This window comes from Podarcis vaucheri, assembly GCF_965113315.1.
Source record: "Podarcis vaucheri genome assembly, chromosome: 7".
NCBI classification, from domain to species: Eukaryota; Metazoa; Chordata; class Lepidosauria; order Squamata; family Lacertidae; genus Podarcis; species Podarcis vaucheri.
This window is the reverse complement of record NC_138765.1, coordinates 55,840,174-55,965,108: the sequence shown is the minus strand read 5'-3', so window position 1 is coordinate 55,965,108 and position 124,935 is coordinate 55,840,174. Positions and strand designations below refer to the sequence as shown.

The following is a 124,935-nucleotide window of genomic DNA, read 5'->3' as shown; positions in this document are numbered from 1 at the left end:
ACCACATCATGCTTAGTGTGAATTTTAGCATGCCATGCCATTATATCAGTCAAAAAGCCAGTTTCATAACACAACAGAGTGTGGGGTTAAGAGAACGTAAGAAAACTTTGGCAGAGGTGGCAGAATAATGATCGGGGGAATTGATGCAATATTACCCATATCTCAGTGCACCCCAAGTGTGGGGATTCTTTGGCCCACCAGATGTTGCTGAAATACACCACCTATCCTACCTGGCCACGCCTGTTGGGGCTGACAGGAGTTGTAGTTCAGCAACATCTGGAAAGCCAAAGGTTCTCCCCACCTGATGTCTAGCCACCCGCAAATGCAGCATCCCTGACAAGACACCCAGCCTCTGCTTAAACACCTCCATCAAAGGAAAGTCTGCTCCATCCCTAGGCACTCTATATTCCATGGCCAAACAGCCCTTAGCATTAAGACATTTGCAGTTCATGAAAACAACAGCACCACCCAAATGTCAACGCCAGCCACACAGGTTCATGTTACAGACATGCCAGCGAAGATGGACTGTTAGTACTGTTTCAGCTGTTGAGTTGAATGGCTATCCTGTGACAGAGGCCCCTCTCTCGTTCCAAGAGCCCAGGTGGTCACCGGCCCTAGACAGAAGAACTAAATAGTTGAAAAGCATCTGATGCTTTCAAAGGCACACCTGATTCCTCCCCACACAATCGCCTTTTGCTAGGGTAGATCACTGTGGGAGGCAACTGGCAGGTGGATATCTGTGAAGGGAAGAAGGATAAGACAGATAGGGATGGTCCCCAATACACACACACACACACACACACACACACACACACAACCACACCATGCTCAGCCATTTCCTTCCACCCCAATTCCAAAATGCAGCAAGATGTTCCTGTGGCTGTTTCACAAAGGGGACCGATCCAACGCCCCACAACATTTCTTTTAGAAAAAGAAATCCAGAAAAGCTTAAAAACAACAGAAACATCGACCTACGTTAAGAACGGTCCCTGGAACTAGGCAACGGCTAAGAACAAGAAATTGGTGGGTGAGACCATTTCATTCCAAGGGTCCTGCCCATTCTTCTTGTAGGGCTATATGCCAGGGTTGGGTGGGGTCAGAGGCAAAAATAGGTGGAGCAGTTTGCACAGTAGGCTAGCTGAGTCTTGCCTTTGGACATTCCAGTGACACAGGAGTCAGTGGTTTCTACAGACACACACAAACCCCTCTGTAGCCACCATCCAGGCAAGCAAGAGGCATTATGGCAGCTCAAGGACATATTCCAGACAGGCAAAAGCACTCAAAGAGGGGGCATGGCAAGGGAAATGAGGGGGTTTGGTCCACAGAGGGTTCTGAGGGCCATACAGAAGTGGGAAGGGACACATTCAAAGATAACAAACCTCAGTCCCAGTGGCTGAAACAGACTCAAATAAAAACCTTAGCTGAAGAAGCTGCAGTTATAGAAAAGAACTGGAACATTTTATTTGTTGCAATTAATTTGGTACATGCGACTGGACGTGCATTATTATAAAACCACTCAAAAGGTGTTAAAAGGAAAACAAAAGGGAAAGAAATAGCACCATGAATAGGCACAAACTCTACTGTGCTGGTCTCTGGCCTGGATAGTTTCTCTTCTTCCAGCCTGGAACATCTCCCTTTGCTTGAAGCTGTATTCCAAGTGTTAGCATGTGTAGGAAATGCAGCTGGGCAACACATCTATCTACTGCCTGATCTACGCCACAATTTTGCCCTCTGTGAATATATACCCACCATTATATTTTAAAAAGAGGAAAGACAAAAGGATGTGCTCAAAGCAAGCTCACAGCCATCACCCAGGAGAAAAAATGCCAGCTAAAGAAGTTGGAAAAGTCTACAATTCTTCCAGTTGGCTGGAACAAGATCAAAAGGAAAAGCCAGGGCCACACCCACCTTTGTCCATGGCTTTCTATGCCTGACGGAGTTGCAAAGGGTTATAAAACATCTGCTATGGCCCAGTTCCCTTGTGTTGAGCAGTGCTTTGCTTGAATCTCCTCCATCCAGCTTCCTGGTCCACAGGGACAAGGATGTAACTACCTTCGCTGTCAGTCTATGCCTCTGAATACCAGCTGCTAGGAATTGCAAGCGGACAGAGAATCTTGCAATCCTGCCCTGCTTGAGGGTTTCCCACAGGCAGCTGCTTGGGAAAACGGGATGCTCAACTAGATAGGCCCTTGGCTGGATTCAGCAGGCTTTTTATGTTCCCACCCTAGGAAATGCGATCAGCTTGGTGACCTCCTTCAGCACGCTTGATTCCCTTACCCCAGGGGTGGCTAACCTGTGGCCTCCCAGTTGGCACTGGTGATTCCCCCTGATGACTGGACCATCCTGGCTGGTGCTAATGGGAGCTCAACATCTGGAAGGCCACAGGTTAGTCTCTGCTGCCTTACACTGATCAATATCTGCTAGAAAAACCTTAAATATTAAGCTGTCATGTGCAGAGTCAGACAAATTGGTCCATCTAGCCTGGCACTGCCAGCTGTGACTGAGCAGGGTCTTTAAAGGTCTCTCTTGAGGAGAAGTGTTTTCTATCAGCACCTACATGATCCTGCTAGCTGGAGCTGCCTAGTATCACACTTCAGCCTTTCTGCCTACAAAACACATATTCTACCCCTCAGCTAAAGTCCATCTCTCCCAAAGGAGGGGATCAAGTGAAAATCATCCTCTGGCAGGCCTCTCTCTTGATCTTCCTCCTCTCTACTTTTGAGGGGAGGCTGGTTCCAGCAGCAGAAGAAGCACCTGGGTCACATAAAAACCATACATTTTTTAATCCTGCAATACCACCTTAAACAAAGAGTTGTTTAGGAGACACACACCCCATTCCCCTCACAGGCCTACAATTCGCAGAATTCCCTGTGAAGAGAGACTGATTGTTAAGCTCTGGGACAGGAAGGAGGAATGGAGCTTGACTCAGTGTAAGGCAGTTTCCTATTGCCCCTATGAAAAAGAGACTAGGATATAGCTAGCTAGCTAGCTAGCTACCATAGGTTGGATACACAGGGAGGCACAGCATCCGTCTACACAGATAAACCATCAATCAGGACAGAAGTAGCTCTTTCAGATTAACATGCAGATTTTCCATTTCAAGCTTCTCTTGCCTTGTCTCATAAACACTATTCTACAGAAAGAAACATGACTGTGAACATGATTTAATTTCTGATCTGCGGCCTGTCCCTAAGCATTTTTAGGTAGAAGCCCCACTGAATTCAATCAGACAAGACTCCCAAGTAAGGGTGTAGCAAGATTTGAAGCTATATGGCTATAAGGCAACATGGAAGGATTTGCTATCAAAGTATAGCTGCCAAACAAGAAACACCCCTATGTATCTTGTAGATTTATTGCAACAAAGCTGGTGGAACAAAATAGTTCCTTCTAAGGTTACAGACCTTAAACATGATGTCACCAAGTCAGAATAGTATACATAAAAGATGCACTCAGAAGCTGGATCTGTTCACTCAGAAGACCAGAACAGATCCAGCTATTGTGGAAATTACGCCTTTGCAACTTGATCAAATACATCAACAAGCCAAAAGACACTTCAATTTCCAACATACTGTTTACCTCTATAGACCACTTTTATTTTATTGTTATTCCCCACCTTTCAGTAATCTGCGAGGCTCAAGTGGAACTATAGTGGAAGCTAATACTTGTTTTTCACACTTGCAAAGGGAATGTCAGTTTTAGATTCCTTGCTTTGCATACTTAATTTTCTACTCAAAAGTTCACTACCTTAAGACTTAAAAAAAAAGGGGGTGGGGCTAAGGACACTGTTATGAAAAGAAGTCCTGAGTAGCTCTAAAGTTTGCAGCTTATGTTTCAGATGCTATCATCTTATTTGCTGTGTGGTTTGTGTTGCATAGAGGTGCAGATTTGCAAAGCGGACAGTCACATGAAAATCCAAGGTAGAGCCCCGTCTTCACACCCCTTTATAATTCCCTAGACTGAATTCCTGAAGTAGGCCTTAAATTGAGGACTTGAGATCATTTCTCGACAAAACCTAGCAAAGAAAACTGGGTCTTTGGGTTTCAGACATTGCTAAGTTTGGCTGCAACCAACGTTTCATCCTTCAGAGTGGCGCCCCGACTGACAGGCTGCATCCACTGCTTCACTGCATGATTTAGCATTGATTCGTGCTGATCCGGTTAAGAAGAAGAAGAAGAAGAGTTTGGATTTGATATCCCGCCTTTCACTCCCCTTCAGGAGTCTCAAAGCGGCTAACATTCTCCTTTCCCTTCCTCCCCCACAACAAACACTCTGTGAGGTGAGTGGGGCTGAGAGACTTCAAAGAAGTGTGACTGGCCCAAGGTCACCCAGCAGCTGCATGTGGAGGAGCGGAGACGCGAACCCGGTTACCCAGATTATGTGACTACCGCTCTTAACCACTACTGGCTTGCTGCCAGTAGCTCAAGGATCAGCCCAATCTCATGCATCTTAAAGGGTCTGGTGCAGTGATGCCATACGCACCCAGAAATTCACCAGGGAGGCGGTCTTTTGCTTGCACTCCCAACACTGGCCTGTGCCTGTGCCTGTGCCTGCACCACCCTGGAAATCTGACTTGGTTCTCCGTCCCATACACTTATGTGAATGGTGTCTGGGACAGCAGTCTGAGATTCAAAGCAGCATTGATCAAGTGCTCAGCTCTCTGGCTACTGCCTTTACAACATTCAAAATGTGAGTTTCCTAAAGCAGGGTCTGTGAATGTTCAACACTGGGTGGAACCAACTGTCCCCAACAAAACTTGCTTCAACATGATTAGCAAAGGCCCTCTTGAGCAAACAAGCTGCAATTCGTTCAGGAAACTGTTTCCCAACAGGATTCTCGAAAACTCCCTTGAGCTGCTCACAGACGAAATGTGTGACTAAATAGTGGATGCTAACACTGATCCAAAGGAGGGGGAGGGGCATGGACCTGTCTTCATTTATAATCAGCAATACCCTTGATTATTAAGAACTACCTAAAGCATGCAATCACCCCATCTGCCCGCCACAGACAAACCATCCCGCTACGCAAAGGATTTGTCTCCTAACCAGACAACATGCAACTCTAGGAAAACACATTACACTTGAGCGGTTTGTGTTATCGAGTTTTCACATGTGGTGTTGGAGAGAGATCAGAGACTGCTCTGCACAAAGCATCAGGCAAGAGCTTCCAGGCCTTGTTCTCAGTTGTCGCCCCCGTCTCCATCGGCCGGATCCCGCAACCCATCGCTCTTCCGGACCTTCCCAATCATCTCCAGCAAAGCCTGGGCCTCGGGGTCTGCGTCCAGGATGCTCTTCTGCCCCGTGCCCTAAATCGAAACCCAGAAGGCAGGTTGGAACACCAAACAAAATAAGAATTCAAGGTCATGGTCAACCCATCCTGGGGCCCTTTCATTTTCACATCACGTCTGCGTTAGAAGGAAGTTGTTATTGCTTCCCTGTGCAGCTCTCCCCCCCCCCCCAGCCATCCCTCTGCAAACAGCAGGACAGGTACTTCGGCCCCCGCCCGCTTGCCAGCCTACTCTGTTGGTCCAGTCAAACAGGTTGGGTAAGGTCACGGAGCTTCCTGAAATGACTGCAGAAGGGGACCCATGTCAGAGCGTGATCTCTGATTGCTAAGAGGAACCCTTGGGGCACCGCTGGGGGAAGGAAGGAAAGGAACAAAAAAACCAGCGCATGCACCCACACCCACATGGTATTGTTGCCAAGAAACTTAGCAGATTTTCTGTGCCAGGAAAGCAGTATGAAAATGCCATTTTCCTCTCCAAAACTTTTAACGGACGATTAACTCTAGTCTTGCTGTGGAAGTGGGTGTACCTGTCTCTGCAATGGCTCTTGCTGCTGTTTTGATTGCTGTTTGGCAATTAGACTTGTCACTGGTGTTAGCACTGAACATAAGAGTTTTCTTTTGCTTTTAGCCTTTTCATACGTGCACAGTGGTATCATAGAAAAGTGCTGGCATCCAGAAGCCACACACCCCTTTAAGGGGAAACACATCTTGTGGCCCACCAGCCCAAAAGAAATAGTACAACCATGCACAGCAGCCCACTGTGGCCTCAATAAATCAGCTTTTGTTATCCAAGAGGACATGACACAAACAAGAAGACATGACACATCACAATACTGATCACCCGTCTGCAGACTGAGTGACTCAAAGGAGTCGGGGAACTGCAGGCATCACAGCTGCCTGTCCACTCAACCTCCTTTCCTCAAACAGGAGACTAGCACTGTTGGGTGCCATTTACACAGCACAATGCCATGCCTGGACTGTGGGTGCTTCCTGAAGGTTCCCACCCTCTAGTGCAACATCCCTTAGTGTTGATAGGGATGGAAGTTTGCAAGCTGTTTTGACTCAGAGAGTTCATGCATGAGTTTCAGGGGGCCACTGACCCACTGTCCAGCTACCTCAAGGTTATTGTTTAGCTAGAGAGACAATCACAGTGGTCACTTACAGTGGCACTTTCTGGGAGGTCTCCCACCGCCCAAACCTCCATGGCGTCCAACGTGAAGTTCTCCTTGGCCGACAGCTGAGGGCTGTTGTACGTGGTGCATCTGGGCTTGGCTTTGCTGTGGCCCCTCCCATAGTTGCTGTCGATCCACAGGCCGAAGTATTCATGTTGTCCACCCATGCCCTAGGAAAGAATAACAAAGGGGTTTAGCCGACGCACTGCAGCATGCAGAGTCTGCCCCTTAACTGAATGACCCTATCAGCGTTGGGTGGGGCTGGAAGGACATGCTATGGCAATCCACCCAGAGGCAGGCATGCTGGCCCCAACATCACCCGACCCATCTAAAATGGGCCTTGCTGGGTCAGACCAAAGTGCTACTTAGCTCACACATCCTGCTTCTTGCAGTGCTCAATCATCAGATGCCTCAGATAATCTCACAAGCAGGGCAGGAAGGCAACAGCACATCCATGCCACTAGTCCTCAAGAATTGGTGGCACATTACCTCTGAACAGGGAGGTCCTGGATAGCAACCATGACTAGTTGCCTTTACAGGCCTCGCTTCCTCCATGAATTTATCTAACCCCCTTCCAAAATGATCTAAGCTAACAGCCATCATCACACCTGCGAAACAGTACCTTTCTTTATTGTTCAAAGCCATAGGCTATTTGATACAGAAACAGCAAGACAGAATACAAGTACAAATCAGTTTCCCTTACATCAAGCACCACACCGTTTTTAAGTCAAACTACACACTGAAGGGGAATACCTAAGAAGAAAATACTGACAAAGAAGAAGCAATAAAGAACACCTCTTCCTATTCAATAGGATTTGGGGAGAAAACTCCCAACAGGCTCTCCTCTGCTGAACTTTTATTTTTTACACTAACCTTTTTTGCATTTCTATCCTTTCAACGTATGCATCCCTTGCTTCTTCTTTTTTAATGGTTGCCTACATTTCATCGTTTTTTATATTAAGAATTTGTAATTCTGGAATCATCTAGCTTCCCTTGTTCTCTGTATTTTGCCTTGTAAAAAAATAAAATAAAAGCTCAACTAAATAAATATAGGCTTTCGGTCAGATGCTCAGCAAAGGCCATCTGGCCAACCACGCACATGCACACACACACACACAAAATCTGGACAAGCAGATCAAGCACACAATCTGCCCAACCCACAATCTTCAAGTGGTGTGATCCAGCAAAAACTGACCCTCACAGTCGCACTACAGAAGAGGACTAGATTCCCCAGGGTGAATGAAAGTGTCGTTTTACAAGACAAGGCTTTATCCTGCAACCGTTTTGTACTTACAAGGCCATTCGGCATTGTCTGCTGCCCATGATTCAGGTACATGTAGTGGTCGTTGTAGCCGGTGTAAGTGAAGACCTCAAGCGAGGGGGAAACAGAGAACAGAAAGCATCCGTTGTTGCCTGTAAAATGACAGTGGAAGGAAGAAGGAGCACAGACCAAATAGCAAGGAACAGAAAGGAAGGCAATGTAGGGACACAGAACAGAGGAACCTGCCTTACACCGAGTCAGACACTTGGTCCATCTAGCTCAGTATCATTGACACTGGCTGGCAGCAGCGGCTCTCTAGAGTTTCAGACAGAGAATACTCCCAGTCCTGCCTGGAGATGCCAGGGATTGAACCCGAGATCTTTTATTTACGGTAAATGCACAAAGAAATTTTGAAACGCCAGCACTTGTTGCCAGTTGTCTTCCTGGCCGAAATTATGGTGCTTAAACTGACACATAAAGCCCTGATTGGCCTGGAACCAAAGTTTTTGAAGCAGACAAGGGTCTCCTACTGGCCCCTGCATTAGATATGGCACCTCGTAACCCCACAGCTTCTACTGCTAATTTTCGCCTGTCGCCTGCAGGGCAGCCAGTATTAAAGAACCCTCTTTACACCCTGCATAGAGGTCTGGTGAGGCAGAGGCAGGAGAGATGCAGGAGAGGTGCACTGGAACAAAGGAGCCTGCCTTATGTCAAGTCAGACTATCAATACATCTAGCACAGTATCCTCTGCACTGAGTGGCAGTGGCTCTCAGGGCTGTCTTACCCATAGGTGCTAGGGGTGCGGGGCACCCGGTTCTCAGGGGCACAGGCCAAGAGTCCGGGGCCCAAGAGTTGAGTCCAGAGAAGAGCCTGTGCATTGGTCAGAGCACCACGGCGGGCACTTCTGCTGCGGGCAGCTCTGCGCCGTGAGTTTGGGGGTGACTGAGCCAGCGAGACGCTGAGGTGGACGGCCAGCTCCGTCCTCCTGCGCACCTAGGACTGGGCAACCTGGGGGGGCGGCGGCGCCGGGCGGACCTTTGCACCCCGGCGTCGCATATGCTTAAGACAGTCCTGCCTGGAGGTGTCAGGAAATGAACCCTTGACCTTCTGCATGCAAAGCTACAGCTCTTTCCCGGAAGAACATATTTACTCTACGTCCTAGGCGTTTTGATCTCTCCTGAGAATACTCTCCAACTTAAAGAGAGTTACAATAGTTCTAATCTCAGCTGAATCAAAAGCAACGGCAGGGTCGCCATCTAGTGGGAAAACAGTAGCAAGTCATTTTGACAGCATGCACATTTAAAATAAATAAATCTGCGAAGTCTGCAATTCTGTGCACACCTGCCTGGGTCTCCAACTCACTAAAACCAATAGGGACTTAAACTGGGAGAGTCAGTGGGAAGACCCCAGGCAAAATGTGGTGTTGGGTGCAAAACTTCATCTTCCCCAGAAGTTCATGTTTGTCTTGTCAGTGAAGACAGGCTTGAAAGAGAGAAAGGGGAGAGGCGCATCACGCACATGTGGCCCTCCAGGTCCCTCTCTCCAGCCTTTGGGACTCTCAACAGGCCACACCCCCTCTCCATGGGCCATGTCCCTCTCAGGCCCTGCTAAGCAAAAACATGTGCTTGGACTCTAACAAAGCTTCTTGCTTGCCTCTATGAAGGACAGAGAGGGTTGTGGAAGAACCACCCTACTGTCAGAAAGTAAAACTTGCATGCATTGTTCCACTTTTGCCCCTGGAACACGGCCCCTGATAGGCAACCTCAGCAGGGAAGGCAGCCTTCTGGCAGGAACCAGCACCAACCCTCCTGCCCAGAGAAGGGAAAGCCAGCTAAAATCTCTGAAGAATAGCGGGAGAATGAGATTTCCAGGAGCCATGGAAATATGGTAAATTGCACACTTTGCCCAATTTATACAAATGATCCTGCTTTTGTTGGCAAAGAATTTGGGTTGTCTAGATACAGAATTTTCTAGACAATGCTTTTTAAACAGGATGTACACCGAGCCTTGCCCCATAGCACCTGCCAGAGGAGCAGGGTTGAGATTTTGTGAAATGTGAGCTATAGGCTGAAAGACGTTGGGTCCACAGGCATTCTTACCTTGAAACTGTGGTTTAACCACCCAGGAACACGATGAAAAACCACCAAAGACGTAGCCATCCGTGTCCTTCAGAACCAGCACGCAGGGCCCCTGGTTGACAATGTGCCCGCACAGCTGCGTAAAGCTCTCACCGTGAACCTGGGAGGCAAAGAGGAGCCTCCATTTGTGCTGGAGCTCGGAAGGCAAGTGAGAGTTGATGTAGGTGACGGACGGGATGTTGAGGAGGCTGACGAAGCGGCTGCCTCTGACCCCCTGGCACTCCGGAAGCAAAGGGAAGGTCTCTTGCTCTTGGTCCGGGAGGGAGTGCAGGATGGGCAGCCCCTGCTGGACGGCCACAGTGAGGAAAGCGGAGACCTGTGGAACCCGGAAGACCCAATCCTCAATGCTGCTTTCGTCACAGGCAGCATCCAGCGCCTGACCACCCTCAAGCCTCTTCCCGTCTGCAGCAAGAAACAAAAGTTAGAGGTCAGTAGCACCAGGAAACCTGGTCAGGTCCAAAGGAGCCACTGCCAAACCTGACCACTGGATCCAAGGGCTTTAAAATGGATTAGGAGTAATGGACAGAGGAGGAAAGGTCTATTAGTAGCTATGTTGTATTCCAGAGGCAGGAAACCTCATGCCCAAGAGCCAAATGCAGCTCTCTGCGCCTCTCTGTCTCCCAAGCCACAAACCCTGTGGAGCTCACAATGGCCACCAACCATCGCCAGGGCCTACGGCTAAACCAAAGCGAAAATGGACATTCCGCCACTCACCTGCCGATTTCAACTCCGACACTAACTGAGACGCCAAAGCTTTTATTCCTGTGGTTGAATTCTGCACATTCTTCAAGTTCCAGCCCTTCAGCATCTTCCTGTAGCTCAGGACGTGAACCACAGAGCCAACCAGATCCTCTGCAAACTTCAAGAGTTTAATTTTGTTTTCCTACGTGGAGTGTTTAAATGGCAGGTGTACACACAAAAAAGGAACAGAACTCCTAACGAGGGCAGAAATTAATACTTAGAAAAGGATACTAACAGGGACTAGTACGATACGAATAACTACAGCTTCTGTATCTGGCACTGGAGAAAGACAGCAGTGGCTGAGCATCTGCCTTCCTTTCCTTTTGCTAAATTTGTGGACAATTCCTGGCTTCTAGGTATTGATTCCTGGCTTCCCAGTCTTGGTTCCCACATCCATCACCTTGCCCCATTTCTGCTCCAGTCCCTCTTCCTCTCTCTTACAGGCAAATGGAACACACTGGGTTTTTTCTCTTCTTACCTCAATGATCTGACTTCCCTTCAGGGTGCTGTCCGTGTTTGATATCATTTTCATGACGATGCCTTTCTTTTCCTCGGTGTTGCCTTTGAAGACTGCCGACATGAAAATGACAAACTGCTCCTTCCCCACCTGCCCGTTGGACCCAGGAGACTTCTCAGACAGAGAGATGCTCTTCATCCCATTGTACAGCCGGATGACCATTGATTCAGGGAGGGCCTCCTTGATGTGGGCCTAGAGATAGATGGAAACGCAACAGGGAAGTTCAGCCATCCAGAAGGAACAAGCAGTCTCCAAAGTGGCAGGAGCTCACTCTGCACCAAATGCAATGCATCCTGATGCCAAGGAAGGGCCATCTCTCCTCTGGCTCCCCTCGCTGTATGTCTCTTTGTTTGGGCCAACAGGCAAAAGGAACAAGCCAGCCGCTCATTACACATTCAGCATGCCAGGGATACTTTCACATTTTGGATTTCTACCTCTGGAAATCAGCTCTTAACCGGCTTGGGAACAGGCTTCCCACCCAGCATTCTGAGCCAGACTGAGTCACAGTTTGATCTGGTATAAAACTGTTTCCCAGGCTCCTTTCTGGATAGCTCAGTTGGTTAGAGCATGGTGCTGATAACACCAAAGTCGCAGGTTCGATCCCCGTAGCTGCATATTCCTGAATAGATGATCCTCCAGGTCCCTTCCAACTCTACAATTCTATGATTCTCAGGCTGCAGCGGCTACACTTTTTAATTATTTGCATGTTAAATTTCTATCCCACTCTCTTCCCAAAGGACAGCAAGCCACAAAGCAACATATACTGCAGACATCCTGGATTAACAGTCAATGCAAAATAATTCCCAGGATTTGCAGGACAGGGAAGAAGCTGCAGTGGCTCAACTTGAAGAAAGCCAGATGCCTATTTGGTTTTTTTTATTTATTGCATTTATATCCCACCTTCAAGGTGCTGAACATGGTTCTCGCCCTCCTCATTTAATCCCCACAGAAACCCTGTGAGGCAGCTTAGGCTGAGAGACAGTGACTGGCCCAAGGTCACCCAGTGAGCTCCATGGCCGAGTGGGGATTTGAACCCTGGTCTCCCAGGTCCTAGACTGACACTCTAACAACTACGCCACCACTCCAGCTACATTATTCTCCCTCTCCCTAACTCCCCTCCCCCGCACCTGTCACTTTTCTATTTCTTTAAAAGTAATCAGTACAGTATCACTCATGCAACCCACTCCAATGTGCTGCAGCTCATTACTGGGAGATCAATGCCTTATATCAGGGAAGCCAGTGTATTCCATTATCACCAACTACTGGACATGCTAGCTGGGGCTGATGGGAGTTGGAAGTCCAACATCATCTGAAAAGCTACAGGTTCTCCACCTCTGTGTAGGAGCATCCTCTGTAAAACAACATCACGACTACAAGCCCTGACTAATCTTAGGAATATAGGAATCTGCATTATACCAAGAACTTTTAACTCCATCTAGCTCAGTATTGCCTGCACTGACTGGCAGCAGCTCTCCAAAGTATCAGGAGGGGCAGGGGGGTGCTTTCCCAGCCCGACCTGGAGATGCCGGGGATTGAACCTGGGACCTTCTGAATGCAAAGCAGATGTTCTACCATAGAGCTGCAGCCCTTCCACTGCAAAGTGTCCAGGAGACCGAGACAAAGCTCAAGGAATCAAATCTTGCCACTGCTGTGAATTCGGTAGCTGACTTTAAGCAATTTGTTTAAGGTCATCTGCACTATGCAAGGCTACTGCAAATATTACAGTAGGAACGTGTCCACAAAGTGCTGCAAATACACAAAAAATTATCAGATAAGGCTAAGCATGCTAATTGTCAACCAAGCTTTGTTTCTTGCCTTGAGCATCGTCAGAGTCACACCCTTCTTGGCTGGTTTGCCCCCCTTTCCTCCGACAGCCTCCCCGGACCCGGATAAGGCAACGAAGACGCTCTCAATGTCGGCTTGTTCATCAGGAAGGAACCGCGAGAGGTGCTTCTGGTAATGGCTGCTGCTTTCCACGTTCCCCATCTTTTCCAGCAGATGGTGGAATCCTACAAGGATGATGAAAGGGAAAAGGAAAGAGACAAGCATGAAAACGGCGGCAGGGCTCAGAAGGTACCAGTCCCAAGCGGTGTTTCAGGAACAACCAGAAAAACCACCGAAACGGGGGCACTGCCAAGTTGCAGCAGTGGGGGGAGAAGCAGACGGTTCAAAGTCATTCTGCAAAAGCACAAAGGCTTCAGGGTCCTGATCAAAATGGAAAAAACAATAAGGTTAAACAATCAATTTGGCTCATGAAGAATTAATAACGCCTGGCTGCAAACTGAAATCTATTATAAAGCGTCAAATGACCCAACAGCTCAGGGAAGCATGAGGGCTGAAGGCTGGATAGTAATTCTGCATGAAGTATGTGACCAACTTTGTGTGTGTGTGTGTGTGTGTGTGTGTGCACATGAGAGAGAGCGCAACAACTTAGAGCCTAAGAAGATCCCTTCAGGATCAGGCTAATGTCCCATCTAGTCCTGCATCCTGCTCTCACAGCAGCCAACCAAATGCCTGTGCAAAGCCCTCAAACAAGACCCAGACACAGGAGCCCTCTCCCCTCCTGTGGTTTCCAGCAACTGCTATTCAGAGCATTACTGCCTTTGACCATGGGGGAAGCATAGCTATAATGGCTTGTTGCCATTGATAGTCTTATTCTCCATGAATTTTGTCTAATCCTCTTTCAGATCCATCCAAGTTGGTAACCATCACTGTCTCCTGCTAACTTGAGAAAAGAATCTGCTTGCCTTCCAAAATGCCCCAAAGACAAATGTTACAGTAGAAGGCCTGGAAGACTGGAAGCCACAAGGTTGTAGACTGCCGACCAGGGGTCTGCAACCCGCGGCTCCGGAGCCGCATGTGGCTCTTTTACACCTTTGCCGTGGCTCCGGGGCGGATACTAGCGAGGGGAGGAGGCGCATTGTGTGCCCCGACACTCCCGACTGTGGCAGGCGCTGTACTGGCTGTGACGTCGCATGGGGGCGATACGTGCGGGACGCACCGTCCCGACATCACCTTCCCGCCCGCTGTCAGATCGCGGCTCCAGAGATATATTTGTTTTAAATGTCGCAATGGTTTTGCGGCTCCCAGTTTGTTTTTCTTCAGAAACGGGTCCAAGTGGCTCTTTTTGTCTTAAAGGTTGCAGACCCCTGCTGCCGACTATTGGCTTGCAATTCTATACTAAAAGACCACAAGTACCCACCCCAAAGAATATGCAGGAATCCACTGATATTGCATAAAACACTCCTTTGGAAGTGATGTAAAAGCTGTAACTGCATGCTGCAAAAGGTGCATAGAAAGTAGGAACTCCTCATGACAGTCTGAGCATCATCATCATCATCATTGGTTTGCATAGAAAAGGCCCAGAAGCAGAATGTTCTTTGTCAATAATTTTGATACATTTTAAGAGAATTTTTAAGCAGTTAACAAAACAATCAAGTGGGATATACATTTTGTTAAATAAATAAGTTGACTGTGTCGACAAAGGGGCTGTTTTCATACCATCTTCATAAATCAGCCTTTGGAAATCATGCTTCAGCTGCAAGCTTTCAAGCGCTCTCTCTTCATTCCTTTGAGTAATCCCATTGGGACATAATGAAAGAAATATTCCCAGCAGCATCAAACACACATGCCCCAAGCTCCCACTCTCTTGAGGTCAGGAGCGTAAATGAAAGCCTTTTTTAAAACCAAGTGTGAAACATGAGTGCTTTTCATTAAACGAGCGGCAGTGACAGAAATACAAATTAACGATCAAAGCCCAACAAGTATGAATTATTCACAAAGCGCAGCTACCTAAACCTGTCAGAGAAACACACACACACGCATTATCAGGAGCAACAGAAATACGTTTTGTCATCAAACAAGATGAACATTAATCTGTTCTTGTTTAGGGCAATCAAGCCAGCACTCCCATATGACATTCAGATCAGGACAATGAGACAGACGAGGAAGTGCTTCAGCTTAGAGCTGTAACCAGCTCTGTCCAATTCAGAATATATCCACTGAAATAAATAGCCCTAAGTTAGCCATGTCCAGTAATTTCAGTGGGTCTACTGTGAGTAGGACTGAGTTGTATACAACATCAGGTGGGGAGAAGCACACTACTGAATACCTAGTAGCCATCAATAGACTTCTCTTTGCTCATCTCTTATTTTCAACAAAATGCTGCAAATACAGAGGTGGGATCTGGGTTCAAATCTTGGTACGTGGATAAAAAATTAACCAAGTAAGGAAGGAGCAAGATCTAAGTGCAGGAAACAAAACACATTCCCCCCCTCCTTGACCTCATAAGCTGACTGTTGCAGCAACTGCTAAGTGTTGCAATTTACTGTTAACTTTAAGCACCACTTGGTGGAAAAGAAGGTTGCAAGCCATGATGCATCTTCACATTATTCATTCAGCCATTTAAACAATTTCTATACTTCTGAACTACAATTGTCTGCAATGGGTGATTTATGAATTCATAATTAAAACCACTCAGTTACTTTTGAATTACAATGAATGAATTGTTAATGATTAACATTATTAATAATGAAATAAATATGCTTCATTCCCAGCCTCTGTGATATACAGCTACACACAGAGATAATTATATATATATATAACTCTTTACAGTATTTAAACAAAATATATCCTATGTCACTACAATAGTCTCTAACATAATGTGTGCATGCATAATAGATAAAACACTTACATACCCTCAATTATACTCAGGTTCCTCAATTCATAATCAGTGACGTCCTCATTGATAGTCACACGTGCCACGCCCCCTTATTAATATTAATATAGGCCACGCCCCTCTCGTTACTATTCATATTTGAAACCCGCACCCCACCCCGCAAATATCCTCACTTGTCGGCGACGGTTCCTCAGGCGTGGACGCTCCCCGGACGGCCGATGTTCCTCAGCGGCGTCTCCTCATTCCCGCGGCAGCGCCAGCACCGCCGCCACTCTTGGCCTCTGGGGAGGCCTTCCCTTGAAGTACCGCCCCGCTGGCCGTTTGACTGACAGAACGCTCAGCCAATAGGGGACGCCGAGCTTTGCGCAGAGGCGGCTACTAAGGTCGGCATCATCGCCGCCGTCCGCGTTCTGTACTGCATCATCAAATCGACAGACTTGACATAGAAATAGAAAAAGGGAAGAGTGGGTGGAGCGTACTCGCGAGAGTGATGCTACATGGGCTCCTCCTCCTCCTGCCATTCACATATCTATGGTGACCCTTCCCCCGCTATGCATTGTCCTGGGAGTTAAAACGGAAAAGGGTTCGACCCTAGGCCGGAAGTTCTGATAAAAAACGGAAAGGGTGGACGGCTCTCTAAATTAATCTCTCTATGTTGAGGTGAAGGCCGAGATGTGTTCTCTCTCGCGGGAACTTCCTTCTAGGTGTCCCGCCCTCTTTTGTCGTCGTAGCCAATGGGAGCGTTCGTGGAGTAGCGGGAGAACAAATGAAGGCGCTGGTGAATTACGGGTTCGATTCCCGGGTGCGTTTGGACAGTCATGCTAGCACCAAAAAAGAAACTAGGTGGCATTTCTTGACGTTTTTACCTGGCTTCAACCTGACTAATGCATACATTGGCACTGCTAGCACAATGTGACATGTGAGGTTGGGCAAGGGTTACAGGCACCTATTGCATGCTGTCAATCATGCAGGAGTAATTAACTGGCACATTTCGAGCCCATGATTTCCCCCTCGCTGCTACAGTTCCCAGCGTCTTTAACAAACTGCAGTTCCCATAACTCTTTGGGGGGGAGTCATGTGCTTGAAATGTGCATTGGGTGTGCGTTAAATGTATGGTGTGGCTCTGCCTGTGGTGCCTTTCCGCAAGCCCAAAGTTAACACCAGCATTTTGAATGGAGGCTGGTCACAAATTGGAGGTGTCAAAATTAGGTGTCTTCTCACCTGCTTCCCATCAACTCTTTGCCTGCAGCATCCGGCATCAGCTGCACATTCTGAACAATCTTCACGGGCAGCCCCACATAGACCATGTCACAGTAATCCAGTCTAGGTAGTACCACAGCTGCTTTGATGTGTACAGATCCCCTGCGCAACATGATCCCAATGTCCACAAGGTGGCAGTGGGATATTTATTACCATCAATGTACAACCTAGTCCAGGAACTGGACTCTTCCAGCATATATTTAGTCACTTAGTATTTAGACCCTTAGCCATTTCTTTTATTTTAATGAAAGCTGGAAATCTATGGAAGCTGAATACAGCCAATACAACAATCTGTGTATGTTTTTTGTTTTGCCCTGCGTTCCTGCAAAATTGTGGTACTGTATCCTACAGGCTGATGTGGGCCTATGTTTTTCCATCCTCTTTTCAAAAATGTCAGGGGCTGGAGAGAGAAGAAGGGAGAAATTGGTGCTCGAACCATCCATCGCTGCTTAAACACTAGCCAATATATTTCATCTGTTCTTCCCCTCCATCTAGCCTGATGTAGAATTCTGAACACTCAAAAGCTTACATAAGGCATTGGGTGAGGATGTTGACGATGCATATTATTCTGTGACATCTTGGTCAACCTAGCAAAGTCATCGTCCTAACGTGGCTTTTTGGAACTTATATTCTTCTGGGCCAACACAACTACTTTTACCTTTTTGTGACAGTTGCAACAAGTAGATACACACACACACTAAATAATGTCAGAATCCTACCTAATTGCTCGCTAAGAAACCACAAACTTAAGGCTCGATTCCTAAACAAACCATCTAGTGGACCTAAATGTTGGAATTCAGTGCATACCCAAGAAAAGTACTTCTCCACACAGTACACAGTTGAAATTTGCTCCTACAGGAGGTAGTGATGGTTGCTAACTTGGATGACTTTAAAAGAGGATCAGGAAAATTCAAAGGGGATGTGTTGGCTCTGATGTCACAGGCAGTATGCCTCTCAGTATTGGCGTAGCACTCTGTTCTCACAGTGGCCAGCCAGATGGCTGTGAAAAGCCTGCAGGCAGGAGTTGGAACACAACAGCATTTTGAGCAGAATTAAAACACAACCACTGCAGCAGTAGCCACTGATAGACTTCTCCTCCATGAATTTGCAGGAGTGAATCCCACAGTGTTGCTATGTGAAGAAGTATTTTCTTTTGAAAAATGTGCCCCTTGATTCGAGTTGCTGGGGATCCCAAGTGAGGAAAGTGTCACTGCACTCAGGTTCTGTTTGCAGACTGCTATCCTTCAGATACACAAACAGACATAGCCAGTGGAGGCTACAGTCATAGGAACATGAGAAGCTGTCTCAGTACTGAGTCAGACCATTGGCAGAGGGTCTCCAGTGGATTCAGGCAGGGATCTGTTCTGCATGCAAAAAAGGTGCTCTAATGTGTCCACAAAATGCATAAGCCCCATTGAACTCTATAGGGTTTGCTTCTAAGGAAACATGTTCAGGGGTGCGTTGAACAGCTCACATGACTGATGCACTGAATCGGGTGGCACCACTTGTGCAAGCCCTGCAATGGGAACTGTGTATTGCTGCACTTTTTGTATTTGACTATTGGGCAATGCCGGATGCATCTGACCTTTGGTCTTCAACAAAGGTTTTTTTTACCATAAAAGGCAGGCCTCGCCCCAACCTCCTCCCAGCTGGCCTGGTTTGCTTCACTCAAGTCATATCCTGTGGCTTTCCTTTCTGCTCAGAGTGACCTGGTTTGTCTTTTGTGCTGATAGGTTACCTGATTCGATTGCAAAAAAACATATATGACCATATATGGTGAGGGAGAAAGAAGGGGAAAAGAATGAAAAAAACTTCCTCTGAATCAGAAGTGTGTCTTTTGGGTGTTATTCACAGAGGAAGCACACAGACACACACAAGCACACACTTTCTTTCCCTTTCTCTGTCTCTCGGTTTTGCAGTAGACTTTCAGATCCTGCTGCAGATTAGCACAGAAGTGGAAATACTTATTTCTTCTCCTGCTATAGTGTGTGGGTGGGGCAGGGCGGAGGGGGGAAGATGCCCGAGTCATACATAGGCATTGCTGTGTAAGCATTACATGTTGTGCTGTGGTTGCGATGCTGCTTGTAGAGTTGCCAGGTCTCCAAGTCTGACCTAAAATCTCCAGGACCCTTCCAGATTGCTAGGGGAGAGCTTAAATCTCCAGGAGGGCAAAAGTGCCTTAAATAGTAATTATGATGATGATGATAAATTATTTTTTAATAAAAAAAACCACTGTGTGCAGCTTGCAAGATTCAGCCCAGCAACAGCTGGCTGCAAATTATAGAGTAGATTCTACATGAGATGTGCCCTTCTCCCAATTAACCTCCATCTCTAGGGCCTGCCCCCATGACATCACTGGAAGCTGCCCCTTGGTCACAGGTTTGGGCCCTGAAATCTAAGGAATGGGATGCTCCTGACCTGGAAACTCCACCTGCTTGCACAGCTTTTTCTGCAGTGTAAGAAGGGTCGTGCCTGTGGCTGAGGACTTGGCCTAGATGGCAGGAAAACATATACCGAATCAGACCACTGGACTACTTGGCTCAGTATTGTTCACAACAGGGGTGGGAAACCTCTCTAGCCGGCCCCTGGTGTCTCTTAACTTCCACCCTCTCTTGCAGAATGCCTGACTGTAGAAGGATGAGTTTCAATATATTTGTACCCTTCCATCTAGCTCAATATTGTCCACGTTGTCTGGTAGCAGCTGTCCTATCTGTCTTAGGCAAGGAGGCGTTCCCAGTCCTGCTGAGGATTGAAGCTAAGACCTTCTGTTGCATGGGCTCTGCCACTGAGCCACAGCCCTTCCTAACTGCTGGATTTTAGTATATTTGTATCCTGCTTGCAGACGGAAGGTTTTGTAACCTGTTTTTCAGTCCAAAGCATTCAGTGCAGCTAGCGAAGTCTGGAGAGCACAGTGTGAAATGTACAAGCATTCAAAAGCAAATAGCAGGCTGTTGCTTGTCGGGAAGCATATGTATGTGGGTGTATAGAAACCACTGCTTTTTGTGCAGCTGGAGTGTAGGCTTCTATACAAAAGATAAAGCTTGCAACCATCCTGTGGAGGCTGGGGACTGGGGCACTTTCCCACTAACCTCAGCCTGTCCCCACTTGCCTTCCTTCTTAGCTACAACCAGACACTGTGTGCCTCTGCCTGCCATTGACTCTGGCTCCACCGACTGTCCCAAATGGTGACCTGTCAAACTTGACGTGGAAAATGTGTAGAGGATCACCATCCAATTCCCCACCCCTGAAATAAAGGGATGCAGTTGCATGGATGAGTGGAGAAGATTGGTTTGACCTCCTTGCTCAGTAGACTCTTGGGAAGATCCATCCCATACATTTAAAGCACTTCCAGTGCACACACAATTTCCCGCAAAGAGTCCTGGGAATTGTATTTTGTGCAGGGTGCTGGCAACTGGAACTTCTTAACTCGGTGCATAGATAAGATATGGAGCTCACTGCCACAGGAGATGGGGATGGCCGCCAACTTGGACAAATTGAAAGAGGATAAGGCTCTCATAAGGCTACTAGCCAATGATTGCTATGTTGTGCTTCCCTGGCCAGAGGCAGTAATGCTTTTGTGTACCAGTTGCAAGAGACCACATAAGGGAAGAGTGCTCTTGAGCCCTGCTTGTGGGTTTTGCACAGGCATCTGGTTGGCCCCTGAGAGAAGAGAATGCTGCACTAGACGGGCCATTGGCCTGTTTCAGCAAGGCTTGTCTTAAGCGCTTAACCACAGCTCCCAGAATTCTCCGGGGAAGGCTGTGTGCTTCAAATGTGTGTTGAATGCCCTTTCAATGCATGGGGGAGGGGCGCGTGTTTCAGCAGAAAACTCAGCTTCATCCTTGAATGATGCAAGGGCCCCTTGCTTGAAGGAGGAGGAGGATTTCAGAGACGATTCTTGCCCCCTCCAGCTGAGTCCTTAACAGTAACAACGCCATCACGCCATAATGCGTCTCATAGCAGCAACTAAATTGCCTATTATAAGTAAGTGATTTACAGCCAACCACAAGGCTTTCAAATCAATAGCAGGCTGAGTGCAGGGAGAGAAAAACCCACAACTGCGGCAGCTACTTTAAATAACTAGGTGGGGGGTGGGGAGGTCTCTCCTTATTTTTGTCATGACTCAAACATGATGGTTTTGATGTATCAGCAGCTGAAGCAGCAGCAAGACTTTGCTGGGTAAATGAATTGACCACACTGCAGTTTCTTTATGACTACTTGTGTAGGAACAGCGAGATCTTAGCCAGCTCAGTCTCTAGAGAGTCGGTCTGCACTGAAACCTGGAGAAAGATAGCACCCAAAATGTGTACCACAGTGGCAATGGACGCTAGGATGCTCTGTTTCCCAGCCAAGCCTTGTGTTGTTTCAAAACCCGTCATCCTATTTCACACAAGTTTCCCCCCCCCCACTGTGAAAGAGGCTTCCATTTTTAAGAACATAATAAGAGCCCTGCTGGATCAGGCCAGCAGCCCAGCTTGTCCAGCATCCTGTCCTCACAGTGGCCAACCAGATGTCTTTGTGGGAAACCTGCAAGCAAAACCCAAATGCAAGATGGCTCTCTTCCCTTATGTGGTCAACTGCAACTGGCATTCAGAAGCGTTACTGCCTCTGACTGCCCAATCAGCTTGAAAAGGAAACTTTACAGCCCCTGACAAGTCTTCTCACCCTTTGTGCTGATTGAAGCCTATTAGAGTGAAAAGCTGTGAGTCATCTTGAAGATTGGCTCCTGGGCTTACCCTGGAGAAGATGTGTGGGAAGAACACCAAGAAAGGGTAACGTTCTGTATGCATTTAGGAACAGTGAACATGTTTTAGTTTCGAGAGAATGGGGTGCAAGTTCTGTTATAGATAATGGACCTTCAAGGCCTAAATCACTTTGGAAAAAATATATTGGAGCACTCCAAATCATTTGTCAATGTATGTACACTGGAAACACAGTGGTACCTCAGGTTAAGTACTTAATTCGTTCCAGAGGTCCGTTCTTAACCTGAAATTGTTCTTAACCTGAAGCACCACTTTAGCTAATGGGGCCTCCTGCTACCGCTGTGCCACCAGAGCCTGATTTCGGTTCTTATCCTGAAGCAAAGTTCTTAACCTGAAGCACTATTTCTGAGTTAGCAGAGTGTGTAACCTGAAGCGTATGTAACCTGAAACGTATGTAACCCAAGGTACCACTGTAGTATATTTAGTTAGAAGGCAACATGTGGAGATCTGCATTGATTGTTGTGCTGCATCCAGAATTATTATCATTGTATAAAATTATTGCATAACTTTACAAGATTATATAATCTTGGGAGAGAGTGTGGCTGTTACTATCACGAAGCGACCCTGAATTTGCCATTATGCTATTGCATGGAGAAACGAAGCTATCATATTTTCCCAGGGTCCATTTCAAAAAAGAAACATAGGTCTCCCTATCTAAGCAATGATCTCTATTTGCTCTATTTCTCAGGACTGGGTTGCTTGGGAATTTCACAGCTGAAGGAAACTCCCTTTTTCGAGCATTACTAATTTATAGGCAACCTTTGCCAACCGACTCATGTCCTGAGGAAGCTTCCTTCCAAATAAACTCATGATGATTTACTAGTATTTTCTCCTCTCTGTTCTTTTAATTTTCGGTTTTAGTGTGACCGATCTCTCTTGTTCCTGCTTCACTGGACATAACATGCAGGTTGACCTTAGTGTTTCGGCTACAAGGCTATAACTTGCCTTTAATTATCTATCCCTGTCATGTTGGCAAAGAGAGGCAACATGGGGAGCTGCCTTGTACAGAGTCAGACCATGGATCCATCTCACTCAGTACTGCCTGCACTGACAGGCAGTGGTTCTCCAGGATTTCAAACAAGAGACATTCCAAGCCCTACCTGAAGATGCTGGAGACTGAACCTTGGACCTTCTGGATGCAGAACAGATGCTCTACCACTAGGATTCTGTCAGGATTGGGTTTCTCTTAGTTTCTCATTCCCCCCCCCCCCCCAGTTTTAAATCCAATTATCCACATCAGCTTGCAGTTAAATAATAATAATAATAAAACTTCATGAAAATCACTCAGCATGTAATGTGGATTTCTCCTAATACAGATGTGTTAATGCAATTATGCCTAAGGTACACATTTTTGCCAAAATTTAGCCATCATATAATGCACTTTCCTATTTTATTTCTACTAATATATACATTCTTTATGCATGCTGGGATACGCATTTGTGTACACATGACTTGGCTGGAGAACTGCATTGCAAAATTCAGAGAAATGTGGATTTTTGACGGATGGCCATGTTTCAGTTTGTGTTCTGTTTCGGAAAGTTTGAATTAGGTTGGAAGAATGGGATTAAATTTCTCCCCCATTCCTATTCACTGCTGAGCTACGGCCCTTCCCTAGGGAGCAATGGGCACACACCCAGAAACTGCTCTCATGAACATAAGAAGAGTCAAGAACATAAGAACTTAGTCAAGCCTAGCATCTTGCTTACCACAGTAGCTAATGAGAGGCCAGGAACCCAGAATTCCCTGGGGGGGGGAGAAGAAGAAGAGTTTGGATTTGATATCCCGCTTTATCACTACCCAAAGGAGTCTCAAAGCAGCCAACAATCTCCTTTTCCCTTCCTCCGCCACAACAAACACTCTGTGAGGTGAGTGGGGCTGAGAGACTTCAAGGAAGTGTGACTGGCCCAAGGTCACCCAGCAGCTGCATGTGGAGAGCAGGGAATCGAACCCAGTTCACCAGATTATGAGTCTACCACTCTTAACCACTACACCACACTGGGAGGGATTGATTGTTAAACCACTCTGTGAATTGTAGCTCTGGAAGGGAAATGGGGGTCCCCTAACAACTCCCAGCCACTGAGAGGACAGAATGCTAGACTAGATGGGCCACTGGCCTAATCCAGCAGGCTCTGCTAATGTTCTTATCTTAAATCATGCTGCCAGTCAGTGTGTCTCTATTTGTCTGTAGCTGACAAATAATGTGAGCAAATGCCAAACCATTGCCTGTCAACACTAGAGGGGAAACGCTGCCATAGAGCCTAATTAATCTCCTCTCAGTTGTGATTGATTTTTGACTGAGTCAAGCAGGACAGTGTCCCACGAGATCTCCAGACTTTGGTTTTTAGTCTGTCATCAGCTGCTGCTCTTTGACGTTCAGAAGCAGAGGGAGTCATTCTCAACCCCGGGGTGAAAAAAGGGACAATGTCGGAGAGAGCTGCAGATGGATCAGTTTTCCTCAGGCTCTCTCAGTGGTCAAATTCAGCGTTAAATTGTTTTGCTTGGAGCCCCCTCACACCTAAAGGGACAAAAGCTTGACATTTTAAGACGAAGAGGAAAAAGCAGAATCTCGTAAACCAGCAGCCAGATCTGTCAAAGAGTTCACAGGTCTCTTAAATGCTAGGGCAAAGAGGAAATGAAAAATGGATTAGATTTCTTTCTCAGCAGCTTTGAAGCATCACAGGGTGAGGTGTTATACTGTAATGCTGCTGCCTGCTTTTTGGGTGAGATGGGAGACAGTCTGGAGAGTCGGCTTTGCAGTCTGAAGGAAAAATATATCTGGAGACTTCCTTAACTTGCCAAATGTGGAAAAAGTACCTGGAAGCCCAACATGATGGGAATAATAGACTGGGTCTCCTATTCATGAAATGAGTTTGAGAACATAAGAGGATCCTGCTGAATCAAGCCAGTGGTCCATCTCGTCTAGCATCCTGTTCTCACAGTGGCCAACCAGATGCCCATGGGGAACCCACAAGCAGGACCTGAGCTCAACAGCACTCTCCCCTCTTGTGGTTTCTCACAAGTGGAGGTAGAACATAGCCATCAGGGTTAGTAGTCATTGGTAGCCTTCTCCATGAATTCGTCTAATCCTCTTTTAAAGCCACCTGAGTTGGTGGCCATCCCTGCCTCTTGCAGGAACAGACTCCATAGTTTCCATGTGTCTTGTGAAGAAGGACTTCCTTTTGCCTGCGCTGAACCTTCCATTATTCAACTTCATCAGTTGTCCTCTAATTCCAGGATTATGAGGCAGGGAGAAAAGTTGTTCTCTGTCCACTTTCTCCATACTGCCAATCGGGGATGTCGTCAGGGAATGGCTGAGCCCTAGGTCTTTGCCTTAAGTTTCTGGATCTCCTGCCTTCCTACCCCCCACCCCTGCTTTAAAACTTTTTTTAAAAAAAAAAACACCACTTATGGATCATGTAAACACAGTGCAAACCACAGTGTCAGTGAGACCCTGGGTATCTTCCATCTTCAACTGTGGAGGGCCCAATCCACGCATAGCATACTGGTCCCCAGAAATCCTGTTTCTGCCCCACAGCTCAGAACAAGCCCTGACAGGGACAATCAGATTTTCGTTTCTCTCTGCATGTCAACCTAAATCTGCATCTATACATAAGCAGAAGCAAGCTCAACGCAAGCTGTCCCCATGGGCCTCTACCGTGTGTCTCGTGAAGACTTGGAAACCAGTCCATTTCGCTCCAGAATTCTAGAGCTGTGTACATTAAAACAAACGCCTTCCCCCAAAGAATCCTTGAGGCATGCTAGGAATTGTAGCTCTGCGAGGGGTCAACTACAGTTCCCATGGTTCTTTCTGTGGTGGGCGGGAATGTGCTTTGAATGCATGGTGTGTACACAGCCTGGGATTACAAGGAAGGTTGAAAACATTGAGCTAAAACGGCCCCATCCTCTGTGTCACCAGGCTGTTCCTTCTCCCACTACCATAGATGCCCGCTTACCACCTCCCACACCGCAGTCCCCATTGGCTGGTTGCCTGCCTGCTGCTTCCTACACAGGACTCTTAGACTGCATCTACAGGACAGCTTATTCCATTTCCCTCCCTGTTAGTTTCCCCATGAAATTGGGGATTTCACATGATTTAGAAGCCACTTCAGGAAAACTATTGGAATCTAGGGCCTGCTTAGCTCTTCATTTTATTTGATTCCAGAAAAAAAAAATTCACTTGCAGCCCCCTCAACCCAGAAAACTGTGGGAGTAAAGTGACAAAATTTGAGGCGGTGAGAGAGTAGCGATGCTGTCCAGTGATGCTTGTTGTTGTGTCACACCGCGCCCACTGCTGTGAATGAAATTCAGTGCGGCATGCCAGTGTATCTGTCGGAAGAGCTGCAGTTCCATGACACCACAGGCACTGCAGTGTAAACAGAAAATTAGAAAATGGGAAAGAAAACTAACACAATGTTCTTCAAATCGGAATAGCACCCCTAGTTGCTTCCCTGTCCTGCTTTCAACCTCCAGGAACTGTGGGTTGTTGTTGTTGCTGCTGCTGCTTTCCTTGATCTCCCATCTCAGTTTCCAGCGGCTACTACAGCATCTGGGAATCCTCCCGTTCCTTCCGCACCCGCGGCAGAGCCCTACCAGCCCAAGTGGCAACAGAGCTTCAGCCAAGTCGGAAAGGCATTTCCCACAAAGAGTGACCTCTTCGCGAGCTGACCCTCTTCGTTTTTGCTGAGTTAACAGAGACGAGCGACAAAAGTGCTCCCTCCGCACTGCCGGTTCCTCTGTGGCTGGAAAGGGTTACGCTACAGGAAACACCAATAGGTTGCTTCAGCATTTCTGCAGGCTTCGACCCAAGAGGTCACATTTCAGATATCCCCAGCACAGCAGCCTTGAGTAGTGCAAATCGGGATACCACTGTTGAATGCTATGGGGCAAACCCAGCTTGCATGTTGTCCCCAGACGGAGAATGCGAGGGTGAAGAGGGGAGGGTGAATTTCCTCTTCTTTGATTCTCCATGGCAAACCCTTCCAGCCCCCACATAAGCAGCCCCATCCAACAATATTTTCAGCCTAAAAAACACAACAGTTGTTTCCAAGGTTTCTTGCCCATCTACTCCTGTATCCTGTTCAGCCAGCCAGATACCTATGGTCAAACCAGCAAGTGGAACCTGAGCACAAGAGCAACACTCTTCCCACTTGTATTTCCCAGCCACTGACATTCATAGAATCATAGAATTGTAGAGTTGGAAGGGGCCTCCAGGGGCCTCCAGTTCATGCTGCCTCTGACAGGAGAGGCAAACCATTCATTCATCAAGACTTTAGCTATTCCACTTGACTGCGTTTAAGTTTTGGTGGCTAGGAACTGCGATCTCTTTCGACAATGGGTTGTTTCACTGATATTGTAGGTGGATCCAGGACAAATCTGGACTTTTCTGGGCAAGGTTGACTCCACTGATGGCCCCATCCCTGAAAACGCTGCTAGAACACACATCATCACTAGAACCAACCCCCCGACTGAGTTCCATCTTCCAGCCTGTACAGGGGACAATTCACACAAACCAGCTTCCTAATGGGGATTTTTGGCTAGTCCATTATTATATACATAAATAGGTCTCTCGCGTGGGGTAATATTAGGTTGCCATGGCAATGGTTGTCAAGATCTCTTGCAATAAATTGGTTGTAGGGTAGTGGTTAAGAGAATTGTAAATATTTCTATGTTTAATTGGGAAGTGTTAGGAATTTTCTGTTATGAGAAAGCAACTGCTACATCCTTGCAAGAGGTCGTGTCCCCTGCAGGTTACCAGTAACTCTGGAACTGACAGCAGCTTCAGGAGGGGGAGGATTTTCTTCAACACAAGCAAACACATCATTTTAAAGGAAAAACAGGCAGATTAAATGCATTTAACATATCATCCAGGAATTTGACCTTAAGAAGTTCTGAAGGCTTTGCGAGGGTTCAGCTCCAGGTCAGGAAGTAAGAGGTGGCACAGTGGTCTGATTTGGATCTCTCTTTTCGGGCTACCTGACCTACCTGTTCACCGGTGGAAGTCCGCTGAGGTCATTTCCAGGTGACCTGTTTATTGAACATTCATCCTGCTTTGTAAGCACAATGTTTATTGGTGGGTTATACAACACCCGCGGGCTACTGACCATTCACTCTGGTTTGCTTGTGTTAGCATATAGAGTTTACACACAGCGGCAAAGGTTAATTGAATCCTTGCTTGGAGCACACCTTTAGTTGAAAGGAAATCCAACTGAGATTTTGTATAAAATAAGAAAGCTTGTGTTTATTAAGAGGTGTACATTCTTGATAGGAAAGAGTTCTATAACTCCCAGCTAACCATCTAGTTGAAGAAACAAAAAGACATGCCTGCCAATTCATTCTCAGAAGATGGCTCCAGATGACCTCTCGCCTGGAGGTTCCGAGAAAGAATGCGAGGAGGGGCAGGAAGTTGTAAACTGGATGCAACCTATGAATATCTCTCTAAACTTCAAAGAAATAGAGGGAAGTCAGCATGGAGATAAAGTTACAAGGGTAGTCTGGGAAGCTGGAGGTCCCCCACTCTTTCTGCCTTAACCCTTGCAACCCCTCTCAGCAAGCTGACCTGTACCTAAACTTCCAACAATTTGCAAGGAAGTTATATGATGTTGTTATCCCACACTTTCTGGTACATCTTCCGGTGCGCTTCCCTGTCTTCATAAAATCAGTGCTTCGATGCTGGGGTTTTTGGAAGCAGAACTGTTTCACAAGAGTGCCTAATCTACTTTAATTGCATGACCTGAATTTGCCAGTTTGCCATTGAATCCTACCCACAAAAGAGCAAAAAATCTGGAAGCTTTAACCTTTATGCTTTAATTGCTGAAAGAAAGAAAGCATCACCAACCACATTGCACTATGATTGCAACATTCCCTGAGAGGCAGTGCACAGCATTTCACAATATACATTTCAACACCTACTTTGTGCCATTGACTTCATGCTTAAAGCATCGAACCACTTCGCAGCAAAGCATATCTCTGTAACCCAGATAATGGCGATGATGAGCGTTACTCAACTGCTTCCAAGATGCAGATCCCAGATTCTGGGGGCAAGATTTGGGCAAAGCTTAGCAGCTCTCAGCAATGCTGCCTACTGAGTTCAGAGAGCAGATTGAGAATAGCATCCAATGGAAACAGCTGGCAGGATTTAGGTCAGTTGAATGTAATTACCCAAGTTGGAGTGTGGCCAGGATACCTGAGCTTCTATTTCCAAGTAAATTGCCGTGGGATTCACAACACGAGGAGCTGAACTCTGCCTGGGGACAGATACTTAACCGCCCAAAGGAGACTTTAAATCCCTAATGCAGCTTGCTCAGTTGTGCTTGGTGGTTATGGAAAATCTCTCACTTGATTAAATTCAAGCGGATGACAAACACTACTGAGAAGAAAAGTCCTAGACTGAACTGTCTTATTATTGATGGTTTTGTAACACTGAAAAATAGAAGGGTTCCCTTCAGTCTAGGAATGGATGCATCCATTTGTTTCACGTTCTCTGTGTTTCTCCATTTTCCCATATTAAGGTCAGGTCTCCACATTTCCACATCAGTATGCAAATTATTCTTTTTTTAAAAAAAGTCCTCATTTGTTTATTTATTTACGACATTACTATACTGTTTAATTATTCACATTTCTAAACAGAGTACATAAAACAATCCACTGAAAATGGGAGAATAAAACAATCACAGTTTATCATCAAACCAAACATAAAACCAAAATGAAAATTCGTCTGCACTTTAGTTCATATTGCTCCTAATATACTGTATACCTTTTGTATGCAATCTACACATTTTTGCAGAGCAATTGTTTGTTGCATTTATAGCCTACCTTTCCTCCAGGAAGCTCAAGATGGTATAGCTGGTTCCCTTCCTTCCTATTTTATCCTCCACCACAAACCTGTGAGGTAAGTTAGGCTGAGAGGCTGGTCCATGATCCCCCCATGAAGCTTTGTGGCTGAGTGAGGATTTGAACTCTGGTCTCCCAGGTCCTAGTCCAACACTCTAACCACTATACAGTGGTACCTCGGGTTAAGAACTTAATTCGTTCTGGAGGTCCGCTCTTAACCTAAAACTGTTCTTAGCCTGAGGTACCACTTTAGCTAATGGGGCCTCCTGCTGCTGCTGCACTGCCGCTGCGGGATTTCTGTTCTCATCCTGAAGCAAAGTTCTTAACCTGAAGCACTATTTCTGGGTTAGTGGAGTCTGTAACCTGAAGCGTCTATAACCCAAGGTACCACTGTACCATGCTGAGTCCCAAGCATTTTGTTTGTTATTTTTCACTAATATATGCATTTCTATAAACATTTTCCCTCTAGCATATGAATTTTTGTAGACACTGCTTGGCTGGAGAACTGCATTGCAAAATTCAGAGAACTGTGACTTTTGAAGGATGGCTGCGTTTCAGTTTGCATACTGTTGCAGAAAGTGTGCATTTTTATGGTGAGATAAATTTTTTGTTACTCATCACTGATATGGAGCACAATCACCTCTTTTTGTGGTCTGTGGCAGTCATTTTGTGCTGGCACCCCTGGCTTCCCATTATGCTATCTGCTATCTAGAACACCTATGTGCAGTTGTGGACTTTGGGCTCTCAAATGTCAGCGGTGCCATGTGTGATGCTAAAATTTGGCAAAACACACACACCCCGGCCACCTCTTGCACTCTGCTCTACGTCATTGTTGCAGCACACTGTGTGATGGGGCACCCAGTATGGCCAAACTGGTCATCCTATTCTAATGCCACCTCTGCTTAGATGATGACATCTCTATCTCTTCCTTCAAATCTTTCACTAAACCCCTCCTTTTCCATAAAGCCTTTGACCACAGAGATGGGGAGCCTGAGGGCCCCAGAAGTTGCTGGGCTACAACTTGTAGATTCCTGCATTGCAGGGGGTTGGACTAGATGACCCTCGGGATCCCTTCAAATCCTACAATTCTATGATCTCTGACCATTTGCTATGCTGCCTGGGGCTGATGGGAGTCCAACAGCAGCATCTAGAGGGCCCCAGACTGGTGACCCCTGCTCTATGCACTACACCACACTGGATCCAGGAGTTATCCAATGAAGCTGAAAGGTGGGAGGTTCAAGACAGGCCAGAGAGAGTGCATCTCCATGCAGCCCACGTTGTTGACCTATGGAATTCACCGCCACAAGGTATACCAATGGCCAGCAACTTGGATGGCTTTTAAAAGGGAGATGAGACACATTCGTGGAGAATCAGGTTATCAGTGACTAAATGGCTATACTCTCTCTCCACTCTGAATATCAAGTGTTGGGAATTGCAAGCTGGGAGAGTGTTGTTTTGCTTATCTCCTACCTGTGGGCTTCCCATAGGCATCTAGTTGGCCGCTGTGAGAACAGGATGCTCAACTAGATGAGCCTTTGAGGGTTACCCACCCAGCTAGTGAGGGCTAGGGTCCTGCTAACTCCAAGGCTGCTCCCCCATCATCTCTGTGGGAGGAGGTCTCTCCTAAGTATAATGATTTCTAGCAGGAGTAGAGAAGCTTTTTCAGCTGGAGGGCCACATTAACTACTGGACAACCTTCCAAGGGCCACATGCCAGCAGTGGGCGGAGCTGGTGGCAAAAGTGAGTGGAGCAATGTATGCAAATGTTTCAAGAATAGTCTATTTTCTGCACACACACACACATCCCTCTCCATCCTCCATCCAGGGAAGTCAGAGACATCAGTTCAAGGGCAAATTCCAGACCAGCCAAAAAGCACTCAAGCAGGTTACGAAGGAGTGCTGGTGAGGTGGTGGTGGGGGGTGTCTGGGAAGAGTTTTGAGGGCCAGATAGAGAAACCTGGAGAGCCACATCCAGCCCCTGGGCTTGAGGTTTCCCACCCCTGATTTACTGCCACAAGACCGGTCAGCTGCCCTACATTGTCTTTGCCATTTAATAACATGGAGAGATGAGGACAGTAAACCTTTTACGGCCTGAGGGATTTATAGCTCAGATGTAAACTGTGCCATTACAGAAGGTCACGGGAAAGTTTCTTCCTTCAATCATTCAGCCGTCGTGCTCGAATTAATTTTGCAGCGGTTGTGCTTTCCTGCAAGGGGCGAGCATTTTGCATGGAAGGCACCAGGAGCACATGTTGGAGGAGAAAAGGCCCTTCAGAGCATGCCAGAACTTGAGAATGGGACGACCAGCCAAATGTGTGACATGCCGCCACATGTTAGCAATGTATTGCAGTCAGAGAGAAAACCATTTCCAGCTTTCTTTATATATAGCATTGTTGGAGCGGCTCACTTCTGGCTGACTCCAACTCCCATCAGCCCCAGCCAGCAGAGACAGTGGTCAGGGATGCTGGGAATTGTTGTGCAGCAATGTCTGGAGGGCTAAGGCTAGCATCCCCTGTGGTCATTTGTGTTGCAAGTTCCCCAACCATTGGGAAGAGCCCTGGCTCATTGGTAGAACATCTGCTCTGCATGCAGAAAGCCCCAGATTCAATCTCCGGGTCAGGCTGCTCCCTGTTTGTACAGCATGGATGTCAGGGCTGGAGTCAGACTCAGTTCAGCATGAAAGACACAGGGCTCTGTTGTCAGTGAAGTTAACTCTTTATTCAAGGAAATGACATACAACTCAGCAACACTTCCCAGTAGGTCTTGCCCTTATGGAGCAGTTGCTATGATTGGAGGTCCTTGCCTTCCAACCTTTCTATAGTTTTTTCTCTCCTGGATGTTTCCCAAGCAGTCTCAAACAGCGCCTAAGCACCTCTAGCCTCTGTTCTGCTCTCCTCATTATTCTGCGCATTCTTGGAGACAAAGTGGGAAGGGAACTTGTCGCAGCAGGAGAGGTAGACTCCCTGGATTTTTCAGCAGTCCCTTGACCTCCCCCCTCTTCTGCTTCTGCTACCTGCCACCAGCTCTTCCTGCTCACTAGACCCTGTTGCCCTTTCTGCATCTAGCTCCTCCCACCCCCCACCTCTCCTCAGTGTCCCACCACCAACCCCCAGGGTCTGAGCCTTCCTCCTCTGGGGTTTCCCTTCGGGGTTCCCCAGCCAGTGCCTCCCACTGCTCCTCTTTGTCCCTGACAATAATTGACACTAAGTTAGGTGGACCTACAGCTCTAAATGGGGAAAACTGAAAGCAGGGATGTGGGGGTTTTTTAAGTCACAGGTTTTAAAATGTCTAAATAAAAGAAAATTTACATCACTCTGAAAGAAATTGAAGCCCAAATCATTTGCCCATGCACGTGCACAGAAAATAGATCTAGCTGAAAGCCAAGATGTGGAGATCTGAAATGATTGCTGCAATGCACCCCTAATTGTTATTCTTGCACAATTATAAGACTATTGTGTGATCATAGAGGGTTGTATATCCTTGGAAGGGGCTGTGAGGGGGGCGTGACTGTGAGTATCACGAAGGGGCCCTGCACTCTTGAATTTGTCAGTATACGACTGCGCAGGCACACACTGCTTTTCCAGGTGATCTGGGTAAAAGCTCCAGTAGAATTAACTGGAGCCTTGAAAAGCACACAGAAAAGCAGCCAGAGCAAATAGAATAATTACCAAGGAATTGCCATCCACCTACTTGGATGTTAAGTACTCTTGACGCTTAAGAGGAGGAAAGATTAGGAGCATCTCCATGGGGTTCCAAGGCGCTATGTCCTGCTTTGCCACCAACCATTAATCCAGCTTAATGTGTTCCCAGTCTCCAGGGTGTCGGAAAAACTGTATGTGGGTCAGGGGCTGTTATTCCATAGATTGCAAGGAGTCTTCAGTCGAAACCTGAGAATCATAGGGCAAAGTGTTAGCAGGTAGGCTTTTGCACAGGGCCCCTAATTTCCTGGCATTCCTTTTATTTTTTTAAAGAAGCTACAGCACCATCCTAACCATGTCTAGTCACAAGTAGGGGGACAGGCTCAGTGGTAAAGGCCACGTTTTGCATGCAGAAGGTCCCGGGTTCAATCCCCAGCATCTCCAGTCAGGGTTAGGAAAGACTCCCTGTCTGAAACCCTGAACAGCCTCTGGCAGTTAGTGTAGACAATGGGCCAATGGTCTGATTCAGTATAGGGCAGCTCCCTCTGCTAGGCCACCTCCAGGACTGAGGATTAGTGCCCTTAATGCTATCAGAAGTCACCTGCTTTAAATATTACTTGTGCCTGTAAAGGTTTTTGGATGGTCACCCTGCTTCATTTCCAGTCTGTGCATTTCCTGCAACTTCGTGGTGATGAAATCCTGTAAATTTGTGGGACAGCAAATTGTTCTGGTTTATTTTCATTTCGCTTTTCTTGCGTTACAGCCCCTCTGGGCAGCAGAAATGTGGGAAAGCATGGCAGAACAAACTAAAGCAGAATAAATCCACTGCTAATGCACTGTTATTGTGTCAATATCATGTTGCAAAAACCCGAAGTTCTAGTGAATCCACTGGGGCTTACACCCAGGTAAATGAGGTGAGGACTTCACCCTCAGTTATTGGCTCTGAAAGTTGGCCCAAGTTTGATTCCTTACATATACATAATGTGGTGTATTGGTTAGACTATTGGATGATGACGTGGGAGACCAGGGTTCAAACCCCCACTCTGCTGTGAAGCTTCCTGGGTCACTGTGGGCCAGTCACTGTCTCTCAGCCTAACCTACCCCAAGGGGTTGTTTGGAGAACAATCTATGCCACTTTGAGCTTCCCTGAAGGAAAAGGAGGGATATAAATGTAATAATAGATGAAATTAATGTGTGCACATTTTATGCAGAATCTTGGTGGGGTGTTGTTTTCTAAAGCATCTAGGAACACCTCTGCTAGGGCAGCTAATTGCAAAGGTTGAGAATGTGGCTCCTCTCCTCCAAGCCTTTCCCAATCATTAATTTATTCTTTTTAAAAAGAATCCCATTGGGGATGAGAACCAAAGGCTGCAAATATGCCATTCAGTTAAATCACATCTTCCCCTGAGAACTGTACTTTACGTTCACAGAGCTGCAATTCCCAGCACCCTTAACAAACTAAACTTTTCAGGATTATTTTTCTTTTGGCGGGTGGGGTGAAGATGCGCTTTAAAAGTAGTATGTACACAGCCAAGCCCTTTTCTCAGTTCATCCAATGGCCAGGAATCTGCTCAGCATCCCTGAACACTGGAGGAGTTGCACTGATGAGTTCATGGTGCACTGGTACATAGATGCTTAGCAAGAGGAATGCAGAAAGCGAAGCGTCTCAGCAGCCAGGCATGCATGGTTCCCTGCAGCATTTAATTCCTTGAAGAAAGAAGCCCTAGAGCACGTATGGCAGCCGAGTGCCCATGAAAGCTCTTGCGGGGGTAAGGCTGCCCACAGATGAGAGCAGATGTCATTTGGCTGACTCTGAAAGGGACACATCAGTGGCCAACCCTGAAAGGCTGTTGCGTGAATGAGGTAAAGGCAGCAATAATAATGCACTTGTGAAGAAGTCCTGGTTCTGAGTTAAACATACATAGGGTTCTGATTAAACTTTGCAAAATGATAGTGACCCAAGGGAGGGTAAAGTCATCACTTCAATTGTCTTTCCAAAGCTCCCCACTTCTTGATCGTTCCCCCTTTCCCAAGTCCCCAACCCACACTGTCAACTTTTAGATTATAAGGTTCTCAAGGGCAGGGGTCTCTCTCCTTTTCCTTGTTTTTGCTGCTTTCATTGCTTTATGCCACAGAGGACACAATTTCCATCATTTTGGATCAGTGTGACTTTTTCCATAACTCTGAAATTCCCGAGAGACACAACCTGACTAGGAACACCTTATTGATGGAGGGCAAAGAAGGGGAAAATTGTATAACCCAGAAGAATCTCTTTCCAGAACTGCATTGATGTGGTTCCTAACTTCTTTCTCTGGTTACTAATTAGGGATTATAAGAATTCAGAGAGAGAGAGAGAGAGAAATGTCTCTAAAGCTCCATGGTTTGTTTGCCTGAATCTGACCCACCTGGCTTCTTGACTGGGCTCTCAGACCTCTTCCCAGGCCACACACCCTTGCCCCACACTGGCTCTGCTTGGTCCCCCAAGTTTTTGCCTGGCTTGTATGAGACCCTGAACTCTTGCTTGTCTAAATGGAAGGCAGGGTTGAGGGTGTGCAGAAACCAGTTGACTATACAAAGTTAAAATTTACCTTTGTTTTGCCACCCACTTTTGCTGCTGGTCCTACTCACCACTGCAAGCATCCCTCAGAAAGTTGCCTCGCAGGAAATGTGGCTCTCAGGTGGAAAATGATTCCCTATTCCTGATAAAAACCATCCTATGCATGTCTACTTGGAAGTGAGTCCTATTGAATTCAACCAAACTTGTGGCACCTAAAAGACTAACAAACGTAAATGTAAATTTCTTCATCTTCCAGGTGCCACAAGGTGCTTTGTTGTTTTTTGCTGCAAGAGACTGTAATAGGTTTGGAAATGTTTCCATTGAATTCATTAGTATTTACTCCCAGGTTGTATAAATGTGTAAATAAACCATATATCATAAAGACACCACACTCTGAGCTGTCCCCCATTCCAAAGAAAACACAAACCCTGGAACCCCCTGGAATCTTGCACCACTCAGAGATTGGGGTGGCTTGCAACACTTAAACATAATGGCACCTTCAAACAAATGTTGCCACTGCCATTGCATATTTTGTCTTATATGCAACAGTATCCAAAATGCAAATGCATAATTAACACACACACACATACAAAACAGTACAATCAAAAGAGGAGATATTTTACTTCTTCCTTGTTTACTGCTATTATAGCAAACCTTTAAAAAAAAATCCAAAAAAAACAAAGCACTTTGTTTAAAAGAGAGGGAGAACCCATATATAGCACAGAGCCAAGCAATTTTGTTAAGGCAAATTATATTTCTTCTTGTTCCTTTAAAAACTGAAATATAGATTTATGTTTTCTCATGACTAGAACTCAACACTTCTGGATATTTCGATTCAACATGTGATTTTGACTGGCATTGGCTTGAGTTGATCTCAGACTTGGGGAACAAAATGTACTTTAAAAACAAAAAAACACCAACCTCCTAACTTGCTAATAGCACACGCCTATGCTTGTTTATCCCAAGGTAAGTCCCGCTGTGTCGTGGGGCTTTCTTCCAGGTAAATTAAGTGTGCATAGGATTGCTGCCTAAAGCTGAGGTCCTATACACACGGGCCTAGGAATAAGTTGTCTTGAATTCAGAGGAAGTTACTTTTGAATAAACATGTTTAGGTTTGTGCTGTAAGGTTGCAATCGTTTGCAAACTTGCTTGGGAGTAAAACCCACTGAACTCAGTAGAATATGTTCCATATAGGACAGTAAAGGCTGCAATTTTATTCACCCGAACGGAAGTCTCGCTGATTTCACTAGAGCTTACTCCCCATAATGTTTGCTTAGAATTGCTGCCTATATCTACTTTCCTGCTTAGGTTTTTGTGCTGATAATGGCAAGGTTGCAAGTTTGATCCCTGTATGGGACAGCTGCATATTCCTGCATTGCAGGGGATTGGACTAGATGATCCTCAGGGTTCCTTCCAACTCTACAATTCTACTTTCCAAAGAGTAAGCCCCACTGTACACACTGGGACTTACTTCTGAGCAGACAATTCTAGAATTGCACTGCAAGTCCCACTGAGCACAATGAGATTTACTTCCGCGTAAGTGTGCATATGATCAGACTGTGCCTAACTAACTGCATGCACTGCTCCTGGGAACACTTCTGTCCGGGAGTTGGAAGGTCGAGTGCGAATTCACTAAAAATGCACATTTCCCCCCTATGCTGCAACTGCAGGCTTCCCAGAGCAACAACAGATCTGCCAAAATATTGAGATTGGAACATGTCAACATGCTCTGTTGTCAAGAAAGTCTCAGAGCCAATGTGTTATGGAGCCCAGTACCCATGTAGCATTTGTTAAAAGCAAAAGATAAGCAATAATAATAATAATAATTTCTTTTTTAAAAAAAACAAAACACCCAATAATGTAAAAAGGAGAGATCATGTATGAAGGAGATGTTTCACTGGATGGAATGAAAAATCAATGTCCACTTTGGGAGGCAGGAAGGGTCTCTGAAGGTGCAGAAGACGAAGGAGGCTGGTCCTCCCACTTGGCCTCCGCTCACCTCCCGGTGTTGATTTTGAAGATACATTGTGCTTTTCCCCCCTCCCTCCTCTTCTGGATGCAGGCAGGTGGCTGTGAGAGGCACAGTGCATTCCCCCCCCCCCAATTACTCTGCCTGTGCATCGTAATTGGCACCCCCAGCTTTCTTCAGCTCGCTTTTGATATAATCCTCATCCAGCTCCTTGTGGTCACTGATCACAAACTCTTTGGCAAAATTCTGCAAGAGACAAAAGCAAAGCATGAGGCTCATTGAGGGAGGTGGTGCAAGCGTTTCAGTGATAGGAATCGTTCTGTGCCTGAGATTGGGGTAAGGGTCCCCACTCCTATCCTTAACTCAGTGGGAAGGAATGTGCATTGCAAGCAAAAGGTCCCAGGTCCAATCCCTGCCATCTCCAGGTAGAGCTCGGAGTGTCCCTTGCCTGAAACCCTGGAGAGCTGCTGCCAGTCAGTGTAGACCATACTGAGCCACATGAACCAATGGTCTGATCTGGTATAAGGCAGCTTCCTATTTTCCTATAATGTTGCTGGACTGCAACTCTGATACTGGGAGCATTCTCTGTAGCGGCACAATGGCTGAAAAATGCCCTTCCCTGGCTGATGTGGCCTGATGAGTTCCTGGAGCCAGTTAAATCTGTATCCTAGTATTTATTACTTATTTTCTTATAAATAAACTGCTTAGAATTATTTTTTAAAAAATCTCTTAAGCAGTTGTACAATATTTCAGGTATGTTGTTTTTCAGTGCCTGGTTAAAACATTGATCTCCTCCCACTCTTCCTCATCTGGACCCCCAACCACCACAATGTGCTCACAGGACTTAGGACACTTGTCTACACTGAGTAGCAGTGACTCTCCAGGGTTTCAGACAGGGATGTCTCCCTGCCCTACCTGGAGGCGCCAGGGATTGAACCTGGGACCTTCTGCATGCAAAGCAGATGCTGTACCATTGAGCTATGGCCCTTGCCTCTTGCTGACCTTGTTGCATGTCATGTGGTTTCTTGCCTACAAGCCCTGCCAGAGACTTCTGGTTGGCTACCATGGGAAGCAGCATGTGGGACTAGTTGGGGCACTTGATTGGATCCAGCAGGGCTCCATTCTCATGTTCATTGGAGCATCAGAAGCTACTAGGACACCAGAGGCAGGGTGGTCATGTCAGTTTTCCTAGACCAGGGGTCTGCAACCTTTAAGACAAAAAGAGCCACTTGGACCCGTTTCCGAAGAAAAACAACAACTGGGAGCTGCAAAACCATTGCGACATTTAAAGCATGCGCGCCACTGCCCTCCGATCTGACAGCGGGTGGGAAGGTGACATCGGGACGGTGCGTGACTAACGCACGCACCGCCCCCATGCGACATCACAGCCAGTACAGCGCCCGCCCCAGTGAGGAGTGTCGGGGCGCACAATGCGCCTCCTCCCCTCGCTAGTATCCGCCCCGGAGCCGCAGCAAAGGTGTAAAAGAGCCACGTGCGGCTCCGGAGCCGCGGGCTGCAGACCCCTGTCCTAGACCATCGCTCACAGCTTCTGGTGAAATCCTTCCCCTCTGTTTGATGCACAGACATTGTTTCTAGCTCCTCTTAAATTCCAGGCATGAGACACACATTCTGAGGACAAGAGCCTCTCAGCTCGCCTCTCTGCCCCCACCTCTCTGTCCTCCCATCCTGACCTCGGCTGTGCCCCAGGAATGAATTGCCGCCTTTGTGTTTGTTCCAGAGCATATGGGCACCACAAACAAGCACGACCATTTATTTTAGGCCAGGAGGCCGGGACGCAGCAACAACCTGAATCGCTTCACAAAGACAACAGCAGCAGCAGGCAAAGACTGTGTAATGAGGTGAAGAAGCCGACAGCAAATGTTCCGTCCGAAGTTCTCATTTGATCCATTGACTGCTGCAATGAATCAGAATTGCTAAGGGACGCCACGGTTCCTTAATCTGGAAGTCTTGGGGGGTTTTTTTTTTTGGGGGGGGGCTATTAAGAACATGTGCAAATGCCACATTCTGAATTAGAACAGGGTTTGTCCCTTGTATACAAGCACAGCTTCGCTGGACTTCCTTTGTCTCCTTCATTCCGTCGAAACAACAGCTATGTAAAACAAGCTCTGGTGGCATCACCAGTAGCAAAAGTGGGTGGCATCAAGTGTGTCGAAACCTGTGGCTTTTGCATGGCTGGAATATCATCTGCTGGCCAGATGATTACTATGCCTACTTTTCTTCTGGCCTCATCCACCACTAACAATAACCTCCTGGAAGGCTGCCCTTTGGGCTAAAAGAGGTTTCCCCATTCCTTCTCTAGGCAGATTTCCATAGGGATGGTATGCTTTGACTATTCCAAATAAATAAATACAAGTTCTTGGGCACTCTGCATCTTTTTGACTGAAGCTGCTGAAGGACCCTTAAGATATCACATTATGTTTTTACTGCTGGTCCCATAAGTAGTTGAGTGGCAAATGGAGACAGGGCCTTATCAGTGGTAGTGCCCTGGCTGTAGAATGTTCTTTACAGGGATCCTCAAACAGCACTGTCTCTTGAGATCTTTTCAGCACTATCTCAAGAATAGGAACATAGTATCTGCCTGATACTGCCAACACTGACTGACAGCAGCTCTCCATGGTTTCAGATGGGAGGAGGGTTTCTCCCAGCCCTTTTGCATGAAAAGCAGGTGCTCTAACCACTGAGCTACAGCCCTTCCCCTTACATGTTTATCGCTCCCGACTTTTAACAGATATTATGGTGGTTTCTTGTTTTATTGCTACAGTTTGCTGTTTTGCAGCTGGTTTCACTTTAGTCATATTGTTGCTTTATTGTTACACTTGATTTTACTTTCTTTTAAATGGTTGGGGTATTTAATGCTGCTGCTGTTTTTTGGAAATATATATATATTAAGTTTCTTTACCTCCCTTGGATCACCCTTGGATCACAAGGGCAGTTTACAAACATATACTGTTATTTCCAAAATATTGGAAGCTTTGGCTGAAAGTTGCCCCTGATGTGTTTAAAAGAAATAATGACAAGTTGTCTTGTGCTTATTAGCAACTGCAGCTGATTCCGTGGGAGGATGAACTCCCATCAGGAAAGGATTAGGCACACACACCACTGTTTTCCTGTTTCCGTCCAACGTCAAACAGGAGGCCGTTCCTATATCCTAGTTAACTATTAAAAGCTGCTTGCTTGTTAATTAGTTTGGACTGAAAGTACAGCCCCTGGAGCCTGCACACAGTCAGATAAAATTATCTGGGGTGTTTCCAGTCTTCTGGAATTAAAGGGCCATGACTCAGTGGTAAAGAAAGAGGGAAGCCTGGTTACCTTGCAATTTACTCAGAGGCACCGGATTTAACTTCAGATCAGATGGACCTTTGGTTGGCTGCAGGGACACAGCCAACCTGGCACCCTCCGAATGTTCAGGACTATGGCTCCCATTATCCCTGACCACTGGGCACGCCGGCTAGGGTTGATGGAAGTTCTCCCAGGACTGGGAGAAAGACTCCTGCCTGAGACCTGGGAGAGCCGCTGCCAGGCAGTGTAGACAACACTGAGTTAGATCGACCAATGGCTTGACTCCGTGTAAGACAGCTTCCTGTGTTCATATGACAGCACAAGGTTGGCCAAGTGACACTCACTGGTTTGCCCAGAACAATCCAGGAAAGATGGAATTGTGGGCAGTCATGTTAAATGTATAGTAAGGAGATCTGTCTTTTGAAATCTGAATTTATCTTTTAAAAATTGCATCCTGGGAAAAAATGCATCCAAAAAATACATACAACAACAACACACAATAAAATGACATAAGACAATAAAATACAATAAAACAAGCTGTGTTCACTTGTAACACCAAGCCATGGTTTAGCCAACAAATTATCCTTCAGATGTAATTGACTTCAAATCCCATCATCTCTGTCTGAGGCTGATGGGAGTTATAGTCCACAACATCTTGACGTCACCACATTCACGACCCATGGTTTAGCAATGTTCGAAGTGTTACAGCAGGTCTGCACCTTTCTTCCTCCTCTGGTGTGGTCACAAGCTTATCATGATATATGAACTGGGAGAAGTATTAAATGTGGTTAGTGGAAGCAAGCCAACCACAGTTTGTGAGGCTGGATTGTTTTCACTAACTGTAGCTAAGATTAGCCACAGTTTAGGGTCCGGTCGTCACATTAAACTGTGGTTAATCCAAAACAGAAGCAGCAGCACTTGATCTCCTTCTCATGGACCTGGCAGAGAAGGGGGAAAGGAGAGAAGTATGCATGCCTGTGACAATGCTAAACCATGGTATGCCATTATGCACATTACCAAGCCATGGTAAGTAGCAGCAGATAAAGTAACTTAAATAAATTTTGGAGACTAAAGGAGAATGCCAAGGAGATGTAAAATTCAACACTGTCAAAGGCAAGATACTCCGAGTTGCCAGTATAGCTCTAGCCTCCTCAATTTGACTGTCAAGCCAAATGCTCCCCACAAAGCATGGAGACAGGAGAAAGGGGAAATGGATATACTTCCAGGACCGGGAGATCCAGGAGGCCCATTACCAAGTGGAGGGGGAACATCAAGGCTAATATGTAGATCATGAATGAGGATGTTCATGCAAACGTATCCTCTTACACATATGTAAATACAGGCTGTTGTGAAAGGCACACGAGTAGGGATACTACTACTACTATTTTTATTTTTATTATTTGTTAAATTTATATACCGCCCCCTTCATCCAAGGGTCACAGGGTAGTTTACGGTATAGAAACACAACAATACAACGACTAATATTAGTAATAGTTAAACTTGCCTGTACTACTTCTTTAACCAAAGTCTTGTCTGTCCCAGTTTTGGCTCTCTGCAAACCACTGACACTCTCACCAATCCATGTGATCAGGGCAAACTTGACTCTCTTGCTCATGGCATCGCCAGTGGTGAATCGGACGAAGCCAAACAACCGAATGTCATCTGGATGGGGAGAAAAAATGAAAGAAAGGTTACAAAGCTGGTGGGGTAAAATAAGGCTAGCTGAAGAATGTGTAACCAAACAGCTTGCAAACGCAACGAGCCTGGACCTAGGATACCTTAAGGAAGATGGGGGGGGGGGACCTGTGGCCCTCCAGATGTCAGACTCCAACTCCCATGAGCCCAGCCAACATGGCCAACAGCCTGGGATGATGGGAGCTGGAGTCCAACAGGCCGCAGATTCCCCAACCCTTCCTTCAGGATTGCTTATTGCTATATGAATCTATCAAAGTGCTAAGCTCGTCTTTGGAGGATCCGTTTTCTGGCTCTGACACCATCTGAACACAGAGCCATGATGTCAGGGCCGTCTTTGCTTGGGGTTCAAGGCACCCGGGCACCGAATTCTGGGGGGGGGGGATGCCAGACGCCCACCGCTGAAGCCACCTAAGCTCTTTACTATCTAAATGTTATGAAATAATAAATAATTTTGATTGAGCCAGAAAAACAAAATACATATATACCTAGGTATTAACAAAATGTATATCTAATGTTTCACTAAAGGACTTTTGACTTCGTGCGCTCATTGACCAAAGATGTGCCAGCACCGTGCCAGCGGCAGCACTTGTCATTCACAATGGCGCGTTTTAATTTCATCACTTACAGTTCAAATTCGTTTAGAGAAATCGTTAAAAAAATAATGTTTATTTTCACTAATTGTCAGAATTTTCTTTGACTAACTACTTAGTACTTAGGTCTCTACTACACATGACATAAGCATAATAAAGTTAATTTGGGAGCTAAACTAAATTTGGGGGCACTGGACGGATCTTTCCACCCCGGCGGTGCATATGCTAAAGACGGCATGATGTGTCACAAGTGGAACTGTAGCTCTGAGAGGGAAATTAAGAGTCCCCAGGATTCTTTGGGTCGGGGGGAGCAATGTGCATTGAATGTGCTTTCAATGCACGATGCAGTTGTGCACTTGTGTGCAGTGTAGCCTACAAAGAGCCACATCTTTTTTCCTCTAGCCACACCCACCAGCAACATGTGGCCCCCGGAAAGCTTCCCACAAGGGAATGTGGCCCTCGGGGTGAAAAAGATTCCCCACCCCTTTCCCAGAAGGTTAGAAAACCAAAGGTTTGTGCAACAGGCTCTTGCAGAAACATAATATGCACAGACACACTTCACATATTTGAAGGATGCTGCAGCCCCTGCTACCACCTCTCAGGGCCATCTTATGCAGGTCTACTTAGCAGTAAGTTCCATTGGTTTCAATGGGGCAGGACTGCAGTCTCAACCTTCTTCTTAAACTCACCCTAAATTCGTAATGGAAGCCTCTCCCCCCCCTCCAACCTGCCCCAAACACCCTGTGCCAGCCTCCTCCCCACCAGCCCTTAAAGGAATTTAATTCACTCTTCCACAGTTGGCTGGCATTTCTGCAATGCTTGCAACAAAGTATTTTTGTAAGAAAGCAACTTCCCTTTGAAAGAGGAAATGCCACTGTCATCATGCAAAAAATAAAAAGCAGGCGGGGTGAGGGGAGGTAAGCCACTTTCCTTACCAGGTAGCTGAAAATACATTGCTGAGGTCCAAAATAAACAAAAAATGGGAAGTCTGACAGATAATGCCAGGATGAATGGACTCAATGCAGGCTGCCTTCCCACAGCAGTATTCACTTTTCAAAATGTGAACATAATGGGCACATCTAGCAACATAGCAAAATATAGCACAAGTTTAGCACTCATTTATGTGTTCTTTGCACACAGATTTTATCTGGGAACCAACAACACAGAAATGAGCATTAAACTAGCATGATACGCTTCTGTGTTTCTGGAATTTGGGGGAGCTCGAATTAGAGAAACATTGTGAAAATGGGGGAGTCCTGCTGTGTGACTGCAGCCATAGAAGACACTCCCTCCCCCAAGATTCCTTTTAGAAGTTTTTTTAAAAAAACAATTCTCACACAACAAACCTGCAAGGCGTTGGTTGTGCTTTAAATGTTTGGTGTGTGTGGAACAACCCTAAGACTCATCAACAAAAAGCTCTTTGGCTACTAATGAGCAGGCGTTCACATCCACACACCCCTCACAGAGCTACAATTCACTTAACAAACTATAGTTCGCAGGATTCTTTCAAGGAAGCCATGCACTTTAAATGTAGGGTGGTGATGTGACCAGGAGACTTACAGGGCAATGTGTCTACTCAGAAGTAAGTCCCACTGCATCCAATGAGGCTTACTTAGTCCCTAGCAGATGTATTGAGGATTGCAGACTAGTGAAATCTAAGCAGACTCTTTGGAGCTGCTTTGCAATTCACACTTAAAAGACACACAACTTAATCAGCTCTTCCAAAGTTCATTGTTCACTTATCAGAGGGTGGCTTTTTCTTCTCCACCAAACTGGTTTCCTGAGTGGGCAGGTCAATTCTCAACCACCCAGAATCACAATTTATTCCAATAAACCTGAAATATTCTAATGCATATGTAGCCAATGTGGTACCCTCTGGACTACAGTTTCCATAATCCCTGAACACTGGTTATGCTGCCTGGTACAAGTTGGAGCCCAACATCTGGAGAACATCAGATGGGCTACCCCTGTTCTAGTGCAAATATAGTGCTGTCTTAAGGTGGTTTACTTGGAAGTACGTGCCACTATGTTAAATGGGGCTTACTGCCAAGTAAGAGTAGCTAAGATTGCCAGCCTGGTGATTTACAGAAGACCAGGCAAGCATTTCTCACTCTAAAAGGTTAACAAAAGCAATAACTAATACTGTACTAATAAATCAAACTGCTAAAAGAAAGGTTGGAGGAAAACCAGGAGTGGACTTTTTGTGTGAAAGGACTGAGAGGTAGTTCAGAAGTATATTGATGGTTCATTGTAAGTGTATGCACCTCCCATCCACACCAGCCTCTATTTTACACTGCCTCTGCTTGGTGGAGGGTAGGTCCTAGTAAAAACACAAAATAGCTGCACACCTCTGATATGGTATCATCCTGTACTATTGCTTGGAAGGGCTGTACTTGTTTTTACAGGCATAAGATTAAACTGTTGCAGCCTGCCCTGGGACCTCGTAGTGAAAAGGCAAGTTAAGAAATCTTACAAAGAAATAAATGTTTTAAATAAAGCGTGCGCGTGCGTGTCTTTACGTTTGCGTGTTCGTGGAAACAACAATGTCTCTGAGAAGAAGGCCTTGCAATTAGAGATTTTGCATTTTACGAAGAATCAAAACCCAATTCCAGATGGCCACTGGGGAAGCAGAGGAACAAGTGAAATGGCATCTGCCTGACAGCCTAGGGAGGTGCATTTTGCAAAGGCAGAGAGAAAAGGAGGGGGTGGAGGTGGGAAATGATTTGCAGGCAGACAGGAACAGCCTGTCAATGAGAAACGCAACCACAATCATTGCCATAAGGAGGGTTCATCTTGCTTCTTCTTCTTCTTCCTTCTTTCTTTCTTACAGGCTTACCCTTTAAAATAAACATGAAAAAGAGAGGCTGGCAGTAGAAGCAGAAGTTGGGAGAAGATTAGAAACCGAAGGGTAAACCATTAACCCTTGCATATTTTCCTCCTGCCAAAAGCTTTCTGCTGCAGACCTTAGGAGTGGGAGAGGATCCTCATGAAGCCACACAGCCAAAGATCTTAGCTAGTTATTTTGGAGTGATTGAGGTCTGCTGGGCTTCTTGAGCAGCATCAAGGGCACCCCTAGGCCCTTAGAAGAGCCGAGGGCACAGGACCATGGCACGAATTTGCATGCAATTTGCGCAGGTTCTTTTATACATACAGAGACTAAGTTTAGATTGACTTTCAGAAGTGGTCCTGTAAGCAAAGCTTTTTTAAAAATAAAAATAAAAAGAAGGGAGAAGTGCCAGGAGTTTCAGGGCCCACATGCCACACCCTAACAACATCCCTGACCTTCTGCTGAACTGGCCCACTTGGCTGGCAGCAGCTGAATATCCCCTAAATGGTTTGGCCCAACTAACTGATAGACCAGCACCTCTCCCAGTACTTGCCAGTCCACCATTTCAGTTCTGTGGAGGGAGCCCTCTTTGTGGTCACAGCCCTGGGCAGTGCCCAAGGGCGGTGGCCCAAGTGAAGGCTTTTTGGGTTGTGGCACCCTCTTTGTGACAATGTATTGCTGGAGGTGCAGCTCTTGCTCTTCACTCAGGGCTTTGGGTCACTGTGCTGCTGTGGCAGAAATCATAGAATCATAGAATTGCAGAGTTGGAAGGGACCCTGAGGGTCATCTAATCCAACCCCCTACAATGCAGGAATCTGTAGCTGTCCCATACGGGGATCGAACCTGCAACCTTGGCATTATCAGCACCACTCACTAGCCAGCTGAGCTATCCAGTACCTAAGGAGGTCACGAAGACCACTAACTGATTGAATGGTCTACAAAAAGCAATATATCTTGGTGTTCTTTGAGCCAGTGTGGTATAGTGGTTAAGAGCACTGGGCTCGTAATCTGGTGAACCGGGTTCGCTTCCCTGCTCCTCCACATGCAGCTGCTGGGTGGCCTTGGGCTAGTCACACTTCTTTGAAGTCTCTCAGCCTCAGGGACGCGGACTTATAAAAAATATTGGGGGGGCCCGGGAAAGCTCGTGAAATGTAAATAAGCTCATGAATATGCAAATAAGCTCATGAATATGCAAATAAAGTGGCGCCGCCCCCTCGTGAGCGAATAGGGGAGAGCGTGCTGCTGCCTATTTATCAGCTCCGGAACAGCTGATATGCGGGAAACCTGGGGCTAGAGGCAGGAGCCCCCGCCCCCGGGGATTCCCCTGTTCTCGCGGGGGACGGCCGGGGCTCTCCGGCTAGGGCGCGCGGCTGGCTGGCTGGCGAGGGAGCAGGTGGGGAGGAGGCGGGGGACGGCGGCGGTGCCCGAGATTATTGGGGGGGCTGAGCCCCCCAAAATTTTTTTTGAGGGGGCTTAAGCCCCCTCAAGCCCCATGGAGTCGGCGCCTATGCTCAGCCTCACTCACCTCACAGAGTGTTTGTTGTGAGGGAGGAAGGGAAAGGAGAATGTTAGCCGCTTTGAGACTCCTTCGGGTAGTGATAAAGCGGGATATCAAATCCAAACTCTTCTTCTTCTTCTTCTATTATTATTATTACTCTCAGCTAGGCTGGTTTTAGTTGTGTGTATTATCTATTTAAGGGACGTGGGTGGCGCTGTGGGTAAAACCTCAGTGCCTAGGACTTGCCGATCGTATGGTCGGCGGTTCGAATCCCTGCGGCGGGGTGAGCTCCCGTCGTTCGGTCCCAGCTCCTGCCAACCTAGCAGTTCGAAAGCACCCCGAAGTGCAAGTAGATAAATAGGGACCGCTTTACAGTGGGAAGGTAAACGGCGTTTCCGTGTGCTGCGCTGGTGCTGGCTCACCAGCTGCAGCTTCGTCACGCTGGCCATGTGACCCAGAAGTGTCTTCGGACGGCACCGGCTCCCGGCCTCTAGAGCGAGATGAGCACGCAACCCTAGAGTCGGACACGACTGGCCCGTACGGGCAGGGGTACCTTTACCTTTACCTATTATCTATTTTATGCTATTATTTGTGAACTACTTCACTTTTCTTTTTTCTTTTTTGAAGAGCAGTACAGAAACGAAATAATTAACAAGCAAACTTCTGTATGGGACGCTTCTTCCAATGCCCCATCGAGTTAAAACATTTAGTTCCCTTTGAACTCAATGGGACAAGTTAGGAACATAAGAAGAGCCCTGCTAGATCAGACCAATAGCCCATCTCGTTCAGCACTCTGTTCTTACAGCGGCCAACCAGATGCCCCGTGGGAAGCCTATGATTAGGACATAAGTGCCTATCACTCTCTCCCATCCACACTTCCCAGTATAGAACAGGTATTCAGAACATAATACTTTTGATAGTGCAGGCACTACACAGTAATCATGACTAATAGCCATTGATAGCCTTATCCTCCAGGAGGTTGTTCAATCTCCTTTTAAAGCCATCCAATTCGATAGCCATCATAACATCCAATAGGAGCAAATGCCATAACTATGCACTGTATGAAGAAGTATTTTCTTTTGTCTGTCTTGAATCTTCTAACATTCACCTTCATTGAACGTCTCTAAGTCCTAGTATTAAGTAATACATGACTTAGTGCCTGCTGAAATCAATGAGCTCACTTAAGGTCAACTGAGTTAATCTGGATCCATTGCAATGAGTCTCACTCCCAGGTAGGTGAGGGAAGATGTGGCAAGATAACTTTTTTAAAAAAATGAATGCATTTTTTCAGTCATTTGAAAAGCTTTTAATCAAATGAGCCTTGCAGCCAGGCCAACCTCCCACTCCAACACAGAGCCATAACAAGCTGCTATAGCTCAGTAAAGTTGCCCAAAAAATATGCCTTCTATAAGAATACAGCTTGAATCTGGAGATGTCAAGTGATGGCTAATCCCTGTCCTTTCTTTTCTTTTCTTTTTTTAAATGTGCCCTATAAAATCAGATCTTTTCCCACTTAGTGACCTCATTTTTAACCTCAATTATAAGTGCATTAAAGTTTTATTTTTACAAAAAGTGGATGATGGAAAGGCACTGAAGGTTATCGCAGACGTTTCTGAAATGCACCCTTCCCTAGTTTCAAAGTGGATTGATGGCTCACAGACGCCCATTATTAATGCTGCCGCTGGAGGTATGCCATCCCTCATGGACCAAAGGGAGCAGGCTCAAAAGCATTGAATTAAATCCTTAGTTAAAGCTCAAGGAGCCCACAGAGAGCCATCCAGGCCCTGCAAGAGGAGTTCTTGAAACAGGATGGGGTTGACTGCACATTAGCTTCAAACACATTCTAGCCATTTCCTTTTTTTCGGGGGAGGAGGGGGAGGGAAGCCATCTGAAAGCCACCAGAAAGACAGCTGCTGTGCATCTGAGAGGCATGGATGTAACATGCTCAGAGAAGGAGAATGTGAGAGCCATCTTCAAATATCTAAAGGGCTGTCACATGGAGCAAGCTTGTTTTCTGCTGCTCCAGAAGGTAGGACCTGAACCAATGGATTCAAAGTACAAGAAAGGAAATCCTAACTGAAGATTAGAAAGTGGGCAGGAAGAGCTGTTTGACAGTGGACTGGGCTACCTCAGAAGAGGGTGGACACTCCTTCACCGGAGGTTTTTAAACAGAGGTTGGATGACCATCTTTCAGGGATTCTTCAGCTGTACTTCCTGCATTGTGGGGTTTGGAATAGATGTCCCTTAGGGTCCCTTCCAACTCTGCAATCCTATGAGTCTATGATTTTTCATTGTAGCACATGCTATACCTAATGACCTGACCCAGGAGGGCCTAACTTTCAGTTTGGGGGCCTACTTTGACCACCACAGCAATTCCCCCCAAAGAAAGAAACAGTAAAGTAGGTGCAGGACAGTATCCAATGATTTTTGGCTGTGCCATGAGGAACTTCCTCGCTCTCTCCTCATGCATGTTTGAGTGTGTGTTGAAACTACCCTCCTGCACCACGGCAAAATTGGCATTTGTTACTCTACGCCATGGGTAGGCAAACTAAGGCTCAGGGGCTGGATCTGGCCCAATTGCCCTGTCAGTCTGGGATGGTACAGGAATAAGTGTGTTTTTACTTGAGTAGAATGCGTCGTTTTATTTAAAATGCATCTCTGGGTTATTTGTGGGGCATAGGAATGTGTTGATTTTTTTCTTCAAAATATTGTCCGGCCCTCCACAAGGTCTGAGGGACAGTGGACCGGGCCCCTGCTGAAAAAGTTTGCTGGCCCCTGCTCTATCCACTTTGCCACTTGCTCCACCCACCACCAGCATGTGGCCCACGGCAGGTTACCTAGAACTAAATGAGGCCCTTGGAATGAAAACATTTCCTCACAGCAAGCACACAGCATTTGGGAGGCAAATTCTCCTTGCAAGGTTGTGCTGTTTCTCTCTGTTCATGTGAACTGATGCCCCATAAGAAGGAGGTGACACCCCCTCCAAAGGTTATTGGCTGGGGAAAGGAGGGGGAAACCCAACCACCTGCCTGAATAAACAGATGCACATGAAGCCATTCCTCAAAAGATTCATACAAAGTCATTCATTCTCTGAGAAAGCCACACACATCTTTTCTGCTTTCCTGCTGAGCCATTCTGCTTCTGCTTTGTTATTCTAAATCTAAAGACAAGCAGAAACCACTGACTGCCTCCCAGATGGAGAAAAAAACAGAGCCAAACACAATGCACAGCTCTGCAAATAAACAGAGGAAGTTAATAAGGAAATTGTTCAGGCTCAAGATGCAATACTTGGAGGTTGGGATAATTTTGTGGGCAAGTTTGCTTCATGGTGCAAGTGTTCCCCCCTTCTGCAAGCAATATGAAGTTCTGTGCAGACTTTGGAAAAGAGAGAACACTGGAGAGTGAACATCTCTTTTGCAATAATGGGTTGTATTCCAACTAAGTATTAACTCAGAGTGGACCCACTGAAACTGATGGACTTCAGGTCACTTCCAGACAACCTGTTTATTGAATATGCATTCTGATTTGTGTGCAGGGAGGTTAGACAATATTGCATTCCACTTTCCAGTACAAAAAAGGAAGCAGGTTTCTTCTGCAACACCACCCAAATCACCTATGTGATTGACTATCCCACCTGAAAAAGTCACAGTCTGGAAGTGCCCTACATTAAGTCTCATGCCCATGAATTTCAGTGGGTCTGCTCTGAGTACAAGCATCGTATACAACTCCATCTTCCTACAAAGATGTAGGCTAAGTAGGTATTCTGATACTGCAGAAGGAAGCACACAGTTGAGCCATGTGGCTCCCAAGACCACATCAGCTCTGTTGCCCAACCTGCAAATCCAAATCAGTTTTCTCCCAGCCAAATCAAAGATGCTGTGACTCAGTGATCCTTACGTGTGTGTGTGTGTGTGACTCAAATAAAACAGCTCACTCCTCCTTGCAGATTGATGTGTGACTGATACAAAATCCCTATTCTGGTGTTCACAAATGTTCTGGCTCCACCCGCGTTGTCCTTCACAAGTTGGAGGGCGGCTGCAGTGGAGAAGCCTCCTGTCACTCATGGTGTCTCCCTGCACATTTTTGAACCCCAGTCTTATAAAATGAGTAGGGGGAGCCTCTGCAAGTACAGGCTGTTCCCTGTTTCAGCTCGCTGCCCTCCAAGTTGTGTAGGATGACTGGAAGAGCAGGTGGGGAGCAGAACTAGCAGGCACACACCTGCTCTCTCCCCAGCACTCTGAGCCACACATGAACACTCGCATAGGGCTCTATCTAGATAAGGAATCCTCTGGATTGTCTGTTCTAATTTCACTTTCCTCTGCAAAGCAAGAAGTTATTCTTTCTTTCCATTTTAGAGGTCCTGGTGTCTTGGTATCTAGCCAATATTGCAGGGCTGAATGCGCCCCACCAGGCCTCTTTCCCTGGTCCTCAGAAATGCCCCCAGGCCACACCCCTCACAGCCCAATGGCTTCTGCATGGTGGAATGTGTCCTTGAACTCTGATGATGTTTCTTGCTTACCAGGATGGGGGAGAAAGAGGGGTGTGTTGCATGTGCCTAGAAACCAGCCTACTGTACAATTTCCATTGGTTGATGTGCTCACATTTGCTTCTGGCCCCGCCCACCCCTGGCATGTGGCCCTTAGAAGGTTGCCCAGAAAGCTGTGAGGCCCTCCGTTTCACAGCCGCATTTATATATAAAAAACCCCCTGGAAGCAGGTGACCCAAAAGTTCATAGAAGTGCAACTGACACTCTAAAACTGCATCCAGCTGTATTTTAAGACACAAGTCTTTCTGAAATGCATCCAAAGCAACTTGTCTGAATCACTTCCTTAAGATCTTGTGGGCCCAACATTCCAGCTAACTGTAAATGGTATCTGAAGGGCAACCTTCTCTTCTATACACTCTAGGTACCCTGGAGTAATTAAATAAACCACATTAATAACACTAATATTAATACAGGTGCATCTGCTGAAGAGCAGGGACAGGGCCTTTTCCATGTGGTGCCCTGGTCATGCAATAGCTGCCCAGAAATATTCATTTAGCATTGACCGATCTATCTTTTATATGCCAACTCAAAATTGACAAAGGGCTTGTCCACACTTCCGCTTGTCCCAGCGCTTTCCTCCAGGAAAACCCGCTCTTCACTGCTGAATTGGAGGAAATGTCAATGGGGTTTTCAGCGGATTGACGTTTGCTCAGATTCAGCAATAAAGAGCGGTTTTCCTGGAGGAAAGCAGTGGTACAAGCAGAAAACTTCTCAGGTTCTAGACACAGGACAAGCAGAAGCGTGAACAATCCACTGGTTTTCTTGAGCATCTTATAGATAATTGTGTTACCCTAATTGCTATCCCGTTGCTTCTGCCATTTCTTTTGCTGGATTGTGTAGCTGGATAGATTTTAGGTTTTTTGTTTTTTTAATTAAAGAAATGATATTATAATTATTTTATAAATAAACTATTTTATTTCTTTTATAAACAGTTCCTTATTTCTTTTATAAATAGTTTCTTGTTTATTTTGTAAATACTGTAGTTCAACCCTATGCATGTTTACTCAGAAGGAAGTTCCATTGTACCTAGTCGGCTCTGCTCCTTAGCACTGCAGCAATATGCTGGTTTTATAAGCTTACATGGAGGCGTGGTAACAGGAAGTTGGGGTATAAATGTATGAAATAATTTTTATTTTAAAAAGTTGCAGTGTATTTCATTTTCAGAGCTTTCTCTTGCTCCAGAACCCACCACTGCCACAAAATATTCACACAGAGCTCCATGTATGCACAGATGCACAAAGAGAGGGAATGTGTGCTTAGGACTTTGATGGTGTTTTTAACAGAGGGAGCTGCTCCATAAGCACACAAGGGATGTAAGAAAGTATAACCTCCTGTAAAAAAACAACAGCCCAAAACAAAAAAGCCCACCAGCCTCTTGTAACAAAGCTTATTTTCTTCTCCTTCCCAACTCATTTTTCTTTTATGGCATGTCTTCTTAGATTGTAAGCCTGACATCACTGTGATTCATAAGATTCTGAGAGACTCTGACTCTCTCTCTCTCTCTCTCTCTCTCCCCTGTGGGAGGGGGGGGGTGATCAGGTTTTTTTTAAAAAAATCAAATAAATAAATAAAATGGGTGGATTGCTGAATTAATTAATACAACAAACTTTGGATTCTGCATTGCCTTTTCATCCCCAAAAGATTGCTGGTTCTTGGATGAAAGTTTATAACTTTAAAAAGACCAAAAAGAGAGGTAGAGGGGGTCCCCAATGGGAAAAAAGCCATGAAAGCTGCCATCATTTGTTTGAAGTTGGGGGGGGTTAAAACAAAACTCCATTTGCTTTACACTTTAATTGCATTATCTTTTAAGATGCCCCCCACAAGAAAAAGATGCCATTTACACTCCAGCAATGAAAAGGAGAACATTTCCTGAAGAAAGGAAGAAATTGTTCTTGGAGGGGGGGAGGAATCCCCTCCCCAACTTAAGCCAAGGGTGAAACAAAAGAGGGATTAGCTGAATGAGATCATTCCACTGGGCTGCTTAGACATCCAGGGTGAGATCATGTAAAAAGCCAGACATTCAAACTATCTTGAAGGAATGAGACATTGGGGGGATGTAAAAACCATTTGCAATCCACAGCTCACCTCTCATTCAGCCTTTTGTATTCCTTTCCCCACCCCCAACCCTATGAGGTCATCTTCGGAAGAAAGTACAGTACATCTCCCCTCTTCTTACCTGTGCATTGCCTGATGAACTCCTCATAATCGGCTCCATGGTGCCCTGGGACAATGGTGGATCCTTCGTACTTAAACGTCACCCTTAGAGAAGTGTGGGGAGGAAAGAGCATCGTAAAATATATGGGGGAGGTATTTGCATTTTGACTCTATGGAAAAAAATTCCTACACACACACACACACATAATGGACCACACACTGGACAGGGGGGGGGATGAGTAATGTGATTCCCAACTTCCAATCTTCCCCATCAGTGTATAAGCGGCCTAATGCTAACCTCATCATAACTGCCTGCTTTTTGCCAGTGATTATATCCACCGGTCAAGGATATGGGCACATGGAGCAAGGCTGAAGTCCACGGGCGTCTGCTTCAGTCTTTAAGCCAAGGGGTGTGGTACTGCTGGGTTTTAAAGCTTAAAGAGATCGCTCGCCCCCCCCCGCCCCCAAGATACCTTTCTTTTGTCTCTCTGTTATATTTGCACTGGTCTTTAACCGTCATTATTATTTTCACCCCAAGTCTAGCGCTGCGCCTTACCAGTTGACATCCGTGCCGTCGTCCCTCACGAGATTGTACGCTTCTCTGCACGCCTCTTTGTCGATTTTCGTTGCCATTTCTGTTGAGGAAAAACTTCTTTATGAAGAGTGGGGCGCGGGGTGGGGGGAAGACTCCTCTCTCACGATTCCAGGGATGGTGGGCAAATGCAAAGATGGGATCCGGACGAATAATATTTTATATATATTTAAATTTAATAGTTAAACCGATAATGCTCCCCCTCACCGATATAGGCTTAAGATACTTGAAAAGAACGCCAAGGAGACGACCCTCTCATTCAGAGCGGCTGCTCGGATCCGCTCCCAGGAGCCGATTGGTAAAAGTCCAAAGGAAAGAGAAAGGAAAAGGTTTGCTGCTGATGTAGCCGGTTGCTGCTGCTGCTGCTGCAGTTGCTCATGCGGTCCTGCTCGCACAGTCTCGCTGAAAATGATCAGTCAGAGCAGATCCTGCTTTTAACCCCTTCGCTGCCTGGCGGAGAAGAAAGGAAGAAAAAGAAAAGCTCAGCCTACGTCTGGCGCGACTCTATTGGTCCCTTTGTCACGAGGAGGCGGGGGGGCTGCCCTTTCCCTCCCACCTTCTGCTCCTTTACGAAACGCCCCCCTTTCTCTCTCTGAAACCGAGTGGTCTTTTCCTTACCGCCTACTCCAGCCGACTGTATCTTTTCTGTTCTGCAAAGCATTGCTAGGATTTCTGTGCGGTGATGCAATAGGTTGGGGTGTGTGTGTCTGTGTTGCAAAAGACGTAGGAAGTCTTTGAAATGCATGCATATATATATATAAAATGTACGTGCGTATAATATTCACCGACTTGGGATTTCTCTAAGTAGACCTGATGTGTTTATGTGAGTCTATAAAATTATATTCACTGACTTGGAATTTGCCTAAGTAGACCCTGATGGTTCTTAGAGCTGTCCTTTGGATGTCGTGCAGAGGTTGCTATGGCAACTAACCAATCTCTGGCTGGAGCACAAAGTGTGACAAGAGTTGGGGGGAGAGGATATGTGCTCTGGCGCAAGCTGGGGCAGGGGTGTCCCTTGACTGTACGGGAGCCTGTTAAGCCCAATCCTTAAACACATCCCCCCCCTAATTTTTTTCATAATGAATTGAACGCTAGACCAGTTTTCTGCACTGTTCACACAAGGGCTGCATCCATTCAACGAAGACCCGTTCAAAGTCATATCCCTTAACTTCAGTGTGTCTACTATGAATAGCACTGAATGCGACCTTTGCACATTGTCAAGAGACAAGAAGGCTTAACAATGTTTGGAACACTGACAACAACAAAAGAACAAAAGGCTGAAGGTATGATAAATGGGTGGTAGTTCACGGGGAGAGAGAATAGGCAAATAAACAGTGCCCTTCATCAGGAGTTGAATTTATTATAATATAATTCTCACGCAGCAGCTGCAGAAGTTATCTGAAGCAGTGGGTCTTTGTTCTGGAAAGGCTGGCCTAACCCTATGCATGTTTCCCCCCAAAGGAAGTCCCACTGTGATCAACAAGCCTTTTTTCACAGGAAAGGAGAAGAAAGTTGCTAAAACAATTTCCTTACTCCAGCTTCTTGACCGCTTCCTTGCTGCAAACTTGACTGCTGTATATATGTGAGAGAGACCTTGGCCTGTTACTAAACTTTTTTGCTCTTGACGCCCTCCCCCAACCTCTTGACATCAGACCTTATCACCTGAAATTTTATATTTGTTTTTATATTAAGTCTACCAGAACTGTGGTAGACAAGAACTGTGGTGCCTGTGGGCCACAACATTCTTACTATTTCTAGGGCATCCTTCAAAGCCATAGCTTTGGATTCAGGCCAGCCTAGGTTCAAGACAATACCAGCTCCTGGTCTGTTGTTTTCTTATAATGACATCACCCCTAGTCAGGGGAGGGGCAGAGGAGGCATGCCTTCTGTTAGCATCTCCAGTTAGTAATTGCTGTATTATTTACTCCTGCAAAGAGATACTTATCAGTCCCAGCTAGTGCCTTTAACTTAACAAAGGCTGTGTACACACTCATGTTTGCTCTGCATCCAATGTGCTCCCACTGCTGATTTGGGGAGCGATGTACACATGACATTAACCACAATCCACATCTATCCTGTATCCTGTTTTAAAACTGTTTAATGAAATGCTTCATGTGGATGTGTTTCCTACCTCCAAGCCAGCTTTGAATTGAAGAAAAGAAGTTTGAAGCTGCTAATGTGTATACGCAGCCAAAGTCTGACCATTGCCTCTTCTTAAAATGCTTTCAGACTGTCACATTTTAGGGTGGGACTCAATCACATATCAGCAATCTATGGTCATGCAATTATAGTCTGCAGAGAGGTCTTGCCTACAAACCTGCATAATATAAGGCTGGACTTTTCGTGATACAAAAAGTGATGGGGAAAACGCACTAGAAAATTTGGGGTGACACGCAACATCAGGTAACACATGTTCTCACAAACATCATCTAATCTCCCTACCAACAAATGGGGATGAATAAACAGGTCAGCTGGAAGTGCCATTCTACAAAATCCCACTTTATAGATATAAAACCACAGTCCTGAGGGGGAACCAAAATATGACATTCAGACAAATCTCATAACTATGCTATTGTGACAGGAGGAAATCATTGCAGCTCTTAGTAAACTCGGAATGGAGGTGAGATTTTTATAACCCTGAATGACAGTTTGAGCCTGTGATGTGCCTGCATCATATACTGTATTAAATGAAAACAACTTTATTGCATTCGTGTCCTGCTTGCAGGCTTCTCACAGGCCTCTGGCTGGGCAGCGTAAAAACAGGGTGCTGGACTAGATGGGCCCATTGACCTGACCCAGCAGGCTCCTCTTATGTTCTTACCTTCTTGAAAGACCTGCATTGGCTCCCAGTACGTTTCCGAGCACAATTCAAAGTGTTGGTGCTGACCTTTAAAGCCCTAAACGGCCTCGGCCCTGTATACCTGAAGGAGCGTCTCCACCCCCATCATTCTGCCCGGATGCTGAGGTCCAGCGCCGAGGGCCTTCTGGCGGTTCCTTCATTGCGAGAAGCAAAGCTACAGGGAACCAGGCAGAGGGCCTTCTCGGTAGTGGCGCCCGCCCTGTGGAACGCCCTCCCACCAGATGTCAAAGAGAACAACAACTACCAGAAATTCAGGAGACATCTTAAGGCAGCCCTGTTCAGGGAAGTTTTTAACGTGTGATATTTTATTGTATTTTTGGTTTTCATGGAAGCCGCCCAGAGTGGCTGGGGAGGCCCAGCCAGATGGGCAGGGTATAAATAATAAATTATTATTATTATTCTTAGGCTGAGTTTTTAAAAAAATAATAATGTATTTTTATTAAAGTTTTCTTGGTTTACAAAGGTATACACAATGTCTCTTTTTTCAAGTTACATTTTCCATAGGTCAGTTTCATTTGTTGAGACATTAGGGTTTACATTAGGAAGAAAAGGGGGGGGAGAGAGGTAGAGGGGGGAAAGGCGAGTGGGAGTGGGAGGCGATGTTTCTACTTTACTTAATGTATGTAAAGCTATCCTTGAAGTATAATTCTCCCACTTTGTTTCAGATGCAGCTATCTCCCTCTGCTGGTCTAGAATGTTTCCAGTCTCTATGATCCCAAGGCACTACAAAGAGGTATTCGGGGAACAGAAACCCAGGTACAGAATAATCTAAGCATGACGGTTGGCATCTAGGTTGCAGCAGAGATGATAGGGAATGGATAAATGTTTTAATGTATTTTTAATTTGTTGTTGGAAGCTGCCCAGAGTGGCTGGGGAAACCCAGCCAGATGGGTGGGGTAGAAATAAATTATTATTATTATTATTATTATTATTATTATTATTATTATTATTATGTGTCCCCCATCTTATGGAGCCTCTCAAAAGGCTCCGCTGAAACCACCTAGAAGGGACCTTTAAATCACGATTGAAAGCATGACCAATAGATAGAAGCAGACCAATTAAGTTCAAGGGAGCTGTCTCCCTATTTATTTTTATTCATTTATTTACTGGCACACATTTGGATCCCAGGCAGTCTCCCATGCAGGTACTGACCAGATCCACACCTGCTTAGCTTCAGCTATGTGGTGGCTTCTTGTGCCTTAAGCTTGGGTGTGCTTGGGATTGCAGCCACACAGTAGCAAAATCCTGAGCATGTTATATCAGTAGTTAGGTGCCGTTAAGGTCACTCTGGGATTTAGCTCCTGCAGCCTGTGCTTATCATTACTGTTAGACATTTGCATTTATGTTGTGTTCACATTTATGGCTTACAATGCTGGGAGGTCATTTTTGCTCTTCTACATTTAAAGCCATGTTTGTGGTGTTGTGCACATTAGAGAGGAGGTGGGCAGGTCTTCGCCTGATGCGCATGACCTTTTTTTGGTTTCCCTGCCCCAGGAACTCCTATTTATGAAGGAGTCATCTGCACATGTGCAATGGCTATCTCAAATTCACACAACATTCCTAAGGCTTAAGTTTTCTAGTTGTATTAAAGCTGGTTTGAGAGGCCCCCACTACCTGCACTTTCCAGAAACAAATGAAGATGTTTTTGGCCCAACAGGCTTTCCCAGAGGGATAAAACCATACCCCAATGTGATTTATGAAAAACAGTAAAAACAAACAAACCCAAGAACAATAAATACATTTAAAACAAGACTACCACAAGTGTCTACCTGTCCTGGTTTTAGTCTTGTTTTAAATGTATTTACTGTATTGTTCTTGGGTTTGTTTGTTTTTACTGTTTTTCATAAATCACATTGGGGTATGGTTTTAATAATAATAATAATAATAATTAATAATAATATAATACTGAGGATAGCTCAGTCAGCAGAGCATGAGACTCCTAATCTCAGGGTCCTGGGTTTGAGCCTGTTGGGCAAAAAGATTCCTGCCCCAAAAGGGAGTTGGACTAGATGACCCTCTTGGTCACTTCCAACTCTCTAATTCTATGATTCTAATATAATAATAATCCTGGCGGCATGGGAAAGTTTTCAGCAAGCATTTGAAGGTGGAAACAGAAGGCGCCTGCCAATCTCTCTTGGAAGAGCATGCCACAAGACTGCTTTATTATTATTATTATTATTAGTAGTAGTAGTAGTAGTAGTAGTAGTACTGTAGTAGTAGTTGTTAAAAAAAAAAGTGCAAAAGCTCTTCCTTGGCTGCAAACAGACGCTCTCTTGCCTCTACCCTCCCAGGCAAAGGAGAGAGGCGGCTTCTGCTTGCTGCTGCAGCCTGAGCGGAATTTCAATGCCCGAGGGAGACCTGACCTCTTTGCTGCAGCAGCGAAATCAGCTTTGCTTTCGCTCCGCGCTTTGCTCGCGCCCGATTTGGCGGAGAGGCGCAAACCCGAGTTAGCCCCACCCTATCTGCCAACCTCCTTGTCCCTCTCTCTCTCTCTCATTGGCGCGCTCCCCTTTCAATCTGGGCCACAGTTCCTGGATGATTTAAAAGACAGAGAGAGGGAGACATGGCTGCGAGAGGAAGAGGCGAGCAATGTAGCCTTTTCTGCGGCTGCGAGAGCGGCAGCGCTCCTGAGCCCTGCGGTAAGAGCAGCAGCAGGGCCCTCGGCGCCTCCTTGGGGAGATGCTCGGGGCGAAGCATGATGGGAAACTCCCGCTGCCTCGAGCCCCTGAGCCCAGCAGCAAACCCGCCTCACCATCGGCTGCCTCCCCCTACCCCGTGATGTTAATTGACTCTCAGCGTGGTTGGGCAGATTTGGGGTGACGACAGAGCTTTGGAAGCGTGGTGGAAAGTGTGTGTGTGTGTGTGTGTGTATATGTATATATATATGTGTGTGTGTGTGTGTGTGTGTGTGAAGGCCGATTCCCATTGGCTGTTTTCTGGGCAGGATATGCGTGTTGCAATCCCTTCCTGGGCACTTTTAAGATTGATGTTTTATTTTCCCCCAGCCACATGCTTACTGGGTTATCCCCCCCCCACTTATCCCCCCCATGCATTGGAGTTGCTGGATTTGAATTCCCCTTTCTGCCTCTTTCACCAACTTCCTTTCCCTATTTTCCTTTGGCTTTGCAGAACAGGCTCGGGTTTAGGACAAGCCAGGAGAACCTACTATTCCCTCCTCCTTTTCTGAAAGGGTCAGATTAATCAACTTTGTTAACTGTGCCCATTTATATTATGAGAGTAACCCCTATTGATATCAGAGGGACTTAGTCCCAAGTAAACAGGTCTGGGACTGCACTGTTAATTTCAAAACCTAAAAGCAAACTAACACATTAGTTTAGTGAAAATGTCATCCTTAACTGCCTAGAATGCTGAAATATTTGTTAAGGACATTTTCTTTTACATGTTTTGGTTTCAAATCTTCTTTTTACGCCTCTAAGGGCAATCCAAAATAGGCTTCAGTCCTATATGCAGTTACCTAGAAGGAAACCACATAGAACTGGGCTTGCTTGTTAATAGTGCGGTCCTATATATGTGTAGAGGGATGTGGGTGGCACTGTAGTCTAAACCACTGAGGCTAGCACTTGCTGATTGGAAGGTCGGCAGTTCAAATCCCTGTGACGGGGTGAGCTCCCGTTGCTCGGTCCCTGCTCCTGCCAACCTAGCAGTTTGAAAGCACGTCAAAAAGTGCAAGGAAATAAATAGGTGCCACTCTGGCGGGACGGTAAATGGCATTTCTGTGTGCTGCTCTGGTTTCGCCAGAAGCGGCTTAGTCATGCTGGCCACATGACCCAGTAGCCGTACACTGGCTGCTCCCTAATGGTCAGGGCTCCCTTTACCTTTACTCAGAAGTAAGTATTAAGTTTGATTTAAGTGGCTACAGAATTGGATACAGGATTGCAACTATTTTAGATAGATGATAGATAGATAGATACACACACACACACATATATACATACATACATACATACATACATACGTATATCTAAAGTCAGGATACATGACCCATTATTCCCCTTTTCTTCTTTAACCTCACAATAACCCTGTGATATAGGTTAGAATGAGAGAGAGAGACTGTCACTCAGTGAAATTTAGCTGAGGGGCAGTTGGATGCTGGGCCTTGACTAAACATGCCTCATTGGGCTGCACAGTTCTCTTGAGGAAATTAGTCTTCAGTGCAATTCTTTTTTAAAAAAAAATAGTATAAATTGGTTTAATTTTTAAGTGGAAAAAAACTACTATACATATATATATATATATATATATATATATATATATATATATATAGTGCTTCGTATGTTCCAGTTTACTCATTGCCCTCTTCTCACAAACTGATATTTTGGTTAAACTCTTATTACATGACTTATGCAAAAACAAGACTCACTGTGTTCAGTGCTGTTTATTCTTATAAACAGCATTGGATTGCAGTCTTATCTATGGCTAATTCTGTGTGTGTGTATGTGTGTCTAGATCTCTGGCCCCTGCTAAATTTATTCTCCTTAAAATTGTATTACTCTCATTCTATTTGTGCTAGTGGAAAGGCTGTGCCATGATTCCAAGGAATGATGTCAGGAATGAATGCACGTCCTCTCTGGCAGTTGAAATATTCTGCAAAGGGGGGGAAATGAATTGCCTGCCAAATAATGGTTGCCTTGGAAGGTGGTGGACTGTCCTTGGTTAAAGGATTTTAAGCAGAAGCTGGATTGCTACCTATTGCAGATGCTATAGCAGCAGATTTCTTGCATCAGCAAGTGGATAGCCTAGTTGACCTTTGTGGTTCTTTCTAACTTTATGATGGGGAAACCTTTTGGGAGCCTCCTGATTATGGCTAACCTGTCAATGAAACCTATGAGACTTTTGGTACAATCCTATATGTAGGAGACTACCTACTGCGTAGCAAAGGACCATAGCATAGCACTATAAATTGATTAAGCTGTTGTCCTGAGCTTGCAAAACTTTTCATATCCTTAAAAACAATTTCATTTTCACTTCTTTATTGCACTGAAGAGGATGGCATTTGCAGCCTGCAGTTTTAAACAATATTATCTATTTAAAAAACAACATTGGAGGTAAATTTTTATCTGATTAAAAAGTGTTTCTTTATTCAATCGTGGTTTCGATCCTATACCCACATCCCCTTGAACTCAGTGGGGCTTGCTCCTTGGTAGGGCCCCACCCACTTTTCAGTTGGGTCCCACCCACTATTGGAATTCCGTGTGGCCCTCAGCCCCAAAAAGGGTTTCCCCACTCCAAATCTAAGCAACTGACTAAAGTTAAAACTTAAACTTAAACTTCTAGGCCCCCATGATTAGAGTTCATCTTGCTTTCTCTTTCAAAGGTGACTGGGTTGTTAATTTGTTTTTTGTTTTCCACACTCATAGGACTGCAAGAAGCTGCACAATGATGGAAGGAACAAGACAAGCAAGGATTTCTCGCCCACACAAGATAAGCGAATCCTCAAAGGTCTGCGACTTTTTGCATGTATTGCTTGTTACGTTGGCAGACTGGAAATTCTCCCACAGATATGGGAGACTTGCATTTCTCTGTTTAATACCCCAGAATTAATGCCCATTTTACATGTGGAATGTAGTGGTTTTCAAATTATATATGAAAAGAACCTCTCCTGTTTTCCACGTGTGCTGATTTATTCGCAGGTCTCTTGCCCAAGAAAAAGAAACAGGGATGGTTGCTTTTAGAAGTTGCTTTGATCCATAAATGTCTAACTCTAGTTCATAGTGCTGTTGTCTGATGAGGAGACCAGTGTCTCTTAGGAAGCTGCTATATATTGAGCCAGACCATTCATTCATCTAGCTTACTGCAGTTCTTACTGGCTGGCAACAGCTCTCCAGGGTTTCAGACAGGGTCGTCTCCCAACCCTACTTGGAGATGCCAGGGACATTCTGCCTGGAAAGCATGTGCTCCCCTTCTGAACTAAGACCCTTCCCAAGAGACATAGGAAGCTGCCATATTGGTCAAACCATTGGTCCTTGTACAGAGTTTTCTCCCAGTTCTACCTGGAGAAGCTGGGTATTCAACGAGGGACTTTCTGCATTGCATAGCATCCACTCTGAGATGTAGCTCTCCTGAACTGCCCAGGAGAGGGGCAAATGGCCAACCTGGAACTGCAGGGCTTTGTGTGAGCCCCTGCCTAATTCCAGGCATATACCAGGAAGGTGGCGGCCAGTTAAGATCATCACTACCCAGCATTTTCTCTCTCCTAAGATAACTCCATACTGTATTTGCTTTTTCTCCTCCCTCCCTCTTGATTCTCCCATAAGAAAGAGATGGAAGGGCGGTGGTCTTCTTAAGAGATAAACAGAGAGAGTGTGAGGTGGCTCTGGAACCACTCCCTGTGCTGCCATGTTGCTCCCAAAGGATGACCTCCGAGGGAGCGTGGCCCTCTGCCAGATAAATTCATAGATTTATTACCCCTCAGGTGAATAGCAATTTGACACCCATTCTCTTCCTTTCAGGTATACAAATGGGCTGACCACTCCAGCCTAGTTCTTCAGAGCTTGAACGAACAGAGGCAACGGGGCCTCTTCTGTGACGTCGTTCTGGTTGCAGACGAGCAGAGGGTCCCCGCCCATCGGAACATTTTAGCGGTCTGCAGTGACTATTTCAACTCAATGTTCACCATTGGGATGCGGGAAGCCTACCAGAAAGAGGTGGAGCTCTTTGGAGCATCCTACGTTGGCCTCAAAGCCATTGTGGACTTCCTGTATGGGAGCGAGCTCTCCCTCGATGGTGGCAACATTGATTACATTTTGGAAACTGCCCACCTGCTGCAGATCTGGAAAGTGGTTGACTTCTGTTGTGAGTACCTGGAGAACGAGGTCAACGAGGAGAACTACTTGTACCTGCACGAGCTGGCCTCTCTCTACAACCTCAGGCGCCTGGACTTGTACATCGATTCCTTCATCTTGAGGAACTTTGGCACGCTGTCTTTCACGCCACACTTCCTGCAGAACATTTCCATCCAGAAGCTATGCCAGTACCTGGGCAGTGACGACGTCCAGCAGGAATGTGAGCATGACTTGCTGCAGGCCGCGTTGCAGTGGCTGACGCAGTCCCCAGAGAGGGAGAGGGAGGCCTACTCCGTCTTGGAAAACATCCATTTCCCCTTGATACCAAAGAGCGACCTGCTGCACCGCGTCAAGCCGGCCGTCTGCTCCCTCCTCTCAAAAGAAACCAACTGTGAGACCTTCGTCGAAGAGGCGGTCCACTACCACAACAATGTCGCGGCTCAGCCGGTCCTTCAGAACAAGCGGACCACTCTCCGCACGAGTGACGAAAAGCTCCTCTTCGTCGGCGGGGAGGTGTCGGAAAATTGCTTGGAGCTGAGTGACGACACCTGCTTCCTGGACACCAAAACGGGGCAGTGGGTGAGGGAAACACCGCTCCCTGCTCCGCGGAGCCACCACTGCGTTGCAGTGCTCGGAGGGTTCATCTTCATTGCTGGAGGAAGCTTTTCACGTGACAATGGCGGGGATGCCGCCTCCAATCTTCTATATAGGTATGACCCTCGGTGTAACCACTGGATAAAGGTGAGGCTTCAGCTGCAATGGGCACATATATGTTCTTGTAAAATTTTATGCTTTTAGCAGAAGGTAAAAGACTTCTGTCCTTAAAACATGAAAACCAAGGAGTGCAGCCATCTGTGCAGCAATGCTTATGCTGTGAACTGTGGAATCTGGTTTCCATATTGCAATATATCATGCCCCTCCAGATTCAATGGAGGCGGGGGGAGCAGTTTCTTAGCATTCATGGTGGCGCATAGAAGACTGAGAAAATGAGGCACTGTTCTCTAAGAAAGGTCAGAAATTGGGGCGAGGGGTGGTGTTGGAGCTTTGATAGGCAGAGAGTGCCTTGTATGGCTTGTGAGTCTGGGTAGAGGTAGACTTTACCTGTTGCAAGCACATGCATAGAGATGTTTGTGGAGTAAGAAAATAACAAAGCAGTTTATTATAGGAAGTAAGTAACTCAAAGAGCTTGGGAGGCCCTGAGTACTGAAAAGATTGTGTACCCCCTCCTAGTTAATTCAAAATACTAAACCACAAAATAAAATTAAAAAATTCAAAATAAAGCAAAACTTACATTGTATATTAAATTAAAATAGCTTCTTTCTAGAGTTTTTCAGTACAAAATTCTGAATAAATTCATCAAAGCTTTTTTACATTTTTTAAATACAAGTGTCAAATTCTTCCTCCTTGATGGTTCCAACAATCTCTCCCCTGTAGCAAGTCACTTCTATTTTACTAACTCCTTGATTTCCTGTTCTCATCAAGAGAGATGTTCAAGTGAGGATGGGGTTTGGGTGCCTCTCTGTAAATGGACACATCTGTTATGGAATTAATCAGGCTTCCTGAAGATATCTTTCTTCTGATATGGTTAGAATAGCCTAATCTAGACATGACCAACTCCTTTATCTTGCATTGTTGTGAGCCAATCTGTTTTCTAGAGTATTGCCTGGCCATCAAAAATATATTTGGCTGTAAGTTAATTTAGAATATGCAGGGAATGATAAAAATAAATTTAAGGAACCTCAGAAAGAGGAGGAAGGAAGTCAAGTATTGGAATGTTAAAATGACTGTAAAACTATTGAAATGAATGTAACTGAAAATCATAAAAAATGATACATACATACATACGTGTGTATGTGTGTGTGTGTCTATATATGACTATTCAGGTATGTCGTGGGGCTTCCTTTTCTTTCACAGCTTGCTTCCATGAGGCAGCGTCGTGTAGACTTCTATCTGGCTGCCATCAAGGGCATGCTAGTGGCTGTCGGTGGAAGGAACGAAAATGGAGCGCTTTCATCTGTTGAGATCTACAGCCCGGAGAAAGATGCATGGACCTATGTAGCAGGCTTGCCAAGGTAACATGGATCAGGATCTGGAGACAATCATTCACATGGGGGTGTATATGTGAACCTCAGGTCTGGGGGCCAGATCTGGCCCTCCAAACATCAATATCAATCCTCCCCAAGCCATGTCCCTGCTTTGCAGTTGTCAAGTATGTGTATAGTGTATGTGTGTTTCACCTCTTGCCATGGCCGCTAGTGGCAGGTGAGCCCTGGAAGGCTTTCCAGAAGGGAATGGGGTCTCAGGCTGAAGATTACCCCCCACCCTTGCTTTATTTTGGCTTTCACTCAATCCAGCACCCTCTGTATGTTCTTGGAGTATAACTACCATCCTCCCTGGCCGCTGGTCATGTTGGCTGGGGCTGGTGGAAGTTGGGAGTCCAACAAGGTACCAGGTTGGGGAAGGCTGTTTTATGTTGCAAAAAGAACAATGTGAGTTTCCTGGAAAAAGTTGCAAAATTAAGTGGTTTGCTTGTTGCCTCTTACTTATTGTGGTGGCAATTCAAAGGAAAAGCTGTAAGGATCCTCAGACTGTCCAGGGGCAAAGTGGAATTTGATCTCTTGGCTTGCAGAACTCAGCAGTAACCGGGAGTCATGGCAGTGGAATCCAGCAGAGACCGGGTCCATGTGGGAGGCCATGGCACACAAGAGAAGCAGAGTTTTTTGTCTGTATTTCCTCAAACAAAGGGGGCATTGCATAGGGGTTGTGGACAGTAGGCAGAGGCTTAGAAAGCCTCAGGTCACCTCCAGCCCCGCTAAAGGGCAAGTCGGTCACTAGGAGGTCTACTTGGTGCTGAGAGCCAGGAGCCTTGGAGAGGTGCATGGGAGGCTGAGGTTGAAAAGACTTTACCTCCAGCCTTCATAGGAGAAAGTGGGTCACTAGGAGCTCTCCTTGGTGCTGAAAGTAAATGTCCTGCTTTTCTGCATTGTGTGGGCCCCTACTCAGGACCAGAACACCATTAGTGTTGTATCCTGTAGGCTATTATTATTACCTCTCCCACCACTATTACTTTTACGATAACAGTACTTTATAGTTTAGTAGGATTTCTAAAGTATTCATCTTGATTGAAAGGGCTTCCTTCTGGACCCTGAAGGGAACCCCACAATTGATTATATCTTTCCCCCTCCCCCTTTCTTTCTGTCCTAGGTTTACTTATGGCCATGCTGGCGCAGCCCACAATGATTTGGTTTATATATCAGGAGGCCACGATTACCAAATTGGCCCCTATCGCAAAAATCTGCTCTGCTACGATTATCGCACCGACGTGTGGGAAGAGAAGAGGCCGATGATCACCGCCCGCGGATGGCACAGCATGTGCACCTTGGAGGATGACATTTACTCCATTGGTGGCAGTGATGATTACCTCGAAACGATGACCCGCTTTGACATTTTGGCTGTGGAGTCTTACAGCCCACAGTGCAATCAGTGGACCAGAGTGGCACCCTTGCTGCAAGCCAACAGTGAATCTGGAGTGGCCATGTGGGAAGGCAAGATCTACATCCTTGGAGGCTATAGCTGGGAGGACACTGTCTTCTCCAGAACCGTCCAGGTGTACAACAAAGAGAAGAACAAGTGGCAAAAAGGAATTGATCTTCCAAAAGCAATTGCTGGGGTTTCTGCTTGTGTGTGCGCGTTAAAACCAAGATCAGAAGAGAAAAAGAAAAGGCCAAAAATGAAACGGCATCAGAATCAAGGGAGATGACAAACTTTTGGGCAGTTCAGCCATGGAAAAAGAATGTGTACCAAACCTCTAATCATATTTTATATAGCATTGTAAACGTCTTTGGAAACTTTCATAAAACTACAACAAAGGGTTCCTCCCACCCCCTTGTCAGTTGGACTGGGTGATTTCTGATGATGAAATATCTACATGGTTCCAGGAAAGGCAGTTGAATGTTAATGTCATATTGTTCTTGGGACTGTCATTATTGAACAAAATCCAGTAGAAGAAATGGTAAAATGTATGTAGAAAATGGTGGTTGGGAACATCTGTTAAAGAAATCAAAGGAAGGAGACAGGAGTTGAGAGAAAAGCAGGTTGTCCTAAAAAAACCGGAACGGTAATTCAAAGAGTTGTCCTTCAATTCTCACTCATCCAGTGTAGCTACAAGTTGGGAGGTATGCCTTTAATTGTGGGCAATATGTGTGTTCCCTATTCAGACAGAAGTATGAGGAAAGCATTGAAGTGAGAGCGAAGTGAGGGTTACTTGTGTTTAAAAATTCAGGTGTGCCGAGTATTAAAAGCTGCATTTGCTAAAGTCTCCCAAGCTTGAATGGGACATTGTTCTGGAGTAAGTAACTGGTATATTCCAGCAACTGGGTTGGTTACCTGAAACAAGGAAACATTGCTTTTGTCTCCTGCTGCATTGAGGCCCTTGTCACTTGTCTTTGGCTTGAATGGTCCATCTGTGTCCATCAGCCAGTATGTTTATTTTATACACATGTACTACTGTAACATTTTATAAGAACTTAAATGCTGCCATTTGGATGGAGTCTCAATGACATGGTGGGGAAGATTCCCCCTCCCACTCCAGACAATGAAAGTCTGTTTTCTAAGAGTTTTTGAAACCTTTTGTATCATTTTTTAAATGAGACACATTTTTGCTAATACCTAGCCTGTAACTTGTCACCTGGTTTGTTAATTACTCTTAAAGCTTCCGATGCATAATTATAGTCCTGTCATTTCTGTTCGGGAGTGTGTTACACTGGGGCTTTCCCAGGCAGTGTGGATAACTTTGTTGTGAAATCTTGCCTTGGAAAAAGCAGTTACATACCTTTGCATTGTCAGGTGGCTAAAGGTAAAGGGACCCCTGACCATTAGGTCTAGTCGTGACCGACTCTGGGGTTGCAGCGCTCATCTCTCTTTATTGGCCAAGGGAGCCGGCGTACAGCTTCTGGGTCATGTGGCCAGCATGACTAAGCCACTTAGAATCATAGAATCATAGAGTTGGAATAGACCACAAGGGCCATCGAGTCCAACCCCCTGCCAAGCAGGAAACACCATCAGTGCACTCCTGACATATGGTTGTCAAGCCTCTGCTTAAAGACCTCCAAAGAAGGAGACTCCACCACACTCCTTGGCAGCAAATTCCACTGTCGAACAGCTCTTACTGTCAGGAAGTTCTTCCTAATATTTAGGTGGCGAACCAGAGCAGCGTATGGAAACGCCATTTACCTTTCCACCGGAGCGGTACCTATTTATCTACTTGCACTTTGACGTGCTTTTGAACTGCTAGGTTGGCAGGAGCTGGGACTGAGCAATGGGAGCTCACCCCGTTGCGGGGATTCAAACCGCCAACCTTCTGATTGGCAAGTCCTAGGCTCTGTGGTTTAACCCACAGCGCCACTGGTGACTACCATTCTTCTAAAACAAGACCAGTTTGCCAGCCTAACCGAAAGGCGAATGCGCTATCAAATACCTTTCTAAGTAACAGTACTTTCACAAGTCCTAATTACATAAGAGCATATGCAGAGCCTGCTGGATCAGGCCAACAGTCCTTCTAGTCCAGCATCCTGTTCTCATAGTGACCAACCAGATGCCTGTAGGAAACGTGCAAGCAGGACCCTAGCACAAGAGCATTGTCCCCTCCTGCAGCTTCCAGCAACTGGTATTCAGAAACATTATTGCCTACAACCATTGAGGCAATTGAGGCAGTGAGTTCCATAGTTTAACTATGTGCTGCGCGGAGAAGTACTTCCTTTTATCTGTCCTGAATCTCCCAACATTGGATCCCTATAAGTTCTAGTGTTAGGACAGAGGGAGAAAACCTTTGCTCCATCCACTTTTTTGAGCCCACCCAGAGTCAAATATGTCTATACACTAAAGCAGGCATGTCTAACAGGTAGATCGCGATCTTCTGGTAGATCGTGGGGTGTTCCTGGTAGATCTCTGGCCCCTCAGTGATCTCGTTACAAAAAAGCAACAACTTCGGCTTACAAAAAAAGCTCCACGACTTTGGGTAGATCACTGCCAGTCTTTTTACGACAATGGGTAGATCACTGCCAGTTTTTTTTAATACTGTGAGTAGATCACAGTCTATTGGGAGTTAGACGTCCCTGCCCTAAAGTATTGCCAGATTTTGCCTCCTTTTGCAATAGCCTCTGCCATATGTAAATCTGTGTCACTCAATTTGCTAATAGGGCTAGTCACGTTCTCAGCCCCGGAGATCTCCCCATCCCTGATGGTTTATGCACATAACTCAGCTATAGCTGCCTATTTATTTATTTATTTTAATCCAATATGGGAACCAAGATTGGCAGTCCAGCTGCTGATGGAAATGAGAGGCATGGAAACAACTGTGATTGGAGTGATGGAGCCTTGGGGAGCCAGTCAGAGGGAGCTTCTGTGGAAGTTGTAGCAAGAAACAAATCTGAAGCCAAGCTTGTTTTTCCTTCATTGTCATATGTCATTTTCCCGCTCCTTTGAGGAGGACTTTGCAACCACAGAACTGCTTAACTCTACAGCCAAACTCAACCAGCCCCCAGAGTTGTGGGATATCTTTTTGTCATCACCAGTAATGCATGATGGTCATGGGGGATGATTCAAAGACCTGTCCATGATATGCACAGGATATGGTTTTAATCACTGCCAAATTTGGGTGATGTGCTAACAGAGCTGATTCCCTACCTATATAGATCAACATGACTACTTCACCCCGGGTTGGGAATCAAGATGGGTAGGGTTTTTCCATGGCTGCTGAACAATAAATTGAATGGCTGAAGTATTTACTTGTTAAGGAAAGGATGAAGAACAAAGACCATTTAGATCAGGAGTAAGTTATCTCTGACCTGCAGACGTAATTAGAGCTGTGAGGCATCTGCAATGGGCTCAGAAGGCCATTTCAGTCAAACCACACCAACCTGGCTCAGCTGAAAGAGGTTTGCAGGCACCTGATTGAGGATGTCTGCAAAGCCCTGTGCAAAGTTCTCCATGAGCCCCACTGATCCATCAGGTCTGATGGAGTGCTTTAAAAGGCACTTGCAGGCTATGCATTTGCCTGCACAGTTTGCTTTCAACCATGGGGGCAAAAAAGTATTGCCTGACACCAGGTGATTTATAGGTGTGCAGCCCTACCCACCTGTGAAATTTGGCCTGCAGGGTGGGTGAAGCAGATAACTATCAGGCCTGCTGGGCAGATCCAGTTGCCCCTCCCCCCCTTGCTCCATTTGCTGTGGGATCCCATCAGTGTGGCCAGTGGTCAGGAAGGGAGTTGTAGTCTGAACATCTGGAGGTTGCCAGGTTTCCATTCCCGAGTTAAGGGATTTATTCCTGTTTCTCAGACCTGGAAGGGCTACTTGGAAGGAGCGACTGAAAATAAATACAAAGCATAACTTAGTGCTTCTGATTCTCTAAAGATGTGTTCACCCCATGAAAAAGCTTCATTTTAAAAATAAAAAATAAGGAATTCTGTCATTAAAAGACATACCAAGTTATCTGTAGGAGAGAGAGAAATATCTGATAATTCATGTACTAGAATGAGCTTAACATTGCTGGAGTTGAATACATTTATAAACCTTTTTCTAGTATAAACACTAAACATGGGCTGACTCCGATTTCTTCTCCGCTTTCCATTTGGGCATGTTTTAATTCTACAAGTTTGTGAACCAACTTCACAAACCATTTGCAAAGAAGAAGTGGTTATACCATGTAGTCATAAATTTTGAATTCATTGCCCTTTGAAGACGACACACATGCATCAGAAGAGACCTGCCAGATCAGACCAAAGGTTTATGTTTTGTGAGCATAACAGAAAAACGGGAATGTTTACAAGGTACACCTACTGGTGAAAAAGAAGCTGGAACTGGCCTAACTTCTACCAAAAATTACAAGTATATTTAGTGTTTTCCCTAGGAACTGAAATTAGGTGGTCAGGTGTTTGAATTTTCAGGAGGTAGCGGTGAGAGGAAGATCTCTTTGATCCACTCTCTCTGCGGCTCAAACCCAACATTCTCTTAGCAAAGGATTTTAAACAAAGCCAAGTTTCAGTTGCATAAGTCTTGGTTTGCTGCTCAGGATTTTACAAAGTGTTTTTTGAAGTCACCAACTGGCACAATATATTGGATTCCTAGCAATATTTTGGGAAGGATTGCAAGAGAGCACGCCTTGTTTCATTTAGACCATTGTCCTTCTGCTGCTGGCAACACCATGCAGCAAATTGGCGAAACCGGGCTGTCCACATACACCTGTCAATGTTCTTATTTGATACACACAAACCATTTTCTGAAGTTCAGCCTGGAGTATGCCCTGCAAGTCGGGCTGTGACGCTGGACACCCGTTTGCAGATCGCTGTTAACAGGTGCCGCTTGTCAATATACACAAGAAGAAGCATCCAGTTCATTTGTCATCTTTGCCCTGGGTTTTCCTGTAGACCATCTCTCGGAAGCCTGCCAGAATTTTGTTCTCCCTCTTCCGCCTCTCCTCCTGGTTGAAAGATGCCAGGGCCCTCTTTTCATCTGCACTGTAGATCTGGTTCTCCTTCCGCAGGCGCACAGCTTCCATTCTCCGGTGCCTGCTGCCGCTCATCACGTAGCCAGACTTCTCAAATGACGCAATCTCTTCGCTGGTTAGGCCAATCTCACCTCTCCTAGGGATGCGTTTCCCAGCTTTTACATACTCGGCCATGGCAGCGCCTTCGCCGGGGAGTAAAGCGTGCCCATAGTTCAGGGGTCGGTCCTCTTGAGAGGCATGGGTAATGGGAGCTTCTGGTCCTATGAAACCCTCCCCATCTGCATTTCTTACTCTCTCAGTCCAGAGATCCCCCTCTTGCTGTTGGTCACCATCCGAGTCTTCGCTGCTGCTCAACTCCCTGCTTTTCTTACTCTTTCTTTTCTTGGACTTCTTTTTCCTATGCTTCTTTTTCCTCTTCTTGGCTTTCTTTCCCCCCTCCTCACGGGAAGCAGCCTTTCTCTTCTTCCTCTTCTTTTTCTTCCTCTGCTCCTCTTCTGAGCTGGAACCAGAGGAGCTGCTCTTTTTAGATGCACCCCTCTCGTCTTCTGCAGGGGTGTGCTCATCAGAGTCCCGGTCGGGAACTTTGGGCGAGACCCCCCAAACTTCAGGTGCTCCGAGCTCACCTATTCTCTCTCTCTCGTTCAGTCGCCTCTGCCTCAGCGACTCTTCCTGCTCCTTGCCGTAGTGCTCGGGGCCCGGCCGGGGCCCGAAGGGGTGAGGGGGCCCGGGGCGCTGACGAAACCCGCCGCTGCTGCCGCGATCGTGGGATCGGGACGGGGCGCGGGAACTCTTGCAGCGGCTAGACCTGGGCGGGGACGGGCTGGTCGAGCTGCCGCTCCGCTGCCGCCGCGAGGGCGGCGTCTCCGCTGGGCTCCGCGAGCGGGACACGGGCGCCATGGCCTCGGCGGAAGTGCCTCCGTTGCGTCGAGGGGCGGAAGCAGCGCCTCCGGATTGCCGTTTGCACACCTTTATTAATGGAGAAGGAGCCTTTCCTAGGGAGGGGCCCCCATTTTCGCCTTCTCTTCCCCCTAGCCCTCAATAAAAAGGGAGGAATCCACAGATGTGAGCCACCAAGGGGACGAACAATCCATTGCAACACAGCTTGGCCCCTCCCACAAATTAGTGTTTTTAATACATTTCTCACTAAAGTTATTTTTGGGGAGTTCCCTTTAATAAAGCCAGCCAGGCTGTCTCTGTTGCTAATTGCACCATTCTGGGGAGGCCTAGCCCCTGTTTTCTTGCCGAATCCTTTGTAGCTGGAGCACATGACATGACATGGTTAAGAAAATCACCTGTCAATTTAGGCACCCTGCACCACACCCACTTTCTAACAGGCATTTAATGTTTTTCACCTGGAACAAGCTATATAACTTAAAATAAATGGGTTTCCCTCCCCTAATTTATCTTCCCACCCATGCACATAAAGGTAAAGGTAAAGGTACCCCTGCCCGAACGGGCCAGTCTTGACAGACTGTGGGGTTTGTGCGCCCATCTCACATTTATTGGCCGGGGGCCAGCGCTGTCCGGGGACACTTCCGGGTCACGTGGCCAGCGTGACATCGCTGCTCTGGCGAGCCAGAGCCGCACACGGAACGCCGTTTACCTTCCCGCTGGTAAGCGGTACCTATTTATCTACTTGCACCGGGGGTGCTTTCGAACTGCTAGGTGGGCAGGCGCTGGGACCGAACAGCGGGAGCGCACCCCGCCGCGGGGATTCGAACCGCCGACCTTTTGATCGGCAAGCCCTAGGCGTTGAGGCTTTAGCCCACAGCGCCACCCGCGTCCCTAATTTATCTTCCCACCCATGCACATAGCTGTCAACTTTTCCCTTTTCTTGCGAGGAATCCTATTCGGAATAAAGGCATTTCCCTTAAAAAAAGGGGGAAAGTTGACAGCTATGCCCATGCAAGGATTTGACTGGTAATAACTGTGCCCACTCCCCGGACCCCTCAGAATGGGACATTGTGTTAGTTTGGTGCAGTAAACACAAAAAAATTGTAATAATAATGTAAACATGCAGACATCTGGACTGCCTTGATATTTGTCTGTGATCAATGAAGTTTCAGTTTTCCTAACTGAACAGGTAGCCTGGGAGTTTTCATTTGGCAGGCTGCCGCAGTGGTTAAGAGTGCTTTCAACCAGTACTGTTTCTTGTGTAGGTTGTACCCTTCTTGAGAACTTGAAATACTGATCTGTGCTTTATAAACTGAAGGTTTGACTACTGATAAATACTCCCTGTGGTGCTTCCCTTGAAGACTTTTGGGAGGTTTTATCTAGTAGTGCAAGGGTTCTCGAATTGTGGTGTGTGAGCATCAATTCATGTGGTCTGCGGTGCCGCTGGGTACCTGGGTTTGAGGCCAAAGATGGGAGATGGCACATCCATTGCAGTGAAAGATTCATGTTGCTTTTTAATTGTATATCCATTGCTTTTATTACTTACGTTGTATTCTATTGTATTACAGTTTGAATTTTATGGAATTCAAATTGCCATACAATAAAGGGCAATATATAAGAAATAAAAGAAGCAGTTAAAATACAATTAAAAATCATACAGTACATTACAATTACTCAAACAGGAGAAAAATAATTATGTAGTCTGCCAAGACCTTCAGCAATTTTCAAATGGTCTGTGGGGGAAATGGCTTGGGAGGCACTGATCTTCTACCAAATGCAGCCATATCTTCCCTACTATAAGACAAAGGAACTTGGGGGCCTCTTTCTTAAGCTACATAGTTGCTCTGAGAATGGGGAGCTTGAACTGAAAGAGTTCAGGAAGTTATGGAGCCTAATACCCAGCTGCAATCCTCTCATCTGAGCCAACAGAATGGGTCTCCACTACATCCAGTGGATGAATCAATGTATAATTTGCTTTTAATTGTTTGCAGGCCTCCCTGGACCTTGGGAAAGGCAGATAAAATATATATATGCCTTTAAAATATTTGTCATTCCCCTTTATAAAAACATTACACAGAAATGAATGACACAACATATACATACGATATAAAGTACAACTAATAAGCATAAAGTAAATGTGTTTATTGCATTTGTATTTCACTTTTTGTCAGGCCCCCAAGGTGGTTTACAGTTTTAAAATACTGATTTATTTGATAAGATTTGATCCAACTCTTCCTCTGAGAAGCCTAGTGTGTGATTCTCCCTCTCATTTTAACAACCCTGTGAAAAGGCAGGTGGCTCAAGATCAACCAGTATGTTTCATGGCAAGTGGGAATTTGAACCCAGGTTTCCTTCACCCACACTGGTTGTAGCAGTAGCCTGCCTGCAGCACAGAATCAGTAGAACAATGGTTGCTTTTACAGCATTTTTTTTTTGAGGAATTGCAATATATGTGACCACCGCGCCCCATGACAAACCAGTTTCCTCCAAACGCATTGGCCATTTATAGAACTAGGATCCATAAATCTGCCGCCTGCTGCACCTGTTGGATTAGTTTTGTTTCGGTTGTGTGTATATATATTATTATAACTGAAGATATAATTGCAAGATAAGAACAAGAAAAAGCATCATCCACAACTGTCAGTGTTGCTTTCCTGCTCATTCATTCACATTCCGCCCACTATGTTGAAACAATCCTAACACTGCGCCTGCGCAACACAAGCGTTTCAGCATTTCTTTGCCCATGCGTACCAAACGGAACCGCCCAATCCCGCCCCTTGACAGTGCTGCGCACGCGCGGAATATTCATTCATCTCTTGATACAGCAAGCCCAATGCGCGCTCTCGAGTTTGGCGGTCGAACTACGCACGCGCAGAATGCACTTTTATTCTTTCCCTTCCCCGCCTTGAGGGCCGCACGCGCAGAACCCTCCTCACCCCCGCCCCGCCTTTTCCCTCACATTCAGCAGCTTTGATTTGCCTTTATCCCAGCGCAATAGTAGGGAAGAGCTGCGCATGCGTAATGTATCACCAGTCTCCCGTTTGCCTCCGCCTTGCTTTTTTTTTCTTCCAACCCCCGCTTCGTTCTCTCGCGGTCGCTTGCCGAAGCAGCTGCGCGCGCGCAAAAACGTGTCCGGCTGCGCCTCCCTCCCTCCCTCCCTCCTATCAATCTCGGGCCACCCCCGAGTACGCACGCGCGCGAGGGGAAGGAACGCGAGATCCTCGACAAGAGACCTTTTTTGTCAAGGCGCGCGCGCGCTAGGGACAGACGCTGGAGCGCGCGGCGTGAGCCAGAATGACTAGGTGCGCTCGCGCCTTTGCGCAGGCGCAGCTGCCCGCCCCGCCTCGCGCTGCCCGCCCTCTCCTGTGTGGTGTGTGTGCGCGAAGAGAGAAGATGGCGGCGGCGGGGCCAGCAGCGTGAGGCGTTGAGGGAGACGCTGAGCTCGCTGCTGCCGCCGCCTCCCCCGCCGAGCGGGGACGGGGGCGCCATGGCCGTCCACGGCGCGCAGGTAAACGCCTCAAGCCGAGCCCGGAGTCCGCCACCTTTTATTCCCTTTCCCTGCCTGAAGGGGTTTCCCCTCCGCGCTGTGGCCCGGCCAGGCCTCTCCTCCTCCTCAGGGCAGGAGCACGCTGCGTGTGTGCCTGGCTTGGCTTGGCAAGGGCTGGGCCTACCCGGTCGATTTCTGCAGGTTCATCGCGTCGTGTGTGTGTGTGTCATGGCGAGCGAGCGGGTTGTGGCGGGAGGGCTTTCTCCCCGCTAAGCCACGGGGCGCCTCTCTCTCTGTACATGATGAAAAGGAGGGGCTGGTGGGGGGGGCGCGCGCGCGTGCTCGCGGAGGAGCACAGCCAGGCGAGGGGTTTAAAGGCAGCCATCCCATCGCACACTTTACTTGGAATTGAGCAGGAAAGAAGAAATTGCGGGTGTGTGTGTGGGGGGGGGGAGAGATCTCTCCATTGACCTTAATGGAAGAGCACGCCTAAAATATTGTGTATGCGGGATTTTATACCCCCTCCTGAGTTTCAAGCACACATGGGTAGGGGGGTTTTATCGATACATTAGTAAGGATGAATTTGCTTGAGCGGCTTTATTCGGAGAATAAAACCCATTGGTAGGACTTCCCATTTTGTTTTGTTTTAACTCGCAGTTTAAAGCGGGAGGAGGGGTTGTGCTGTTGCAGCTTTGCAGCTTGATTCTCTGAGCAGGTTAGGGAAACTGGCCAATATTCAGTCATGAGACTTTGCTCCTGGGTAAGAGTGCGCTGGTAGGAAACCCAACAGCGTGCTTTGAGGGGGTAAGTCTCCCTAGGTTCAGCCACAGGGTTTTATCTATAGGTAAAGTGATATACTCAAGTGATATTACTCAAGAGTAAGCCTCATAGGGTGTATAGGATTGTTACAGCTTTTCAGCCAGGCACCTTTTACTTTTGTTGTTGTTTAGGAGTAAGTTTCCCTGGGTTCAGGTATAGAAGAATTTTACTGCTAATGTTATTGGACTATAACTCCCATCTCCCTGATAACTGGCCATGCTAGCTGAGGTTGATTCCAGCTTGATCCCTGAGCAGGCTTATTATTATTAGGAAGTGAATTATACTACATTCATAATAGGACTTTGGTCCTAGATTAGTGTGCATGAGGTTGTAACCTCAGTCTTTATACCTTTTTAAGTGGGTGGGTAGATTAACTTTGGAGGTAAGAAATGGAATTTTACCAGTGATGGAGGCAACAAGTGCAGAAGGTAGGGAAACACTGAAAGTAGGCATTGCTTTTTGTAGAGGAGGGGAGGGAATTGCAAAAAAGTGCCCACGGACTTGCATCCATTCATTCACTCTTTAGTTCCCACATGCTTAACTTGGAAGTTTTAGTCCTTGCTCACAGACTGCCAGACATGCAAGAGAGTTAAAAGTATTGGACAGGTGCTAATTGCGAGTAGTTTTATACTTGTTTGTTGCACTCTGGTAGTAGGTGAATACATGGGGTATACATAGGACACACAAGTAACTGGGAAGATTTCTTTTGCTCATAGAACTTTCATCTAAAGTTCATGTAATTGAAAAAACTTGTGTTGAGGCAGGATTCTCCACATTCAGGCCTTCCTGAAAACATTACAAGACTGCAAAACAGTCTACAGTCAGCTTCACTAAAGTAAAGTGGAGGATCTGGACACACTATGCTGGACACTGAAGGACAAGGACATTGTTTTAGTAAAATGAATTTGTATGACTTGCATAAAGCAGCTATGTCACAGACTATGGATGTAGGTGACTCACACCCTAGAGTACCCAGTAGTCTGACCTATATATATATATATAAAATCTTAATATGATGGATCATGTTGACCCCTGGGATTTCAAAGAAACAAGGTTATCTCTTCAAGAGAGAGAAAATGTTACTTAAATGCCAGTATAACTTGTTTTGTATCAAATTTCTAGATTTGGGATTCATCTGATGTCTTGGTTTGTAGATGGAGTAATACAAACCCCTTCCCATTCCCAAGTTATTTTCTAGGAGACCTTTGTTTTGGGTAAGGCAGTGGCAAATACTAAGTGCCTGTTTTCACAGAGAAAATTGGAGGGGAGATTAATATTGAACATGAGGTACAATTGCAATGAATCTTTGTCTGGCTAGTTAGAAAATATAACTTGATACTTCAGGGGGGGAAAGAGATTGGATATGAGTCTTCGAACTGAGACACATGGTATCTTCTACATCATAATCTGAATTCTGCTATGTATAATGCCTGGTTGTTTCGATCTGGAACTGTTACTACTTTGCAGTTTGGATCTAATGCTGACTTTGGCTCTTTAATAAATTTGTAGAGGATCTTTGGCCAGTGCCTTGAAAAATATAGTAAATGACAAGCAAAACATGAGTGTAGGCATTTTGTGGTTGTGTGTTACTGTTCTACTTGGTTTTCCCCTAGCTTTTTGTTCTCATCAAAGACTTCTGAAATAAATTGCTCTTCCCCATTGTACTGTTCGGCTACTGACGCCCAGAATGATTCAGTTCATCTAGATCTCCAACTTGCTGCCTTCCACATGTTTTGAATTACAGCTTCCATCATCCCCAACCAGCATGGCCATATTGGCTGAGGCAGATGGGAGTTGGACTCCAAAATATTTGGAGGGCTTCAGTTTGGGAAGGCTGTTTTTAGTAGTGTGTCCCTGTCTGACGTGGGATATATATTAAACACAAATGACACCTATAGTCTGTATACATTCTTTCTGGCTAGTCTTTTGGGCATGGCTTAACTTCTACAGTGAGGGGCCATAGTTCAGTGGTAGAGTATCTGCTTTGTGTGCAGAAGGGCCTAAGATCAAACCCTGGCCTTTCCAGGGAAAATACTCTGTCTGAAATGTTGCAAAGCTGCTGTCAGTAACTGTTGACAATATTCGCTAGATGGACCATGGGTGAACCAAAGGTTAGTTCTACTCAGAGCCGACCCATTGAATTTAATGGGTCTAAGTTCATAATGTCCATTAATTTCAAATATTTTACTCTTGGTTGGGTAGAACTAATATTGGAAACAACCTCAGTGGTTTCCGTTGGTATAAAGTAGCTTACTATGTTCCTGTAGGAAGTTGCTTTATAGAGCAGTCCAAACTGCATATCTGCCATGCTATACAGTGGTATCTCGGGTTAAGAACTTAATTCGTTCTGGAGGTCTGTTCTTAAAACTGAAACTGTTCTTAACCTGAGGTACCACTTTAGCTAATGGGGGCTTCCTGCTGCCACCATGCTACTGCCACGCGATTTCTGTTCTCATCCTGAAGCAAAGTTCTTAACCCGAGGTACTATTTCTGGGTTAGCGGAGTCTGTAACCTGAAGTGTCTGTAATCTGGAGCGTATGTAACCCAAGGTACCACTGTAGAGGGATTTGGAGGAGCTTCAGCTAGTGAGTAACACCAAAGTGTTCCCGCCCAAGGGATGGACAGACAAAAGCTAGAGCAAACACCAAAATGGCCTGATCTGGCCTCCTTGCTGCACCAGTCTGAGAGCTGGTGTAACACAGTCATTTTTCTTCCAGGCTGACTGGCATGAAAGGCATGGCCATGGCTGCAGTGTTCCATTAAGTACCACTGCTTTGGGGCAGAAATTCGGATTGATTAATCTGGCTTAATATTGCCTGCACAGACTGACAGTGGCCCTATTGATTGGGGGTCCTTCTCAGGCTATCCAATGATGCCAGATTCAACCTGGGACCATCTACATTCAAAACAGCTGTTCTATCACTGAAGTGTGTAGATACACACTGTCCATATAGAGTCCATGTAACATTTAAGTGAAAGTAAAGAGTGTGGGCCATGGTTGGTGTGGCTATACCAGTATTTACCCTGTCAACTGTTTGTTTGTTTGTTTGTTTTTAAAAGGCAGTACCCTTCAACCCTCCCCTTAGTATTGGTGTAGATCTGGCTGTGTGTGTCCCATAGACTGTTGCTTGATCTTCTAATCAGGCATGTGTGGCCTCTCTTGCATATAAATTTGCCCCTTTCTTTTCGTTTTGGTGCTAGCTATGGTTGGTGTTATGACAGCATAATTTGGAGATTGTGCAGCATTTTGCCTGTACTGATTGATAGTGGGAAAAGTTTATAGAGATGATATTAAACCTTTCAAAATACATAAAGAATGAGAGAAACATGCCTTAAACTAGTCTCATTTAAAGTTTGTTTTTTTTTTGCTAAACAGGATGTTCTGAACACCTGAAAGGGAGTGTGCATTTGCATTTCTAGCAATTTTAATAGTTAGATTAAAATATTGTCATTGGATTCAAAATTCAGAACTTTCCACAAGGCTTTAATTTCTACTGCAATAGAAGGTGTTATAGTTGAAGCCATTATGTACATTATTTTAGTAATAAGCAATTAGACTTATTTAATGTCAGAGAAACCTCATGGACATGATTCTTTGTAGTTTGTACCTGGTGCAGTGGCTAGAGTGATTGTCCTGAAAGGTAGGATAGAAATCTTTTAATAAATAGTGTTAGATTTGATTAGAAGAAGCCAAGGTTCACATAAATGAACAACTGCAAAGCTCAGTAGATGGCCTTAGACAAGATACAATCTCTCAGCCTAATCTGCTTCTCAGGGTTGTTGGGCATTGTGTGCAGTAATGTTTCTTGTTTGTCATAGATTTGTTCCTGGTTATAAGAAGTCAATTAGGTGACATGTTTGCATGTGGGTATAATGGTGTCCCAACTGACTCATGAACACGCTGCTCTTTGCTACTTCAAGGACTGACCAATTAGTAATAGTGATCACTTATATTGGTTTTTGGAAGTTTAAAAGCATTATCTCAGTACTTGGTAAAATGAAGCAGCTTCTAGTTTGTGTACATGGATGAATAGCTGCAGCAGTCTAATACAGGAATCCCCCCACTTATGCGTGATCAATTCGTGTGCGACGATGTATACATGTGGCACTGGGAAATAAAAATTTCAAATAAATCAATTCAAACCTGAAATTGTGGGAGAGAGCTGGAAAGTTTTTGTGGCTCATGAGGAGACTCTCCCCAGAGCCTGAAGAGGACGCCAGTGAGCCAAAAGTCCAGAAAGAAATTTTTAAAAAGCTATTAAAAGAAAAGGAGTCCAAGGGTTCCAAAATGGTGTGCAGGAGCTCTCACTGCTTCCATGTTATCCTGGTCAACAGCTGTTGGGCAGGAAGCTGTATTGCAGCAGGCTCTCCACTTACACACATTTCACTTATGTGTGTGGTGCCCAGAAGACAACCCACTCATAAGTAGTGAGTCGCCTGTATTTGGAATTAAGGACACCATTTGGCAATGATAGCAGTGGCACAATAGACTGTAATGTAGTAACAGGCAAGTGGTAAAAGTCAGGTCTGCAGTCTCTAACAACGGTTCTGTAAACTAGTATTACTACCATTCCCTGTATAGCAGATGGGGGTGGAATTGAATTTGAAAGCTAGTGGTTTGCAAAAGACTTCCTAGCAAATTTATGTTAGAGATGACATTTATGTAAGTTATAGGCTGCGGGTGTAGCCAACATGGTGCTTTCTAGATGTTGGAGAGTGTCTGACCAGCACTGACCAGCATAGCTAGTATGCAAGGATGGATGGCCATTGCATAACAACATCTATATGGCACCACATTAATTATTCTTGCTATACATTTCTTAAGTTGTCCATGTGCAGGTCCTGCAACCATGTTGAAATTACAAAATGATAGTTGCTGTAAATTGATTTCTACCTATAACCTGTCAGCTGTTCACTTGCAACATCTCTTTAAATACTGCATTAGGTTAGAATGATCCCACTGAAGTAAGTGGCACATGTTCTTTTAATTGTTTGATCTTCAGGCTTGGCTAACTTCAATTTGTTAGTTTAGAGTCTTTGATTTCAATGCGGATTCTTTGGCTTAAAATTTCCTTAACAGGCTCATTCTCAAACTACTAAGTGTACACCTTAACTTTTCTTGCTTGAATAACTTTGATAAAATAGATCACATTTTTTAAAAAGTAGTCTGCAGGATTCACTCATTTATCTTAGTATAGCTTCTCTCTGATATTCAGGATTTTTCATTCTTCATACTTATTAGGCAAATATGCCTGAACCTGAAGTCTGTTAATTCCCTTGTTATTCATATTAAAGGATCTTGTTCCACTGTGATTATTCTAGTCATTGTATAGCACAGATATGTGGGTTTTTAAGCTGTTACAGTAGTACAATTAATTTTAAAAAGCAAAATATTAACATGAACATTTCTGGAACTAAATGAAAACATTCATCATTTGTTAGAGTATGCTGTTCTGTATATAGCAATTTTTCTATATTTTAAGGCTAGGGGGCATCAAGTAGACGCTGCTAGGAAGGCTGCTGATTTTCTTGGAGTTTAGACCAGTATTCTTGAAAATGGGGCTCCTCACCCTTTTAGAGTGTTTAGAAACTTGGGGGGGGGGGGGAGACAATTCCAGCCACTCAAGCATTTTTGCAGTAGCATACAAATGGCAGAAAATGACAGGAGAGCAGCAGCTGTCAGAAATCTACATAGAAGTTTATTTCGGAGTTCAATATGCAAAAGGAAAGCAGTTAAATCCTAACATTTGAATTTAGGATAACATATACTACCTAGCAAATAAGTTAGCAAAAGTGGAAAGGCAAGATACATGTTTAATAAATAACCTACCTGCTCAAAACATTTTGGTAAGTCAAATAAACAACCTTCATTTTATAAAATGTAGTCTTACAGTTGACAAAAATTTATATCCTTGCTGTTACTTAGTGTAGATGTGTTTTCAAGCTTGTGCATTCTGATTGTAAATGTGTACTTGGAAATATGTACCGGTACCTCTAGTTTCAGTGAAACTTAACTCCCACATAGTTGTGTTAGGATTGCAGCCAAAGTTGAAAGGCCATAGTATGCCCTCAAGTATACCTTTACCTGTAGCATCTGTCCAGAAACCTTGGCTTCTGCATACTAGCCTGAGACATTGCACATCAAGTCTTGTTATGGAAAATGGCTGGGCAACAACAAAAACCAAAACCACCTCAGCTTGACTTTATCTTCTTGCTTCTGGCAGTTCTTTGGTTGCAGCAGCTTTCAGGGGCTAAATCACTTGACGTTTAAATACTATTGCTAACTTTATTGGAGTAGTGGGCTTGCAGCAGAATGAAATAACAGGCTGGACTTGATCACTTTAGAGTATATGGGGAGATGCAGTTTTGGAATACTCCCCTATGAGCATCCTGCAGATGGAAAACTGGAACTTTAGCGGGAAGATTCAAACCTCTTTGCTTGCTGTGGTGGTTTCCTGTTTTCTGGGAATTAAATGTTAAGGAAGATTTCAGTAATGTGATTCTGTATTTGCAGCCTTTAGTGGTGCAGCCCATTATACCACCATATTCTGTTGCATATACAGACCAGCCCTCAGATTCTGCTGCCTTGATTCTAGAACAGAGTTTGAATATCTCTGCCTCATCACCTTCATTTAACACTGAAGGTGGTGTTTTAGTTTGAAAGGCAAACATGCCATTGCTCTAGGTTTATTATAGTAACATAGCTGTCCAAGGTTTCAAAGATCTTTCTTTACACCAAGAAAACTTCTGTACTGTGATATCACATGTTTCATTATATGCAAAATACATTGCATATCCAATCTTTTGTTGCTGTTATTTAAAACATGCTTTCTACTTGGAATTACATTTAGATGGGCAGTATTGTACAAATTGTGGTAGCCTTGAAAGCTGTTGTGAAATTACTGGAATGACATAAGAGAAGAGAAATAATTTCTGCCTGTTTTGTTCTGTGCAAATCAATTGGGTAGCATAATTTTAGTGCTCTTCAGCATTACAGATGTAAAATTTCTGGGAATTTTGAATCCCCACTGGAGGGATTTGGGGAGAAAGGGATTTTTTTTAATGGAAGAAAAATAATTTTGAAAGCTTTCTTTACCTAGGGGAATATTTACAAAGGTTGAACCTCAAATATAAATTCCAGGTGGGGGGTACTTTGTGACCAAGAGTTGTTAATATGAAAGATATGAGAGTGTGGAAAATTGGGTGAATGAATTAATGTATATGAAGCAAAGCTAGATAAAAAAAAAAAACTGTCATTGAATGCTGGGTGGGAAATCAAACAGAACTATTGTGTAAAAAAATGGGAAAGAAGTGTAATTGTAAAACTCAGAAACTCAAAAATAAAAATCTTAGAAGCTTTCTTTACTTATCAAAAGTCACTTTGTTACTTTAAGAACATGAAATGCCTTATATATGACTTGGTTTAGCATTTATCTGGTATATTAAAAATAGTTTATTCAGACAAGCTGCTGAACTGTAAGGAGTCTATCTTCTCTTATGGTTTTGCAAGTTTATGAAGAGCAGGAAAACCCCCAATAAAGATGAGCCATCAACATAATAATTAAACAAACTATTATTTATTCTTAAAATTATTATGTCTCCTCCAGTCCTACACAGTGTCAAGCAGACATAAAGCACTAATTTGTTTATAAAAAGAGTCAAGAAAAAGGGTAGGGGAAACAAAACTCACTAAATGAAATGTTGCTTTTTCTTCATATTTATCATGGACTTCTAAAAATTGAAAGTTTACCCAGATGGAAACACATGTCTACCCTTTCCCATGTCAGTTTATTTCTTAATTTGGTATACAGTATTTCCAAACATATACCAGTTTCTTTCACGTGCTTCAGAATATGGAGGAATCTGAAGTAGGTAAGAAGCAAGAGCTGGAGGCTTTGTTGTGCAAAGGCTTTGCCACCATGTTGCAAGAGGGATATGTTTGGCAGGATCCCAGACTACATTTCTTGGCCAAATACCTTTGTACTTTGCAATATTTGAAAGTACCTTTCCAGCATCAGGTCCTAAGTGTGCTGCTTTTTTTGTAATCCATTCAAATGTGGAAGTAGTGATACCATCACAGGATTTTTAAAATGTATTATTATTATTTCAGTTTCTATACTGCTTAATATATGTGTAAAATATCTCTTAAGCAGTGTACTGGAAACTGAAACAACAACATAGAACTTTAACAAAATATTGCAAAATTACACAGATACATATAAAAATGATACATTGATTCGCCCAGGGTCAAACAAACTCAGCTCACCCACAAAAGTTTCACAATGAGAAAAGATCTTGGAAACAGCGGACCCTAATCTTTCTTTTTGGACTTGCTTTTTATGGGCTGGCTCAAGGTGGATGGCACCTCTTCAAGCTGCACACAGCTGTGTCCCATTCACCTGCACTCTCTGCAGCCAGTTCCTGGTACAGCAGGTTTATTGAGTTTCCCAGGGGGTCCAAAGGATGGGTAGCGGGGCCTCCTTCACTCACAACTCTTCCTTCACCCTCTGTCCTCTCCTCTTCTAGCATTTTTACTGTCCTGTAGCAGGACGTGCTTTTTATGGGCAGACACCAAGGGTGGTACTTCCTCAGGCTTCCCACAGCTGTGTCTCATTCACCTGTCGTCGACTCCTCCGCCGCCTCCTTCATTTTCTTAGATACTGACTGGCTGCTGTTACATATGCATGCATCACACCCAAAACGGTCTCCAAAGTCACTTGCATTTCTCCTTTGAATTTTGGGTCCAACGTATTTGCAGCAGCATGAATTGGATGGCAACAAAATTATGTTCTGTACTTTCAGTCCTTTGAGGCTTAGCGACAAGGAAAAAATAGGTCTACTTTGGCTTCCCCCCTCCCAAAAAGCTCAACAACTTATGCTTGCCCCCGTTAAAAATGCTCAACAACTTCAGGTCCCCCTCCCCAAAATGGTTAGATTACTGCCAGTCCCCCCCCCCAGGAGTAGATTGCAGTCTCTTGGGAGTTGGATGTCCCTGCTTTAGAAGAAAGATGGGGGGGGGGACCCTCCCGGGCCTTCATGTCTCTGTACCTGCTAACTTAAGTTGATTCTAATTCTTCTCTGAATCTTTGTGTCAGCCATATTTTAGAATTCCCATCTAACATTTTTGCATGTACAGAATGTGCTTTCTGCAAATTGCCATATTGCAAGAAATCTTCCACATGAACCTAATAATATAGGCAACCTACACAGTTCAGTTTCAGTTTACTGCCATAAACATTCTACATGCTGTTGTCTGCTTTGTACAGGTCTGTTTGTAGTAGAACTTGCTGGCCTTGAGCCACTGGATTATAGTCATTTGTCAGTTTAATGCTGCTTCAGCAAAGTAGATATTGAGTTTGAAAGAACTGCATTGCTAGAGCTGCAGTTTTTTCCCTGTTCAGTTGAAATGCTTTATATATAACCATTTAACATACCGCTCAGGATTAAGGAACTTTGTGTGGAACAATGGTGCTTCATGGCAGGAGAGCTTCTAGCAATTCTAAAACATGTTTATAATTGAGACTAGAAATTCCTGCTTTTCCTGTGCATTATTCACGTTCTTCAAAAGAAGCAGCTTGTGAAAAGTGTGTACTGTGTAGTGGTAGTGAACTTTAGTGTACACTGTCTAGTAGTAAATGTGCACATTGCTTTGGCTCTGTGGAAGCTTCCAGAGAAGGCTTATTTGTGACTGCAGTTCTCTCTTTGGGAAAGGTGGGACTAATATATAGAAACATTTTTCTGAAGTGACTTCTCAGTGTGTCATAGGGTTACTGTCTATTTTGTACATTGCACATATTAAATTGTGGGGGCATTTTTGCCAAGGTGAAGTCAGAAAGGCCCTTGCAAATGCACATCAGGAACTGTTAGTTCACTGGTGAGACGATAAGAAGCTTATTAGGTCACTCAGTATCTGATTAAGTTGAAGGTGGCCTGTGTTTGATCAAGATAGAACAAGAGTTGAGTGTTGTATTGGAAAAGTTAACATGGCCAGTAGTATTGAGAGTTCTTCAGATGCCATAACTAGATAGTTTTTCATACAGTACCACATGTAGGAGTGTGTTTTTGAAAATAAGTGCAGGAATGTCTTGGACACAACCCACTGGGATTTCTCTTCACACTGTAGCATTTTGTTACATCACACTGCTGTTTTAAATTTGCCAATTTGGCTTGACACTTTTTTTAGCTGATAATTATTTGGTAGAAAGCCTTTATTATGCCCCAGAAACCACTAATCTCTCAACCCTCAATAATTGTCAAATAGGTAAAATGTGTTTTTGACTTGTTGTTTTGGTAGTGGCTGCCACAAACCCTCCTCATCAACTTTGAGAGTTCCCTAGCAGGATTTGCAGGTTTTGGAATGCAGATGCTATCTGGGTATGGAGTAAAGTTTCATTGGACAAGTAGACTACTCCCTGCCTTTTTTTCCACCCTCAAATCATCCTGATTTGATTGTCACACTGAGACAGTAGACACAGCTTTTGAGACTATAGTCCAAGTTCAGGGTCCAGACTAGCAGAGTTCACAACAAGGTTTAGATGAGAGGCAAGGTCAGAGCACTTCAAGGTCTGGTTTGACACAGGGCACAGAACTGCTACATAGAATGTATCTAGTCCCTTCTCTCCAGAGGTTTCCTTGAGAGGAAAATCTTATGCTTAAGGAGCTTTTACTCCTGAGGAGTCCTTGCCTGCAATCAGACACTTTTCCAGATGGACTAGGCTTCCACCTGGCATTTAAGGCACTGTCTTTCCCTTGGGCTTCAGACTGTTCAGTCTCAGCTTCATCTCAGGGTCCTGGCTTTTTGCCACTGGGTGCAGACTGACCTGGGGCCTGGTGTAAGAACAAGGCCTCCTGGGTCTCCTCTGATGAGGGTACATAACACAAGTGTCTGTTGAGTTGGCATTGCATCTCTATTTTGAATCTCTTTTTGAGAAGTTCATGGATACACTTGTCACAGACCTGAGATGATAATGCTTCATTTGACACACTTTCTTGGTGGCTGTAGTTTATCAGGCACTTCACATATTGATTTAAGCCTCTGAGAGAAAAATGTGGTGGGAACAAGTTTTATTTGTGTAACAGCATTTTAAGCTGCATGACTGCATTTCATTCTTTGCATGACTTCATCTAAAATGTTTCTAACAAGTTATCATTCAGTATGTTTTTGTGCAAGCAGCTATTTTTACTTTGGTGTGAAATTGTGTCTGTTGAATTGTTTCATTGAAATGAGTGTTACTCCTTGATTAGTGTTGAGAAATCCACTGAAATATGAGAAAGGATTCCAGTATACTTCAGTTGTGGCTTACTTTGAGGTGTTACATAGTTGATATCAAGCAGCTGCTTAGATGGTCCTTAACAGATTAACAAAACTTTAACCAAGTTCCAAAAGCAGTTTTCACTTCAGGGCTGTAGCCGAAGCAGAATTGGTATTAGAGGCTGCAGCATCATTGCCATTAAAATTGTCACATTTAGTTTTTGAGCTTTTAAAATCATAAGAGCAGTATCCCTTGACGTATTTCCAGTAGCAGAAAGATTTTTGTTTGCACAACAAAATGTCCCCTTCCCCTCCATGCCCCGCCATCTGCTCCAGAGAGTTGCGGGAATCCCCAACATAGATTTTTTTGGGGGGGAAGCATGATAATACGTTACGTTGTTCAGCTAAAAGTCCTTTGTAGTAACTAAACTACTTCGCAGGATACTGCCCAAAGCTCCTACTACAGTATACATTGGTGTTTCCAGGACCCTTCATATATGTTCACACCATTAGTAGCATATCTCCATCTGCTTGTTAGAAGCTCCATTTGTAAAATTGCTTGAATGGAATCCCCAGACTGCAGTTTTTCTCCACTGATTGAAAAAGTGAAGATGCTTGAAGGCCAGGATGGCACCTGACATTTCTACCAGCTGGAGGTGCATGCCTAGGGTTCATTGGATTTGGACTGTTTTTCACATGATAATACCCCATCCTGTATAATTCTGTCAGTTATATTTTATCTACAAAATCAGAATGAATTTCAGGAACCAAAATGCTTTTTCTGTGCAGGAGCAGTCACCATTGAGAAAAAGAGGTGGGAAATAAGCCAGTATCTATATGGTCTGTCCATGGATCAAGTGACTTTTCTTTTTTTAGTTCTCAAAGGTCTTACCTAGCTCAAGGTTGTCATCTGAACTATCCACATGTTTAACTGAGAATCAATCACAGTCAGTCCATCATTTGAAAAATAAGACTTTAGAGCCGTCTTGCCCCAAAATGGCAACTAGACATTCTGTTTTGGCAACTGCAACCTTCATTTAAGGAGCCATTTGGTGCCTAGCTTATATAACATGCGTTTCTAACACTAATTACATATGTAACCTTTACATTAGCTGTACACAAGACACGGATGTTTAAGCAAAAGCATAAGCATAATTGGTGTAATCTTTCAAAATTTAAATGCTGGGGCCTTCAGTTAACCAGCTACTTGCAGTTCTAGAAGTTGTGGTTGGATAATTGTCAGCTTCTTGTATAAATTAGAGGTCACACAAATTTCCAATGAAGAGATTTCTCAGGATTCTTTTTGACAAAGGCCATTGAAATTTCCAGCGAACATATGCACAACAGCCAAGTTGTGTTGCCATGATCAACTTCAGTTAATCTAATTAAATACAATATGTTTTACTTTTTAGTACATCTTTGGGGAATTCAGCCCCGATGAATTTAATCAGTTCTTTGTGACTCCTCGTTGCTCTGTTGAGGTAAGAACTATTTTAAATTTATTTACCTGTACAGTCATACCTCTTGTTATGTTTGCTTCATGATACGTTTTTTCATGTTGCGTCCTGCGGCAACCCGGAAGTACCAGAAAGGGTTACTTCTGGGTTTCGCCACTTGCGCATGCGCAGATGCCCAAAATGACGCCATCCACATGTGCAGAAGCGGCGAATCGCAACCCACGCAGACGCGGGTTGCGTTCCTTTCTAGTTGCGAACGGGGCTCCGGAACGGATCCTGTTCTCAACCAGAGGTACCACTGTATGTGTGAAATGTTGAAATCTATTGTATGTTGAAAGCATAGAAGAAAGTTAGTTTAGTATAGATCAGTGAGTACCCTATAATACTGCCACACGGCTTTGCTTCACTTCAAATTTTGAATGTTGTTACAGTTGTCAATAGTATATCAGCCCACCACATAAATCCAATGTGTTTATTTTATCAGTCAGTCTGGTAAAAGACTGCTTTGTATGTCAAATTGTAAAGAAGCAACTGTTAATTAAAGGGCACACTAAATGACTAAACAACAACATGCCAACTTAAATGTCAATAATCATTAAAGGCACAGGAGAATATGTGTACAAGAGAGGAAGGGTGGTTGGTGGTGGGTTCAGATTGTTCCATTCAGTGAAGACATAAGTTATCTTTGGTGAAATCTTCTTTCCCCACCACCAATGCAACCATTTGTTTTATTTTCTGTACAGCTTCCACCCTACAATGAAACCATTTCATGTGGCCTTAAGTCCACAGGAGAGCTCCATGATGGTAAGAAGCCATTCCTTCTTCACAACTGTTTCCCCAATCCTTTTGAAGTCCAATGTGTTGCAGGTTGGTTTCTTCTGTTCAGCTTTGGGGGTTTGGGTTAGTTTGCTACTTAAATGTACTAACCCAGTTAAACTTATAGCAATCCATATTTTATGGTTTCTTTAGCTAACAGTAAACCCTCACTCCCAACTGATGGCTTTGGAAAAGTTCTTTTAAAAGAATCCAGTGGTTTTGAGGCCTTGTTGGATCAGTGCTGTTAGTTGTTGATTATTAGGGAGTTGTAAATGTTAAAACTTCAGCACTTCTCAATATTGAAATCTGTTTTTCTTTAAGAAAGAGAATGACTTGGACAGGGCTGGAAAACTAAGCATGACTGATCACTGATCTGTTGAGACATGAATGTATATTGCCTGTACTGAAAGTTTCATTAGATGAAGTTTCTTCCTGGGCACAATTCAGACTTTGTACTGGTTTTAATCTTTACAGGCTAGTCTTATGTATGTTTACTTGGAAGCAAGTGCTACTGGGTTCAATAGGGGTTACACCCAGAAGAGTGTAAATGAGAGGGCAGCCTTAAATCCCTAAATGTTTTAGTCCCATATAGACCAGCCCAGTTATTAAGATAATCATTAGTGGCCTAGGTGTCACCACCTGCTAAGGGGGTTTGTTTGGGGATGGTACTTCAACTTGGTACCCATTGTTTCCCAAATTTGACATCGCTTAGGGGCCAAATGAAAGTATTATATTTTCCTAGGGTTTCAGCAGTTTTTAACATTGGCCTTCAGCTTCTTTTAAAGCAACTGCTGCTGCTTTGATTACTGATTGTTTTACTGTATTATGTATGTTAGCCACCTTTAGAGTAGTTATTGAAAATATTTTCACCCTTCATTTCAGAAAAAAAGTTGCCATTTTTTGGATGCTGGTATCAGATGTTTATGTTGCTTAGTTGCAGTGACCTTTGAAATTCCTTGTCTTGGAGATGGGACTATGATAGTTTTACAGAATGTGTTTTTGTTTTTCTTGGTCAAAGTCACAAAATTCTACTCTTAGTGCCAGCCATGTGAAATATAGAGCTTGAACATCCTATTGTTGAAAATCTTTTGACATTCCAATCTATGCTGACATAGTATTGGAAAAATAATTAAGCTATTTTCATATTTTCAGTCTGCACAATTTATATTTGATTAGGAATGTTTTTAACATTTGTGATGAAAAGGAATAACTTGAGGTGAAGACAAGTGATTGCAAACCTATCTTGTATCTGCCCCCACTTCCCAAGAAAAAAAGCACCACTTTAATAGAAGTTTATTTTTCTCTCCTAGGGGAAGAGTATCAGAGAATTGAATTTGGTGTTAATGAGGTTATTGAGGCAGATTCATCTGTGCTGAATAACAATGACTACAGTATTTCAAGTACTCTGAATCCTCAGGCACCAGAATTCATTCTTGGTTGTGCACCTTCCCAGAAGACGCCCAGTGATATACTCAACGAAGCCAACTATAACTCCATAGACTGCCAGTTCACTGATTCTTCTCTCGCTTTGGATAGCTGTTCTAATGCTGAAAATGATAGTTTACCTGGGAGCCTTGGGCAAAGGGAACGCAAAAAGAAGAAAAAAAGACCCCCTGGATATTACAGTTACTTGGAAGATGTTAGTGATGGCATTGTTCCTGCCGAGGCTTTGGTAAACGGGCATACAAGTTCATCAGGACTTAATAGCATAAGCACAGAGGATGTAGACCTTACAGGCGATGCGCCATCGGTCACTCCAAGGACTTGTAACAGCCCTGAAAATTCTGTGGACTTCACTAGCGAAGCTGTGTCTGATGATTCGGTTTCTAGTGCTCTAGATGCTACAAGGACTGCAGGGCAGCCTGAAATATGCAGTGTTACTAATTTGGAACAGTCTTGTGTCCCCTCTGAAACTGGGAGGGACAGCCCATTAAGGACAGCTGTTGTACAGCCATATGCTGGTACTGATACTACTGAAAACCTTGGTGTTACAAATGGACAAACACTTGAATCCTCTAGTGAGGGCACAGCTGCCAATGGGGTAGACTTGCATCCTGTGGAAAGCACCGACTCAGACCAAACTAAGCCTGAGGATGCTTTGCCTACTACTGAGGCAACCACCCCTGTTTCAGGAGCCGTTTCTGTTAATCAGCCTGCAAAATCATGGGCAAGCCTCTTTCACAATTCCAAACCTTCTGTTTCCATGCCTATGGCTTATGTTGAGACTAAGTATACCCCTCCTGCCACATCTCCTGTGGTCCTTGAGAAACAGGTTGAAGTCAAAGAGGGGCCTGTTCCAGTTTCTGAGGATCCTGTAGCCATAAGGATTGCAGGTATCATTAATGTGCTTCAAGCTTGAGCTACAAAGAGTGTAGGAAGATTTGAAGGAGTGGAAAGTTTGAGTGAACCTAAATGTCCTAATGCTTTAGTAGCACAATAGTAAGAAAATGATTAACTCTGTGTTAGAGTGACACTTCTTGTTTAGTGTAATGGCTTCTAGCTTTTTGTTAATGTAGTAATCTGGTTAAACACACAACTGTGGATTGATGCTTACTTCCTTTTCAGTGTACAAGTAAAAGTGAACTCTTGCTTTGATGTGCACACACACAAAAGGATGTGTTTGTTTAGGCTGGAGCAATTTTGTTCTCTCTTCTAGAGCTAGCCTTTTGCTGCTGCTGTGAGAGCCTATGTGTGTGACTCAGTTTGGAAAGTTTTGCCAGCTCAGGACTGAGAGCTTGCTATGTTAGGGGGTCTTTGTTCTTTTTAATAACTCCTTCCACCCAGGACCTCTTTTGGGAGGACTGAACACTGCTCATTTATTGCTAGGGAATATTGAATACAACTACTCTCCCTCACTCATACATTTATCTGTCTCACCACAAATAAAAACACATTTTACTGGCCCATGGCAGCCTTTGAGCCACCAGACTAACACTGACTCTGAATGTATAAGGAGTCTTTAACAGTGGCCACTAGGACTTAGGCTGTGATCTGTGCTGTGAGCACCACATACTTTGTAATATCTGATACAAAGCCAGAATATGCAAGCACACGTAGCTTGACATTCTGCTCATTGTACACAATGTGAAAGTATTCTTTACCCTGTAACATGATAACGGGGCACAAATACCCTGTAACATAATAACAGGGCACAGAATGGTGCTGAAAGTTGCTGATTCTTCAGAAACATATAACTTTATCATCTGCATGCATTCAAGGCACAAGCGACCACTGACATGTGTGCTGTTTTCAACCCCAGAAGGGGGTGGAGTGGGGCTGTGGGGCTACACGCAGTGCCGTGGAATGGCACACAAATGGGGAGTTGCCTGAAATCAGAGTTGCATCCCCATAGGCAGCTAGATTGCATGAAGAGTTAACTTGTGCTGCAGACAGAACTTTTTTATATATAATACAGAAAAATAATACTCTTGACTATAGAAAGGCTTGTATAACTTCTTGGTCTTAATATAATTTCTTTATATTCCTTTATTTCTAAATATATATTTTTTTCTTTACTAGCAAGCCATTTTCTGCATGTCTAATCCCCCAGAGTGGTAGTTCTTGTCACATTTGATTACAAGTCTAGGTTTATTAATCTCTTTGACCTAAATTTCAATAGAAACATTCAAAAGTGTAAATGCATGCACCATTGTTGGATGGTGTGCTTATAATGATTTACTTCATACAAGTTGGCAATATGTTCATTTTTAAAAGATCACCAGTGTTTATTTGGTTTGACTTTTTTAAAAAACAATCACTAGTGTTTATTTGACTTTTCATTAAATAGTAGTAACCTCATCAGTAGCATTATTCTACCTGGGTTATTAGAACCTTTGGTGGTGGTGGGAACAAGACCTATCTATATATAATGACAATAAAAGTGTAATATGTGGCATTAAAAAAAATTATAAGCTTGTTGGGGTGGCTCCATTCTATTTAGTCATTGGTGTTTGTATCTGCAAAGAAAAAGTATCTTGCAAGAAATAACTTGTTTCTGTAGCAGAGCATTTTATTAAGAGTTCCTGTTGCTAGTGTTGATTACATAAACAGGGTTGGTTGCATGTCAATCAGGATCTAGCTCTTAGAACTTTATGCTGCCATGTAAGCCCAGCCCTGCTTAAGTTCCTAATGCAGATGAGGTCAAGCACTTCAGAACAGGCTTAGAGTAATACTGTCTACTGCTTCATTTTACACCCTGGTCTTCTCTTGTAATGCACTTAATGCTTGTTGCTGTAACAGCAAATGAGATGTTTTTGCACATCCCTTGATTGTGTATGAGATTAGAATTCAAAAATGGATGTTGCAAGAAGCTTTATACAGAGTATAACTAAGCAAGCATTGGAACTGTAAGAGTAACTCTTAAGTGGGGAAATCAGAACTGTTGTACAGGTGACACAAGTCATTAGTGGACAACTGATGGTACATGCATGTTGGAGTGGTTCCAGGTGAAGGTTTATACCTGTACTTTGCCTCACCTTGCCTGCAAATCTATGGGAGGATAAATACTGGTAAGCATGATAAGACATAACCAAATGTCTTGCAACAAGAAAACAATGTGTGTAAATTCATTTCATTGGCCACAAGGGGATGCTAAAATACTGTTTGATTTTCCTCCACTACATGTGTAATAGGCAGTATATTTGTTCAGTTGGAAGTGGATTTGCTGACATTTTTGGATGTGTTCTTCATTTAACAGAATTACTGGAAAATGTAAAACTAATACATAAACCAGTATCTTTGCAACCACGAGGGCTGATCAATAAAGGAAACTGGTGTTATATCAACGCTGTATCCTTGCACTGGAAAAATATTACCTGAGTTAATTAACTGCTTGTGTTTCTCATACTGAAAACAAAATAGATCCTGTTATCAGACTTTAAATTTAAAGGTTCAAAATGGGAATGGGGTATATTTCAAATTAGCTGTATCATTATGACTGCTGAATGGCTTCCTTGTGTCATAAAGTATTTTAAGTTCATTTTTGTTCTCTCTTTTTGCACAAAGACGTGGGTGTGTTAAATGCTGTCTTTATTAACTGACTCCTTAATGCAGTTCTATAGACACTGCAAGCTTTGGTTGCTTGCCCTCCTATGTATCACCTAATGAAGTCCATTCCAATGTATTCGAAATCACAACGGCCGTGTACTTCAACACCAATGATAGATAGTTTGTAAGTAAATTGCAAGACAATCACAATGTTTGAATTAGAATTGTAAGTCAGTAGACATTCTTATCTTTTTAAAAATAATACTAATTAAAGGTTGGAAACATTCAGTGATACTAGGTATTTGGTAGCATAATTGTCCCTTCACAGAGCAGTACAAGGATAATATTTGGAGCAAACCTAAATTAATCTCTAATTGCCATATTGTTTGATTTTCAAATTATGCTGCCATAGTTACAACTCCCTCTCCTCCCCGTTCTGTGATTTGGGAATATTTTAATTTATCAAAGTTAAAATACACACCCATTTCTAAACCAAAGCCCTGAGCTTTGGAGAATCTCCCATTTAATGGCAGAGTTTGGACTACCTTTCCTGATTTCATAAATCAGATCCTGGTTCACTATCCTAGTTAAGCCAGATTTCTCCAGTTAGGTATAACAGGGAGCTTTGGTTTAAACTGAAGCCAGCACATGAAGGGAAGCAAGGGCCAAGGATGGAGCATGTGGCCCCCTGTGTGCATTACCAGCTTCATAAACTGTGAGAAAGATTGTCCGAACCTAGCCAGTGGATTGCATTCAGAAACATTTCAACATTGCCATTGTGAATTGGGGCTCCATCTCCTTCAGCTAACGTGAGTCAACTTTCCCCATCGTGGCTCTCCCTCCAGACGTTTTGGATTATAACTACCACCAGATGGGAGTTGTGGAAAACATCTGGATGGTGCCAGGTTGAGAGTAGTGTGTATGCTTAGTTCACCTACCACATGGAACAAAAACTTGTCCATCTCCGCGCTAGAGACAAAAATACTGAAATAGTTGCTTCTAGTGCATCAGCTGAGGAAGAGGACCGGTAAAATAAATGTATGTTGACACTCAAATGAGATGAAGAGAGGTAAATAACCCATTTTTATCTTGAAACAAACAAGTTAATAATTTTATCTTATGTGAGCCTTTCCAGTATTAGACTTGATCAGATGTTTGTGGCTAGTTGTATCTAGTAACATTTGTTGTCTCTGTAGCTAACACCGATTTCCTTTTGTTCTACTTCAGTGTCCGCCTAATGAATGAGTTTACAAATATGCCAGTCCCGCCTAAGGCAAAACAAGGTGGGTAGAAAATAATCACCTGCTAACTGTCTGGTGACATATTGGTAGAGTGGAGGAGTTCAGTGCTGTCTTTGTATGATACAGCTGAGGTTCTTATATTTCTGCAGTACAAATTGGCTTTCACCAAGAGGCTTGTGTGATGTCAGGTAAAAAGAACCTTTCTGTTTAAAAGGCATACAACATTTTTGCAGCATCTTTTTTTCAGCTCTTAGGACCTTACATAAAATATGATCTTGTTTCAGAAAGAGAGTGTTCCTTCTGTACTCTTAAGATTGGTTTGTTTTTAAGGTGGCAACAAACCTCTTGCATCAGTTTTGGAGGTGTTGGGAAACTGGCTGTATTCAGACACAATCCTTAGGTTTGATGTATCAGCACAAATAAATTGTGTTTCATGGTTGCATGAAGTCAATTGCTGTCATTCTCTCCATGCTGATCCAGTGCCTCAGTTTCTTTTGTATAGCTCTCTTAATCTTTGCATCACTGTCCTGTAGGTTTTTTACCTAAATTCAGTTCTCGGTAATTTGATGGTGTAAGTAGCCACCTATGAGAACTTTAGTAGTTCCCTTGCCTGCTTTTCAGTGTTGTGTGATTGTGGTTAAGCCACAGACAAACCTCCACAGCATAGTGTTGCTAAAAGAACAGGGGCAGTGATTACTTCATTATTTGTTGAAAATGTAGCATTGAATCTGTCCCACCTTGTACTTGAAATTCTGGCCTTTTGTAACAGTTAAGTTGTTGATCTTTGTCAAATTGCTCTGTCTTTCCCTTTTTCGTTTTGGCAGCTTTAGGTGATAAAATTGCAAGAGACATCAGGCCTGGAGCTGCCTTTGAACCTACATACATTTATAGATTGCTGACAGTTATCAAGTCAAGTCTGTCGGAAAAGGTGAGATTAGATCTTTTGAGCTGTTTCTTACCCTGTATTATGTAAGCAGCTGTAGAAAAATAGTGTTTGCAGTTCCATTTTATTACGGCCCTAATAGGTTTAATTTCATTCTTCAGCAGTGGTGGCTTATCCTTGGTTGCATCTGGAACACCCAAATAGTGCCAGACATGCTAAGGGAGCCAGAGTTAAAAGAATAGTAGGCTTGTTTAAAAAAATGAGTTATATGTGTTGGGTGTCAATATAAAATGTGAGATAATGATAACTTGTGGTAAGAATACTGAAGGCGTGGTACCAGCTTCCTCTTCAAACCTTGAGGCCTAAAGAATTAGACTTCACATGCAGTTCTAGTATTTATATGCTGTGTTTACATTCAAATGCAGACATATTGTATGGATGTTTCCATAACTCTGAAATCAAGAGTACAAAGGAGACCCAAGGATATAACACAAAATTTGTAGTTAAGGTTTTATCCAAAGCTAGGATTAGCAAACCCAATGTTTCCTTCATTCAGCTTCCAAATGTGCCAGAATAAATGCTTCATTGATTGGTACTTTTTATCAAAAGCAGTTGCTGTCAGGGGTTCAGGAGCAGAGGCGAGGGCAAGGGAGGAAACAGAGAGCGAGGGGGAGGAGGCAGAAGAAAAGATGAGTGATGACGACGACCCGAGATCTCCGAGTCTTTCCAGTGAATCAGAAGATTCACAGGAAGGAGCGCCAGTGGCCAGAGCAAGGGGGAGCTTAGGGGGACACCCCAGGAAGAAGGGTCCAGAGGGGGCTCAGAGAGCAGCAGTTGGAAATCGGGGCCAGCATCACCAACAGAACGTAGTGGAGAGGAAGGGCACCAGGTACCGAGCTCTGGCAGCTCGCAGCAGGAGGGAGGGCATGAGTCAGGAGTGGCCACACCTCCATTGGGGAGCGAGGAAACGGTCAGGCGGCAAGTGGAAGGTTGGGCGCGCGCGCCAAGTTCAAATACACAGGAAGGTGGAGCAGTAAGCAGCCCGGAAAGGGAGCCAGGTCCTAAAGCCCGACGCAAGGAGACAGAAGGGTCCGGGGGGTCAGCGTCAGAAGCGTCCAGAAAGGAAGAGACCACGGGGGGCAGAGGGACCCAGAGAAGAACGGTCAGGCGGAAAAGGTGGAGTAAGGCTAGGGTACTTAGCTGGTGTACAGGGGGCGGAGACTCAGACGGAGCTTCGCCGGTCTAACCCATAAGACGTAGAGTTGCACGCAGCAGCTTGAGAATGGAAACTGTAATTCAATAAAGACTTTTACTAAGTAACCGCTGGCTAGCGTGGTCCTCTGTGAGCTAGGATCTTGAAGCAGCTCTGACAGTTGCATTCAGACATCTTGTCATTTGAAGTGAGAGCTATTGAAAGGAAGTTCCTTGGACTGATGAAAAACCATGTCAGAGTACTTTTTTCTATGCATAAGTTCTTGCACCAAATTCTCAAACTTTAAACTCCCGAGTTTTAAAAAGCAGTTTGGAGTACAGTGGGGAGTAGTACTGCTTTGGAAACTTAATTTAACTTCAGTGCACTTAGTAATGTACTTGTGCCTTTGGGTCACTCCCAAGAACCTAAATAGGAAAGTGTTGGAGAATGAGTGGCTATACTAAAACACCTTTTTCTTCAGGGCAGACAAGAAGATGCTGAAGAGTATCTGGGATTTATTCTAAATGGCCTACATGAGGAAATGCTGATTCTGAAGAAGTTGCTATCTCCTCACAGTGAAAGTAAGTTTTTTTAAAATGCTAATTAATATGCATATTTATATATAGCATATTTGTATATGGACTGTGTGCAGACATAATGCTTATTTATGGTTTGTTTTCTTCAACTATGCCATGAAGTATGTAAACATAGTTAATGATTTGACCTTAAGCCATTTTGTGAATCAATAGTTTGAAGTAGGTTTGCAAACCGTGGTTTACATTAACTGTAATTAACCATTACATCTGCATTGCAAACCAAAGCTAAAACAGTTTTCTCACTTCTCCAGCCACTGTGTCCAAAGTTGCCAAGTGGTTCTCACTGATGTCTCCCTACTTTCCCTTCCTTTCCCCCAATCTTTGAGTTAGACGGTAGTTTCCCTCTGAGACTTCTGGGTTAAAGAAACAAACTATGGTGTGCCCTAAATATTCTTAAGTCTTATGCCTGCACTGTGCTATAGTTTTATGTTTTGAAAGAACGGAGGTAGAACTACTCATATAACTGCAATAGTTGCCTGAGCAGGTAGAGGAATGATACTTGCTTTTAATGATAAAGTTTGCATAAAGCAGTGTTTCCTTCTAGACAGAAATTATCTTGAGTATCACTTCCCATATAATAATATATATATATCCAGGAACAGAAAACATACCGTATTTTTCGCTCTATAACACGCAGATTTTTTCTCCTAAAAAGGAAGGGGAAATGTCTGTGCGTGTTATGCAGCGAATGTGTGGTCCCTGGAGCCGAAAAATAAGGCAAAAATCAAACCGCGCTTCAGGGAGAAGGGAGCTCCGTGAGACAGGAAGTTGCTGCTTTCCTGCATTCTGCCTCAGGGTCTTACTGCCCGCCCTCTCTGTTTCGTTACTGTGTTTGCTCAAACGGAACAAAGAGCAGGGAAAGCCCCTCCCCTCCAGGCAAGCAGAGGGGAAAAGCAGACTGTCGCTCCTTCCTCTCTGTGCTCCGCTCCTTCCTCTCTGTGCTCCGGTGCTGCTGAAAACATGCAGGTGGGAGAGAGAGAGAGAGAGAGAGAGAGAGAGAGCTGGCTGGCTTGGGTGGGTGCGTGGGGGAAACTTTTGCCTTCCTTTCCTCCCTCCCGTTATACCCCACTCCTGCATTCTTAGCCCTTCTGTGTTTTTCCTTCCCTCCCCACTTAAAATGTGGTTAAAAAGCATGGATCCACATGGATCCTAAGGATTTTTGCACTGGGTCACCCCAAATTCACCATCAGAGCACATAGCATGTCCATGGCTACAGCCTGCCCCCCAAAAATCATGCACCCACTGTTGCCTGGGGCTGCAATGGTGCAAAAATGTGGTTAAAAAGCATGGATCCACATGGATCTTTGCATTGGGTCACCCCCAAATTCACCACCAGAGAACATAGCATGTCCATGGCTGCAGCCTGCCCCCCCAAATCATGCACCCACTGTTGCCTGGGGCTGCAACGGTGCAAAAATGTGGTTAAAAAGCATGGATCCTCAGGATCTTTGCATTGGGTCACCCCCAAATTCACCACCAGAGAACATAGCATGTCCATGGCTACAGCCTGCCCCCCCCCCAAATCACGCACCCACTGTTGTCTGGGGCTGCAATGGTGCAAAAACGTGGTTACAAAGCATGGATCCACATGGATCCTCAGGATCTTTGCATTGGGTCAGCCCAAATTCACCATCAGATCACATGTCTGTGGCCACAGCATGAAGCACAAAAATGATACATCCACTGTTTCGTTCAGAATATTTTTTCCCTTGTTTTCCTCCTCTAAAAACGATGTGCGTGTTATGGTCAGGTGCGTGTTATAGAGCGAAAAATACGGTACATTTCCTCCTCCCTCCAGAACTTGCCGTTTCCAATGGTCCGGAGACCCAGCCTGTAAATGAAGAGGAAGAACAGGAGGAGCAAGGCGAAGGAAGTGAGGATGAATGGGAGCAGGTTGGACCACGCAACAAATCCTCTGTCACTCGGCAAGCAGATTTTGTCCAGACACCAATTACAGATATATTTGGTGGTCACATAAGGTACAATAAATTGTAATTAGTGTTAATAGAATGTCAGGATCATGTTTATGGGTGAGGGGAAATAGACAAAATCAGTGTGTGCCACCATAAGTACAGTCGAACCTCTACTTACCACCACCTCTTCTTACGGTCATTCCAAGTCACGACCGCGGCAAACCCGGAAGTAACCGGCGGGTTTGCTGCTGTTTGCGCATGCGCAGAAGCGGCCATCACCGTTCGCACATGCACAGAAGCATGCCGTCTCCGCCTGTGCACAATGGCGCCTCTCCCAGCGCCCCTTTTCGACCACCAGACGGACCTCCAGAACGGATTATGGTCACAATAGAGGTTCCACTGTAGAAGCTTAGTGTTCATAAATATAAAATGTGTTGTACATTAAGGTACACCCCAAAAGTTGATATAGAGAGATTCCTATAAGCTGGTTCTGCCCCAAAGAACGTACCTTTATTTCCATTCCTTGGTGACAGGAACTCGGAAGAGCCAGCCCTACATATTTCTGAGACGACTTCTTTGTATGTTTAATCTGGTAACAATTATTAATGGCGAGCACATCGTCCTCTGTTGACATCCAAAGGAAGCAAGATGAAACTGAGGGATTCCTGTTTTCTTCTTTTTGCTGAATGGGAGAACCACAAATCTCTAATCCCACATGTGTAGTCTGCTTTCTGCCACGCCTGTCCTACTCACTATACAAAGTAGGTCACCGCAGAAACAAGATCCCACGTTAGGATGTTGGAAAGCTTTCTCTTGTGAGGCCAGCAGCGGAGATAGGAATGGTCTAATAGTAGTCTACCAAACATAAGCTCTAGAAATAGTTGTATTTTCCATACCACACAAAAATGTAGATTACTACTTCCTCCCCCATCGTGTTTTTGGCTCTTCATTGCCTTCATGAGTACCTTGTTTCTTGCAAAGAAATAATAAGAATGCATTAAAATCCAAATCTGCATATATCTGAACTTTTCATGCCAAAATGTACTTATAATTATCATGCCTCACTCATGTATGTGCCTTTGTGTGGACTTTGCCCTTAAGAGCAGTAGTTGAAAAGTGCTGTGCTGTGGTGATTTTTAGTATAGAAAAAAGAACTAAAAATTGTGGCAGGGGACACGAGAGAGGTTTATAAATTACGTTTGGTCTCAAGAAAGTAATTAATTGGCAGTAGATTTAGAGTGGTTAGAATGAAGTACTTCATCCAGGTTCCAGAATTCATTGGCACAAGATGTGGCGATGGCCACTAGTTTAATGGCTTTAGAGGAGGATTACACAAGTTCATGGAGAAAATACCTGTCAATGACTCCTATAGTCAGGATCGCTTTGTTGAATTTTGGTGTTCACTAAACACCCGTTTCTGGTAGGACGTGGAGCGCAGCCCCCCACCCCAGTGAATTCAATGACCAGGCAGAATTACTTTGAATTGGGCTTGCAAATTAAAAACTCAGCACATAATAGCATGGATGTAATATGCTCCAATAAATGTGGCTGCAGCCCTCTGCAATAGCTGTAGTTTCTGAACATGTTTCAGAGGCAACTCCACAAATTCAGGTGTATTTTTTTTTTATTTTCAGAAAAAAACCTGCATGGTAGCAATTTCAGAAAGTCAAGATAATTTTCATCATTGCATAATTGCTGGTATTGCTAGTACATGCTTATGTTTTGTTTTTAAAAGAACTGAAAGAAAACATTTAGAAGTTGTGGATGCACTAATAGAGATAAGACAGCCAGAGAGAGAGATTGATAGAGATTTTCCATTCTTCTGTTAGTCCATAATGTATAAGCTAGAAAAACTTGGTTGCTGTGGTGGACGTCGATGTGTTGGTCAGTCTTGATAGTTTCAGGGTGGATATAGTACAAATATATATTGATGGAAAAGAGTTATAAGGTTGTATGTAGTTAATGTTCTTTTTGTTTAAGAAATTAATGAAACTGCTTCATCTTTCTAAGACGGTATTGTGATGGTGATTCTTTATTGCTCTTACTTGATAAGCTAGCTTAGTTAATAAAGTTATTTCCCAAATTATTTTAGCCAGTATATTAAGGTGAATGGTTGTTTGTTTCCTATAATCAAGCCATGTAGATCTTTGCACAGGTCAGAAGAATTCTGAGTAGCTATTGGTCATTATTCCAGACTTCTGATTTAAATTCCCAGGATAAAGGGAAACTATAATCGTTGAATATCTATAGCTGGTATAAATTTGTAGCTGGATATACCCTCAGTTAAACAAATAAAATTTTGAGGCCAGTCTTTATTCCTGGTGGGCAGCAGTTTAAAGAAAGAGAGTGTGCCATGCTCCTGGACTCTTCACCAAACATTGCAGTTTTATTGGTGTTTTTGTGTGTTGTGGAAAAATACCGCTGCAAAATGCTAACCTGAAATATTATCTGGATTAAGTGTGGTCTCATTCTGACTTGAAGAAGCCTCTGAATAAACAGCATGTTAGTTCTTGATGAGAAAGGTATCCCAAATGTGGCTCTCATGTAATGGGTGGGGCAAGTTGTCTCTTACAAACATCAACCTTGCCATTATGAGGGCTTCACATTGCCCAAGAAAGACCTTATTCTTTCCTTAAAATAAAGATGCTACTGTATAAAGAGGTGAGTGGGTGCCAGTATTAAAGAGAACCTGGGGTTATGTGTGAACCAAAGTAACAATTTTATTTAGCTTTTCACATTCAGTATTCATGAATAAGCTTAAGCAAGTTGAATACAATTGTTTTAAGAATCTGGATGTGTTGGTATCTTTCAGTGGGCTGTAAATTTGAAAAATAATTGGACATGAGAAAGGAAGTCCTGTATGTGGCTATTTCCCATTCAGTCCTAATAATGCTTTTAAAGAAGAGGAGGAGAAAGGAAAGGATTGTGCTTAAGCTAGGAGGATGGGTCAGTAACTGAAAGAAGTACTATTCTTTCCTCCCCATCCCTTGCAGGGGATGCATCTTTAAACTGTATTTCATTTCTGCATAAAACCTGACGTATTCAATTTCTGGATACTGAATCTGGTCATTACTTTAACCATATGTCTTTATATCTGTCAAAATCTGGCAGGACTTTGTAACACAAGAGCCTCATTTTAAGCCTGCCTACTGGGTTTGGCCATGAGACATTTTTATATGGGTTTCAGGAAGATATATGTGAAGGTGTATGTGTTGGCAGTCTCGCCATCAGTCACTCCAGAATTAATTGTTGAACAGTTTTCACCAGTGCAACTTCTAACTCGTTTCTTTAGATCTGTGGTTTACCAACAAAGTTCGAAGGAGTCTGCCACTCTGCAGCCATTTTTTACTCTGCAGTTGGATATCCAGTCTGATAAGATACGCACAGTTCAAGATGCTCTGGAAAGCTTGGTGGCAAGAGAGTCTGTTCAGGGTTATACCACAAAAACCAAGCAGGAGGTAAGTTATTTAACGGCTGGGTAATAATAATAATAATAAATAATAATAATAATAATAATAATAATAATAATAATAATAATAATAATAATAATTTATTTATACCCCGCTCATCTGGCTGGGCCTCCCCAGCCACTCTGGGCGGCTTCCATAGAAACCAAAAATACAGTAAAATATCACACGTTAAAAACTTCCCTGAACAGGGCTGCCTTAAGATGTCTTCTGAATGTCAGGTAGTTGTTTATCGCTTTGACATCTGCTGGAAGGGCGTTCCACAGGGCGGGCGCCACTACCGAGTGGTACACTTTTGAAGTCAAACATTACTATTAATCATTATGTGGGTGTTTAATATTGTCTGTGTTGACTGACAGCAATTCTCAGATTTCAGGAAGAAGTCCTTAATCCTGTTACCTGACATCCTTTCAACTGGTAATGCTAGGTACTGGACCTGGGACCCTGTGCAGTCAAGACACATTCTGTCCCATTGAGCACATTCATAAGACAAGTGCAAAATGTGTTATGCATCCATAAAGCCTAGAGTCTCACATCTGTGGCTGATTGAACACAGCCGTATCAGGACAAACTAATGGGGCAGTAGAAGAGAACCAGGAATCAGACAACAACTCCAGTCTACTTTGTGCTTCTTCCCTTTTATATGTTAGCTGGGTTGTTTGTGACTGGTCTTTATTATGTCTGTGTAGCATAAATATTGCTATGCTGCTTCATTTTAAAAGCTTATTCAGTGAACTGCTTTTTGCAACCAAAGTGATTTCCCCCCAGTCTGTTCCTAATGAGAGTCTTGTGGAATTTAGTGCTCTAGAATGACCTAGTGCTTAGCTCATTTATGTAATTAATTTGCATACTTTCTCAATTTATGTTGCATTCCAAAGAACCCCAAGCAATGTACAAAACAGAAATAAAAGAGACTATTAATAATTGAATATAAACCTGTGAATTTTGGAACAATGCAATGTAATTTTAACAGTGACCATGCCAAGATTACTTTTCTGGGAAGGCCTGTTGGAATTAAAATGTCTTCAGTAGATGCTGAAATCACAAATATTATTGTATTAAAATGGTTTCTTTTACATTTTTTGTGTGATGTCAAGCCATGCAGATGAGTAAAAATGCAGTGCTTTTGTCCTGATTTTTTCAATAGTTAATAGAACGATGTGCCTAGTTGTATTTTTCCACTGCTGTGCTCTCGTCATAGAGGTAGATAGAATCAGAGATGGGTTATTTAACTAGCCTTAATGTAGGAAGCACACACCATCTTTGTAAACAGAGTGGTTCTCTACAAGAAAGAAAAGAGTGGGCTTTACCACAGTGCTTAGGCATTGGGAGGAGAGGGCAACAACCTGAAAAAAGGGTGAGAAGCATGTTGCCCTGAAATTATGTGTAGGCAAACGCAGCCCGTCTGGATTTTATGTCTGACATGATGTGTGGGAGTGAAAGTGGCAGAACATCTCTTTGGTTGTCTGAGAGACCTCCTTGTATGGGAGGAAAACTTGCAGTGCAAACTTCTCAGGGCTTGCCACACGAATTTTGTTTGGCCAGCCACTCACTTCTTGGTTTTGGTACATATATGGTTTTAGTCTCCTCTTTACTTGACAACCCAAATGTTCAATTATGGCTTCTAGAAGAAATGGGTGTTCACTTGAGGTGCTAGTCTGGTCTGGTTTATATTTTAGTGTCTAGTCTGGGAAGAGTGCAAACATCTCGTATTGCATTTTAAAAAAATAGTTTTCTCTAACATATTTATGAACAAAATCTCCTTTTGCACTTTGCACCAGTCATTAACAAAAGCTGATTAAATATGTGATCATAAGCTCATAGGAGTAGTGTGCAGAACTGGAGTCGAAGAGCTGAACTGAAAATAAATTTTGAACCAAAATTTGTCCACCAAGTGCTTTCTGCAGAGAAAGCCCTCATGCCTATGAAAGTAGAAATATATAGGCAGGTGACTTTAAATGTTGTAAATAGCCAGAAACATTATTCTGCCCTCTTTGGGGTGGAAATCCCTCATCTGTTAGTCTGGCAGTGCCTAAAAATGGAAGGAAGAGGTGTTTGTGTGTGTATTAAACTGATTTCAGTAATTTCCACTTCTGATTCTGAGGAAATAAGCTTAATTAGTGACTAGAGATTTGAGGTCCAACTAAAATTCTGCTTTCACCATGCTAGGTGGAGATCAGTCGAAGAGTGACACTTGAAGAACTCCCGCCAGTCCTTGTCCTACACCTCAAACGATTTGTCTATGAGAAAACGGGGGGGTGCCAGAAGCTCATAAAAAATATTGAATATCCTGTTGACCTGGAAATAAGTAAAGGTAAATCTTCTGAACAAAGCATCTGGGTTTTTTGTTTGTTTTACAGAAAGAGATTGTTGTTGTTTATGCTTTTGGGGTGGGGGGAGGGCCTGTTTAGGCATTTCAGAATCAGTGTATATCTTCAGGACTGGTTAAGCAGCCCAGATTGAGCTGAGTTTAATGCCAAATATCATCTCCAGTGTCATTTTCAGTATATTTCTTTATCTTAAAAAGCTTGCTGTACATTAGTTCCACAGTCTTCATAAATCAGCACATGACTATTTCTTCCTCAGAATTTAATCACCAAAATCTTGCAGCACTTGGGTGGACTTCAGTGTAGTGCTACGGTTCCATCAGCTTAAGAATTCTTGCTTGTGCAATTGAATGTTTTGCTCCCTCAGTCTGTTCAGGATGTTTCCCCAGCCCCCTGGGACAGATTTGGGGAGGATGTGGGGCACATGGAGCTGGAGGTGTGGCATCCTGTTAGGCAAGCAGAAATCCTTGTGCTGACAGGACATGGTACCAGAATACTGCTGTTTCTCTCAAACTGATGCTATTTTAACAATTTTGCTATCTTTTTCTCTCATTCCAAGGTTTGGAATGCTGTGATTTAACTCCTTGAAATAACAATCTCTGAAGTTACTTAATCTCACATCCTAATGTATAAACATTTCTTTTTAAAAAATAAAATAAACACCTAAAAATAAAGATCTTCGCACCAATGTACTATAAAACATATTGCTTGCCATTTACTCTTGTGTGTCATACCCAAATCTTGGCCAGATATCCGACAAAAGGAAGCCCTCATATTGGCAAAGATCAGTGAGAAGCTTATATCTCCTCAGGGAGGATGGCCATACATCCTGAGCCGGTCGCAGTGGAATAGAAGAGCTATTGTTGACAGGCTCAGCTTTCAGTAGTTCTTTTGTTCCTTGCAGTGGGTGCATGCTCTTTGGTTCGTTAAATGAGGGTAAAAGAGAGGCGGAAGTAATCCTATAATACTAAAGACAGTGATTCACTTGAAATTCTGTTTGCTTTTTCAGAGCTGCTGTCTCCGGGGGTCAAAAGTAAGATATTTAAAGGCCAAAGAACCTACCGGCTCTTTGCAGGTATGTGCTCATTTATCTCAAATGTAATTAATTTTGTCACAAGGGCTCTTGCTGTTTTAAAATATTGGCAGTACTCTCAGATCAAGCATATGCACTGCTAAAATTAATTCTTTTTTTTAAAAGTTCCCTGTTGTGTGCCTTAATCCAAGAATGCCAGTTCAACAAAGATGATTTTCTGCAACCACTCCATATTACTCAAATTAAGAAAGTTATTCAGAGTTGCTTCACATTACAGTGGTACCTCAGGTTAAGTACTTAATCCGTTTTGGAGGTCCGTTCTTAACCTGAAACTGTTCTTAACCTGAAGCACCGCTTTAGCTAATGGGGCCTCCCGCTGCTGTAGCGCCGCTGGAGCACGATTTCTGTTCTCATCCTGAAGCAAAGTTCTTAACCCGAGGTAATATTCCTGGGTTAGCGGAGTCTGTAACCTGAAGCGTATGTAACCCGAGGTACCACTGTACTCGGACCTTTCAGTTGATGGCAGCCAAATGTGCAGTCAACCTTGTGGAATTTAGTACTTGAGTCAGTACTGACTGTGATTGCGACTGTGGATTGAGAGATAGACGCTTGCAAAGTATTGAAATTGGGGAGGGAAGTAACCTGCTGCTTTCAAAAAGCTTGCATTTAGTTGTTGGTTGTTTTGCTGCACAATTTTAGTGATTGCAGAAGTTCAGCAAACAAACCAATCTCTCCCAAGCAGTCTAAACTAAAAGAGTCAGAGTTTTATCTCTCCCCCATTTTTAATATTCTCCAAAATTACTGAATGAATTTCAGGTGACTCCCCTGTTTTCTCAAGCCCTCTGGCAAGTAAGTTTGGGAGAGATATGGAGTTTTCTTACACTTGATTTGAGGTTTGAAGAGCATAAAAAAAATCAGTATCTCCCACTATTTCTGACATTTTGTGCTAGCCCAATTGAGGGCACTCCTTGCTTCTTCCTTAAGCCTCTTTCTCATGCCCAAGGGTTCTGGTCTTTGTGTGGCAAGGTGTAATCATCTGGCTAATAAAGCAAACTGATATTTGTGGAACTCCATCCCTCCACATAAGTTGACAAACATTTGGACAAGCCAGCATCCATTGAAACTTGTTAATGTTGCTTCCTTCCCTGTTGTCTTATTAGTTGTTTGGTTTTGTTTTTTTGACAGTTGTCTACCATCACGGAAACAGTGCAACTGGTGGACATTACACTACAGACGTCTTCCAGATTGGTCTCAATGGCTGGTTGCGCATAGATGACCAGGCTGTCAAAGTGATTAATCAGTACCAGGTGGTGAAGCCGTCTGCTGAGCGCACAGCCTACCTCCTGTACTACCGCCGAGTTGACCTGCTTTGAAAACTCCCTGTTTTTTCTGCTGTGTTTGCCAGATTACCTGCTTTCTAGAACGCCAACTCTCTCTAACCCTTATTTCTCTTCCTCCCCTCAATGAATTCTTTTCCTTCTCTCTTCCTTCCCCTTGCAACTATGGGATAGAGTGAAAGAGAAGACTACCTTTTTGAGGTTTGTGAACAGCCTAGTTGGTGTTGGCTTATTGACTTTGCTGAATGAAGTCATTAGGGTTTGAAAGACTCAGTCTCACGAATCACACACAAAGTATTTCTTCTTCTTTTTTTGCGCTAATGCTGAATCCTAAGAGATTATTAAAACGGGGGATTTGCAACTGATTCCCACTTTCTAATTGCATAGTAGAAGCAGCCCTGCACCAGCAACAGAACTTGTAGATTTCTGTGAAAATGTTTTATCTTTACTTAAATAAAAAAACTAAAAAAAAATCCTCTCTAATCCTCCCCCACTAGTTTTTTGATAAATGGTAAAAATGAGCCAGTGTCTATCAAGGAAAAAATGGTCCTCCTTTAAAAGAAAATACTCTACAAAAAAAGTATAATATACAGAGTTGCCGGTTCCTGATAGGGAAAAATACACATTTTAATAATTGTGCGATGAGAAACTGCTTAAGTACACATTGCAGATCAAAATACTTTTGAGTTAAAATGTTAGTCTATATAGATGGGTGATTGTAACTTTATTGCTATTAAGAGATTTCAAAACTGCATTTATGCTTCTGTGTACATGGGATTTTAAAACAAAAAATGGGCAAAATAATGAAAGTTGATATTTTTTTCAGTCTGCTTTGTTTAATTTTGCTGTCCGCTCTCCTATAATGTTGAGTTCCTAAGTGTACACAGTCTAGTGATATCTAGGAGTATAAAGTTGTCGCCCATCAATAAAAAAAGTCACAAAGTTGATTTAAAGCTCTTGAGAGTGTTCTTTGACCACGGGGCTCAGCTGAAAGCAACAGAGACATTCAAATGAACAGGAAAATCTGTGAAGCCAAGTCTCCTGGTGGGGTGCCAAAGACAAAACTGAGAAATACCAGTTTTGTACTTCTTGACCGGCTTCACTTTCATCTCCAATCAAATGGCTTTAAAAGGACAGTAGACAAATCAATTTGGTGTAGTTCTGTCAATGGCTATTAGACCCAGTAAACTAAATGGATGTTCAAAAGCTGTATGCCTGGAGGGTAGTTTGGGGAGGGTTGCCTTTGGGGCATCTGTGAAACATCTGGATAGGATGCTAGACTAGATCAACCTTTGGTCTGATCCAGCAGGGCTCAGACCAGTTGTCTAGTTTCCCAATCCAAGCTTGCAAATGACGTTTCAACTTGATTGCCTTTTGAATTGGAATGTTCGTAAGGCAGCAACACAAAAAGCTTTTGTAAACTACCAAAGTTAACCATTTGTTCTTTCAGGCTGTCCATGTGCCACACAAATGGGTACAGTAGGCAAAAGTTCTGTAAGCCAGTAACATGGAAGGCCATTTATGAAGTTCTGCCATTTAAAAAAGTTTTTTATTTCCTCCTCTCCCAACGCAGACCATCAACAGTTGACAACTTGAATCTATTCTGACTTCAGAGCAAATGGCATCTGCTTTCGTTGCAGTGGCTGTTGGTTCTTGGGAGTTTTTAGCGGTGGGGAGAGTCGTTTGTCCCACAATGCCAGCCTGTCATCTCTATTGTTCCATACAGCCCCCCCTTCCTTCCATATGACACATTACTCAACTTGTACTTAGGATAATTCTGGCCTACAATAATTAGCAAGCACAGTATGATTTCTGGGGAGGGCACCAGGGCCACGTCAAGAGTCCTGCACTTCCAAGCTGTGTTAACTCACCTCTTCATTGATTTTATATTTCAAATCCTTTTGCCAGAAGGGAGTTAAGAAATCTGTGAGCTTCAGTAGCTCTTCCTGTTGTAAATTCTTAGAATATTTATTTTCCCTATCTCTACCACCCAGAGGAAAATGTAAACTTGAAGACCTGGGTGGAGGGCAGTGTCTGTTATAAATTATCTTGAAGGTGTTGCAAAGGCAGGGGACTCCCCTTGTATTGCTTCATGGGACACACTCCTGTGGCCCTCGGTTACTAAATTTCTCATACTTTTGTGCCTTCATACCTCTCTCTATTCAGTTACTCCATTTCCACTCAAAATAGTGTGCAAAAAAATGCACAAGTTTATAAAAATATGCCTTCTGTGTTAGTTGTAATTTCAAATTTTAATATTTTTTTATTTAAAAAATAGCTACATAAACCATGTAGAGGTTAGAATTGATTAAGCAGTAAATACATTTTGTTAAATGAACAAACCATAGCTTTTATGATTCTGTACATTTCAGAAACAAAAATAGCAGACTAGCAGCTTGGAGATCTGTTACACCAGAACACCTCTGGCATCCTTTGCTGTTCCGAGTTAATAATCTCTCTCAAAAAAATTTGCACAGTCTTCCTATTTTGAAAAGGTAGCATTTCTTATCTGCCTTGTATGCAGAAGGTCGTTTAGTCCTGGCATCTCCAGCGATTCAGTTAAACGTGTTGTAAACTTAAAAGTTCCCTTGGCAAAAAATGGGACTCCACAGCGCCATGTGGTGTCCTAGTGCTATAACGCATATAAAGCGCTTCATCTTTACAAATGTAGCTGAGTCCAAGGTAGGGTTGGGAAAGACCAGGGTTTGTCAACCTAGTCCCTACTACCCACTAGAGGGCATTTCAGGATTCTAGTTTGGTCTTAGGGGGTTCTACGGCACAAGCTGAATCCTCCTGTCAAACACTGCTGGGTGGTAAGGAAATTTTACCATCAAGAAAGATACATTAGTGGGCGGTAGGTATAAAAAGGTTGACTACCCTGGGAAAGACACTTGCCTGAAACACCAGAGAAACTGTTGCCGATCAGTGTTGACAGTGCTGAGCTAGATAGACCAATAGTTTGACTCAGCATAAAGCAGTGTCCTATGTACATCTCTCTGTCCTTGATCCATCCTATATTGCCTATGTTTACTCCCGTCTTGTAAGCCCTAATTTTGTCTGTATCTTAACTGGATCAAAATGTAGAATGAACTGGCTTCCTGCATGGAAAAACTGTTTGTGTCCAAGTCCTACTTGGAGTAAATACCATTTAAGTTAATGAACATGGGTTAATTGTGTCCATTAGTTCAAAGAATCTCCCCTGAGTAGGACTAACATTGAATGCACCACTCCTTTTTTGGTTGGCTTTCTTTGTTACTCCGTTGTTGTCCTAATCCTAGATCATTATCTTGAGTTTTACCTCTCATTGGAATCAAATTCAGCACTTTATCTCTCGTTTGAATTTTAGCTACTGCTATCCTTAAAATGGGATGCGGATGGCGCTGTGGGTTAAACCACAGAGCCTAGGACTTGCTGATCAAAAGGTTGGCGGTTTGAATCCCTGCAATGGGGTGAGCTCCCATTGCTTGGTCCCTACTCCTGCCAACCTAGCAGTTCGAAAGCACGTCAAAGTGCAAGTAGATAAATAGGTACCGCTCCGGCGGGAAGGTAAATGGCGTTTCCGTGAGCTGCTCTGGTTCACCAGAAGCGACTTAGTCATGCTAGCCACATGACCCGGAAGCTGTACGCCGGCTCCCTCGGCCAATAAAGTGAGATGAGCGCTGCAAACCCAGAGTCGGCCACGACTGGACCTAATGTCAGGGGTCCCTTTACCTTTACCTATCCTTAAAATGGTAGAAACAGGACATCAAAATATTTGAAAGCCACCTCATTTAGCCTTGCTCCAAGATGAAATGTATTGCACAACTACTGAAAGTCTCTCATCTTTAGGTCAGATTTTTCTAGAGGAAAGGATTTCAAATGTGGACTGTGGCTACAGAGAATGCTTTTGTTTAAGGGTGAACAGCAGCTACTGCCATCAGGCTATTCAGTGCTTTTGGAGTGGCTTACAAAAAATAATATTGCAATTTTTAAAAACCATGGGCCATAAAATCCATAATTAAATAGGGCTTTGCCTATAGTCATACATACATCTGGAAAGGATCTAAAAGTTCATTTAGTCTCAATCCCTTCCAGTGCAGAAAAAAACCAGTATTGCAGCAGAGCACTAGATTAAAATACTAGCACAAAAAATAAGAGCCAGAGGAGTATAGTGTTTAGAGTGCTGGGCTAGGACCTAGGATCAGGGTTCAAATCCTCAGCCATCAAGCTCACTGGGTAATCTTGGGCCAGTCACAGTAAGCCCAGCTTATCTCACAAGGTTGTGCAAATAAAAATGAGAAGAAGAGGAGTTTGGATTTGATATCCCGCCTTTCACTCCCTTTAAGGAGTCTCAAAGCAGCTAACATTCTCCTTTCCCTTCCTCCCCAACAACAAACACTCTGTGAGGTGTGTGGGGCTGAGAGACTTCAGAGAAGTGTGACTGGCCCAAGGTCACCCAGCAGCTGCATGTGGAGGAGCGGAAACGTGAACCCGGTTATGAGACTACCGCTCTTAATCACTACACCACACTGGTGTACTTGAGGAACCATGTATGCCTACTTGAGCTCCTTGGAGGAAAGATGGGATAGAAGTGTCATAAATAAGAATAAAACGCTAGTATTAAATATTTCACAAAGTCCTGGGCAAATGAGGGTTTTCTTGGTATGAAAAAGAAAAAAAGTTTGGAAAGAGTTAAAGCTATCAGCTACCACTGCTGAAAAAGCCTCATCTTCATCACTCACTTCCTCTCTAAGATTGGTGGGACCCAGAGAAGAGGCAGATATTGACACCTAGATAGCTTCAGTGGGAACAGCTTGTCGTTGAAGTAGCCTGGTCTCAAGCCACTGATGACTGTCAAAACCAACCTAAATTGTATCCCCAAAAGATGGGTAGAGCATGTAGCTGTTAAGAACCTGCAATATAGGCTGTGCTGGTGTACTTGGCCCTGTTGTACTTTCTCAACACTGAAGGACTTGGAAAGTCGCTGTCAGAGGAGGCAGCACTTGGCTAGATGGGCCAATGGTCTCATTTGGCATCAATGCAACTTTACATAGAAGAGCAAGCCTTATAGCTTTATAGATTTGAAAATGATGCTCTGACAGTCACTAAGTGGAAGTTTAGAAGCTAGAGTGTTGGCACTCCACTGGGGCCAAGTCTGCAAGGACTGAAGTACATGAGCTTCCTCAACCTCGGCCCTCCAGATGTTTTGAGACTACAATTCCCATCATCCCTGACCACAGGTCCTGCTACCAAGGGATCATGGGAGTTGTAGGCCAAAAACATCTGGAGGGCCGAGGTTGAGGAAGCCTGATCTTGATGTTCCAAAAGCAAGAACTTGTCTTCATACGTTAGGAAGACGTGTTAAGCCTTCAGAACCCACCACCAAGAGTATTTACAGCTTTGGTATACCTACAGTCACACCTAGGAAGACTTGCTTGATCAGTCTGAAGTATCCAAACAAACCCCTGTGTTGCAAAGAGAACATCAACAATGTCTAGGCAACACGATGACCATATACATACGTAATAGACAATCTTTATAGAATTCCTTCAAATCATAAAAAGTTCAAAATGAAATCTTTAGTATCAAAGTCTCTGAAAATCTTTATATGAAGCGAGGTACCAAACTTTGTACAGTGGAAGACAAGCTGTGAAGCTTTGTGTATTCAACAATCATGTCCAACACTGAACAGTAATTCCAGATATTGACTACTGTTTCGTAGAATTCTTCATCAGCGTGGTGGGTGGATATAGAATGCTTCACTTATTTCAAATGAATATACATATAAATGAAAATATCAAATTCTGTGGAGCAGTGCTCATGTAATAATGTAGTCCCTTTAGTTTTTCACAAACTAAATAATCCCAAATTATGCAATCCTTCCTCATAGAGGAGTTGCCCCACTCTCTGGATTATTTTAGATGCTGTTTTTGTCACTTTCCAGATCTGCCATATCCTTTGTGAAATGTGATGACTAGAATTATTAACACAGTACCCCAAGGATGACATCACCATAGATTTGGGGGAAAACATTAAAATATTGGTATTTTTATTTCAGGACCTTTTCCCTAATGATCCCTAGCATGGAATTGATCTTGCTGCTGCACACTGAGTCAACAGTTTCATTCTCCACCATAATCCCTATATCCTTTCAGGAACCTTATATATTTCCTGCCATCATCTGTATATATTTCCTGTCAGGTCAGACCCTAGCTAAAGAAACTTTGACCATTTCTTTGGACTTGTGTCTATTAGTTGTTGTGTTTTATGGTCATTTCCAAAGGACAGCTCCTTCTGAAATATTGCCCAACAAATATCCTGTTCTTTTTACTTCACCTTTATAAGAAAGTTGTACACACCTTTGCTAAGAAATGACAAGTATGGCCCCCTTCTTCTGCAATACTTGCCTTTCTAATTGCATGTATGTTTTTAACGATCCTCTTGGATTTTAATTGCTATGTTTACTTTTATGAGGAATCTCTAGTGCAGGCTGTAAAGGAGACATTATCTGAAGTGGGCTCCTTTATGATGCAGTAGATTGGAAGGAAATTGTGAAAGAGGGAAGGAATTGCGTGGTTTACAAATGAAACATCCTGTCTAAAGTGAAAACTTGAGAGCGTGGTTTTGTGTATTGACGTTTGTTAACTAATTGGATTTGGGTTATATCACTTTTGAATGGGCCACATTAACTGAGAACTGCAACAAGATACCATGCTGGCACAAAGCAAAGACAACTAAGAACCTTCTTTTCTTAACAGAATACTTCTGCCATGTAATCCTACGAAAAACAAGTGTTGAAATCCTGTCAGGGCTGAGTGGCTTAATTGGGTTTTTCATCAAGGATCATGCAATTGCCAAGTAGCAACACTGAGGCTCTTACAGGAACTAGCCAGCACAACATCGTTATCATCTAACCACAATTTTGATTTTAGTGTGGGCTTCATGGCACCACATTCTTTGCTTTGGAACAAACTGTGTGTTGTCTTAAAAGAACTCTGTAACTGACTGCCTGTGCAAAAGATGGGGAGAGTATTGTGTTACAGTTATTCTTCGATATCAGGGAAAGGCTGTAGCTCAGCAATAGAGCATCTGCTTTGCATGCAGTATGTTCTAGGTTCAATCCCTGGCATCTTTAGGAAAAGCTGGCAGGGAGACCCCTGTGTAACACAAGCCAGTCAGTGAAGGCTATACTGAGCTAGATGGACCCAATGGCCTGACTCACTATATGACAGCTCCCAGTGTTCCTGTCTAGATTTCAGGCCAAGAATAACTGGTTTGACTCACTATTAAAGTCTGGGTTTTGTAATATGGAGACCCCAAATGAGAATGCTCTCCCCCCCCCCCCCGTGGTGAGATTCCAGGTGGGCCTTATTTCTGAGAAAGGGCATAGTACAGGGATCACCATATAATGGCTTCTCTCTGTGTGTGGCATAGCACAAAATGGTGGTGATAAGGGTGTAGCATAACAACATGGCTGCTGCCTTTAAAAGACCAGAGAAAAAGGACCACAAAATGGTGCTGGCATGCCACCCCAACAATGAATAAAGGTGCATCACCATGTTTGCTCACAGAGAGAAGCTCTTTGCACCTCTCTTCTGTCCAGAACGGGAGGGAGGTTGGTGTCCCATCTTATTATTATTTAGACCACTTTTATACTGCTTTATATATATTTAAAAATCTCTTAAGTGATGAATGGGAAACTAAAATACCAAATGTTACAGAAATGCAGCGTTACCTGTTCAAATATTACAATATACAACTTCCTAATAAATATATAAACAGACAGTATTTGCTTTTGCTTCTGATCTCCCCTCTCAGCATCCCGGCTCTCTCGCTTGTATTGAGGGTAGAGAGAATTTAGCCATATTTTTCAGGAATGTAAAAACAGTGCTCACGGGAAAGCTTTAAACGGTAAGAGACAAGAGGTTTGGTGGGTCTCCTGTGTTGTTGGCACTTGTCTGTCTTGAGAGACAAAGGAGTGCAACTCTAGGGGTGAAGTCAACCTGTTGGAGAACCACAGGGCCTGCTGTGCCTGCGGAGACTGGAAACTCGTAACTGCTGCCTCCCGCATTGTTTTTGCTGTGTTAGCAACACTGACCTGAACACTCAGGTGCAAGCCTGGACAGTGTATATTGGTTGCCCAGACGACAAGACCCCCCCTCTCAGCCTCACTGATGTGGTCCAAAGGAAAGCAGGTAGGGGTTACTCCTTAGCCCTTTCTTCTGAAGATGTCCCACAAGGCAGTGGGCATGGACTTTTCCTTGAGGTTTACTCCAGAAGCCTTTCTCACTTATGAGTATAGCTGGCAAGGCAGTGGAGGTTTAGGATCAGAGTTTTCCTTCTCCTACATGGGCTACTTTCCCAGGTTGACGAGTCCCATCTGCCCCTCATTTCCCTCTATGGCACGTGCAGAAACTGCCTTCTTGACCATTGGCCCTACTACAGTGGTACCTCGCAAGACGAAAAACTCGCAAGACGAAAGAGTTTTTCGTTTTTTGAGTTGCTTTGCAAGACGAATTTCCCTATGGGCTTGCTTCGCAAGACAAAAACGTCTTGCAAGTTTGTTTCCTTTTTCCTATGGGAAACCGTTTCAATGCATTCCTATGGGAAACTGTGCTTCGCAAGACGAAAAATTAGCAAGACGGAAAAACTCGCAGAACGAATTAATTTCGTCTTGCGATGCACCACTGTATTGGTCTCATCTGCACAGTCTGATGGAGCCTGTCTTTGCATGCAGGGGAAATCCCTCACTCACTGAGGATTTGAGGCCCATCGGCTACCCTCACCTAGTTTAGCCAGTCGAAGCCGTTTCCTGGGATGTGGCTGCTGTCACATGCTGACAGCTTCAAGGAAACACAGGTGAGAGCTGAGTGTAGGGTGGGGACCAAAGGTGGACAAACTACCCCAAAAGGAGCACAACCTGTCCCCTACCAGAGGTGCTACTCGTCCCTTAATACCTCATACAATCCATATACTCCTATGTAGAGTTCTGGATAAAGGAAGAATCAGCCCCCACCCTTGCCATAGTCTGATGGTGGCATTTTGGACCATGTGAAGTGTCTTGACTTTTCAAGGGCAGCCCCATATATAGGATGCATTGTAGTAGTCCAGATTTAATATCACTAGAGCACAAACTCCTGTCATGTTTATCTTCTGCAGGAAAAACTACCCACATCACAGTCATCATTTTTGAAAGAATTTCAATGCTTACTTATTTCATTTAATAAACACTTTATAGAAGTATTTATAGGCCACCCTAGCAGAAAATATCAGGGTGGTATATGACCATTGGTATATATAAAAACCTTTAACACAGAACAAAGGCATCATTAAAGTAACAGACTAATCAGAACGTTTTTATAGTTGCAAAGGCCTGCCAGCATAAAAAAAGTCTGCAGGCGACTCCTGGAAATCAAAAGTGAGGCTCCTACCAGATCTCTGCTGGAAGAGCATTCCACAGCATGGGAGCTGCAACACTAAATGTCTGGCTTCTAACTGAGGCCAGTTGGGCCTCTGCAGTATGGTACACAATGAGCAGAGCTCCTTTGGAAATTCGCAATGATTGAGCCGAATACTTAGCCCTGTCTATGAAGCCAGGTATGCGGGTGGCGCTGTGGTCTAAACCACTGAGCCTCTTGGGCTTGCCGATCAGAAGGTTGGCGGTTCGAATCCCCATGGTGGGGTGAGCTCCGTTGCTTGGTCCCAGCTCCTGCCAACCTAGCAGTTCAAAAGCACACCAAAAAGTGCAAGTAGATAAATAGGTACCGCTCCAGAGGGAAGGTAAACAGTGTTTCTGTGCGCTGCTCTGGTTTTGGTGTTCTGTTGTGCCAGAAATGGCTTAGTCATGCTGGCCACATGACCCTGAAAAACTGTTGGTGGACAAACGCAGGCTCCCTTGGCCTGTGAAGCAAGATGAGCACCGCAACCCCAGAGTCACCTGCAACTGGACTTAACTGTCAGGGATCCTTTACCTTTACCTTTTTTAATGAAGCCACTAGGCCCACAGTTACTCCACATTTTTAAAGCAGTATGATGCCACTTTAAACAGCCCTGGTTTCTCCCAAAGAATTATGGGAGCCATAATTTTGTAAAAGGTGCCAAAAGTTGTTAGGAGACTCCTGTTTCCCTCCCAGAGCTACAATTCCCAGGGTGGCTTAACAGTTAATCCATCTTCACAGGAAACTCTGGAAGTTGTAGTTCTGTGAGGAGAATAGGGGTCTCAGCACTCTTAACAAACTAGTGGCCTGAATTCTTTGGGGGAAGCCATAACTCTTTAAAGTGGTATCGTAATGCTTTAAATATATGGCATGGATGTGATCCTGGTGGTTTTCTAAGTGAGGCTGTGAGAAAGTGACCTAGGTCTGAAATCCTACCCAATGCACTTACTGCTCTGGATTTCTGTCAGCATCTCAGCAGCCATGTTTTACATTAGAGCTTAAGAAATGCCTGCCACACTAGCCCAGTGTCCTGCGGGAAGTTCAAAAAGCAGGAGCTAAGCACAACACTTCTCTATCCACCTATGACTCCTAGCACCTAGTATTCAATAACCATTGATAGCTTTATCCTCCTTGAATTTGTCCAATCTTCTTTTAAAGCCATGCAAGTTGGAGGCCATCACTGTCTCCAGTGGCAGTGGGTTCCACAGTTTAACTATGTGCTGTGCAAAGAAGTGTTTTCTTTTGTCCATCCTGAATCTTCCAACATTCAACTTGGCTGTCACTGGATGCAACAGCATGCATGACTCTGGATTATACATGCTGCCCTTGAAAATACTCCCCTCCCCACCCCTCATCCCTATTTCCTTCTTATTGAAGAGTGAGCTTTCCTGGGTTTTAAAAAGTTCTATTAGCTGGTTCTTTTAGGGGAGCCTCCCTTGATGTGTACACACTCTCCTAATCCAAAATCCCCCGCCCTTGTCCCTTTTGCTAAGGTCTCACATCAAAGCTTTGTGTGGCTTTAGAGCTCTGTCCAAAAAGTGGATTAGGGAGCAAAATTTATGGCGTATTAATTATGTGTCTGCCAGTAACTGATTTATTTTTCCTTAAAATAATAATAACGAAAAACACCTTAGTTCTCTTTTTGGCCAACCATCTTCTGACTCAGCTTTTTTGGTAAAGAAATCCATTGAATGGTTTTTGGAATCAACAGAACTCTGTAGTGGTTCAGTGGCTCACATTCAGGAGACCTGACCTTCAGTCTTGGAACTTGCTTAATTTCCACATTGCACATTGAAAAAGGGGGTTCCTTTACTCACTGCACAGCAAAGTAATATAGCAACTCCACCCCCCCCGCTACTGACCTGTCATCATAGGCGCCGACTCCATGGGGCCTGAGGGGGCTCGAGCCCCCTCAAAAAAAATTTTGGGGGGGCTCAGCCCCCCCAATAATCTCGGGCGCCCTTCCAGCAGAGCGCCACCGTCCCCCGCCTCCTCCCCACCTGCTCCCTCGCCAGCCAGCCAGCCGCGCGCCCTAGTCAGAGAGCCCCGGCCGTCCCCCGCGAGATTAGGGAATCCCCGGGGGCGGGGGCCCCTGCCTCGCTGCTTCGCAGCACCACCGCCACTGCCAAGGCACTGCCAGGGGGAATTTCCTTCCTCCTGGCGGTTTCAGCGGTTTAGGGCCGGAGCGGAGGGGGCTCGCCCTCTCTTCTCCGGCTAGCCCCACGTTTCCCGCATATCAGCTGTTCCGGAGCTGATTAATAGGCGCAGCACGCTCTCCCCTATTCGCGCACGAGGAGGCGGCGTCACTTTATTTGCATATTCATGAGCTTATTTATTATTCATGAGCTTTCCCGGGCCCCCCCAATATTTTTTATAAGTCCGCGTCCCTGCCTGTCATCTCCAACCACTTGCGAAACGTGGAAGGGTGGGTGATCAGTGGGGCAGGGTTGGGAGCTTTTAACCTCTCTTCTCCACAATTTTTCTACACTGATCTGCTGACATTACAGCTCAGCAGTGGAACTTAGGAACATAGGCAGCTGCCTTATACCAAGTCAGACCCATCTAGGCCAGTATTGTCTGCACTGACTGGCAGTGGCTCTCCAGGAATTCAGTCAGGAGTCTCTTTGCAACCCTACCTTTGCAAAGATGCCTTTGGGGATTGAAACTGTGACCTTCTGAGCCCTTCCCCTTCAGTGGTGGATATGGCTTTGGCAATCAGTTTAGCCTGTGTGCTGCTGTTCACCTTCCCTATTTATCCCATGAAAAGCATCTGAAGCGAAACCTTACGCACAGAGCAAAACGCTCACCAAATATATCTGTTTCCGGAGGGGCGGTCAGGTAAGTTGATTGTGGTGAAAACAATGAAGTAAGAACCTTAAAGCTTAACATAAGCTTCTGTAGACTTCATAGAAGGCATGATATAATCTTCAGTTGCAAGAACAGACCCACAAAGCTGAACTGAAAACTGTGAGGTCTTAAGGAACAAGTGCAAACAGTGATAATTACACTATTACCCCTGTGACCATTGTCAAAAAGCAGTTGTATTGTCAGTACAGACATCCTGGCATTGGTGAGTCAATTAACTCCTGCTTTGTGATGAAAATCCATTGTCCCAGTTCAATCCAGAAGTGATAGACACATATTGGTGAATTGCAATGCACTCATTTTATGTTCCAGTCTTCCTGTGAAGTCCCTTTGTTCCAGAATGACCACTTTAATGTCCATTAGATTGTCCTGGGAGGATGCAATGATCTCCCATAGGTTTTTGGATATTGCCATTTCTGATGGCAGATTTGTGCCTATTGATTTTTTTTCCTGTAGCAAATGTCCTGTTTGTCCAACTTAGAATACAAAAGGGCACTGATTTGCTTGTTTATTAAAGTGCTTCTGTGCCACCATATCATAAAATATCAGAGCGGTGTACAACCCTAAAATATAAAAACTGTTAAAAATGATACTGAGAAGCATTAGAGTGACTGCTAAAAAATTAACAATTAAACTGCTACAAAGACTTGTCAGTGTAAAAATGTATTCCAAAGACACCTAAAAGTCAAAAGCAAGGGTGCCTCCTGAATCTCTGCTGGAAGTCTGTTCCACAGTATGGAACCTGCGACAGGAAATGCTGAGACTTTTGTGACACCTCTGTGACATATATGACATTGGAAGATCAGCTGTTGCCTTTGGTAGACAACTGGGAGTCTGACACCTCTGCTAATCTACTGCAAATCATCCAGAGATAGTAGTTCCCAGTCTCCCTTCTACCCATCTCTTCTCTACATCATAAAACATACAGTTGATTTAAAGAATTTGCTGCCAAGAGTTGCGGTAGCCTGTAGTTTAGAATGGTATCAAAGGGGTATCACAGACAAATTCATGGAGAAGACGTCTGCAAATGACCATTAGTCATGACGAGCCCTAATGGAACTTCCACGGCCAGAGGCAATGTATTACTGAATACCAGTTGTTGGAGAACAACAGCACAAAGGAGTGATGGCTTTCATATGCTGATTGTGGAGGTAATGCTTAACCACTGCAGGAAGCAGGTGGCCAGACTGGATGGGCCTTCCAGATACTGCTGCTTCTATCAGCCCCAGCAAGGAGGGCCAAGGACGGAGATAGATGAACCATCCAACAGGGGTCTTCTTCCATTCTTGACCAGTCTAGTACACTTTTTGAAGGCCCAAAATCCACCACTGGGAAAGACTTTATTATGAGTTGTTCCTACATGTCTCCAAAATAGTGAGCCACCTTGTGAGTTCTTCATAAGAACACAGAATCTGATGCATCAAGCCAATGGCTCATTTAGTCCAGCATCCTGTTCTCTAGAATGTTTCGTCATTTGTCCTGGAAATCGTGAAAGCTTGCTCACTATTTCTTGACCTTTTGTTTGGTCCTAATAAAAGTACTTTGTTTTTTTTCTTCCAATAAATTTTTATTGTTTTCAGTAAACATACATTTACAACACGTTTATAGCATATATGCATTATAAAGCATATATAATTATCTTTAGCTCTGCCGAGCTTTGGACCTCCCTCCACCCCTTCGGTAAGTATCATATATTTTCTAACCTTACATATTTTGTTTAATTAGCTTATTTTTCCACCCATTGTGAGAGTTATTCCAACCCATCCAGTGTCTTTAATG

The 124,935-nt window shown here is 44.3% G+C and overlaps 4 protein-coding genes and 1 pseudogene across 6 annotated transcripts; 2 read left to right on the top strand and 3 right to left on the bottom strand.

Moving 5' to 3' along the window:
• Positions 1 to 5,085: 5,085 nt before the first annotated feature.
• On the bottom strand, positions 5,086 to 16,179 carry MEAK7 (MTOR associated protein, eak-7 homolog). The gene is made up of 8 exons (XM_082233325.1): positions 15,964 to 16,179; positions 12,928 to 13,121; positions 11,074 to 11,304; positions 10,569 to 10,713; positions 9,816 to 10,256; positions 7,750 to 7,868; positions 6,446 to 6,625; positions 5,086 to 5,302 (listed from the first exon to the last, which is right to left on the bottom strand). Exons 2-8 carry the CDS (start codon positions 13,096 to 13,098, stop codon positions 5,177 to 5,179), a joined length of 1,413 nt encoding a protein of 470 aa, XP_082089451.1. The 5' UTR covers positions 13,099 to 13,121; positions 15,964 to 16,179; the 3' UTR covers positions 5,086 to 5,176.
• Positions 16,180 to 36,434: 20,255 nt separating this feature from the next.
• Positions 36,435 to 55,733, bottom strand: COTL1 (coactosin like F-actin binding protein 1). The gene is made up of 6 exons (XM_082233324.1): positions 55,627 to 55,733; positions 55,216 to 55,458; positions 54,973 to 55,051; positions 54,439 to 54,521; positions 42,611 to 42,768; positions 36,435 to 38,052 (listed from the first exon to the last, which is right to left on the bottom strand). Exons 3-6 carry the CDS (start codon positions 55,047 to 55,049, stop codon positions 37,942 to 37,944), a joined length of 429 nt encoding a protein of 142 aa, XP_082089450.1. The 5' UTR covers positions 55,050 to 55,051; positions 55,216 to 55,458; positions 55,627 to 55,733; the 3' UTR covers positions 36,435 to 37,941.
• Positions 55,734 to 60,358: 4,625 nt separating this feature from the next.
• KLHL36 (kelch like family member 36) lies at positions 60,359 to 69,396 on the top strand. Its single transcript, XM_082233396.1, has 5 exons — positions 60,359 to 60,507; positions 63,247 to 63,328; positions 64,339 to 65,412; positions 66,586 to 66,743; positions 67,876 to 69,396. The coding sequence occupies exons 2-5, from the start codon at positions 63,266 to 63,268 to the stop codon at positions 68,429 to 68,431; spliced, it is 1,851 nt and encodes a 616-aa protein (XP_082089522.1). The 5' UTR covers positions 60,359 to 60,507; positions 63,247 to 63,265; the 3' UTR covers positions 68,432 to 69,396.
• A 2,794-nt stretch (positions 69,397 to 72,190) lies between these two features.
• LOC309536705 (NF-kappa-B-activating protein pseudogene) lies at positions 72,191 to 74,298 on the bottom strand (annotated as a pseudogene). Its single transcript has one exon. The product of its transcript is annotated as an NF-kappa-B-activating protein pseudogene (transcript).
• A 3,120-nt stretch (positions 74,299 to 77,418) lies between these two features.
• Positions 77,419 to 111,822, top strand: USP10 (ubiquitin specific peptidase 10). Of its 2 annotated transcripts, none has more exons than XM_082230810.1 (14): positions 77,419 to 77,578; positions 91,040 to 91,108; positions 91,828 to 91,888; positions 93,211 to 94,233; positions 96,597 to 96,688; positions 96,961 to 97,070; positions 98,114 to 98,169; positions 98,952 to 99,055; positions 100,684 to 100,783; positions 102,597 to 102,777; positions 106,004 to 106,169; positions 108,348 to 108,492; positions 109,515 to 109,580; positions 110,724 to 111,822. In XM_082230810.1, the coding sequence occupies exons 1-14, from the start codon at positions 77,558 to 77,560 to the stop codon at positions 110,909 to 110,911; spliced, it is 2,382 nt and encodes a 793-aa protein (XP_082086936.1). In that variant the 5' UTR covers positions 77,419 to 77,557; the 3' UTR covers positions 110,912 to 111,822. The 2 variants fall into 2 exon arrangements, with proteins under 2 accessions (XP_082086936.1, XP_082086937.1); XM_082230811.1 differs by having other exon boundaries at positions 77,420 to 77,578; positions 91,828 to 91,951.
• The last annotated feature ends 13,113 nt before the right edge of the window (positions 111,823 to 124,935 follow it).

What these genes read in the sequence shown, in the direction of transcription:
- USP10 (XM_082230811.1), top strand. Translation starts at nt 77,558, where the DNA reads ATGGCCGTCCACGGCGCGCAG. An exon ending in CCCGCCTAAGGCAAAACAAG is followed by an intron (nt 98,170 to 98,951) that starts GTGGGTAGAAAA and finishes TCGTTTTGGCAG; the next exon opens with CTTTAGGTGATAAAATTGCA. An exon ending in AACCTACCGGCTCTTTGCAG is followed by an intron (nt 109,581 to 110,723) that starts GTATGTGCTCAT and finishes TTTTTTTGACAG; the next exon opens with TTGTCTACCATCACGGAAAC.
- KLHL36 (XM_082233396.1), top strand. Translation starts at nt 63,266, where the DNA reads ATGATGGAAGGAACAAGACAAGCAAGGATTTCTCGCCCACACAAGATA. An exon ending in AGATAAGCGAATCCTCAAAG is followed by an intron (nt 63,329 to 64,338) that starts GTCTGCGACTTT and finishes TCTTCCTTTCAG; the next exon opens with GTATACAAATGGGCTGACCA. An exon ending in GGTGTAACCACTGGATAAAG is followed by an intron (nt 65,413 to 66,585) that starts GTGAGGCTTCAG and finishes TTTCTTTCACAG; the next exon opens with CTTGCTTCCATGAGGCAGCG.
- MEAK7 (XM_082233325.1), bottom strand. Translation starts at nt 13,098, where the DNA reads ATGGGGAACGTGGAAAGCAGCAGCCATTACCAGAAGCACCTCTCGCGG. An exon ending in TGACTCTGACGATGCTCAAG is followed by an intron (nt 11,305 to 12,927) that starts GCAAGAAACAAA and finishes ATCTATCTCTAG; the next exon opens with GCCCACATCAAGGAGGCCCT. An exon ending in GGTTAAACCACAGTTTCAAG is followed by an intron (nt 7,869 to 9,815) that starts GTAAGAATGCCT and finishes GTCATTTTACAG; the next exon opens with GCAACAACGGATGCTTTCTG.
- COTL1 (XM_082233324.1), bottom strand. Translation starts at nt 55,049, where the DNA reads ATGGCAACGAAAATCGACAAAGAGGCGTGCAGAGAAGCGTACAATCTC. An exon ending in GACGGCACGGATGTCAACTG is followed by an intron (nt 54,522 to 54,972) that starts GTAAGGCGCAGC and finishes CACTTCTCTAAG; the next exon opens with GGTGACGTTTAAGTACGAAG. An exon ending in TGGTTAAAGAAGTAGTACAG is followed by an intron (nt 38,053 to 42,610) that starts GCAAGTTTAACT and finishes TGTCTCTTGCAG; the next exon opens with AATTTTGCCAAAGAGTTTGT.